This window comes from Magnolia sinica, chromosome 1 (assembly GCF_029962835.1).
Source record: "Magnolia sinica isolate HGM2019 chromosome 1, MsV1, whole genome shotgun sequence".
NCBI lineage: Eukaryota > Viridiplantae > Streptophyta > Magnoliopsida > Magnoliales > Magnoliaceae > Magnolia > Magnolia sinica.
Window position 1 is genome coordinate 32,771,656 of NC_080573.1, and position 144,179 is coordinate 32,915,834.

Below are 144,179 nucleotides of genomic sequence, written 5' to 3' on the forward strand. Positions count from 1 at the left end.
GATCAGACTGTAATTCAGTCTATTCCACATTCTAATAACCCAAAAAGCATGAATATATGTGAAATGGGACCTGAAACGACTCAAACGGACTCAGAGGCCCAAACGGTGCAAATCAAGGGGATCTAAAGTGGACCCCACACACATATAGCACCCCCAGGGGGATGACATCGACCCTAGGGCAAGCCCTCACCCCGGTGTCCAGGGATCGATGATGGCATTATCGGATCGGGGAGGCCTCGTCACCCACTTGGTCCTGGCTTGTCGGGCCGTAGTGAGCCGGCATCGGGCCGAGCCCCTAACATGTGTGGGGCCAACGAAAAGGTGTGGGAACCCCTTCTTCACCCTCATTTGCTCCCTTCTCCTCTCTTACACACCCCCAAGCTTTCCAACTTTAAAATTTTCATTTTCCCTCTCTCAAATCCTTCCTCCACTCACATATCTTCTTCATTTCCTTCATTCCATACACACCTCCTACCATTCCTTTCAAACCCATCTTCTATCTCCCACATTTTGTAACGCCCCGTGTTTTCAGGACCCGAGTATATGACTCGTTTCCCAAAAACCCGAGTGTTAATCTTAAAGGATGGTCAAATTCACGTAATTTTTTTTTCTCCTTATCAGAGTAAGCAAATGAGCGTAGAATGGACAAATAAGCAAAAAGGGAAGTTTCAATTTTCATTTAGAATATACAGGTGGTTGCCCATAATGACTTATACAAACCAATGTCCCCATTCTTACAAATACAAAATTGACATAATATTACATGTGAAACAAGGTAAACTGCAACAATCTTGAATTGTGAAATCCTATAGCAACCCTTAGCAAATGGAATCGTGCACCCTTGTCAACCATAACCTGCTCCTCAACAATATATGGGGCCACCTACACTACCTGTACGGTTGTATATTGGATGGATGAGTGGCCAACTCAGTGTGAATTCTCCTCAAGATTACACACCGCCCCATTAGGTAAGCATAGTTAAAAAACAACAAGACAATCAAAACAATACACGATGCAATCTTTTTAAATGCATGGATGTATGAATGCACATCGGCCTGGGGATGCACATCCAGCCGGACTTGGGCTCGTCACCCATGCAAATCATCGACCTGGGAAAATCATCTAGTCGGACAGGGGTCGATAGTCGGTGGTCTGGGAGCTAGCGAAACGATACCCTGAAGATCCTAAGGGCACGTGCTACAGCATCCAGATTAGCCACCCGTCATCGCCAACATGCTATGGATGCATGATTAGCCAAACCATTATTAGTCCAGTTACAATCAGCCAATTTAGGTGAGCTCAAGGTCACTACGGGGAGCTCAGAGCCCAGCGTAGGCCGACAGCTCGGGCATAGTGTCCCATTACCACCATCCCCGGCTCATGAGACTACCATCTTAGGATGTTTAATGGAAACTCATCGACTAGTGGTCAATCATATTACAACATATGGGGCTTGCCATCGCATGGTTGCATCGTATAAAAACATCGAGCCCATATAGGGAAAATACCAGGACAAGGACACGTACGACGATATCAAAGCACAAATATCAAAATAAGCCACATAGGGCGAGTATCAAAATCGTGCGATAAAAGACCATCCTTGAAAACCGTTGGACACAACAACCCTGGATGGTAGGCCCACAACACGGTTAATTTAAACCACCATTCAATAACCACTAAGCCGAAGGTCCATTACTATCACAACCAATCGGGTTACATCCCAAGTATGGGTGTACACATATAGGTGGGGGTTTCCCGGTGCACCAATTCAAGTTCCATAAGCAATCCACAAATAATCCATGAACAATCATGCAAGATGAATGTTAAGCAGGCAATATAGCAATTCAATTTCCACCAACTAACACATGTGATTATAAGAGAGAGATATTAAATATAAATTTAAATAAAAACTATAACTTAAGCTAATGAGAAGATGGAAAGCTCAAGGGGAAGAATCATCACCGTATACTTTGAATCACCTTCTAGTGTCGCTAAGAAGCGCGTGCCCTTAAAATCAAATCCTACCATAAATCAAGAACTCGTACAATTAGATCCAAGTTCTACCTACTACCTAGGGTTTAGTTTTAGGCTTAGATTCCCGGTTTCAGTTATGGAATTCGAACTCTATTTTGTGTGGTCATTAATGATATTATCAACTGGAATAATAAATGAATAAAATTAATTAGATAAATTGGTTATTAAATTTAGGAATATTAACAATGGCCACTATTATATTAAATTTCCTAACAAGAACCCACCACAAACAATAATACTAATAATTCTAAAATGATTATTAGTATTAACAATATCCCTAATATTAGTTAACGTGACATTAATGATCATTTTGATGAAAATGAGTAGTATGTTCTAACGTTAATAGTGATATCTTAAGAATGACAAGGTAAAATATTAATATTTTAACAATCATAACTTTTATATGTATTAACTAATATTTGTATGGATAATTTACTAACGACTAGGATCATAACATACGGTCCAGATTACGTAAGTTTAGGCTAGGTTTTTAGGGTTTGAACTCTAGGTGGTGAGCACTAAATTTTAATAATTAAAAAATATTGTTAGCATTAGTGTTATAATTTATATTAGCTAAAGTGATGCTAGCAATTATTTTGGTGAAAATGCATAGTATGTCCTAACATCAATGATAATGTCTAGTAATAACAAAATAAGACACTAATATTTAATAATGATAGTTCTTATATGTAATAACTAACATCAATATAGATAGTTTATCAACTGCCATTCATTTATAATACTCATGATTCTAATAATGATGGAAATAGTAATAATGATAAATTTTAATCGAAAGAATTTCATTCAGGAAGGAGAAGGTGAACTCACCTTAGTCGACTCGGTTTGAGTCAACTTGACTCATCACCACTCGCTCTCCTTCACTTCCTTCTTTTCTCTTCTTCCACTCCCTCTTTCCCTCCATTCTCTCTCCTTCTTCATTTCTGCTTCTGGGAAGTCCAGAGGTGGCTGGACTCGACTCAAGGATGGGCCAACTCAACTCAGGTGAGTCGAGTCGACTCGCCAGCTACACAACTCACTCTCTCAACTTGTCTTCTTCTCTCCCTAACTCTCTCCTCTTCTTTCTCTGTTTTCAATAAGCTGGAAATCAGAAACGTCTGGACTGGGCCAGACGCAAGACTCAGCTCGAGTCGAGCTAGTGCAGTAGCTTGGTGATGGTGCAGCCGCATCTATTCTTTCCCATTTTTTTTTCTTCTTTCTCTGCTCCTCTCTCACTGACTTCTCCTTTTCCTTCCTCCTCCTGGACGTGCAAAGGACCAGTGGTGCCTGGACTGAATCAGTCCCACGTGTGACTCAATCTGGAGTCGGTCCAGATTCGGCCCAGTTTGAGTTGGTTGTGTTGGTGCGGTGCAACAACCGCACCACTCCATCTTCCTCTTTCTCCTTTCTTCCATCTTCTCTCTCTCTCTTTTCCAGTCAGAAATGTCCCATTGAGGACGCCAATCCGGCCAGATTCGACTCGGTTTGGGTTGCCGGGTGCGGTGGATCGGTGAGGAAGAAGATGATGCCATTAATGGCAGATCTCGAATGGAGGCTTCTTCCTCCGATCTGACAGCATGGGATGGTTCATATGAACCCTAGGGAGCTTATGGATAAGCTCATTTGAAGCTTTAGGATGATTTGGGTGGTGGGTTCGCTGGTGTTGAAGGTTGCGGTCGATTTTCGTTCGAGCTACAGTAAGAGGTGGAGAGCAGCTGCGGCTACTCGATCCTCTTCATTTATGGAAAAATCCTAGCTCTCTAGGGCCATTGGATGAGAACTGGATGGCCCGGATTGAATACAGCCATTCGGTTTTCTCAAAACCGTGGGAGGGATAGGTGTTGGTTTTGCATAGAAAACCTAACACGTGATTAGCGCGTGAATGGTTTGGGTGCGTCCGAAACAAGGGCATGTGATTGGAGGAGAGGCCCTCACATGGATCGCCAGCGTGGAAGAAAACCGGGCTTTCCATTTTTTTTTGAAAGAAACAAACACAAATGGCTCTCTTGCGCTGGAAATTGCAACCCTGCATGGGAGCTTCAAGGTGAGTGACCAACAGGGCTGTGGTCAAAATCTCACCCTCTACAAGATGAACGGATTGGATCATGGAATCAGGTCCACCCTCATGGGCCATGATCATAGACACGGACAGTTCTCCGTCCGCTGTTGAAAACCAGAGGGAGAGAGAGAAATCTCTCAGTTCGAGAGAGGGCGCGGGTCAGCGCCGGTCGGCTTGCCTGGCACGTCTGATGCACACCAGGTGCACTACACCATGGTGTACGTGCACAGAAACATAAGGCTCACTGGGTGTTTGTGACTAATCCACGCCGTTCATCGTCTTGGCCAGATCATGTAGTCTTATGGGTTCAGATATGGAAAGGATCTAAGCATTTTAGTGGGACACAACATATTTGAACAGTAGATGTTGCCCAGCGTCTAATTGCCTCTGGAACCACTCTCATGATTGGCTGTGGCATCATGTAGGGTCCCTCTTGATGTCGCTTAGGCAAATCCTCTCCCTTCATTTGCTTTGTATGATAATGTTAGGCCATGGGCCAAAATATGGGATAGATCCGAGTTTTGGATGGGCCACACCACTAGTCAACATGTGGTGATAATTCCGTCACCTTCCTTTTTCGTCCGCTTTTACGACACGCAACAGTTTCTTTTCTTTCTTGTTGTTCAAAATAGATGGGGTTCCACCTGTGATGATCTTCCAGAAGATCCACTCCATTCACCGTCTTTGGCACGCCGTGTTAACCGATGGTCTAAAATTTGAAGTAGATCCGAACTTTAGGTGGGCCGCACGATTTGATAATACATTAAATGGCATTTACCGTGAAATCCCATGCACGTAGAAAATTTGAATGAATTGATATTTTTCAAAAAGTCCACTTTACTACTTGTAGTTGTACGATCCACTCTACTCATTAAGTTTAACATGCCCTGCTAGGATTAACGTCCAAAAATGGGGCAGATTTGTTGATCGGGTGGGCCGCACGGTATGTTTTAGCTTCAACGGATTATATAATGGCATTCAAAAATATTTACTATGTTGCCATTCATTTCTCAACCAGCGTCCGACGTCCATTACGTCGAAGTGCGCCGCCCGAATTTCTTGAATTTTGGCAAGCATTCTTAATTTTTCGTGCTCTTTCTCTTGGTCTAGTTTGGGCCCCGATCTCCCAAGGGTGTCTAAGATGCTTCTTTAGTGGCCTATACATTCCGTAATTCAAAATGACATTTATATACCTCCGATTGACAAGTTACCAGGTAGTTAGGACTTAAACCCGAAGATCTTCACAATGACCGATTCATCTTGATATTCGGATGGTCCATTTGGCGGATCCAAACCTGATGGATGGTCAGGTGACTTGTTAAAAATAAGGAAGCTTTATGGTTAGCACTCTAACCATGCATATGGGTGGATGTATGGTCAGTTTTGTGAATAGGTAAACACAAAGTGGGTTTCCAGAGTGATTAGGGGTAAGACTTATATAACGTTAGATTCGAGTGACTTTCTTATACATGAAAGTTTCTCAGATTCTGATTCTAATGGTGGGATAAGCATTTTCATATGGTGTGAATAAGATGGACGGATCAGAATCTTGATCTGATAAGTGTACGAACGGATGTAGAGGTCAAGTAGTTGATTTACTGTGATCTAAGGCCTAAAATTCGACGTGTACGGTTAATTTTTGGTAATTAGGCATGGTATAAAGTTTCACACGAAACAGATCATGAGAACCTTGTGAGTTGAAATTTAGGATATAGGTTGATGGCATTTTCATAATTATTGCTGATCTAAGAGTTTTGAGAAGTCTAATGGCTCCACATAGTTCTAAGTACGTTACTAAGAAATTCTTACAAAAGAACGTATATCTAAATTGTTATGGATAGGGAGTTATTTGTCAATTCCTTTAAGGGAAGACACATACGTTAGATCTCATGACAGAGAGTCTTACCTTGAAGTTTACGGTCAGATGGCTTGATCTATAAAAGAAGATCATTTTCAATGGTTCAATTTTTGTTGGGGAATGGATGTAGGTATAGGATAACTAAGTTGGTGTCGTACACATGCATGTATCAAGTTAAACTTCATGGTAACACTCGAGGACTTTCAATACTCGGGTATTGAAAAGATCGGGTTGTTACACATTTCCTTCCATTTGAGTGCACAAGCTCTCATTTGTGTTTTAAAAATCTCAAAGTCCACCAACCCATCCTATCCCTCCATTTTCTTTCACTTCCATGGCTCTTTTCGAGCTCGTGGCGGCGATTTTCTCCATTTCCACCCTTCTTTCTCTCATGCGGAAGAAGAGGGCTTCCACGGATGAAGCGGGGCCTAGCCACCTTACCCATTCAACGAGACAGAAAAGCGCCATAGTAACTATAAGTGTCAATCGGGAGATAAGGACGAAGCGGGATCTAGATCCCCAGGCTCCCCTCGAAAGAGCTCTATTAGTGGATCTATCATATGGAAGATTTCAAGGCCGTAGGGTCCTCTTTGAAGCACACGTGGACGAGAAGCTCTTTGGGCTTTATCCGACGATGGATTGCCTGTTGGATGTTAGATGAGGTCCCATATTTGAAGGTAAGTCCCGTGTGAATGAGAACACTGTCCGAGCCTTCTACGCCCATATACGAGAGCCGTCGCTGGAGCCTTTATAGTTCAAAATTCCTGTGGGAAGGCGGGAAGCCACAATTGATGTTGGTTTGCTAGCCCGCATCATAGAGATGCCGCGTGATGAGGTTCATGCTAGTGAAAAGAGCCTCAGGAGTGAGCGTGAAAAAGACCGCCACACGCGATTTCTTTGTGGCCGACTAGTCCACTGGAATCTAGGCAATTATCTCTTGGCATCCAAAAAGACTCCTAACTTTCGCCTGCTCCACCACATCTTCACCCACAATGTGTATCCCAGATGGAGCAATTGTAGCAAGTGCACGCATCTGATGGTAGACTTTCTGTACCGAGCAAGGCAGGGAGACAACCTGTGCCTGCCTACGTATGTGCTACAACAGATAGTTCTGACTGTGCGCTCTCAGAGGATAAGCATTTCTCTCCCATTCGGCCGACTTATATGCAAGCTTGCTCGTGAATTTGGCTACAGGCTTGGCGCAGAAATTCCTATGCCGATTCATTTCATCAACAACACCACTCTCAACAACATGAATATCGGGTCATGACAATGTCAAGCCCGACTTGATGAGAGTGAGGATGAGACGGAAAGTGAAGAAGAAGAAGACAATGATGAAGAAGGTGGAGATGAGATAGAGGAAGAAGGTGAAGAAGAGGAAGGGCAGGAAGAGGAAGAAGAGGAGGCCCAAGACACTGAGGGCTCTCCTCCTATGAACGTGACAGTGATCGGGCTACTATAAAAGCCCGCTTGGTGCAGCTTGAGGAGGGTCAAGTCGCCCTGCAACAGGAGGTTAGTGAGACCCGGGCCTTCGTGAAACAAAAATTCAAGAAAGTATCTCACACCTTGAGGGTTATCCTGTGTTGCCTACAGGATAAGGGTGCCCCTCCACCATCGCCAGATTCAGATGACTAGTTGTACATGTAGTCATCTTTTGGGTTGCTTTGTTGCTTATTTTCTTATCTCTGTGTACAGCCTTGACATGCTTAGTAATGTGGTAGAGTAGTTTGTAGGTTTTAATTTGTGGAACCTTACTTAAATTACCTCGCATGCATCTTCTGTCGTGATCCATGTAATACTACATCGCATGTATTGTGACAAATTTTGTTAAATGGAATGTATGCAGCTCCTTTTGTTATGGAATGAGTAGAACGCTTGAAGAATTGAGTGTTGTATGCTAAATCTCACTCGGGTTGCACCCTAAGTTGTATATAGGGAATGCCACCTAAGGCCACTTGGAGCACGGCACGTCTTTCACTTGGCGAATCGTATGACGGGGCACCTCTCCTAAGCGATAGCCATACAGACCCCAGTTTGGGCCTGACTCACAAGACCATGTTGGATTCTCAACCAGCCACTGGCCTCACCACTGGGCTATCACCTGTGGTACCACCTGTTACACCATCAGTTCCTGAGCAGAACCATGCGTCTACCTCGACGCCTCATATGCCTCAGGCCACTCCTCCTCTTGATAGGTTGGAGCAAATGATGCTCCTGATGTAGCAACAACAACAGCAGCAGTAGTAGTTTTTGACCACTATCGCAGGGGCCCTTGCCCAGAGCATGGGTGTGGTTCCACCTGCACCACCTGTGCACCCTGTTGGAAACGTGGGTACTAGCGGCATATTTGAGCGATTCCAGCACTTCCGACTTCCTACTTTTCAGGTACTCACAGACCCAAGGAGGCCGAATATTGGCTTGACCACATCTCTAAGATGCTGAAGCCGCTGCATTGCACTAAGGCAGAGCAGGTGGAGTTGGTCACCTATATGTTTGAGAAGGAGGCCAGCCTTTGGTGAGACAGCGTCCTGCGGACCATTGCTTTTGGTTACGTGTGGACGTGGGAAGCCTTTGAGATGCACTTCCACAAGAAGTATTTCCCCCTCACGTACCGCCATGAGAAGGAGGGAGAGTTCCTTCACCTTCGATAGGGAGGGATGACAGTGGCGGAGTACGAGAACAGGTTTACGGAGCTAGCTAAATACGCTCTGTTGATATTAGCTGATGAGCCGATGTAAATGCGGTGATTTTTGGAGGGTTTGCGACCTGAGATACGGTCAAAGATGTGTTGCGCTAGCATACCCCACTATGCTGAGCTAGTGAGCATGTCTCTATGAGTAGAGCAGGATGAAGACAAGCTATCCCCTACATATGTGCCTATGGTTCCTAGGTTGCGACCAGATTTGCCGAGCAGGCCATTCCTCTGCAAGAGGCCCCGTGAGACTCACCTCCCAGACTTATAGCTCCACCAGCCCCGACGAGGTGATCAGACATATGGTGTACTTACTGCAAAAGGTCGGGCCATTCTAACACGTACTGCTTCACCAGGATGAGGGACAATAGCTTATCGCTGCCTCAGAGGATCAACCATTAGATGTCATTAGCCATCTCAGCCCCGCCTCTACAGTCAACACCAGCACATCCATCTTTTCGGCCGCCTGCACCTCGATTTAGGCCGCCTCAGTGGCCTATGGCACCTCAGCCCAACCGTTCTCAGTAGGTGCCAATACATGCGCTTGCAGCTAAAGCGCCTGAGTTAACATCTACAGTCCCTTTGGCTTTCGAGTTCATTGCCTACATATAAGGTACACCAGTATTTCTATTGGTGGACACTGGATATACTATCTCGATGATTTTGTACTCGGCAGTTAAACATTTAGGGTTAAGTACGACCCCTATGGTAGGGTGAGAGTGATCACAGCAGCAGGAACATTTACAGATGCTACTAAGTTATGTAAGGGTTGTTTGATAGACTTAGGGGGCAGAACTATACGCATGACCTGATTGTCACTTCCTTATACCATTACGACGTCATCCTCGGCATGGACTGACTTACTGAAATGAAAGCTGAGATTGACTGCGACGTCAGACTAGTGACAGCTCATGGGCCTGAGGGCACGAATTTTACATTTCTCGTGCAGATCAGTTGCCCTATTCGAGTTCTTTGTTACGCTTCCTTACTGAAGAATGTTGATGGTCCGACACTTGGGAACACGCCAGTAATTCAGGATTTCACGGATGTGTTCAAGAAGATACTGGGATTACCACCTTATCGCATGCCTCCATGTGAGATGGAGGAACTAAGGAGATAGATCGATGATCTGTTGGACGCAGGCTTAATACAACCGAGTGTGTCTCCTTGGGGAGCACCTGTGTTGTTTGTGAAGAAGAAGGACGAATCACTGCGATTTTATATTGATTTATTGCAAGTTGAACCAAGTGATAGTAAAGAACAAGTATCCTTTGCCCAGGATAGATGATCTGTTTGATCAGTTGAAAGGGGCACATCACTTCACTAAGATCGATTTACAGTTAGGGTATCACCAGTTGTGCGTCAGGAATGAGGAGTGTAGAAGACAGCGTTCAGAACTAGTTTTGGCCACTAAGAGTTCCTTGTGATGCCATTTGGACTCACAAACGCACTGGCCATGTTCATGGACCTGATGAACCGGGTGTTTCAGCCGTATCTGTTTCGATTCGTCATCGTGTTTATAGATGACATCCTGATATACTCTAAAAGTCGGGAAGATCACAAGGAGTACCTGCGAGCAGTCTTCGATACGCTTAGAAAGCACCAGTTGTTCACGCAGTACAAGAAGTGCGACTTCTAGAAGGAAGAAGTGAAATTCCTGGGTCATGTGGTGTCCAAGGAAGGCATAGTTGTGGACCTTGCTAAGGTGGCCGCAGTTCAGGATTGGGAACAGACCGGGTCAGTTACTGAAGTGAGAAGTTTTCTTGGCCTGGTAGGCTACTACCGTCAATTCATTAGGGATTTTTCCAAGATAGCCAGACCGTTGTCTCAGCTGACTCAGAAGGATATCAAGTTTGCCTGGAATGAGAAGGCAGAAGTAGCTTTTCAGGAATTGAAAGACAAGTTGACGTCCACCCATGTGCTAGTATTGCCAAAGCAAGGGGTCAAGTATATGATATATACTGACGCATCTCGTGTTGGTTTGAGTTGTGTTCTGATGCAGACGGATAGGGTTATTGCCTATGCATTGCGACAGTTGAGGAAACACGAGAAGAACTACCCTACGCACAACTTGGAGTTGGCAGCCGTCATCTTTGCATTAAAGCTCTGGAGACATTACCTCTACGGAGAGGAGTTCAAGCTCTTTTGCGACAACAGGAGCCTTAGATACATATTCACATAGAGAGACATGAATATGAGGCAGCGGCGATGGATGGAAACCTTGAAAGACTTCAAGTTCGAGGTCTCCTACCATCCTGGCAAGGCCAACCTTGTGGCAAACGCATTGGGCGGCAATAAGACAATAGCATTTGTGGCTCTGCTAATGATAGCAGAGTGGGATATAGTAGAGTTTGTGCGAGACTTTGAGCAGAAACTTACAGTATAGGAGCCGTTCAAGAGCATCACACATATTTTTGTTCAGCCACTTATCGACGACCGAATCATTATGGCTCATAAGGAAGATGAAGGGTTGGCAGAGCTGAGAAAGTGATTTAGTGATAATAAAGACTCGAAATGGAGAGTTGGTACGGATGGGGGTTTACATTATTGTGGCTGCCTATGCGTCCCAAATCTTCACGACTTGAGAAAGGAAGTTTTCGAAGCTGCTCACAATTTGAAGATGGTAATGCATCCTAGTAGTACGAAGATGTACCGAAACATGAAGCGCTCGTACTGGTGGGACAACATGAAGGCCCATATAGTAGATTATGTGTCCCGTTGTCTCACGTGCCAGCAGGTCAAGGCAGAGCATCGCCGACCTCCTGGACTACTTCAGCCCATGCCCATAGCTGAATGGAAATGGAATTTCATTTCCGTAGATTTTATCTCAGGGCTACCGAAGACGAGGAAGAGGCATGACTCCATATGGGTGATTGTGGACCGATTGACGAAATCAGCTCATTTTCTCCCTATCAGAGTTTCGAACTCCGCAAACGAATTGGCCAGGTTGTACATCAAGGAGATTGTGTGTCTACATGGAGTTCCTATGGAGATTGCGTCAGACCGAGATACTCGATTCACATCTATCTTCTGGACCCGTATCCAAGAAGTAATAGGTGTGAAATTGAAGTTCAGTACAGCGTTTCACCCACAAACTGACGGGCAGACGAAACGGGTAAATCAGGTGTTGGAAGATATGCTGCGAGCTTGCGTGCTTGATTTCAAGGACAGTTGGGATGGGTGTCTTCCTTATGCAGAGTTCGCTTATAATAATAGCCTTCAGGCGAGTATTGGCATGGCTCCCTATGAGGCCTTGTATGGGCACCCTGTCGAGCACCGCATTACTGGGTAGAGGTTGGCGAGAAGAGTTTGATTGGTCCAGAGTTAGTACAGACGACCTCAGAGAAGATCGACATTATCAGGCGTCGACTCCTTGCTACACAGAGTAGACAAAAGAGTTACGCCGATACGAGGCAGCGACGACTAGAGTTCGAGGTCGGGGACCATGTATTCTTGAAGGTTTCCCTAATGAAGGGAGTCCTCCTATTTGGAAAGAAAGGGAAGCTCAAGCCAAGATTCATTGGCCCATTCCAGATACTAGATCGAGTGGGTGTGGTAGCGTACGTCATCTTTGCCCACACCACTTACAGGCATGCACAACGTATTTCATGTGTTGATGTTGAAGAAATATATTTCCGACCCTTCCCACATTATCAGATGGGAGCAGGTACAGTTGAGTGAAGATGCTACTTATGTACTACGACCGACGCATATTCTACATAGGAAGGAGCAGTGCTGCGCAGTAAAGTGATTCCACTTGTGAAAGTACTATGGACACATCATACTGAGGAAAAGGCTACTTGGAAAATAGAAGCCAAGGTTCGCAAAAACTACACTCAGATTCTTGAGGAGTATGAAAAGGTACTAATTTTGAGGATGAAATTTTTCTTTAAGGGGGGTAGAATGTAATGCCTCGAAAAAATCCGTACAAAGACCCAAGTACCACCTCAGGCAGAAATTGCTAAGGACCGAATCCTTTAGAAATTAGATGAAAATTAATTAAGAACTAAATTAAATTAATCAGCAGATTAGCTTAAACCACTTTAAATACGAACTGTAAAATTCAAAATGAGTAGAACCGCTACGCTATGATACCTAAAAACGTAGGATCAATCTCAAAACCCAGTTGCTCTTGGGAGCAGCTTAAAACTCCGTTTCGGAGCTGGACCGCGTGTCAAAAGTCCGATAACTGCGAAACTATATGGTTATGACCACCTTGCTGGACTTGACAATCATCTCGGAAACAACTCCAGATAGTATCCAGAAAAGCACAACTTGGACCCAGAGCGAAGTGTGTGAGAAACGCGAATATCTTCAGAAAACGAACTCAGATTTAAGTGGATTGGGCAGTTCACTTACAGGCCAAATTTAAGGATTCAGACCATCAGAATCTGACCCAAATACACCCTTTGATTAGGAAAATTTCCCTACACAGGTCAATATACTTGTGGCCCTGATCAAGTGACAATGACCGTTGAACTGAAACTAGTCCACCGCGATCGATCCGTAAATCCAATCAGACCGAAAACTTAACCTAACCTAGATCAAATGTCAGAGAACTTTTCCCTAATCATATGCAAGAAAGGGGCCTCTAGATGTGCTCCCTTAACCGAAACAGTTGACTTTTGGCTATAACCAAAGTATACCATGGCCATGGGGCCATTGAGGTCAGTTCTGGGCCTATATAAGGTCCTTAAAACCCCTCTCTCTCATTCCATACGAATTTTAAACCCTAGGAGAGAGAAGAAAGGAGAAAGAGAAGGAAAGAAAGAGAAAGTGAGAGAGAGAGAGAGCGATTATAATAGGGATTCATCCTTGTCGCTCCACGTGCCGAATCATCTTACCCGCATCGCTATTCCGGTGATTTCGACTCCGTTCTTGGGTAAGAAATCATAACCCTAATCTGTTTTAGGGATCCAAATAGAGTATATGGCGAAATAGCTAACCTATTTCATGATATAGGTAGCCGTTATGCCATAAACAAAGATGTATTGTTCAAACTGAGTTCAATACAAGTCCACCAGTGAAAGATACGGACTATAAACGTTTAGGTTATGGTTTTCAAGGCTTTCAATGTCAGTTAATGATTTATGACTGACTTGATTGCTATCACATGTACTTAATTACGATGCTTCCGTATGTTACACATATATATAACCTATGTTAAATATAATGCATTCTATGTGTTTGTAGAAATGTCTGAATGAATATGGAATTATGATTTGTGCTTGCCATGCTTATTAATTGAGAATATATGATTGTTGTGCGTATGGCAACTTCCTTGTAAAAGGAATCGCTATAATATACGTTGTAAATGAATTATTACATGTATGTTGATATGTGTAGTCTAAGTGTTTGGTAAAATGCCTGAATGAGAAAATGCTCGTTGAAATGTATTTAATGAGGGTGTTGAGATAGGACTCTCAATCAACTCATCTATAGCTACAGTTTCCTTCGTGTAACCTATCTTACTAATACGTTATTTATGGATGAAATGCCTATGTATTATAACATGTGCTATGTATTTATAAAAATGCTCAAATGAGATTTATGTTTAGATTGTTTGTCACATGCTGTTTGACTATCATATGCGAATGCTATTATTTAGAGTGTGATTGGGGCTACGATGTAGTCCAGGCAATTGGTAATGAATTCCTGAATTAGTGGTCAAGGCCGTTACGCCACATAAGAAACGTTCGATGAATCCAAGTCGTACGCCGTTTATCGACAATGGTTAGGCCACGCGTAATGCTTACACACTCCATGTCGATCAATTCAACGCACGCTCCTACCAGTCGAGCTCATTAAGCAACCCGATTGGCCTAATGTATGTTCACCATGTATGGACGCTACTGCTTGAATCTAAGGTACCAACTTACCAGTGAAAAGCCTGTTTAAACTTGGTACCTTGATCTGCTAAGACTTATGAGCCGGGCATGGTGGTATGGGACATCGTAGTCGAGCTATCGGCCTACGTTGGGGTGACGAGCCTCCCTATAATGTCCAGTGAGCAAACCAAACTCGTGAGCTGAATACAATGGTATGAGACACTGTATTCAAGCTGTCGGCCTATGCTAAGGTGACGAGCCTTTCCCGTAGTGACCTCGAGTATACACTAGGACTACATTAAGGTGACGAGCTTTTCCATAGTGACCTTGAGTATAAACCAGGCCTGCGCTGAGGTGATGAGCCTCTCCGTGGTGACCTGGAACATGTCCATCATATTTGAATGACTAGGATTGATGACCCTAGATGGATCATTGTTTGGATAATGATATAAGGGAGGTACCTTAACTTTCCAAACCTGCTATATGAATAAGCCTAATTAAGAACTTGGCTAATCACGTACATGCACCGCATTTGCATGTGCCTTTGGCGTTGGAGTTGAGCACGGAGGAAGGGGTGCATGCCACGATCGTGAGATGATGTCACAGAGGGAGTATAGGCGAGGGCATGCATCATTAACTCATATCATCATTGCATTAACAAGAGTACTTATGACATGATTGTCGTACTGCTTTATCATTACTACTTGACTGACTTGATAACATGTTAACCTTTGCCTTATAGCTCCACTGAGTTGATCACTCACTCCCACTCTGAGACGGTGTTTTAAAACACCAACCAGACCCTGTTGTAGTTGCAGATGATGATGCAGCTTACGATCTGGAGCCGGCCTTCTTCGACGACGAGGAGTTCTCCTACCTACAACTCTCTGACGGGTCTATGTAGACCTGGAGTTACGTCACTGGGGCTACAGGGTCATGGATTAGCAGACATTATACTTAATCATTTTGTAATTTTAAGAATTTTACATGTAATTTACTTAAACTAGCGACATGTTGATACTCTGGGGACTTACCACTTATATGTTTTATATACTTATCACAGTCTTCCGCTTGCATAATTTAACTGTCTCTAGAGTATGATATGTTGTTTTAGAGTAATCTCATTCATGTTTAATGTGCTAATACAGACAACGTTTAATCATCATTATTTATATTGCATAAGTGATGTGTTTGAACTCGGGAGTTGGGCATCTGCTCGGCCCTCGGATTTCGGGGCGTTACAAGTTCAAAACTTTTTGTCACCTAAAATTATAGTAATGACCGCTCTAGTAGAAGTAGGAATAGGTCAAAGTGTCCTAGAGGGGGGTGAATAGGACTTTATAAAATTTTATAACTATTTAAAATCTTATTACCATTATCTAGATCTAATATAACAATTTATCAAGATATCTTCAACTTAACTCTAGTGGCTTCCAAGCCAAATAGAAGATCCATTCACAAGCCTATTCAATATCTAAACAGTATATAAATTTAGTCTATGATGGATGCACTGAGTGACTATGTGTGAGATGATACTTATCGGTTTTAAATAATCATGTATCATGTGATCAATTAAACATAATAAGAGAATATGCAAATAACAATCTCAAACACAGTCATTTTATAGTGGTTCGGCTATATGCTTACTCCACTCTCGGCGGACGCACTCAACCCTTGAGTGTACCAGATTTCACTAACAGAGGTTTCAAATTAGGTTTACTTCAAACCAGTACAACCTACACAAGGCTGACTCTAGACCTATACAAGGTACCTAACATGTCTCCATGAGACACAAGTTTATGCCCCACACAGGAGCAAGGGTCAACACACAACACCTAGATTTTATGCCCTACACAAGAGCAAAGGATCCACACAAGGAACCTAACTTTTAAGCCACATAGGCCAAGGATCCATACAAGGATCCTAGAGTTTATGCCCTACATAAGATCAAAGGTCAACACACAGTACCTAAGTTTTATGCCCTACATAAGAGCAAAGGATCCACATAAGGAACCTAACTTTTAGGCCACAAAAGCCAAGGATCCACACAAGGAACCTAAAGTTTATGCCTACACAAGAGCAAAGGTCAATATACAACACCTATGTTTTATGCCCTGCACAAGAGCAAAGGATCCACACAAGGAACCTAACTTTTAGGCCACAAAGGCCAAGGACCTACACTAAGGACCTAAGTTTATGCCCTACATAAGAGCAAGTGTCAACACACAGCACCCATACGTACTCTCCCGTCGGAGGCCTCCTATGAGGACTTGAAAGGGGTGAGAAGCACCTTTGACCCAAACCTACAAAAGGAGGGTCTCTGGACTCTAATGACTTACAGATAAGTAGGTGAGCCTCATTAAGCACGTTGATGAAGATCTCCTCCTTATTGATGAAGATTCTTCAGCTCCCTTGATCCGCAACACTTAAAGATGTGCCAATAAAGGTGACGAGTTGGGTCAAGGTTATGTTGAAATCCTACTCTATTAAATGTTTTCCTATTTTAGAGGAGTAATTTCAAGCATTCAAACATTCAAGGTATCCTAGCTCAATGATTTGCCATTAAGATAGTAGTTGGATGATCCTTGAATGAGGAAGTTCATTCCTCAATCCACTCTATTTAATATCAATGATGAGGGTGGATTGAAGGATGAACTTCCATGAGAAAAAGGGCTCTCAAAGCACTCTCTCTTTTTCTTAATACAGCAACTAAGAACAAGCTATCCTTAAATAGACAACAAGTTCCAATGGTAATAAAGATGTTAGATTCTGATTGAATTTGATATTATCGGGCTTGCTTCAATGTCATCGAACGTATATTTTCGATGCCATCGAAGCAAGGTTCGATGATACAAACTCCACTAAAGTGTAAACCAGAAACTTTTTACCAGAGGGTCGATATCATCGAGCGTGCATCGATGTCATCAGAGTTTTAATTCCGATTTCATCGACAATCTGTTTGATACATCAATCATTTCCACATGATTTTCAAAAGAGCTTGCTGGACAATCTTTGATCGAACATATATCGATTTCATCGATATTTGAATTACGATCATATCGAGACATCATCGATTCCTCAGTCATTTCTAGAGGATTTTCCTATTGAGCTTGTTGGACTAGATTAATCCGAATTTTATAACATTGAAGCTCCCTCGATATTATCATAATTTGAGTTCCAATGTCATCGAGGCTTGCTTCGAGTCATCGATAACAGCACGTTGGACACAAACTAGCCAGAATTCAATTATATCGAGCTGTCTCGATGTTATCAGAATTTGAATTCCGATGATATCGAATAGTCCATCGATTCATTGAGAATTTTGTCCAAGGATCAAGTTGGTTGCAGGACACAAGAGGTCCTCAATTCGATGATATCGAATAGTCCATCGATTCATTGAGAATTTTGTCCAAGGATCAAGTTGGTTGCAGGACACAAGAGGTCCTCAATTCGATGATATCGAGTACTTTTCGAGGACTTCGATAACAGGTGTTTGATCACATCGGTGTGATAACAATATATCGATAAAGGCTGAAAACTTAGAAATTTTTCTGTTTTGCAAAATAAGTTTTCACACTAAAACACCTATGTTGTTCTACTCATTTTAGGGGTTTATATACCTGGGTGTTTTGGGACATGAGATGTGAGTCTTAGTTTACCTTTGATGAGTTTGGAGCACAAATCCAGTTGAGGCAGATGCTTGATGATCTTCATATGGGGCCCACTTGTCTTACTGATGTTGAGGGTCTAATATGCTTATTGATGTTGAGGGTCAAATATTGCATATTAGACCCCAGTTATTCCCTGATTTTACGAACATCATACTGTTTAACGACCTATTTTAATCGTGTTTGTGCTGCAAGGTGAATTTAAGAGCTTGCATGGAAAAAGGGTGTTAAATGCATGGATTTAACGCTCGGAAATCACTAAGGAAAGGGACGAACCCCAGGGGACTGAGATCAAAGAATGTACACGCCAAAGATTCGAGAAAATCAAGAAATTGATGTTAAAGGAACCTAAAAATCGGTCAGAATGCAAGATCACATGGTTCCCACCATCCATTTGGATCGAAAGTTTATATCTGGCCTAAGGACCATAAATTAACCATACAAGTCAAATTTCAACCATTGGATCCTTGTGGAAGTGGCCCAACGGACAGATCATCCCACAAATCGTCAATCTGGGGCCCACCAGATATCTGGATATGCTTCAATTTTGGTCTCAACCCCTTAAATGGGGTGGTATAATGAATGGTCGAAGCAGATTTTCTATACACATCATAATGGGCCACAAGTGGGACCCGCGTGCACGGTGCACAAGTGCATCGGCCGTGCACTGCATCTCACAAAGTCGATCAGCATGCGCTGATTGACTCAATTCGGTTTCTCTGCGTCTAGCAGACGCACCTGTCCGATGCTGCACTCGCTAGTGGGCCCCACACATCATCTAAAAGGAAGATCTGGACCGTCCATTGCATCCAGAGGGGGGTCGTGACCCTCGCCTAGGTGTCCATTTGACCCCGTGCAAACGTATACACGTGGATCGTCAGAAAATACAGGATGAACGGTGAGTTGGTTTAATACAGTGGACCACACCAAAACCCGATAAAACCCACTCCTTCCTGACTAGTTTCTCTCTAGGAATCCAATGAATGGGTCAGATTTTCCCGAAAACATCACTGTGGGTGTCACGCCCCAAATCTAGAGATCGAACTACAGGAATCCCGATCACCGAATCCGGTGCCAACTGTCATATCCCCAAACCCGAAAATCGGATTCACAGGAATTCCAATCACCGAATCCGGTGCCGACAGCCTCCGCAGTACCCCATTCTCAGCTCTCAACACCCATATGCCAGGTTCCGATCCTGGGATTGTACAAGGAGGATTTTCAACATGAATTTGTCTCATAAAAAGCATAACCACAAGTATACCTAAATCATAAGAACAACATCATCACCACATTTCCACTAATATAATCATTTAAGTACAATACTGAAAAGAAAATACATCCATATAATAAAATCTCTAGAAGCTCTGCCGCACGCTCCTGCCCTAGCTCGACTACGTCCTATCGTCACCTGCACGCATCTATCGTGCATAAGCTTATAAAAAGCTTAGAGGGTGGTGTAAATGTGTGCACAAGATAAGTGTCAAATATTCAACATAATGCCTTAATCATACAATATCGAAATTACTGGCATGAATAATATGATATCAAAGTAAGCAGAAATACTGCAAGTCCATAAAAATATCATCAATCTCATCCAGGATATGCGATGAAAAGACATAGCAAGCCAATGTCATATACTGAGAAAGTAATGTAAATCAGCTATATAATGCGGAAACATAATGAACCATATATCAGATATCGAGGATGCAATACAATATGCAATTCGGAAGAGTTACTAATACCATTAGCCTTATCTAGGTCATATAAATGTAGAAATATAGTAACCCAAAATGCTAAATACTGCGGATGCAATGCAATATGCGGTGAGAATGAAATGACCAAGCTGGAGTGAAGTCAAGATGATAGTACATAGTATCGCAGGCAACAGGGTCCATCACAAGGGACTTCTATCCAAACCAATCCCATACCTAAATTTGGATAGATAGACTTAATGTGGTAAACTCCTAGTCTCAGGTTAGTCGCGCGCCCAACCGAAATCCTGGCCATGTGAAGGTACACAATAATTAGTTGCGCACCACCAGCCCAAGTGGATAGTGAATGAAATGAATGCATGAGTATGCAACTCCTACTCAATAAGTCCACATATCAGTACGGTTCTTCTCTGAGAAATCACCGGGGTCTATTACACTCCAAACCAGATTATCGCCCCATCACGCGCAACAAGGTGAGTGGAAGAGACCTCACTATCCGCCTGCCAATATCGAGCCCGGCTCATCGATAGCGGACCCATTCCTTGAGCTGGTTAGACTCAGCCTAGCATTGCCCCCTCCTCTCGGGCAGGTAAGGTCGTATCCCCTTCCAACTGACCACGACACAGTGGGAGACATGGCCTAACGGTATACGGCCCTCATGCGCTCATGCATCCACTCGATCTATATGTTGGAACAACCTCTGGAACTAAGAGGGTTTAGGGACTTTCACCAAGGGATATCTATAGCACCCCATGTAGAACAGATTTTTGGTGTCCCATCTGGCTATCCACGAAATATCTGTGGAGGCTACGACCTTGATGTCACTAGGGCATACGGTGGTGATATCGCTAGGGCATACAGCGGTCATGTCACACAAATGCGAGATGCATGAGTCATACAATCCAATCATGCATCAATCATGTACATATTGTGCGCTCATGTGGGGCAACTCCACATATTAGGAAGCCCCATGAACAACCTGCCATATGGCATATGCAATGGTCAGTCACATCTCGTAACAAACATGCAGATGATGCATATGGGCATTGTCACGCCCCAAACCCAGAAATCGGATTCGCAGGAATCCCGATTACTGAATCCGGTGCCGACAGCCTCCGTAGTACCCCATTCTCGAGTCCTAGCGTCCATATGCCAGATTCCAATCCTGGGATCCTACAAGGAGGATTTTTTTTTTTGTATATACATTTAACTTGTAATAAGCATAACCACAAGATTACCCAATTGACAAAGGCAACATCATCATCACATATCCACTAATATAATCATTTGAGTACAATGCTGAAAGGGAAAATACATATATCGAAATCAAAGCTCCAGAATACAACTGCACGCTCCAAGCTCAACGCTGCTGCAACTTAATAACACCTGCACGCATCTATCGTGCATAAGCTTATAGAAAGCTTAGGAGGTGGTGTAAGTGTGTGCACAAGGTAAGTGCCAAGTATTCAATACAATGTCATTATCATAAAAATTGGAAGTACTGGTAATCCATAAATCGTACAATATCGGAATAAGCAAAGATACTAGCAAGATCATGAATTATCTGAGTAAGCAGAAATACGAGCAAGATCATGAATTATCTTAGTAAACAGAAATACTCACAAGATCATAGATCATACGATAACAGAGTAAGCGGAAATACGAGCAAGTCCATGAGCCAATCAATATCAGAATACACAATATATAACAGCTACGCAAACGAGGAGTCATAAAGAGCCAAATATCAAATGCCGAGAATGCAATGGGGTATATAATTCCTTATTTGTTCACAAATACGTCATCCATATCTAGACCATATAAATGCAGAAGCACAGTAACCCAAGATGTCGTATGCCGCGGATGTAATGCAATATGCGGTGCGAATGGAATGACCATGCTGGAGTGTGAAGTCGGGATGGTAGTGCGTAGTATCACAGGCTATGGGGTCTATCACAAGGGACTTCTATCCAAACCAGTCCCATACCTAAATTTGGATAGTCAGATTCAATGTGATAAACTCCTGATCTCAGGTTAGTCGCGCGCCCCAACCAAAATCCTGGCCATTGCGAAGGCACACGTAACAACTAGTTGCATACCACCAACCCGAGTAGATAGTGAATGAATGAATGCATGAATGAGTATGCAACTCCTGCTCACTAAATCCACATATCAGTATGGTTCATCTCTGGGATCATCACCGGGGTTTAGTACACTCCAAATGGCACTGCCGCTCTCCCAGCCGCACAATCCAAGTGAACGTAAGAAACCTCACTATCCGCCTGGCCAATAGTCTGCCAATACTTATCCGGCATGTCGATAGCGGACCCATTCACGAGCTGGTCAAACTCAACCTAGTATTGCCCCCTACCCTCGGGCGGGTAAGGCCACACCCCCTCCCAACCGACCACGACACAGTGGGAGACGCGGCCTCCTGGTATTCGGCACTCGGGCGCTCATGTATCCACTCGGTCTCGACGTTGGGGCGTCTCCTGGCCACGGAGGTTTAGGGATTTTCACCCAGGGACATTTATGGCGCCCGTATGCTAGAACAAAATATTTTCGGTGTCCCATTTGGCCATCCACGATATGCCTGTGGAGGCTACGACCCTGGTGTCGCTAGGGCGTACAGTAATCATAATGCAAGATGCATGAGTCATACAATCCAGTCATGCATCAATCCTGTGCATACTGCGTGCTCAAGTGAGATAACTTCCGCCTATCAGGGAGTCTCATAACAACATGCTCAATGACATATGCAATGATCAACCACATCTCATAACAAACATGCAGATGATGCGTATGGGCATGTATCATGATGCTATGCTGTCACATACTCATAATCGGTATCAGCAACCGGCATCGACAATCGACCCCGACAATGTGGACATTTAACCAACATTGCCCCCCAAGGAATGGCCCTCATGGATCCTAATATATAGTGGACCTATGACCTCACACAAGGGCCAAATATAGAACACCATGGGCCTTACTCAAGAGCTTAATACATATCACGATGGGCCTTTCACATGGGCCTAACATACATCACAATGGCTCCATAGCCTAGCCCTCAAACACACCACAATGGGTTTTGTACAATCATAATGGGCTGCGTCACATGGGGCTAATACGCATCACATGGGCTACATATACATCACAATGGGCCACGTCCATGGGCCTTTATACATCATAGTGGACCTCAACCTACGGGCAGAATATACATCACAATCGAAATCCACAATCGGCCACGATGATTGGCCTTGGTTGATAATCAACCAATCGACCACAACAATCATAATCGGTAGTCGATAACCAGAATCGGCAAATCAGTCACGTCAATCAGAATCGGTCAATAATTAGCCTCATTGATTGGTCGAACATGGCCTATGGGAAGGTCACAATATGAACATTCAACCATCATCGCCCGACAAAGTGGACATTTAACCAACATTGCTCCCAAGTAGTGGCCCATGTAGAGTCAAACATAAGGTGGGCCCAAATATCTGACAGGTGGCCTCAAATAGTCATCACAGGTGGGCCTTGCACGCGTAGCACGTGGGCCTACGCATCACCGTGGGTCGATACATTGGGCCGCTCCATTAGCCTAATATGCACATCACGGTGGGTGGCATCATTGGGCCGCATCAATGAGCCAGAAATACATCTCGATGGGCTTCATCACATGAGTAGGAATATTTCATAATGGCCTCACTAAATGGGTCGGAAACACATCTCAATGGGCCACAACGTATGGGGCGAGTATATATCACAATGGGCCACGACCCATGGGCCGCTACCCGTGGGCCTCAAATACAAGTGGGCCACATTAATGGGGCCCATATATAAACCTCAGGTGGGCCCTGCTCATGGGCTTCAAATACATAATATGTGGGCCCTACCCATGGGTCTTATACGCTTCAAATGGGTCACGCGTCATGGGCCCAATACATGTCACAATAGGCCTTTCATCAATGGGCCGCACTAATGGGCCTCGTACACATCAAGTGGGTTGTATCAAATAGGCAGCACTAATGGGCCACAACATACATCAAAGTAGGCCTCATAACATGGTCATACATACATCAAATGGGCCACACCAATGGGCCCCATATATATCAAATGGGCCACACTCAAATATAAGTGGTGATAATGATTTTCACTACTAAAATTTTCAAGGCCCGCCATAACATTTATTTCCCATCTAATCTAATCATAAGGTCTCAAGATTTCAAAGATAGCCGTTCAATCCTCACCGTGCACTATGGTCCACTTGATAAATAAATCTGTATTATTTTCATCCTAAACCTTAAAATCATTTTTCCAAAAATGGTTGGACGGTTGGATGAAACACATGCATCGTGGTGCGTCCCATTGGGATGGAAGGCATAGATAAGTCACATATCCCGCTATGGAGGTCCACAATTGTGGACACAATACATGCATAAATGGGTCTTAAGTAAGACCCACCAAAATGTTTATTTTCCACCCATCCTAGGGCCCAACATACTGTCCATCCAAACTGGGGCCAACATGATGTTTATTTTCCATCCAAACTAATCTGGTGATAGGGTCACATGGGCCTAGGGCCCGCTATAATATTTATTTGCATCCAACCTAGGCCACTGTAATATTTATTTGCATTCAACCTGGGCCACTGTAATATTTATTTGCATCCAACCTGTTAATAAGGTTATATAGACCTGGGGCCCACTACAATATTTATTTATTTATTTATTTATTATTATTATTATTATTATTATTATTATTATTATTTTAACCTGTTGATAGGGTCACACGACATTGGACCCACTACAACATTTACTTGCATCCAATCTGTTGATAAAGTCACATGGGCCAAGGGCCCACCGCAATGTTTACTTGCCATACAACCTCTTTATAAAGTCACGTGGACTAAGCCACTGTAATATTTATTTGTCCACCAAACTTTTGGTACGATTATGTGATCTTGGGGTCCACCATGATGTAGTTCACAAATCCAACCCATTCATTGTGTGTGTCCCACCAATTTAAGGGTCCAAACAGAGTTTCAGGTGGATCCAAGCTGCATGTGGACCCCAACAGTTGATTCCATGTGGCTTGACATACCACCGCATGAAAGATGATGGTGTGGGCCATATGAGAACGTTTTATAACTGATTTTTAGAACCAACGTATCAAATAAAGGGACCTATCAAATGAATGGCGTGGATGTAGAACATACATCATGGTAGGGTCCACCATTGGGGCCAATGGGATCCTCCCTACTTAACATTGGACGTCCAGAGAGTCTGGACGTCAATGTACATGCATGCATTTTTATTTTTTATTTTTTTTTTATCCTAGGTGGGACCCACATTAACCAGATCTACTCTGTCCATTATATCTGTCCCATAAAGTTAGGGGTCCAAACCAAGTTTCAATCACATCCAAAACTCAGGTAGGCCCCACCAAATGATTCTATATGTTTAGGCATGTTTTCATATGATTTTAGATGGTGTGTCCCGCCTGAGTCTCTTATAAGGCTGATTCTTGGAATGGACATATATTTTGTAGGGACCCATCAAATGCACGGAGTTGATGATCGACACGCATCACAGTGGGGCCCACAGCTGGAGCCGTGAGGCCCAGCTCGCTGGCCGTCCGCCAGCCGCAGGCAGCGTCTGCTGCGTTCTGACAGCAGCAGCGCTGCTGCTGCATGCAAATTTATTTTTTTTTTTTTCTACGGTTTTTAGTAGGTGGGGCCCACCTAAGATAAATCCAATCCAGCCATTGAATTTTATAGCTCGAGACAGACTCATCGAGTCTAATATGCAGCGTGTTGTGGTGGGTAAAAGCATCAAGGCGAGTTTTAACGGTTAACCTCACTATTCCCTATGGTATGGCCCGCTCGATTATCGGATTGACTCCATTTTCTGGTTCAACGCCTAAAATGATCTGGGAAGTGGGGTTGACGGTGTGGATTAGACCGATACATCAAGGTGGGGCCTGCATAGGCAACCCTTCCCAAAAGCCTCAAAATCTCCTCTCTTTTTTTTTTTACGCTGTGTGAAGCACGTCCAGCGTCCGTGGATGACGCTGGACGGACGAAGTGAATATGAAAGTTCTTTAAGGTGGGTACCACGTTGACGTGGCCCACCTTACAGGATCAACTTGATATTTGTGGTTTTTCCATCACCCACAAGATAGGGCCCACATAGCTTGGACGACCATGGGGTCCATCTGATGGACAAATATACATCACCTCTTATTGAGTGGGCCACAAAATAAAGGAAGAAGAGAGAGAGAGAGAGAGAGAGAGAGAGAGAGGTGATGGTTTATAGGTAATTAATGAGTTGACTTATGGGGAAAAGGGAATGGGTGGTTATTTATGAGTTATGGCTAAGGTAGGGTAGGGTGATGTCACCCCTAGGGTGACATCATAATAATTATGTTTCTAGGAAAGTACAACCAAAGGGATAGGTAGGTCCCGCGATCAAGCGATCAAAGGCTGAGATAATGCACGGGCCGGATCTCATAATCTGAGCGTCGCATTGACGCACGAGACGCGTCGTCAGAACCGCAACAACGGCGCGGTCGCAATGACATAGGTCTCAGCTTGAGTCAGTTCGGGTTTATAGGATGTGACTCAAGAGCGTGCGCAAATGCTACCTGCGGGTCATTAAAATTCGACTGGGAGGACCGTGAAAATTTACGGAACAGTACGGGCGAGAATACGGGTCTTACAGGCATGTATTATAATGCTATGCTGTCACATACTCATAATCGGTATCAATAACTAGCCTCAATAATCGGCATCGACATTCGGACTCGACAATGTGGACATTTAACCAACATTACCCCCAAGGGGTGGCCCACATAGGGTCAAACATATAGTGAACCCATGGCCTCACAAAGGGCCTGATATACAACACCATGGGCCTCACTCAAGAGCTTAATACACATCACGATGGGCCTTTTACATGGCCCTAACATACATCACAATGGACTCCATCGCCTAGCCCTCAAATGCATCACAATGGGCCTCATCACATATGCCTCATATACATCACATTGGGCCTTAAATACAGGCTAAATACACATCACAATGGGCCTCAAATACAAGTCGCATATACATCACACAAGCCGAATACACATCACAATGGGTCTTAACTACGGGTCGCATATACATCACATAGGTCTCGACAATCGGCCTCGGCAATCGAAATCGGCCTCAACAATCGAAATCAGCCTCAACAATCAGAATTGATGGAATCGGCCTTGACACTCGGCCTCGACAATCGGAATTTTCCTATACAATTGGCCTCGACAATCGGAATTAGCCTATACAATCGGCCTCGACAAATCAGAATCGGCCTTGATACTCGGCCTCGACAATCGGAATCGGCCTATACAAATCATAATCGACCTCAATACTCGGCCTCGACAATCAGAATCGGCCTATACAATAGGCTTCGAAAAATCAGAATCAGCCTCAACAATCGGAATCGGCCTATACAATCGGCCTTGATAAATTAGAATCGGCCTCGATACTCGGCCTCGACAATCGGAATCAGCCTATACAATCGGCCTCGACAAATCAGAATCGGCATCGATACTCGACCTCGACAATTGGAATCGGCCTATATAATTGGCCTCGACAAATCTGGATCGGCCTCAATACTCGACCTCGACAATCGGAATCAGCCTATACAATCGACCTTGACAAATCAGAATGGGCCTCGACAATCGGAATCGGCCTATACAATCAGCCTTGACAAATCAAAATCGGCCTCGATACTTAACCTCGACAATTGGAATCGGCTTATACAATTGGCCTCGACAAATCGGGATCGGCCTCGATACTCAGCCTCGATAATCGGAATCAGTCTATACAATCGCCCTCGACAAATCAGAATCGACCTTGATACTCGGCCTCAACAATCGGAATCGGTCTATACAATTGGCCTCGACAAATCAGAATCGGCTAATACAATCGGCCTCGACAAATCAAAATCGGCCTCGATAATCAGAATTGACATATACAATCGGCCTCGACAAATTAGAATCGGCCTCGATAATCGAAATTGGCCTATACAATCGGCCTCGACAAATCAGAATCGGCCTCGATAATCGAAATTGGCCTATACAATTGGCCTCAACAAATCAGAATCAGCCTCGATACTCAGCCTCGATAATCAAAATTAGTCTATATAATCGACATATAAACAAGGTGGGGTCCATGGATGAACAGCCGATCAACCATAATATAAAGATCGACCCTCAGCCGTAGTTTTATCAAATCCGATAACACGCAGCCATCTGTCTATTGTGAATGGGGCCCACTCAAGAGAATGATGAGAATAGGCCTAATAAGGCTTAAGGGAAGGTCACAATATGGACATCTAACCATCATTGCCCATCAATGTGGACATCTAACTAACATTGCTCCCAAGGAGTGGCCTACGTAGGGCCAAACATATAGTGGGCCCATGGCCTCACGTACAATACATAGGCCTTGTCATATGGGCCAACATACATCACATTGGGCCTCGAATACACAACAGGTGGGCCTCGCACCTGGGCCTCAAATATATCATGTGGGCCTTGAATACATCACAATGGGCTCACCCATGGGCCTCGAATACATCACAATGGGCCTCTTATGTCAAGCGGGCTACATCACATGGGCCGCATTATATGGGTCGCACCAACGGGCTTCATGTATATCAAATAGGCCACACCAATGGGCCTCATGTATATCGAATCGGGCCCACCCTTATGTATATTTGAGATCCAACCTATTCATAAGTTAATATAGAGATAAATGAAGTGAAAACAATATTAGCTTAATTGGAAACTATCATGGCCCTTATAAGTTTGAACAGTGGATGTCACTGTCCCCATTAAATTTTGATGGTGGGGTCCGCTTGAACTTTAGATCTGTCCCATTCTTTTGCTCATGCCATAAAATGATATCTCAAATGGTTAGATGGTTTGGATACAACACATGCATCATGGTGGGTCCCATATATAGACGGCATGGATGGAATAGGTGGGACCCACGAAACTTGCTGCCGTGTACAGCAACTGGTCTACATGTCACAGGGTAGCTACATAGCTGTCGTACATGCAACTAATCTGCTTTAAAGAACAGCAGAAGTGGGTCCCACGTAGGGCCCACCCTTATGTGTATATATACAATATATAATATATTATAAGTATAGCTTCTACTGTGCAGCTTTTATGCATTAAAAGGGAGAAGAGGTGGGTCCCACGTAGGGCCCACCGTCATCACATATATAATATTATGTTATATTATAATATAATATATAATATATTATAGCATATATTAATATAATATAATATAATATATTAATATTATATTAATATAAGCACAACGTCCAGGCCTTGGATGGCCAGCCTGGATGAACGCACACGCCGAGGTGGCCCCACATGTGGGGTGGGTCCCACCGTCCAAGGACGGTGGATGCCCACACGCATCATATTGTGGCCCATCAAATAGGTGGACGACGTGGGTGGGTCCCACGGACCCCACTGTCCATTCACACTACACTGTTGGCCACTCCCACTATTAGCACACACTCCACCGTCAGTGCACACCTCACTGCTAGCCACTCCCCCACTGTCCATTCACACCTCACTTTGAAACGAGGTATCTTTCACTCAGTTTACCACTTGAGCTATGGACCTGGGTGGGTTAACATATTAAGAGGGCCCCACCCACACGTGTAGGGTGAGCCACGTCCTAGATGGACGGTTGGGATGATATACAAACATCATGGGGTGTCCCACATGGATGGGGTCCACCGGTAGATGGCATGGATAAAATACACACATCATAGGTGGGTCATTGATCATAGGAAGAGAGAGAGAGAGAGAGAGAGAGAGAGAGAGAGAGAAAGGAACGTGTAGGGGAGGGACCCCACCACTATTGGGCCCTCCCTTATACAATACATACATCAAGTGGGTCATACAATAAGTGGACCCTTAAATCACAAAAATAAGAATGTGGGTCCAAGATCACCCATTGTCCACTTCTTCTTGCTCCCTTAGTTTCCTTTTCTCCTTAGCTTCGATCTTAACGAAAGAGATGGAGTTTGGATGGTTGAGATGGGAGATGAGAGGGTAGGAAGTCGGCCACACACAAAGCTCTCTTGGAGGTTTGAAAGAGCTTGGACGTGTGATCTTTTTTCTTGCTTGGGAAAGTGAGTTTGAGAAATGAGAGAGAGAGGGTTGTAGAGAGAGAGAGAGAGAGAGAGAGAGAGAGAGATGGGTGATGGAGTGATGGATATGGTGAGTGATGGGTGTGTAAGAACTTTGTTGACTTTAAGGGTAGATGGTGTAAGAAGGGTATGGGGTGTGTAAGAAATTGACTTATGGGGATGCTTAGGAATGGGTGTGAGGTGATGGTGTACTTGACATGTACTTGGATTTTGACGGGATTGATTAATTGATGGATGTGACATTGGGTAGGGATTCTTTTGGGTTTAGCAACGCGCGGCGTTTTCTCGAACTGAACGTGGACCCACATCTCCTGGCGTGGGTATCGCCTTGATGCGTGAGACGCGACATCGGAACCACGGCGATGGCATAGTCGCAAGGGTATAAGTCTAGGTGTGAGTCGACTCAGGTTTGCAGGACTCAGCTTAGGATCGCGTGTAAACGTCAGATAAAGTTGGAGGTTGCCGGAATTCGACCGGGAAGACCGTGGAAGCCTACGGAACAGTACGGTCTAGGATATAGGTCTTACACCGATAGCCTCCGTAGTACCCCATTCTCGGCTCTCAACACTCATATGTTAGATTCCAATCCTGGAATCCTATAAGAAGGATTTTCCAACATACATTTATCTTGTAAGAAGCATAACCACAAGTTTACACAAATCACAAAGGCAACATCATCATCACATATCCACTAATATAAGCATTCGAATACAATGCTGAAATGGAAATACATATGTCAAAATCAAAGCTCCAGAAAACCGATGCACGCTCCATGCTCAACGCTGCTGCAACCTAATGTCACCTGCACGCATCTATCGTGCATAAGCTTATAAAAAGCTTAGTGGGTGGTGAAAGTGTGTGCACAAGGTAAGTACTAAGTAAGCAATATCAGAGAAATCAGAGTAAGCGGAAATATTGACAAGCTCATAAATCATACAATATCAGAAATACTGGCAAGTTCATAAATCATACGATATTAAAGTAATGGAAAAACATACTGATAGGCCCATAAATACCATTAGCCTTATCCAGGCTATGCGATGCAGGAATATAATAAAAATAATACCATATACTGATGAAGCAATATAGATTAGCTATGCAATGCGGAGACAAAAAGCCAAATATCAGATGCCATTGATGCAATGCAATATACAAATCCTGATGAGTCCATGAATATCGTCAGTCGTATCTAGGCCGTATAAATGTAGAAACATAGTAACCCAAAATGTTAATGCCACAGACGCAATGTAATATGTGGTGCGAATGAAATGACCAAGCTGGAGTGAAGTCGGGAAGATAGTACGTAGTATCGCAGGCTATAGGGTCCATCACAAGGGACTTCTATCCAAAACCAGTCTCATACCTAAATTTGGATAACCAAACTCAATCTAGTAGACTCCTGATCTCAGGTTAGTCGCGCACCCAACTGAAATCCTTGCCATGCAAAGGTACACAATAATTAGTTGTGCACCACCAACTCGATTGGATAGTGAATGAATGAATGAATGAGTATGCAACTCCTACGCAATAAGTCCACATATCAGTACTGTTCCTCTCTAGGAAATCACCGAGGTCTATTACACTCCAAACCAGATTGCCACCCCATCGCATGTAACAAGGTGAGTGGAAGAGACCTCACTATTCGCCTGCCAATATCGGGCCCGGATCGTCGATAGCGGACTCATTCCTCAAGCTAGTCAAACTCAGCTTAGCTTTGCCCCTCCTCTCGGGCAGGTAAGGCTACACCCCCTTCCAACTGATCACGACACAATGGGAGATGCGACCTAACGATATACGGCCCTTATGTGCTCATGCATCCAGTCAGTATATATGTTAGAGTAACCTCTGAAACCAAGAGGATTTAGGGACTTTCACCCAGGGATATCTATAACACCCCATGTAGAACAGATTTTTGGCGTCTCATCTGGCCATCTACAATATGCCTGTGGAGGCTACGGCCCTAATGTCGCTAGGGTGAATGGTAATCACAACACACAATGCAAGATGCATGAGTCACATAGTCCAATCATGCATCAATCTTGTGCATACTGTGCGCTCATGTGGAGCAACTTCACCTATCAGGGAGTCCCATGAACAACCTGCCATATGCAATGGCCAACCATATCTCATAATCAAACATGCAGATGATGTGTATGGGCATGTATCATGATGCTATGCTGTCACATACTCAGAATCGGCCTCGATAATCGGAATCAGCATCAACAATCGGAATTGATTTCGATAATGAGAATCGACAATCGGAATCGGCCTCGACTAACGGACTTGGCCTCGTTAATCGAAATCGACAATTGGAATTGGCCTCGACTAACAGAATTGGCCTCATGAATCGGACTCGGCCTCAACAATCGAAATCAACAATCAGAATCGGCCTCGACATACGGAATCGGCTTCGTTAATCGAACTCGGCCTCGACAATCGAAATCGATGATCGGAATCGACAATTGGAATCGGCCTCGACAATCGACCTCGATAATTGGAATCAGAATCGGCCTTGATAATCATAATCGGCCCAACAAAGGGCCTACGGGAAGGTCACAATGTGGACATTTAACCATCATTGCCCATAAATGTAGACATTCAACCAACATTGCTCCCAATAAGTGGCCCGTACAAGGGATTCATACACAACGTAATGGGCCATACATACATCGCATTGGGCCTCAACCATGGGCCTCGAATACATCACAATGGGCCTTGCCCATAAGCCACGAATACCTCATAATGGGTCACATCACATGGGTCTAATATACATCACAAAGGGCCACATCCCATAAGTCTTAAATATATCACAATGGGCCTTACCCATAAGCTCCAAATACATCACAATGGACCTTAACCCATGGGCCCCAAACACATCTCAATGGACCTTAACCCATGGGCCCCGAATACATCACAATGGGCCTCGACCCATGGGCTCCAAATACATCACAATGGGCCTCGACCCATGGGCCCTAAATACATCACATCAGGCCGTATCAAATGGGCCATACCAACTACACCATTCATCCATCTATAGAGATCATTTTAGAACATTATCCAAATAAATGAATCATATCAAAAAAAAAAAAAAAATCATCTGGATCATACCACAAATAACAGTGTGAAAATGATTTCCTCTATTAAAATTTAGGGGGCCCACCATATCATTTATTTTCCATCTAGTCAGTTCATAAGGTCACAAAGGCCAGAACTGACCAGAAAAACAAATATCATATTGGTCTAAAACTTCTGCAACCCAAAGGGGTTTCAATGGTAGACGTTCAATCTCTCACTGGTTGCAGTGTGGTCCACCTGATAGACAGCATGGATATAAAATAAATACATCATGGGTGGGTCCCATAGTAAAACAAGTGGACGGCTGGATTTCCAGCATATACATCAAAGGTCGGCCTACATGGTACTTTCCAGAAATGGATGGTGCAATATATAATACATATATTAAGGCGGGGTCCACGAGTTTGGACAGCATAGATATAACACATGTCAATGCGGATGGTGCTAAAACACATACATTCAAGGTGGATCCCACAGTCCCAATCCAACGGACGGTGCTGGACACACGTGCAGGGTGGGACCCTCTACAGATGGATGGAGCTGATAAAATACATAAATCATGGTAGGTTTCACCCATCTAGGACAAATGGACGGAGTGGATGTAGAATAAATACATCAAAGTGGGTCCTACACACGTGTCCCACCAACAAAAAGGGGATGGACGATCGGCATGGATGAAACGTATACATCATGGAGTGGCCCATGCAGTGCCGTCCAAATGGACGGTGTGCCTATACAACACATATATCAAGGAGGGCCCCACCCAGCAAAACGTCCAGATGGACGGCTGGGTGGAACACATATAAGGTGGGTCCACAATGGACGGACAATTTGGATCTTATACATACATCGTGGGAGGGCCCACCGTTCCATCTGGACAGTGCGGATAAAACATATACATCACGGTCATCCCCACCGTCCAGATGGACGGTGGGATGAAACACATATCATGGTGGGACCGTCACTCAGCAGCTAAAAAGCTGGTGTGATGTACCCAGTCAAACCGTCTAGTAGGTGGGTCCATCATGGGGCCCACCACACTCATATATATATATATATATTATTTTTTTATTTTTTTATTTTTTGAAAGAGGGTCCAGCGTTCAGACCCTGGATGCTGGACGAATGGCGTGTATAAAACACAAGCTTCATGTGGGGGTCCTACCGTCCTAAGCAAATGGACGGTGGACCAGATATACATCAGGTGGCTCCCACATGATTGGGCCACCCCAGGATCAAGCCGATCTCAGCATTTTCCCACCGTCCAGGCCTGCTAGACGGTGAGGATGTAACATTCATCCGGTGGGCCCATACAGACGGGCGGTGTAGATGCAACCCACGGAACTTGCTGACGTACACCAGCCAATCCTCCCTCATGTAACACCATCCACACGTGTGGTCCACCTCAGCTTTGAATAAGCTAACATTTGTGTTTTCCTTTCTTCCAGCGTCTAGATCTCGGACGGACGGCGTGGATTCCATCCATGCATCAGGTGGGTCCCTTCCCGATGGACAGACAGTGTGGATGAAATCCACACGCAGGTGGGTCCCACGTGGTGGCCCACCATAGTTTTAATCAAGCATATATTTATGTTTTTCCTTCAAAATGGGGGCTGCCCAAACGAGCAACGAGGTGGCTGCAACGTGGGCCCAGTTTGGTGTGGGCCCAGTTTGGTCCACTTGGTTGGACGGCGTGGATCATACATCATCATGGTGGGCCACACACCTCATCATACAAAAAGGCAAGAGAGAGAGAGAGAGAGAGAGAGAGAGAGATCGGTGAGAAGGGGAGGGACCCCACTAGTATGGGCTCTCCCTATACAACGCATACATTAAGATGGGTCACACCAATGTGGGCCCTTAAATCATTAAAAAAATGCAAGATCACCCACCTTTGATCTCCTCTTCCTTCTTCTGCCTATAACCTCTAGAGCTCCAAGGGAACGCTTTTAATGGTTGAGATGGACTTTGGATGGTGGGATTGGGTGGTAGGAAGGTGGGTCACACCAAGCTCTCTCATGGAGATTGGAGGAGCTTGGACGTTGGGTTGCTTGCTTGAAAAAATGGAGAAATGAGAGAGAAAGAGGATGGGATGTAAAGAGAGAGAGAGAGAGAGAGAGAGAGAGAGGGCGATAGGTAAGTGAGTAATGGGTGAAAGGTGTACTTGACATGTATGGGTTGTAAGAAAGAGAGTTTGACTTTGGGGTTGCTTGGGGATGGGGTGTGAGGTGATGTGTACTTGACATGAGATGTGATTGATGTGTACTTGATTGATGGGACATGTTGTAGAGATTCTCTTAAGATTGCAAACGCGTGGCGTTTTCCTCGAACTGAATGTGAGCCCACATCTCCTGGCCTGGGTATCACCTCGGTGAGCGAGACACAGCATCAGAACCGCGGTGACGGCACGATCGCTAGGGTACAAGTCTCAGGTCGAGCCGACTCTGAAATATAGGATAGGTCTCAGGGTCGCGCGCAAATACCGATAACAGATTGCGGATCGCCGAAATTCGACCAAAAGGACCACGGAAGCCTACGGAACGGTACGGGCTAAGATACGAGCCTTACAGTGGGGCCTACCAAACACATCAGCGCAAGAAAATCTTCAAAATACGCACGTCGGACCACCATGGGCCGTTCTGTGATCACAATAACGATCGGATGCAAGATCCAAACTGCTCAAAACCTTGGTAAGAGGGTTTTCATTCTTGGATCGTCCATCGTCTGAAAATCCACTCCAAACGCAAGTCGGCTGTGTTTTCTTTGCTTCGCACATTCCGTTGCTATGTAAGGAGTTCTCCACCGCCCTTCATGCCTATAAAAGGAAAGGAAAATGTGGAGAGGGGCATTCAGAATATACAAGGGCAACCGTGGAAGCTAGAACGTAGAAGAGAATAGAAAAAGCGAGAAAGAGATAGCGTGGGATGACTCGGGGCTCGGGTTTCTTCTTCCTTAGTTTTCTTCCTTCTTTCCTTTATGTTCTTTAAGAGATTTTAGCCCATCAAGTCTATGATAGGCTAAGCCTCTTAGCTAGGGCTAAGAGGTGAAGCTTGTAGCGTGATTGGGATGTTTGCTTGGTTTTGATTCATGTTTTGTTGAACTCTTTTGGATTCTAGTTTAATTATGATTGGCTGTGAGATTGGTAAATTGTTGTTGTTTGCCATCATCTCCTGGGCATGGTTAGGTGACGGAATCACTTCCAAATCTTCACCAATTTTATCTGTCAATGATTAGATCCATGAGAAGTTCAGAGATCTGACAAATCTCTTTTTACCAATTAGATAAGATAGGACTCTGATTCCAGTTGTGTCCTTGAATTAATGCAAGGTAGCTTCCCAATTGCTACAAGTGGATCCTTGGTACCCTAGTTCCCACATTTATTTTTATTAGTTTTTCATTAATCTATTCACAATTATTTCCTTCCTTTTACCTGATTTAGATTTCATCTTATCCTAGTTTTAGTTCGAGTTATTTTCAGATTATGTACAAGGTTCAGTCCCTGTGGATTCGACCTCTGTCTTACCGAGTTTATTAGTACATCACAACTTTATACTTGGGGTGTGAACAACTGACTCAACTCTCACGCTAATTGGCAAACTAGGGCACTTTCGTCATCGTCATTTATGCATAGAAGTTTTTAAAAAAAAATTTGAAATAAGTGGGGGATTATTATGTGTATTTCAACAAAACTAGCTAAAATATTTTTTATCCATTGCTTTGATCATGACCATTGGATGTGGCCTTCTTGATAAGACCATTTCTATAGTGCGAAACGTGCCTCTGTTATTCGGGCATGTAAAACATCGCGGTCATTTTTCTATATTGAGTCTTTTTCAAGATGTGATTTCGAGGCTTTAAAAGAGGAATTTGGGTTAGTATTTTTGCATCGCAAAAAAAGAAAGGAAAAACCCTCCTCCCTCACCGAGAGCTTCTTCTTTGTTTTCATCTTAAATAAAAACCACATTCTTTGTGGGCATAAGGAAAAAATTGGTACAGTGTTGCGTGGTGTCCTACTAGTGTTGTTTTTCTATTAATGAGTGCACATTGTGTAGAAGAAGGGCTAGAGAGTTGTCTCCTGGGAGATAGCAGTGTCGATGACCTTTTTTGCACCGGTACTCTACGCCAAGGGATGCGAACTATCTCAAAGATAGCGACACGTACATGCCTCAAAACAACGTTCATCTGATCATCCTACAAATTGAGATCTACATAACAGGTGTGGGGTTCCTTAGCATAGATTCCTTTCTGCTAAATATTGATAGTTTACTTTTACAATATTCCTAACAACTACTACTAACTCATCAAACAACTAGATTATAGTCCAAACTTGCAATATTCCTTTCTGTTGAGTGAGTTTTGCTTGCATCCAAAAAATTGACAATGAGAACCGGAAAAAAAAAAAAAAAGGTTGCATTTGTTGTAATTTTCATTATTTCATATCATTAAAAGTTTGGACCACTTTAGATTTCCAACCCAAAATTAGTTTGTACTAGTTTCCGGCACCTTTTGTGGGGAAATACAATTCTAACACCTACTCGGTTAATGTGTTGTAGAAATCATTCCCACAAAGCTCATGGTATGCGTTAATGAGCACTAAGCCTAAAAAGAATCGAAGACTCCCTAAAGGTCAAAAATGCAAAAATGCTTCAGAAGTCTGCTCAAAGGTTGCAAAATGCAAGATCTAGTCAAGCCTTGCATGACGCATTTTAGGTTGTCAAGGCCCAGTCACACTAACTCTAACCTACTACAAAGGGTATGTTGATGTTGCCTAGCTCTATCATGTAGCTCTAAGCTTGCTAGGAAGGGTCTGTCACATAAAAATATTAACACATGTTACATCACTGACCCACATGCATGCACACACATATGCGTACAATTGCTTTGGCCTTTGATATATATATATATATATATGTGTGTGTGTGTGTGTGTGTAGAAAACTTAGGTTTTAAGTAGGGTTGTACATCAAGCTGAGTTGGGTCGAGGTGGGTCATCCGTGGTCTCCTCGAGCTCGCCCTCGATATTACCATTGGAGCTTGGCTTGTTTGTCAAACCTTTCGACGCAAGCTAGTGGATTGAGTCAAGGTGAGCTTACCTCAATTTGATTTGAGCCTGCTCCCACATCAATTTATTATATTTTTTGCTACAAAATACAAATTAAAATTCAACAACATTAAGTCCAAAATGTCCCACATGTCAAAACATCAAAACTAAAATAATAATAATAAAAAATAAAAATTCTCACATATACTATCTAAATACCACAACATCAAGTCCAAATAGTGAAAATATATTACAGAATATAAAACCTTAAACAAAACTTTAAAAGTATTCATTACTTCATTTAGTTTTAGATGAATTCTTATCTTGATTTCTATTCTTGTCATAATCCTCTTCTACCCCAGAAAAAAAAAAAAACTGGATATAACTAATTTCGTGTACATATCAGTGCTTCAATTGTTTTCAAGGCGAGTGAGCTTCGATACTTGCTGATAACCCTACTCCCTGTGTTAAAAGTTGATTTTGATGCCATGGTCGAAATTGGAATTGATAATGTCTTGTGTCATTATCGAAAGTTTAGGGTATTCACGAGCTCTCGATTTCGACCGCTGCAAAACATCAAAATCTTCTTCTTGTAACCTTATGACCGAATCCTTTAAATACTTCTCTACTTCTAATTCAGTTTTTTGCGTCTCTGTTTCTTTTTCATTTAAGAAAGACATACAATCACGAAGTTACTTTCCTCCAATAGAAGTACTACACATAGATTGAGAAGTAACTACTGTACTAGATGTTGCGACCAAAGTACCAATATATGAAGTGAATAACTCTTTAATTGTAACATGAATAATGACGGTCTCCGCTAAAACTCTTTCATAATTAGAATAAAGTAACCTGAAAATGTACATAATTGTTGCCATCTTATATCGTGGATTCATAACAACTGCAATAGCCATTAATAAATGGCAGTCAGCCCAATACTTATAAATTTTACATTTGCATTTGCATTCTCAGAGCCATCACTTGTAGAAAAATGGGACTCTCATCAACACACTTTTTTAGAGCATCCATAATAAAAATAATTTTTAGAAAAAATTGATTTGTCGTAGGATACTTATTCCCCGAAAAAATCTACGTACAATTGTAAAAAATTTTGAGAAACTAATGTTCAGCTTTTGTCCAGTCTTCATCACTAAGCACGTATGTATACATTTTATCATACACTGTAAGTTCAGGGAATGCAACTTTAAATTTTAAAGCAGTATCCAACATTTCATAAGTTGAATTCCAGCACATGCAAACATCTAACTTCAACTATTTTTTAGATTTCAAATTCAAACATTGGATTATATCATTCCATGTACTCAGTCTTAAAAGTGACTCCCTTATATATTTAACGTTATCCCATATGTTAGCGATCGTGGAGTCAATTGATTTCAGCCATTCTTATACCATCAAGTTTAGTATGTGGGCACAACATCTGACTTGAAATATTTTATCCTTAAATAATAAATTTTTAGCTACCTTAAATTGACTATATAAGACAGAAACCAAAGTGTCATTGGAAGAGGCATTATCTAAAGTTATTAAAAAGATTTTCTTTTCGATTCCCTACTCAACAAGACAATTGTACATGCAGCCCAACATTAACACACCAGTATAAGGAGGAAGAGCATAGCGGAAGTTTATATTTTAGAGTTTATAATCTGTATCAATGAAGTATGTGGTTAATGACATATATTCTTTTCTTTGATTGATACCGCCTACATATCCGAAATCAAACTTATTCTTGACACGGATGCTAAAAGAGCTTTTAAGTTTGCTTTCTTAATTAAATACATTTTCATGCACTCTCTTTTCACAGTAAGACGAGAAGCCTTCTCACATTTAAGATTAAGGAATTTACAAATTTTCATAAAAACTTTATTTTCTACCATGTTAAACGGTTTCTTATTGACTATTACCAATCTTGCATACCACTCTTTAAGTTTTTTCTGATTATACCTATCGGTGGAGAGTGTAGCTTGAGAGTCGTCATTTTCAGAAGCGGTAAATAAAAGCAACTATTGGACTCCACCCATCAATGATATTGGTCTCTTAACATATTTATCAAGATGCCGCTGATAATGAGTAGTAGAAGAACCAGAATGCTTACCGTAAAGTGTTTACAATACTTGCATTTAATCTTAACCGAACCATCTGGTAACGTGATCTCATTGAAAAATTATTATATTATTGATTTTTTTTCCTTTCGCTAAACCTGAAGTCGTTTCAACTTTATTTTTTAATGTCTCCATCCACAATGAGAGGAGCTGTGACTGACGCACTAGCACCGGGGGTACTTGGGTTTTTCTCACTAATCATCTATAAATCAAAAGATAATAAGAGTAAGGTAAGATTATGACTTTTATAGGTTAAAGTAATCAGTCAATCACATTTATACGTGTATATAAATATATAATACAAACAATATCGAGGCCCCTCCATAAACTGTAAGACACAAGTATCTCAAATAGTCTCCTAATAAATAAATATACCGAAGTACATACATATACATAACTATAGATTGTCTCTAATTGTTTCAAATTTTGTTTACTAATTGTTTATAAATGTCTCATCATTTCATACTTATGTAAGACCCTACCCCAAGTACTCATTTCGTTCCCCTAGGTCTCGCGGTCCTACCAATTGAATTCCGGAGACCCGCGACCTATGGATAGTGTTTGCGGTCATCCTTGAGTCACGTCATGTAGACCCAACCCGAATCGACCCGAAACCTATATCATTGCGTCCGCATCAGCGCCGCGGTTCCAACCCCGCCTCTCATGCATAATTCTGATACGTACATCTTAAATTATGGACCGCACATTATATGGACCATTGATCATGCTTGTGGGACCCACCTAGCCCATTGGCATGTTTCCCCATGTGGGCGCCACCTAGTGCTCATTTCCCCATGCTACCTACCCTCTGTCATGGCCTAGTCTATAGCTAGCTATGATTACTTTCTTAAAAAGAAAACCCAATTATGGATTTTCCCCCTACCCCATGCTAGTTCTCTTCCCAAGCAACCCTTTCTCCCAAAAACAAATCATTACACTACTACTACCTCTCCTCTCTCCTCTCTCCTCTCTCCTCTCTCATTTCTCTCCTTCTCCCTATCTTGCATGCTACCACTCCATTTTTCCAGCAACATCTCGCCTCCATCTAGCCATTAGCAACCCATCTACACCCTTCATTCATCTTCCTCTTGAAGTCTAGAACTTGGATCTTGGAGTTTTGAAGGCCTTCTTCAAGGTGGGTTCTCCATCAAGCTTCTTCATCTCTTCTTCTTCTTCCCTTTCTTCTTTTCCTTTTCTACATCCATGGAGGCATGTAGGACCCACCAATCCATGGTGGAGATCCTACAAGGCTCCTAGGATGGGGCCATGGGCCTAAATCCTCCATATTTCCATCCATGATGGGTCATTCTCCATGGACCCACCATGATGCTTTCTCCTTCTCATTTCTTGCACCCTATGGGCCATATAGGCCTTGCGTGCATGTGGGAAAAGGGATCCCTACTCTCCAGCAAGTTCCTTTGATGTATTATAGTATGCATGTATCATACAACATAGTGGACAGTGTAGATTTGGGTGTGAGAGGTCCATTGGTGGCGGGACCTTCCACCAATGGCCAATTTGCTTCTTGTCTCTCCCTTTCTCTCTATTTTTCTCCTATGCATTCTGATGATGTGTGGCCCACCAAGGAGAGGTCAGCAATATCTTAGACCATTAGCTAGATGGGACGTCCAAGCCCACCTTGATTGGACGTCCAAGCCCACCATACACGCATGGTTTGGGTGGCCTCCAAAATGGCTTTTTCATGGAGATCTGAGTAAACTAACGAGTCTGAAATTTTGCTAACCTATTAAAGTGGACCCCACATGTTGAATCAGGGCCATAAACCCTTTGATTAATTTGTATGGGCTGAAATATGGACAGCCTATGTTGCTGTCCAGATTTCAGGCCCAGTTGGAGCATGAGTTTTGAGCTACTGTTTAGACCTGTTTGCAGGCCTTTCTATCCCAAATTTCTTTAGGGGTTTTGTTGTGTGTGGATCCCACTTTGATGATGAATGGGGTCCACACCCTATCTCCCATGATTGAGGCCCATAGGATGGGCCAAAGTAGGCTAACTGCCCAGAAATTTCTGGACAGTTCAGCAACACAGCAAGGTGGAAATGTGCATGTTTACCTGATTTTTTTGGAATAAGTGGGCCACTCCAGTGGACCCCCTTTGTTGTCCATGAGTAGGACCACCATTCCCACAAATTTTTCAAGAGTTTGGGTAGGTTTGGGCCCACTTCATGTGGTCCCAAACATAGGTACAGCAAGATTTCTGCAACGACCAGATTTCTGTAACATGTATAGTTGCCATTTTATTTTAAAATATTTAACATGCTTATAAAAATCTGAAATTTATTCTTGAGGTGGCCCACCCTTACTGGGACCCACCTACAAGATTTGGGGCCATTTGGGCTACTGGAAATCAGAGTGTGGTGGCTGGACTGGCCCACCTGGCTGGACGTCCATGGTGGTAACGTCCAGCAAGGCTAGCCATCCCCACCTATTTGTAGCCCACCATGATGTGTGTTTTATCCACTTGTCCATCCATTGTGGGACCCACTTGGACGTGACCCACCTTGGTGTGGAACGTCCAAGGTGGGGGCCCACCATGTGCATTGCATAGGGTTGGAAATCCAGCCCATTGGACCGCCCAACCCATTATGGGACGCCCCATGTCCGCTGCATGTTGGACCTTGGTCCAGCAATATGGCCCACCTAGTTCTTTGTGTCCCTTGGCATACTCCTGTGTGGTGGGACCCTCTGGCCTGAATGCTGGGCCACTTGGACTTGGGTACCAATCACATGAGCATTTTTTTTCGAGCTCCAGCATGCCCATAAAACTAGTGGAACAAAAATCTAGTAATATATTGTAAATGTACATTACCTTTGGGATAAGATTTTTAGGAGTGAGGCACACCACATTGTGAGGACCTTGGAGGAATTAATTCATGCCCTTAATCCCCTAATTTTGGGCTAAATTAATGCACCCTTGAGGCCCATCATAGTTGGGCTATTTGGGACCATGTATGTAGATAGATTGTTGGACTCTTTAAGCCCAAATGGGCTGGAACCTTCTTACTAGGCCCAGTGGACTCTTGGACCATTTTCACCATAATGTTGTGCTAGGTTAGTTGGCTGAAATACACAAATGGTTGGGCCCTTAGTTGCCCACCAAATTAACTATATTCTTGGGCTGGGCTATAGGCCCAACTTACTTGACTAGAGCATGATTTTTTTTGCCCATGTGGTTTGAGTAATGGGCTGCCCACTAGGCCCACCACAATATATGGAATTGGTGACCTTTATGTTGGGCCCTAACCTTCCCTATGGGCCCATAGTATTGCATATGGGTTGGGCTATGTGTGTTACCCTTAGACCCATGTTTGAGTAGGCCTTGGGCCATCTACGTGAGGCCCAATATGGTATGTATGTGAAATGTTACGGCTGCCCTTCTCTTATTTATGATGATGTGTGAGCCTTGGGCCTTGATACGTGAAAGATTATTATTTGGGCTACCTTCTTGGGATAAATAGTAGTTGGATGTCCACATTTGTGGCCCTAAGGTAGGTCCACTTGCCTCTATGAGTGGTTAAAGGTCCACCATAGACCTTTACTAGGCCCGTTTCATTTACTTAGACTCATGTCATTGTCCTTCCTTAGCTTTGTGGGCTACCGTAGACTATTGGGCCCCCATTAGAGAATTTGTCTAAGTACCTAGACTTAGTCCCTACTTGGATAGGTGGAGTGTACTACATCATTCATCACCGCATGGCGCATCTTGTTCATCCTCATGACCCATACGCATCATGGCGTGCTTGGTTAGCATTATGTGTGATCATAGTTGAGCCATTGGGCAGATATGATGGCTTCCCAGAGGGATGGAGTTTCCCTCTTGAGCACGTTGGATGCTTGGAGCTGATGCATGATTGGTATGTGTGATCCATACATCTGGCATCGCATTACATAGATATTATTCGCCCTTGCTTCATCAGGGCCAATGCCTCCACTGGTATGTCGTGGATGGCCATATTTAGACGCCGAAAATATCTCTTGAGCATATTAAGGCACTTAGGATGTCCTTAGGTGAAAGCCCATAAACCTTCATGGTACTAAGAAGACGCCTCAACGCCGAAACCGAGTGGAAAACATGAGCACCCGAGTGCCTTATACCATTAGGCCGTAACTCCCATTGTGGCATGGTTGGTTAAGATGGGGTGTGGCCTTACCCGCCTGAGTGAGGGGACAATAGCTAGGCTGAGTTTGACAAGCTCATGAATGGGTCGACTACCGTCGAGCCTTTCTGGTGATTGGTTGTCCACAGGCAGGTAGTGAGGTCTCTTATGCTCGTTAGACTGTGCGGCTAGGAGAGCGACAGTCGGCTTGCAGTGTATTTGACCCTAGTGATTTCCTTAAAGAGGAACTATATGATTTGTGAACTTGATATGAGGACTGACATGTATTGCATTGCATTGACATTGGCTATATAGGCCTTTTGTGCATCACCTCGGTATGGCGCCTAATACTCATATATTTATTTGCATAGCCTTGGTACGGCTTGTTGCATTCATAATTGTCATAACTTAGCCTTGGTATGGTTAATGGCATTGAAAGTGTTCATGGTTCATGCCGAGCTTCTGCATTCTCTAATATTTCTTTCCAGCACTGTTATTACACACACTTACACCGCCCTCTAAGCTTTCTATAAACTTATGCACGATTGACGCGTGCAGGTGATTCTAGGCAGCCGCAATAGTTGAGGAGGAGCGTTGGAGCATGCTGAGGACCTTTTGGAGTCGTCGTTGTTCAAACCTTGTATTTCCCTTGAGCACTGCACATGTATAAGTTTTAATTCTTAGTGGATTGTGATGTGTTCCTATGGTTACTATCTGTGGTTACTATGTTATCATCTTAGGTATGCTCTTATGGATTGGACTTAATATTATAGAAATCCTCCTTGTGGGATCCCAGGTTCGAAACCTGGTGAATGAGTGCCAAGAGCCGAGAATGGAGTACTACGGAGGCTATCAGCGCCGGAATCGGCTATCGGGATTCTTGTGAGTTCCGGTCACCGAATATGAGGCGTGACAACTTATCTCTATCTAGAGGTGTTAATTGTCTATATTCCATTTAATAACATACCATGCATTGTCCTCATACAGTTTACATGCGAGCCAAAATTTTGACAACATCTCCCCATATTCTCCACATGTGTAAAATTCAATACTGATTAGTAGCCACATGTTATCCATTATATATGGATAGAAGAAACCAATCAATAAAGAACCACATATCCGGGGAAAATATAGAGAGACGCTATCGAAATTCCAATTGCATGAAAACTGAAAATGGGGACAATTCAAGTGCATAGTATGGTATGGTACTACAATTTAAGGACAATTAATTGGGATAAGGCTTAGATGATGATAATGATGTTTAGAACCAACTGATTCTTTTCTTCACTAGTTACCCATTTTTCTCCTCCATCAAAGATAACAACATGACTTTATACCCTTTCATGCCTCTATGTATCTAATGAATATGCATCTTTATGAGTTTTTTCTATTTTGATCTGGTACATGTGCATAGGCCACACATCCGAACACCCGAAAGTGACCCACATTTGGCTTTTAATGGCTCCGTACTTCTTCTAACATCTTGTTTCAAACAATTCTGCTGAGGGACCTGTTTAGCAAGTAAAACATGTAGTGGCCTCTGCCCAAAATTGCTTAGGCAACGACCTTGACCCAAGCATGCTTCTAAACATTTCGACCATGGATGTATTCTTCCTTCTGGCTATCCCATTCCTCTGAGTTGTCTACATATTTTTCTACTAATGTTGGATTCCACACCTTTGAGAAAATTCAACGAAGGAATTTGAGGTAGATTTCATCTCCCTTGTCAGTTCTTAACACTTGCATGCGAAAACCACTCTGATTTTCCACAAGTGCTTAAGATTGCTACTTGGTAAAATAAATCCATGTTATACTGCTAAGATGGGGTTCTTCTTGTGCTTGGGTTATCCTGCTAAGCCTTCCTCTCATTGTGGGTCTTGGCCAGGATCTGATCTTTCTCATCCTCTGTTACCGAAGCCTTTGCATCTCTGACCTCTACCACCTCCGCCATGAGACTCTTCTGTCTCACTTTTTTTAGCTTGATAGGCTTTAAAGAGCTTCCTCTTAACACAGCTTCAGATTTTTCATTGATTCTTACTCATGGGCTTGCACTAAGCCAGTTAATTCATTGATCATCATGATGGTGAGATCTTTCAACTCCTCAATAGACATTACTGCGTACTCAAACACAATGACAAGGTTCAGAGGATTTTCTCCATGATCTTAGTATCTTCCACCTTTACACCATTTGCCTTCATCTGATTCACAAGTGTCATAGTTGGAAATATACTCTTTTAACTTCTCCATTCAAAAGCTTGAACTTTTTAACCTTTTTCCACTCCATAGGAATTTGATAAAATATCCTAAGCTTGCTTGGTGGTTCCCACATTCACAATCTTCTCAAAATTGTCACTTCCACTAACTAGTAAGGAAAATAGAGGGCCTTCCAATCCTCCTTGAATTTCATCACAACGCCTCCCTCTGTGGTTTATTGAGAGATGCTTGATTTGCCAGTTCTACAAATCTTGTGAAAAGGACTTGCATATGGATCCTCAATGCTCTTCTTCCTATTCAACATTGGAGGTTTCAGTTGAATCGAATCATTTGCCAATACCATCGACAATTGAAGCTTAAACCAAGCTCTGATACCATAGACCAAGCCAAAAACAATGCATTATGATAATCTATATTGATATCTGACATAGTACATACAAAAGCTAATAGCCAAACAAAAACCAAAAACATACACAAGCACACAAGATGAAGCTTCAATTAGCATAACAAAACTTACAAAGAATACAATATTCAATAGCTTCAATGCTTATAAATAGTCCACGTATTTTCCATTTTCCCACTTTGGAAAGAGAAGCCATACAAACAATTGTTTCTAAACGTGCAATTGACTAACTAAACAAACTCCTATGCTTAATGATACCTATCCATCTAAGAGATTGTATGCTATACTTGAAACGAACACTATGTGTCATGTTGAGAAACACGGTGATTAATTGCTAGTTCTATCAATATCGATGGTTTGGATCACTGAACAATGAGCCCCTCCTGTAAAAACTGGAATCTCAAATAATACAATCTCTCTGCCCAAGCATCGTATCATAATACATGAACACAACTTAGAAAATGTTTCGTTTGTATTCTCAACAGAGCTTTGCTCCCAATTCTCTCGCCCGGAGGATCACCACATCCGCACCCTAGTTCCTTCTACCCCACCATGAGAAGATCCAGACTGTTCATCATAGGGTTTGGAACATTGCAACATGAGCCCAAATCCAATGGCTACAGTACCAATTAAAAATTTAAAAACAATATTTCGGGACATATCGTACCAAACTTCTCAAAAGTGTGCTTTTACACTCTCCAATGAGTAAATAGACTATAAGGTTCTTTCTAGAACACAGCTCCAGGCATTGATCACATGGTACTTTTTCTCTTATGCGTTTCCAACTTCTTGCCTGTGCACCTGCTTAAATCCAAATGTCCAAGCACATACGGGCACCCCAGCAAGCATGTGGGCATGTCCGCATACAAATCCAGATTCAGATGCCCATAAATGTGTGCACCACATGTGGCACTGCATGCCATCCATTGGCATGTGATGCAATTGCAACTCTGGTTGCTACAAGCGGCCAAAATTTTCTAGAAGTTTTGCAGATGCTTGCATGCCGCTCAGTACTGCACCTTCAACACTTGGACTTACACAGAAGTCTCCACAGATGGCCAATCTCTTGCTCTGGTCATAAAGACACTTCTCTTCCCCAGCAACAGCAGTTGCTGGAAAAGCACTGCCCCTGCAAGATTTAAAATGTTTTGAGGGATGTCAAATAAATAACAGCCATGAATGAAGCACTTGAGGAAATCTATCAGTTAGCAAAATAGATGAAGTAGACTTGGATGGTTTGGTCATGTGCAATGGCAACCAAGAACAGCGCTGGTTAGGAGTTGATTCAAGTTGAAGGCTTTGAAGGGAAAAGGGAAAGGCCCAAAAGGATATGGATAGAGGTAGTAAGAAACAATTTGATGACCTATGGTTTAACTGAAGTTATGGCCCTTGATAAAGTGGATTGGCAGAAAAGGATTCATGTAGCTGACCCCAATTAGTAGGGATAAGGCTTAGACGATGATGGTGATGATCAGCTAACAAACTGTAAATTTGGGTCCCAACTTCTTGTGATCCAGACTGTTCATTCATGGGACCCATGGTAGATGTGAGATACGCCAAAGCTCTACACCATCTGATGAACCCATAATGGATCTTGGTTGTACTTGTCTATTTCCATTGGATGACAATGATCATTGGTAGGGAAGATATTAGGCTATGGACCAGCCCATGATGAAGATCTAGCTTAGGTTACCAAAAGGTGGCCCCCACCTGTACAATAATTGGAGCGAACCAAAAAAAAAAAAGAATAAGCTACTTTCAATTGCGCACCATATACCTAGTTTGGAGATTATAACAGCTCCAACTTCACAACTCCACACCGCCATCTAAACTTATTTTTTTCCCAAGGGCTTCTTTCTAGATGGTGCTTGTAGATAGCAAATGTCTTTTTTGGTCCAATCAGTCGATGGTGCAGATGAGGCCCACTCTTTTGTAACCTAAGCAGTTGGTTTGGTCATTATAATGGGATGGGCAATACCTTCACATCCATATAACATTATCCTCACTACCTGATGAAAATGAACAAATGACAACCAATCCTCCGCATTTGATGGTTGCTGTATCAGATGGCTTGGATCATCTGATAGGAGCTTTTTGGGGTACCTTCCATCAACCACGAAGTCCCCCAGATGAACGGTTTGGATCACCCAAAAAGAGGCCTCGTATGTAAAGTTCATAAGCAAATGCTTGACCGTACATCATGCATTTCATCTTCATGTGCAAAAAAGTGGTCTCCATGAGATAAGCGGTCTCCATGAGATAACATCCAGGCATCACCAAAACTTTTTTTTGGAGGTATCTCCAAAAAACATATAACAACAGTAGTGCAGCTACAGGCAACCTTTTTTCCAGCAATTCCTTCTACAATAGTATATACTAGGGATACATTAAATATACACCAATGCTTCTCCTTCAAACTAATAGCACACCAACCTTGTTTCCAGCAATTCCTTCTACAATACTATATTCTAGGGAAAAGGGATACATTAAATATACACCAATGCTTCTCCTTCAAATTAATAGCACACCGTCGTAGAGTGATACGTATTCATACCAATAGCATCTCAACAAGACATACCAAATGTTTCATGTTTTACCACATGGGCATTTTTAGAAGGGAGAGCTGCACTGTACACCCAACTTGCATTTTTGTACCTTTTCAATTCCCAAAATGGACATGGACTTATCACATAAGCAAATCAATTAAGGTGGGTGTAAATAAGATTCCCTTTTTCAAAAGGGTAACAAGAAGGAATGTGTAAATCAAACTGAAGACAGAAATCTAGAGATGGCCATAAGCAATATTTTCAATATCGACGATATCGGCCAATATATCCCACAATATATCTTGTATCCCACCTGTATGATACGAAACACACAAGTAGTGTCTAAAATTTTTCATATTGGAGAATACATCACATGGTTTCGCAAATATCGCAAAGATCGCAAAATGTCACGAGATAACACGACTAGTATTCGAAATATCGGTATCGCGTTATGTATTGCACCCTTGGGATATAGATACGTATCAGTTATCGCATAGGGTATATCGGTTGTATCGCGTAATGTATTATTGTTGTTGGAAACATTGGGAAATTGGTCGAATTTTTCAATGAAACTTTAGTGATTGTTAAAAAAGACATCAATACACACTTATAAATCAAAACATTACAAAAAACAAGTGCACATAATAAGTTTTCTTTGTATGGGGTCCTAATCTATGTGCTCTCTAACTAAATTGATGCAAGTATATTCAAAGTCTATTCATATAATTTATAAATGTAAGAAGATGTGTGAAAACACAAGCAATACATTCAAAAGTAAAAGAAGAATCACTAAATCAGTTTACATACATGTCTAATTTTATGTTTGCACACAAATATTGCAACCGATTTGTAAGAAATTGAAATTTTTTTTATTTTTTTCAAATTTCCGCAACTTGGTCCATCTCCTCCAAATCTTGAAATCGAAGATCCCAATCCATGATTTTTTTATGCAAAACATGAAAAATCATGGATTTGTAACAATTTGACACTGATTTAACATGATTTACAAGAAAGAAAGAAAAAAAAAAAAAAAAAAAGACTCGAAAATCGAAAATGTTCACTAGATCGAACATGTGGGATATATCCAACTACTTGTGTGTTTCTTATCACATAGGTGGGATACAAGATATATCGTGGGATGTATCAGCCGATATCATTGATACTTAAAACACTAATCACGACCAGCTCTTTACAAAAAATACTTTATGTAAATGATATCTGTTGATATCGACAGATATCGCATGAATGCATGGGAAGTGCAAATCTGAGGGTAGAAAAATCGAAAAATAAAATAAAATAAAAATAAAAAACATCCAAAACCCTTCAGTCACCAGTCAATTGGCCCCTATTTTAGAGTATTTAGGAGTGTAATCATCATTACAAGCAATGTTTTAAATATAGATGATATCAGTCGATGTATCCCACGTTATATCTTGTATCCCACCTATGTTATATAAAACGCACAGATAGTGCCGATATATCCCACATGTTCAATTCGATAAGCATTTTCAATTTATGATCCCTTTTTTTTGCTGAAATTATGTTAAATCAATGTCAAATAGTTATAAATCCATTGGTTCTCCATGTTTTGCACTAAAAATTAGGGAGTCGGAGCTTTGATTTCGATATTCATTGGTTGTTCATGTTCTCCATGTTTTTTTCAAAATTCTCCTTCAACCAACTATCAATTGAGACCAATTTCAAAATATTTAGGAATATTTGATGAAATGATCATCACATACACTCTAATTTCAAATTTTTGAGTGTTGGTGGTCCGATTTGAAGAAAATTGTAGAAAATTCAAAATTTTCACAATTTCTCTCAAATTGCTTGCAATGTTGCACTCCAAAATGAAATGTATGACAACTAATCTACTGATTTGTTAAATCCTTGTCAATTTTCAGTACATAAATAAAAATTATTAAAATATATATATTTTTTTTTAATTTCCCTTTAACTAGCGGTCAATTGAGACTAATTTCGAATTATTTAAGAGTGTTTGATAAAATGATCATCATATACACTTTAAATGTTATGTATTCAATTTGAATATAGTTGCATTAGTTTAGTCAGATAGTGATAACTTAGGGCCTTATACAAAGGAAACCTATTATGTGCACTTCTTTTTTGAGATGTTATGATTTAAAAGTGTGTATTAAGGTATTTTTTAACAATCCTGAAGTTTCATTGAAAAATTCAATCATTTTCCCAATGTTTCCCAACACGATACCGATATTTCGAAAACTAGCGATGGATGTCATTGAGTAACCATTACGAGAGAGCATTTCTTGCTTGAAGAATTTTCATAGTTCTAAATTGCTCCTTTGATGTCTAGCGAGGTTATAAGGCTTCCATGCCTGTATTTTTAATTGAGCAATTGCCAGAGAATAGTTATCATGATTAGTCTAGACAAAATCTCTAGCTATATGGAATGCGGTAAGCAAGTATCTGGAGAAATGATAATCTATGAGGTTTTTCTATTTGTCTAGAGTGCGGAACCATAATAGCCAATTGAACACGTTCCTCTATTCACCAAGCATGTGGTCATTTAGCTTGATTTGCAAAGGATAAGCACTGAGACGTGGAGCATAAAAAATAAAGGCAATGGTGTATGCTTTTAACAAATACTAGAGGAGACAGAAGCCTTCCTTTGGGAAATAATAAAAGATTCCTAATGGAGAATGGGGTGAGAAAATGGAAATCTGGATGGGGGATTTGTTCAAATACTGGGAAGTTTCTGAACAAATGTATTTCAAGAAATTGTTTAAAATTATGGGAGCTTCTTTTTATAAAGAGGAGATTGGCTATGGATTCGATGATTTATGGGGTAAGTTGGGTATGGGTTCTAATGGGTAAATACCAGGGATAGAAAGGATTTGGACTTCTGGGTGAGGGATAGTCTGGACAGGAAGTTTGCTAAGGTATTGCTTTTGCTCTCAATTTTTACAAACACTAAAGTCCCACTGGGAAACCATTCTGCCCATCGAAGGAGCTGAGCACTGGGCAGAGTTTTTTGTTTAAATTGCAACATCCTTGGGAAGGAGAACATATCCATTTCAATCTGAAATTTGTGCCCAATGAGGTGGAATTGGAATTTTGAGATTTCATTTTTTACAGCTAATATTTCCTTGAAATATAGGTGGTAATGTTGTTCTGAAGGTTTGAAAGTTCCACTCTTGTAACCACGAATTTTTCTTTCAACGATATTGTCTTCAAAAGGGAGAATTTCTCCCCAATAGAGGTCCCTCACATCATTTTGCATCTGTTTAGTTTGGAACCTGGAAAGGAAGCAGTGATGTAGCCAATTGCTTCGATTTTTTAATTGTATTGGTATGATATCATACCATGAGGGAGGCTTCTTCTTCATCTCAGCCAAGAGAAGGCTTCTGTATTTAGAGATATAAGAGATGAAATCAGAGACGAAATTGACAATACTAAGAAATTGTTGTATCTGTTTCTGAGCCTGAAGAACGTCGGGAAATTGATGAAGGTGAACATCAATGTGTGGTTGTGGGTGATAAGAGCCATTCAAGATAGACATTCCTAAGAAGTCAATTTCCAAAATCCTGATTTCAAATCAAACTTAGAGGAAATGTGAGCATTAAAAATATGTTGGAACAAGGATGACCGTTGCAAGAAAGGAAATTTGCTATGTAAAAGATAGTTGTTCAGTGACTGGTAAATGGTAATTGATAACCATTCTGAGTTTTCCCCGAACTTGTTCAGAATTCTTATTTAAATCAAATGCTTCACATGCCCATTGGGAAGTGATTGGTTCAATTAAGCCTTCGTCAAGCAAGGCAGCAAGTTCTAGTTTGGCTTGATTGAGATGTTTAGGCTTCATGCCTTGGTGACTGGCCCTGGTTAGATAAACTTCCAAATTCTTCACAAAGGGTTTGGATTTTTAAAGAGAAAATGGGAATGGAAATCTGCACAGCATTCATTGATGAGGAGTTCAAGTGTCCGGTCCATAGTTTGCAGGACATGGAGATTAGGGATGTGTGACCAGCTGAGAAGACTAATATTTAAACGTAAAAGTTACTGTGTATATGAGTCATGTCCAATAGTGCCAGATACATATCGATACACACCACTGAATAATCTAAAAAAAAGTTCCATGACCCAGTTATACTTCCCACGGGTGCAACATGGATGCAATATGAGTGCATACACTTACATAGTATCAGACACGTATAGGATGTGCATGTGTTTCTCTTGTACAATAGGTACTACCAGCACTTATAAATGAAAATTCAGCAAGAGAAATTGTAGGATTCTCGACCCGGAGATATGCATAGCATTCTTGAGTTTTCAGTTTTCAAGTGAAGTCCATGGATGGAACGTCCCAAAAATCCTTCTGTTGGACAACCATTTGATGGATCTTCCAATCTGGTAGGTTTTCAGGGCATCATCCATCCATGGTGGGTCCCATCAGACCGACAGGCAACAGTCTAGGTCACTGACCCATTGGGCCCCCAGTTACAGAATGAAAACTCAGATGGATACCATGCATATCCTTTTAAGACTACTTGTTCGGCATTTGGTTGTAGATTCTGGCAGTTAAAGAGGCATGTGAAACACTGACCATCTATGAGCTTTCATGAAGAATGGCTGAGGGATACTGAATCCTATGCTTTGGAATTCTTGGAATAATTCTTCTGCCACCTTTGACAATGTAGCATTCGAAGGTTTTTGAAGCCCAGTTTGGGTTATTATTCTCTCAGCATGCTTGGCTGTTGAATGCAATACCCAGCGCTCGCTGAATCCCAAAGAAATAAGCAAGTCAATGAAAATAAAAGAACAAACAGCAGGTCTTCTGAATTATACACAGAAAAATTGGAAATATGGATTAAGATCCTTACCAGTTTGCAAAGGAACAGAAAACGAGAAGAACGGAACCAAATGTGGGGAGAGAGAGAGAGAGAGAGAGAGAGAGAGAGATTAGTGGATAAATAGGCTACAATTCAAATGGGTCAAGTTCTACACGACTACACCCTTTAGCGGCATCACACCACCATGAAAGTGTCGCACCCATAAGAGAAACCAGTGCAGATTTCAACAAGCAGAAATAATCTGAAAATTTATTTCTAGAGGCAAGTTCTCTGTCTTCCCTGTTTGGTACCTGATCTATAATGTGGGGCCCACGGTATCCAATCCATTGATCTGATGACCCCTGCCATGGAAGAATCATGCCCAAAATATATCTTCATTTGGTCAACTGTAACCTTTCGATTGTTAGCCTGTAATACATTGTTGGCAAGAAATAAACCAACAGTCCACATTCATGGAGAAAAGACCAGATTTGACTGTTAGGATCTTGCAATTTGGAAGATTTTTTGGGCATGGTACATCCATGATGGATGCCATCATATCAATGGATTGGATAAACTAACCATGGGCTCCACATGTAGAGATAGGTACCAAACAGAGAACTTCCCCATTCATAATAAATAGGAAACTTGGCCTCTTATTTCTATCAATATAATTCCCATTTAATGTTTCTGTATATGACCTATAAATAGGCCCATACAATTGTTTAAAGAAAGAGAGTCCAATCAGGACTTTACATAACAAAAGGAAACTAACTAATAATGAGGAGACCTATCTAACCCAACTACTTTCTGTCCAATAAAATTAAAGAAATAAATTAAGCAACAAAAATAAATAGGTCTCTTAACTCAAACATATGGCCTTCAAAACATAGAGTCGATTATCCAAGTTCAATTTCACATTCATTGGATCACGCATGGGACCCACCAGGTGGATCTAACACTGTTGGGGCCATTTGATTGCAGATAATGCATACGATGAGCTGATCAGACCTCCACAGAGATTCAATGGCTTCTCCGGTGTAAACTTTGGGACCACTTGTGCATTTTAGTGGCAGACTCTGGTCATGCATCTTTTTCTTATAAGTCACAAAATTTTATTAAAAGGGAGGAAGTGGATTGATTCCTCATAAAGAATTACAAACAAGACTAAGAAGAATACCAAAAAAGGAGATAGGAATGGAAGCAAAAGATTGAAGAGAAAAAGCCCAAGAAACTACATCCAACCTAGCTTTCCTGGAGACCTCTTCATTAGGTCTTTGGCAGCCAGAAAAGATGGACTCCAAAGGATTCTCCCTTAGGACCTATCCCAGCCCCATGCCATGATGAAAAGAGAGCTTCTACAGATCGCAGCATCACCCAGCTATTGGCAAATTTTTGAAAGACATGGAAGTTTAAAACTTTTTGAAACTCCAGATTTTTAAATTTTAGATAAGGATCCCCATATATATATATAATCATCCCAAAAATAAATAACCAATGGCTAGGATGTCACATCAGATCCGTGTTGTATAATTGCTGCAAAGTCCGATGACGATATTCCAACATAGGAAGTCTCTCCCTAATCTATACCAGAAGCAAAGAGTGGAGAGACCTATGCAGATCCTAAGGTAGGTTTGGGATGCCTGCACCATGAGAGCCATCCACGGGGTGGACTCCACATGTGTGAACATGTGATGGAGGGAGGCGAGGATTCTCTTTCTTCTTCTCTTCTCCTTTTCTACTCTTTTCTCATTTCTCTCTCAACACCATAGGGTCCAACATGTGCTGATTTTGGCCTATTTGTTGAAAGATTTGGAGCCTAAATGTCAAAGATCACATTTACTATTTGTGGAAGATAAGGCAGCTGATTTGGAAGGTATGACTTTAGGCTTTTGAGGTATTTAGTAGATTTGTTTTCTCTATTTAGGTCACATCTTAATTAATGGAATTTTTTATTATCTTAAATAAATTATTTATTGATTTGAAATTAATTAAAATTTGATTTGAAATCTAATAGTTGAGAAATCTTCATTAAAGAAAGATTTCAATGTGTGTGTGTGTATGCATGGATGGATGGATAGGTATGTTTTTCAGTACCTTTAGTTTTTGGATGTCTTAGTTACTGTTTGGCACCTGCATTTGAATGATATGAACTCATTATTGTTGCTGTAGCACTGATTTTTTACAACAACACATGCTTTAAGCCCAACGGAAACTTATCATGTATGGTTCTTTTTTTACATATTCCTAAATATGTAAATGTGTCTTTTAGCATCTCTTAAAGTTTCAATAAAAAATTCCAGTGTTTTCTCAATGTTTCCCTCAGTCAATGATACATTTCCTGGTATCAGCGAAATCAATGCATGTTTCCATATTCCCAGTTAGCAGCACATGTAACAAAACTGATACTACAAATGCTGGGTACACTTAGGGACCCACTGAAATATAAACACTACTTTACATAGAAAAATTATATCTCAACAAGATCCCCCACCAGCCTCCATAAAACAAGGACAGCTTCTTAGAATGATCCCCCACTACCCTTGGTCCCTCACGCATCATTTTATCTAAGTTACACTTACATATCAAGTACTCTTATCTCTACATGTGTACCACAGATGCATGAAATCCTAGCCAGTGATTGGAGGATTTTTTTTTTTTATCCACCATTGAAAGCTGACTATTGGCTGCAACTTTTACTAACCATCCATCTGTAATAGTCAAACGTCCAATTGGGTGAACACGATTATTCGGCAATTTGGACTCTGTTTTTTTCCATACAGCCTATCTAGACTAGAGCCCAGCAGATGTGGTCTGGATTTTGTTTATCAGTGTGTAGTGTAAGGAGAGTGATAAAACCAGAACCCTTACCAAATTTAAGAAAGTTCCTCTCCTCTATGCATAAAGAGTTACAGGGAATGGAAGGTGCTGATTACACATACCTATGGTGAGATCCAAGAGAACGCCCTGGCTTGCTGCTGTCACAAAAGGCCCAGCTTAAAACCTCAGAGTTCTTGAATGAGATTCCTTTTACAGGTATCTAAACCACAAGCAAACAGAAATTACTCCAGAGGCAAATAATAAAAAGCTGCCAGCAAAAGTCATAATTTCCAAACATTGTAACACCACGGAGGGGTCTGCCAGTGTTCAGAAACACAAACAATGATCAACTTGTGAATACTGAAGCATTAGGGGTAGAACAGGCAATCAAGATCTACAAACCAAATTGGGTAACTTAAGATGCATGAACATCAGAAATGAGTAATTATAAAAGACAACCCACATTTGTACTCCATAAGTGCATCTTCAATTCTGACAAGTGGGACCCATGGTTCAGTAATCCAGACCATCTGATGCAGGATAATTAACCACTTGCTCTAAAAGCTTGAACTGTTAGAGTATAACGAATTAATTCCTTTATCTCATAACCCAGGCCTCACATCTCATGGGTTGGGACTTCGGCTGAACCCCCCTCGTGGGCCCCAAATCACATGGGCCGCCTACCCCGAGTGTGTCCCCGCATCCCACGGGCTACCCCACTTGAGCTTGGTGTGAAAATGCCCCTGCATTAATCACCCCCGATGAAGAGTCTCGAATACGAGACCTCCCACTCTGATAACATTTTGATGCAGGACAATTAACCACTTTCTCTAAAAGCTCGAACTGTTAGAGTATGACGAATTAATCCATTTATCTCATAGCTCAGGCCCCACATCTCATGGGTTAGGACATCAGCCAAACCCCCCTCGTGAGCTCGTGGGCCCCAAATCACATGGGCCACCTACCCCAAGTGTGTCCCCACATCCCACAGGCTACCCCACTTAAGCCTAGTGTGAAATGCCCCTGCATTAATCACCCCCGGTGAGGAGTCTTGAACACAAGACCTCCCCCGTGGGCTCCAAATCACATGGGTCACCCACCCCAAGTGTGTCCCCGCATCCCCACAGGCTACCCCACTCGAGCCTGGTGTGAAAATGCCCCTGCATTACCATCTATCTATTGTGTCACATCATAGATGGACATGCCCTAAAAATCTCTCCAGATCGGAAGATCCCAGATACCAATTTTGTGTCTTTTTCAATTGAATGAGGATTGTTATTGTATTTATATTCTTAATCATACAGGCCACATATCAAAAGGTTAAGATTGTCCTACGAGGAAATTTCCAAACATACATCATTCACACTAGGACATAAAGTACCAATCGCCCACATGCTTGAATCTAAAACTTGCGCATATTGTGCAAAGACACAAGTCACGAATCATATGATTCCTCATCAGAAATTGACTCTGCTCTTCCATTTGAAGATAGGCAGATGTTAGGCATCTAGTGGTCTTTTGCAAACATAACAAACTGAGTTTGCACAATTTTAACAAGATTTTTCTGACATACCTTCCAAAGAATTTTCACCTTCCAAAAAAAGAGCTAGAAAAATTGCTAATGTATGTGAAAAGGACAACATAACTAACTTCATATAGTAGCAGAATTATATGATCCTCAAACTGAGGATATGCACATTTTACTAGGGTTTTGAGTTCATATAAGTGAGATCCATGGTTCAGTGATCTAGACCACTAGGACGTTGGGCACCACCATGGATGTTTGTGCCCCAAAGATCTCCTTGATATGATATCCTAACCTTTAAATCTGCTGCCCACAGAGAGAATCAAGAAGAGAGAGACCACGATAGTCTACTTAGATAAAAGGCCCAAGTGTTTTTTTTTTTTTTTTTTTGAAGGATAATTAAGATTATCTCAAAAACCATGGAAATGACATCACCGGCTGCCTGGGCAAACAAAATGCTTAGTCCAGCAGACAATGTGCGAATTTCTTAGAACAACAGAAGAAAAAAAATGCCAATGAATAGAAATGTCCCCACCTGGTAACATCCGAATCAACCCCATTGGCCCAAGATTTGTGGCTAGGATATGCCAATATTAGATATTTTGGGGTATGCTCAATCTATGGTGGGCACCAATAGAGCAAAGGTACGTATCACCGAATGGTGTGGCCCACTTGCATAAAATGATAAGTAGAGAATATTGTGCATTCCTCGGGTCAAGGATCATATAATTCCTCCATATAACAGGGGTAACATTTGCCAAAGAGACTAGCTTTTAACAAATAGGCACAGCTTGGAAAAAGAAAAGGTCTAACAATCAGAAATGCAGAAAGGATTTCTTACCGATGTTAGAGGTTCAGAAAATGCTAACATAAGGGCAAAACATGAGCGAACCGGGATCCCTTGCAACTTTTGTGCCACATCAACCAAGGCCACATCTGAATAAAACACAAAGGCAAACATGGTCATGGTGTTAACCTTCAGCGCCTTTCTTAAAATAAATAAATAAATAAAATAAAAAATGAAAAAAGTGTTGGATATGTATGCACTGAAATGCCAGTGGTTCTTATATTGATGGATATTGTTTATCCATAACCACTTAGTTGAATGGAATATTTTTTGCATTTCATCACTAGTTGTGTGTAGAACTCTTGCATTAAATATGTTTCGCAGGTTATAAGGGTTCCTTATGGAATCTCTCTTTTGGATCCATGGGGAAGGAATGACGTGGACATAATAGCACCATGGCTGAGGGAGAGTTATGTCTCCATGGTTCTCAAGTACCCTAAATATCATAACCACTTTACCATGTTTGGGCGATACAGGATTAGTATTTTGGTTATTGTGTGAGTAAAACCAATGACAAGTTGTAATGGACTCCAACATTGGGCATCATGTTGCCATCACTCTTGTCCACATGAGAGCATGAATATTCACTTGTTTGTGAGTACTTGTCTTGGGTTCTATTGGACATTCGCATTGGTGGAAAGCATTGAGTCTCCTAACTAAGAGGCCTATCATGCTCAGACTAAATTGACTTGATCTTGTGCTAGCTTTGACTAATCCTCAAATGAAGGTCATGGAAGGATTTCATTGTCCTAGTGTTGTGGGCCTTAACATACTTTTTTATGTTACATTAGTAGCCGAAATTATACAAATGTCATTGGGTGCACACATTAGAATGTGGTAAAGCCTTATAAGCACCAATGAGGGATCTACTAGTCTTCCAATGACCTAGATGCAGATAGATCTTATAGATTGAACCGTCCATCAAGTGTTTTAAAGCTAGTCAACAATCTCAAATGTTTTCAATGTTTTATAGTAGGTTTTCAATCATTAAATATGATGTTTTAATGGTTAAAGTGTTTGATCAATCTTGGTGGACATCCAACAGTTTTGATCATTTTGTGGTCCATCCCTAATACTTGCATGGGATTATGAGCTAGAGATGGACACCACTGATAATGAAAGGATTCCAGTAAATTTGAGCACATTGATAGGCAAGATTACAGACTTTTGATGATGTTGGGCAATACCAAAGTTTGTAGGAGTGTGAAGCATCATACTAATGCTTTCAAATGAGAACCTTAAACTCTTACTTATAAATAGATTCTATAAGTGCTAATATTCTAAGCACTCATGTATTTGTCAAATTTTGTAGGCAAAATAAAATATGGATCTTCAACACACTTCAGTTCTCTATGACACTTCAAGAGCACGACTTAACATCTCAAGAATAGAAGGTTCGGAATGATTTCAAGTGTAAGATCAAGTGTATGCTAACCTACAAGTAAAAATGATCTTAGAAAAGACCCTAGGATATAGTGCTTGATAATGGCTTTTTAAACTTTAAATTGTGAAAATTTTATATGAAAAAATTGAGGATGTTCGGCCAATCAAACTTAGCTCGGGTCAACCCGAGATCAGCCTACGTCAAGTTTCCGGCAACTTCAATTGTAAAATCAGTTGGAAGTTCGGCCAGCCCGACCCTAGCTCGAGTCAGCCCGAGGGTGACCCAGGTCAAGTATACAGCAATACATTTTTTCATATTTTTGGGAATTTCGGCCAATCAAATTTTTGCTCAGGCCAGCCTAATTTTTGATAAAATCAAATCCCAAGAAATCTGTTAGCCGTTGGAACAGTATCGTGGAATTTTGGCCAACTGAAGGAATTCTTAGGCTAACCGAAGATCCAAATCTTTTTGTTATAAATAGAGACCTTTTTCTCATTATTTTAAACACGAAAAAGTGAGATAATTCTTCCTCAAACAAAGAGAGAAACTCTAGTCCTTTCCAAGCTATTTGTATTGTAACTCTTATTTTGCTTATAATTTATTCAATTCGCTTCTCAAGTAAATTTAAATTCAATTATAGAGTAAGTTATACTCAACTTGAAATTAGAGAATTGAATCTGCAGCTTTTAGGGTTTATTCCTTGTGAAATTATATATCCCTAAAGCCTTTCTAGTTGAGCATACATTGATTCATCATCATCCAAGAAAGAGGATTGTTGCATTGATTGAAGCAACTACAAGACTTCATCAGTATCTTTGCATCGACATTTTATCTTCAAAAAGATAAGTATTTGTTTTCAGAATATTACTTTCATTTTGGGTTTGTTGAGATTGTCCGGAAATCTCATCGGGTTGTGTAGTGGTTACCCTGTGCAAATCACTTGAGGTTTTATTGTGGTAAGCCTGTGAAAATCATAAGAACTGTAAGAGGTTGTTGAGGTGATCCTGTGAAAACATTGAAATTAGGAGAAAGCCAAAATTACGTAGAGTTGTAATTTTAGGAGTGGAGTAAGTGTGTGTTAAACACCAAACCACTATAATTTTTTGTGTATTGCGGTGATTGATTATTTCATTCTTTGCTTTTATTATTTTGAAATATTGGATTCAAGGACGTTGTGACATAAGGTTGTCCTGCCTAAGACTTTAGGTAAAGGTTGTCCTACGACTCAATTGAAATCAAGATTTCAATATCTATTGCTATTGAGAATTTATTTTCCGCGATTGATTGTCATAAATTGGTTTAGTCCTATTCATCCCCCCTGTAGGACATCTGTAGCTCAACTTACAGATTCCATCTCCAAAAGAGCCCAACAGAGGCTTCAAAGTCACCCACCCCCTAATGCTTTTATTTATATATATATATATATATATATATAGAGAGAGAGAGAGAGAGAGAGAGGAATGCTCACCTATGCACCTTACGTGAGCACCCGTGTGCACATTTGCACGCGTGTCATGGTCACAGAATATGAACGGTCCACAAGATGCGGCACCCCTTGAAACCTAACAAGCCCAACTTTCAGCTTAATACAAAACTCCAGTGGGTCATGGCAAAAGGAAACAATTTCCTCCCTCGATTTGCATTTCTCTTTGCTATGGCCCACTAGAGTTTTGGATCAGGCTGAAAATTGGGCCTATAGCGTTTCAAGGGGTGTCACATCACGTGGACCATTCAGATTCTGTGCCCATTACATGTGTGCTCACGTAAGGTGTGAAGGTGATCATTCCTCTCTCTCTCTCTCTCTCTCTCTCTCTCTCTCTCTCTCTCTCTCTCTCTCTCTCTCTCTCTCTCTATATATATATATATATATATAGAGGAACGCTCAGCTACGCACCGGTTCGCACATCATTACGTGCGAACCTTCCTATCAACCGTCGGATAAAGTAGATGGTCTGGATGAAAGCACTCTTAGCACAAGCTTGAAAGAGCGAGTTTCCTTCTCTCGCACGCCTCTTCACCCTATTCTCTAACTCTCCGAAGGATGCAGCAGAAGCATTTTCACATGAAATTCTTCCACTGGGATGCTAGGTGGGTCCCACCAAGATGTTAGTGATAAATCCACGCCGTCCAGACATTTTTAAAAATAATTTTATGGAATGAACCCAAAACTGAGGTAGATCGAAATCTCAAGTGGGCCACACAGTGTTGATTGAACTCTCACCATTAAAAACTTCCTAGGGCTACCAAAATTTTGGATCAAGCTGATATTTGTTTTTTTTCCATCATCCAAGTGTGTATGACCTAATCTACAGGTTGGATATCAAATAAATATCACGGTGGGCCCTAAAAAATATTTAACAGTGAGAATCATTATCACCACTGCTTCCTGTGGTGTGGTCCACTTGAGATTTGGATTTGCCTCAGTTTTGGGATAATGCCCTAAAATGACAAGGAAGAATGGATGGATGGGGTAGATTTCTCAAAAATATTGTGGTGGGCCCCACCTAGGTTTCCAGTGTGCAAAAGGCTTTCGCGGGAAATCCCCATTCAAAAAAATCGCGCTGCGGATTCTCCGCAAAAGCCTTTAGCAAGAAGTTCCTGCGCTGGAAACCTAAGTGGGACCCACCGTGATGTTTTTGAGAAATCCAATCCATCCATCCATTTTATGAGATCATTTTAGGACATGTGTACAAAAACGAGCCGAATCCAATACTCAAGTGGGCCGAAAACGTGAAGATTGAACTTACATAGTTGAAATATTCGTAGGTCACAGAAGTTTTGAATCAGGATAATATTTGTGTTCTCAGCTAATCCTAGTAGGAATGACGTTATAAATGGTATAGATGGCATGTAAACATCACCATCGACCCCAAGGAGGTTTCAACGGTAGGAATTTCCCTGCCCCATTTTCCTTCAGTACGGCTCAATTGAGTACTGTATCCTGCTCACTTTTGGTCTCGAGTCCTAAAATGAGCTCCAAAAACGGATGAACGGGATAGATTTCTTACAAACATCACGGTAAGCCCGCCTAGATTTCCAGCAAACTTTGCAAATTGAGTGCGTCGTTAGGGGACGCGGATTGGATACTGACAGAGGTTGAGTAGCTGACGCGCATTGAATACTGACAGAGGTTGAGTAGCCACACTCACTACTGAAGTGACGTCACCAAGTTTTGTGTGCCCCACATAATGTATGTGTTGTATCCCCACCATCCATACATTTGGAGAGATCATTTTAGAATATGGTCCAAAGAACCAGGTAGATCCAAGACTAGGGTGGACCCCACCATAGAAAACAGTGGTGAGAGTGACGCCCACCGTTGAAACCTTCAAAAGGTCCACCATAATTTTTATTTGAGATCCAATCTGTTCATGTGTTAACACAGACATGAAAGAAGGGAAAACACAAATATTAGCTTGATCGAGAACTTTTGTGGCCATTAGAACTTTTTAATGGAGAGCGTCACACTCCCCATTATTTTCTATGGTGGGGTCTACTAGATCTTTGGATCTGACTCATTCTTCGGATCATGGCCTATATGATCTCTCCAAATGGATGGGCGTTGTAGATACAAAACATACATCATAGTGTGGCCCGTAGAACTTGGTGACGTCACTTCATTAGGGAGTCTGGTTACTCAACCTATCAGTAGCTAATCCGCACCCGTCATTAGGGAGGTGAGGGACGCATATTGCGTCCTACCTCCGCCCATCTCTGGGAACAGGCAGTAGCTTAGAGTGGCCACCGTAATGTTTTCTATGGTCTTATCCACACCCTCCATCCATTTTTTTTCATCATTTTAAGCTATGAGCCCAAAAATGTGGCAAATCCAAGATAAATGTGGGCTACACAGTGGGGATAAACCCTTACCGTTGAAAAATTCATGGGGGCCAAAGAAGTTTTGGATGGAGCTGATATTTGTGTTTTCTCTTCATCCATATCTATGTAAATTTATGAATAGGTTGGATGGCAAATATAAATCACAAAATTTTCAACAATGAGAATTATTATCACCGCTGCTTCCAGTGGTGTGGTCCACTTGAGCCTTATATCTGTCTAAATTTTGGTTCTATGCAATAAAATGATGCTGAAAAATGGATGAACGATGTGGATAAAACCCATACTTCACGGTAGCCACTCAAAGCTCCTGCCCGTTCTGAGTTGGATATGGGCAGGGTACGATGCATTAAGAGTAATCGAGGGTCCTCTATTGGCCCCACTTGAGATTTGGATCTGCCTCAGTTTTGAGATAATGCCATGAAATGATAAGGAAAAATGGATGGACGATGTAGATTTCTCTGTTGGCCCCATTTGAGTACTGGATCCTGTTCGTTTTTGGCCCCACAAAAGTTCTCGATCAAGCTAATATTTATGTTTTCCCATCTTTCATGTCTACGTTAACACATGAACAGATTGGATCTTAAATAAAAATTATGGTGGACCTTTTGAAGTTTTCAACGGTCGGTGTCACTCTCACCACTATTTTCTATGGTGGGGTCCACCCCGGCCTTGGATCTACCTCAGTCTTTGGACCATATCCTAAAATGATCTCTCCAAATGTATGGACGGTGGGGATACAACACATACATCATGTGGGGCGCACAGAACTCGGTGCGGTCACTTCAGTAGCAAGTGTGGCTACTCAACCTCTGTCAGTATCCAATCCGCATCCCCGAATGACACACGCAATTTGCAAAGTTCGCTGGAAATCTAGGTGGGGCTCACCATGATGTTTGTGAGAAATCTATCCCGTTCATCCGTTTTTGGAGCTCATTTTAGGACTTGACACCAAAAGTGAGCAGGATACAGTACTCAATTAAGCCGTACTGAAAGAAAAGGGGGTAGGGAAATTCCTACCGTTGAAACCTCCTTGGGGTCGACGGTGATATTTTCATAACGTCATTCCTACTAGGATTAGCTGAGAACACAAATATTATCCTGATTCAAAACTTCTGTGACCTATGAATATTTCAACTGTGTAAGTTCAATCTTCACGTTTTCGGCCCACTTGAGTATTGGATTCGGCTCGTTTTTGTACGCATGTCCTAAAATGATCTCATAAAACGGATGGACGGATTGGATTTCTCAAAAACATCATGGTGGGTCCCACTTAGGTTTCTAGTGCAGGAACTTCCTGCGAAGGCTTTTGCAGGAAATCCGCAGCGCGATTTTTTCGAATGGGGATTTCCTACGAAAGCCTTTTGTGCACTGGAAACCTAGGTGGGGCCCACCATGATGTTTTTGAGAAATCTACCCCATCCATCCATTTTTCCTTATCATTTCAGGGCATTATCCCAAAACTGAGGCAAATCCAAATCTCAAGTGGACCACACCACAGGAAGCAGCGGTGATAATGATTCTCATCGTTAAATATTTTTTAGGACCCACCGTGATATTTATTTGACATCCAACCTGTAGATTAGGTCATACAGACCTGGATGATGAAAAAAAATATATATATATCAGCTTGATCCAAAATTTTGGTAGCCCCAGGAAGTTTTTAATGGTGAGAGTTCAATCGACACTGTGTCGCCCCCTTGTGATTTTGATCTACCTTAGTTTAGGGTTCATACCATAAAATTATTTTTAAAAATGTATGGACGGCATGGATTTATCACTAACATCTTGGTGGGACCCACCTAGCATCCCAGCGGAAGAATTTCATGTGAAAATGCTTTCGCCGCATCCTTCAGAGAGTTAGAGAATAGGGTGAAGAGGCATGCGAGAGAAGGAAACTCGCTCTTTCAAGCTCGCGCTAAGAGCGCCTTCATCCAAACCGTCTACCTTATCCGATTGTTAATAGGAAGGTTCGCACGTAATGATGTGCAAACCGATGTGTAGCTGAGCGATCCTCTCTCTCTCTCTCTCTCTCTCTCTCTCTCTCTCTCTCTCTCTATATATATATATATATATATATATATATATATAAAAGAAAAGAGCAAAAGAGAGAAATCTTTCATCATCCCTCCCTTCTCTCTCCCATCGCATGTGTGGTCCACCCTTGGACGACTCTCATCCTCCTGTGCCCATAGCCCTATTGTGCGAGCTTGTGGAAGCTCTTAAGGCATCCCTTCTCTAGAAATAAATCAAGGAAAGACCTACATTGAAGGATTGGCATTGAGCTTCTACACACTCAGAGAGAACACAATAATAGGTATGATCTCGGCCATCCGCTTGTATCTTTTGAAAATTTGATATCATCTATATGGGAAGTACGTCCTAATCACCTAGAATTTGATTTTGAAAAAGTTTTATGTGTCTGACTTTCATAAAAGGCTAACAAAAAGTAAATGCTTAACACCAAAGTTTCACACACACACGCACGCACGCACACACACAAAATCCAGCTTGTATTGGATCATGTGCAAGTCAATCCAGCTTGTATTGGATCATGTGCACATGCACACACACAATCCAGCTTGTATTGGATCATGTGCAAGTCAATCCAGCTTGTATTGGATCATGTGCAAGTTGGAAACCAGAGTAGATCACAATCTAATTCCATGTGCATTGGTTTCCAACGGATCACAATCAAACTCCATGTACGTTGTTACACACACACACCAATCTGGCATGCATGTTGGACACCTGGTGGTGCATAAGGTGGCCAACATTAAGAAGATATGTCAGGCTGATCTACTCATGATGTGGCCCAGCCTATACGAAAAGAATGGGCAATTTAAGAAAAGTTGCCAATGGTCCACATTTAACGCACATGTGGCTTTCTTGATGAGCAGACCAGTTATTTTTGTGCACGATCATCTTCAGGATGCAGCCACCTTATGACCTTGTTTCAATAAATTGTATTTTCTTAAAATTTAAAAAACAAAAAGGTATTTTCTTATTCAAGAGTTTGATTGCAAGTGGGAAGCCACTAGGGAAGTTGCAAAGACATGGTTAATAAGAAAAATAAAAAAGTTGTGGAGATTGTTTTGAGAAAAGAAAATTGAAATATGAAAGGGATTTTATCAGAGTTAGAAACTTAGGACATAGGATTTTTGTAGATATACTTTATTTTAATGGAACACAGTTCTATGACTTGGATAGATTAGAGAATTTGCTTATTCCTCTTGGTCGAGAATTCTCTCATTTTTCTTTTTGGTACCCTTTGAGTGTGTAATTCTTCATCTAAATGTGGATCTTCAACTCAAAAGATGAAATTTGCTTCAGTGGTGTCAAAGAAAGTTTCACCCTTCCGTATACAGACAATTGAAGGAATTGACAGAAAATCCATTTGAAGCAAAACATGGAAGGATCATAATTAAATAATATTATGAACTGAAGAGATGTAACTAACCCAAGGGTGGGGGCCGTCCAGTTTGGCCCGTGAATCTTGGAGAAGCTATATTTTTATCTGTCGCCACCACACCATCAAAGTGGCCGAGACTCTGCCCATCCAATCCAATCAATGACCACAAGTTACTACCGTCTAGCCAATCTAATTTCCCAACAGTTACCCCAAACTTGGATTCCACTCCTGAAAAATAATATTAGTTTATCAAGTAATTAAACATAGTTAGAAGCCAATCTCAAATATACTGACGAACAAAGCAACATTCGTTAAATCAATACATACCAGGCTTTGAGCATAGTGCCTTGCATATGGAGTTCATTCCAGGAATGCCCACATATTTCTTACTCGATCCTTCCTACAAGAACAAATATCCCCATGGGTCAATGCCATAAAATGAAAAGGGTGTGCAATTCGTGTATAGAATGCCTACATACATGCATGCAAGTATAAGATATGTTACATGAACAATCTGTTGTTGATTTCATATCCATATCTGAAGAAGAAGAAGAAGTTTAGCACAACAAGTGTATTGTTTGCACACAACACTAACACATAACATATTAACCTGAGAAACATAGATATAGTGCTCCATAGGAGTAGATGGATAACATACACAATTACATATACTTTCATACAATTCCCCTCAGGTTGAAGCATAGATATTGACATGCCCAGCATGGAACACATGAAGAAGGTGATGACGATCAGCTTGGGGCAGGGCACAACTCCCCCTCAAACACAACATAGTGGAATACAATATCTCCGATTGTTGCTTGTCTTTAGATTGAGCTTTCGTTTTCCACTGAATATTCTCTTCAAATAGGTCATCCAATCTCGACAACCATTGAGCCTCCAAACCATCATTCACATGCAAAATCCTCTCAAAGACATGAGTGACACCGCACAATAGGTGAGTGAACTGCATTCACAACAGTTGAGAGGGAGACTACAGCCATAACAGCATGTGAAGACACGCATGCAACACTGAACAACATGTGAATGGACTACACCCATAACTAATAACAAGGGCCTAGTAAAAGAAATGATGAATGAAAAAGGAAAGCTATAGCACTTGCAGAAATCCTCCATAGTCGATCATTACATTAAACAGTTTGTGTGCATAGTACCTCAAAACACAGAAGGAGAACACCAACTACACAATCACATCCAGAACATAAATCTATTATTTCACAACCTCACACATCAAAATATAAAGACACGAAGAAATTTCAACAAAAGGACCCAAAACAATAGTTGTACAACACATTTCTTTTTTTAAAAAAAAAAAAAAAAACAATGAAACTAGCTCCCAAATCTCAATGGAATTTCATGATTCTTGTTTTTGGTGATTGCTAATAATCAACCGTACCTAATCCATGCAAAAAATCTCCACCAAAAACCTCACAAAAAAATAGTATGATAGTAAAAAAGAAATCTTGATCACTTCCCAACTTTTATTCTGCGTGAAACTCCTCCAAAAACTTTTCAAAATCCCAGAAAAATCACCATAAATCTTATACAATCAAGCTCTTCCAGATCCCATATTTTTTTTGCTTCAAATGATGAACTAGCCATACCCTAGCCCCACTATCAAACTGCAATCAAGTCAAAAAACCTGCTCTAATACCAAGTGGTGAGATGAAGGAGAGAAGGGAAAGTAAAAAAAGAAAAAAGAAAAGTTTAGTGCAACATGTAGCGTTTGCACAAACGACTAACACACATACATACACATAAATACATGCATATATGTGCATTTGTGTGTGTTTGTGTGTCTACTCATGGCTCAGTGGTAGACACTGTGTTTCATCTCTGAGGTTATGGGTTCGAGAACCCATGTGGTGTGTGTGTGGGTGTAAGAGTGTGTGTGTGTGTGTGTGTGTGTGTGTGTGTGTGTGTGTGTGTGTGTTCACCTTTCGATATGTTTGTGTGTGTGTGTGTGTATGTGTGCGTATGTAAACTTGAGAGAACCATACATATAGTGCTCTAGAGGAGTACATGGATAACATACACACACAATCACATGCATTTTACTATAGGGAGGAGAAGGAAAATGCGGAGTATAGATAACCCTAAAACAAAATTCTCAGTTATCAAATAAAATACCTGTGATTTACAGACTATATAAACCCGTTTACAAAGGAGAACTGATCACCTAAAATCAATTATAGGTTAACCTAACCTACAACCTTTATTTACAAGAATTTGGGTCCAAAATATATATCATGTTTTCAACAGAAAGACTACGTGGCCTAACACTGAATCAAATAAGGAAACTAACTCTAAAAGCAAATAGGAAAATGGCACAATTAAGAAATAGATTTTAACTGGAAGATTTCTTCAACTAAATTAGAATAAGTTCATACCAAAATTACAATGAATAAAGCAGGAAATGGCAACTGGGTCAGCAAAACTATTTCTTGGTATTTTGAGTCCTAAAATAACATCATGTGGGCCGAATCAGTGTCAAAACCAGCAAAGCAGGTTTCCAACAATTTAGAGTACTAGATCTTCCAAACAAGGATTTGTCCAAAATGGACACTCGAACTCAAACCCTGCTGAAGTTAGGGCCAGCTTGGGTACATCAAGGATGAATAGTAAGTGAACACAAGTGAGTTAGCTGGTAATCACCTTGCACATGTGACAACTCGACGCAAGTAAGAAAGATCCAAGGCTCCAAGTTAGCAATAAAAACCATAAAGAAGTTGCAGATGCTCACAGGAGGTTGCAAGTTCTTGAAGAGGGAGACTTACTGATGGTTTATATTTGTAGAGAGCATTCCCTGCAAGAACATATCATGAGCATGGAAGATTGGCCGTTGTCGTATTTTGAGAAAACTGGGTGATAATGCCTATTTAATGGATGATCTACAAATTTCTCCAGTTTTCAATATAGCAGACTTGTATGCATATTATGGAGATGATATTCCATAACAAGCTGAAAAACAAGGCAAGTTGCAATGACAGATCCCATAGAAGCCGAAACAGAAGATCAAGTTCGTAGTTGATGTCAAGGCCATGAGAAAGAGGTAAGGTGCACATCAGGCAATCAGCGTTATTTGACGCACAGGAAATGACAACCATTGACTGACTGCACGTGGATCAATGAAGCCGAATTCCATCACCTCGACAATGATTTGCATTGCAGGTTTTAGGAGTTGAACTTACCTTCACGGACCTGCATGCCCTTTTTTAGACGTTAGATTTGAGTTTGCACAGTTGGATCACTCAGATCTAAAATTTTAGATCTGATTAATGATCTAGATCTAGTGGTCATCAAACTTGGCTGTTAATGATAGTGCCATGGATGGATTCATGATGAGAACAGATTCGCAGTAGTATGCTTTGATTATGATCCGGACAACAGATGTCTTGGTTTTGGAGGTGGACACGGCCCACTTATGAAGTGCATGTGGATCCCCATATGTGCGTGCATGAATTAGTGCAGGATGCATTGTAGATTGTTGAGAACTTGGGTTATTGTTTATTGCTTATTACGTGGTTATGTCTTAGGGTTAGGGGTCATTGTGTAACATGGATTCCGGGCAGTTAGGAATTGGAATCCAAGATTTTCAATCGAAATCATGTTTGGCACCCCCCAAATCCTGGATTTCAAATCCAACTTTGGATTGAAATCCCCAAAAGCCCCCCTTCTAAAATCCAAGAGAAAAGGTGGGGTTAAAAATCCTAGACTTCCTATCTTCTTCAACTGTCATAATTGCTCTCTCCTAGTTTCTTTTAAGGTCCCCCTAAGTCAAAATCCAGGCTGACAAACATAATTTCTAGATTCCACGAGATCGAAAATCCCAGCTACCAAACACAACTGGAAGAATGCAAAATCCAGATGTGAAAATCCAAGATTTGGATACTTTGGTCAGAATCCAAATATATGATGCCAAACAACCCCTTCGGATTAATAAGGGCCTTTTAATTTCTTTTGGAGGTTTTCTCTTGGAAGGTCTTTCTATAAGGGCTTTTGGGGTTCAATCTATTAGTGTTTTTCCTTTCATTTTTGCAAGCTTGTTGAGACTTTGGAGCTCCAAGCATTAATCATTTCTTATTCATCAACTGTTGGTCAGCATATTATTCTTGAAACTTCAAACTAGTTCTCCAGTAAGTGGTGTTTCGGTTCTTCCTAGTCATTCTCTTCATGGATACATGCTTGACGCCGTTATTATTTCTTCATGTTCATGATGACGATGATGTGGTCTGATATGGTCTATTGTAATTATTGCTGTCCAAGTTAATATGGACATCCCCTTTGGTGATCGAGACTTCATAAAAATGGGTGTTTGATATCGGATCTAGATCGGATCTGTTTCAATTGCTACCCATATGCTGATTTTAATAATTTTATGGCCGGATCTGTCCAAATATATTAATTGTGGACTAATATTCATTATCGACGGTTGGGTCACATCAGAAATTGATGTTGATGTTGAAGTTGATCGTGATGATTCAAGAGATGCACGTGATCATGGAGGTGGTGTCTGTATATATGACATGAAACAGGGTTGACTGTTGTGAGTCTTGTAACTGGATAAAGCAACTAGCTCAAGAAAGAAACTAATTGCAAATGAAACCCGACGCACCAGATTGTGTGCTCAAATCAAACACAAGCATGGGAAGATCCACATGTAGCAAGTAAGAAGAAGAAGCAAAGACCGAGAGTAAGCTCAACAGCCCGCTAGTCTTTACACTAGAGACCACGCCACTCCCTCCCAATGCTCATACCATAGAGAAACAAGAAACTTTGCTCAAAGAAAAATATCATTCATATGGCTTGTGCCTTATTTATAAGGAGAGGCTTATAATCACCTGGCACAATCTAAAGGATCTAAAAACATAATTCCTTACTGGCAAAGATCTCCATCATAACCTAGATTTCTAAAATAAGAAACAGGAAATCTTAATAGTATATATTTCCTAATAAGGAGACAATAAAAAAGGAAACTAGAATCAATTAAAAAAAAGTTTGCCATTTTCCTATGCACACATGTAGAGTGTGGACGTGTGGGATGGAATGCAATTGCATCACTAGAACAACTAAGAGGATGTTAGATAAGTACCAGTTCTACAAACACGCCCATGGGATTGAGTTGCCAACTGGGCATGTAGGATGGGCATGTGATGCAATTGCATATATCATATCCTACTTATGGACATGGGCATGTAGGATCCAATGCTTATGGGACTTGCGAATATATGAGCCTATCTCGAGACCAGCGACATCAGTATCAGAAGCACGGGTCAGGCCCAGTCTATGGTACCTGTACTGAGAGCAGGTTCACCAGCAGCAATAAGAGTATGGAGCAGGATCTCGATCTCAATCTCAATCTCAAGGCAGAGACAGAAGCAAAAGTGGCTACATTTATATGATTTTAGTTACGGACAGGGACGATAGCATCTTTATCCATATCACAGCGATAGAGACAGAAATAGGAATGAGTTTCAGCAAGCACACAACTCCTTCCAGTCTTGATTTACACTGTTGTCAGTTGGAGAATAGAACACCATAGGCATAAACTATATAGTTACATCGTACCATACATGTTCAACAAAGTTGTTTAAATTTTTTACTTATGTTAGCCTAAGTTGTCTACATTTTGCATGCTTCCATTTCCATCTGTTTACTAGTTTATTGATCAATTATAACGAAAATAGGTTTAAATTTATCAATGATTTCACATAGGTATCTAACTACAAATATCTCTATGCATGTTAAATTTGTGCTGATGCAGGTTTATATTTTTGTAGTTTTCTGATATATTGATTTTTTTTTCTAAATTTCCTTTTTTAATTTTTCTAATATTTTGTATTGTTTTTGTGACACATCCGATATAGGACAAGTCATATCAGTATCAGGGATACAACTCATACCTATACTAGAACAAGTCACGCTCCAAAGCTGATACCTAGAACCATGTCCTGAAGTGTGTCACCATTACATCTCAAATAAAAATCAGTGATGGTTGAGAAGAACATAGCCGTAATAAACATCCATACCATGAAAAAGAACAACAAGGCATGTTATCAATTTGGTTGAATTATTAACTGTTTCCAAATCAACGAATTTGGTGCTGATTTGATCAAAAGACCCGAAATTCTCCTTCCACTCAGCAACAAGACCTCTTGCTTCCCATGCACTAACAAGACTCCTCACTTCCTCGCTGTCCACGGTGAAAAATGGAGCACCATGGTCGAACAGCAGCTCCTTTCCATCGTCAGTAGTTTCTCTATGTACAAACATAACTAGTCATCAATAAATAAAATAAAACAAATATTCATGATTTTAAAAAAAAAAAAATAAAATAAAAAATAAAAAATAAAAAATAAAAGATAAAGACCAATGAACAATGGAAATTTAAGATTGGTTAAAATGTCATTGGTAAAACTTGTACAAATGAGGAATTATAGGATACGTGAACTGAGGACCATGAAAAGGTTCCCAATTATGAGTGAGGCTGGTAAACTAGACTACCTGTCTATTGCTTCCCGCTGCAAAAAAATGTTTCTGATTACCGAATCATGGGAACCAATCATCACAATTGAAAACCTAAGTGTTCCATGAAAAGCTTGGTTGCTTATCCTATAAATACTCTGTTAAAATTCCCATTTATTCTTTTAAAGAAAAAAAATCTGAAAACTACAAAACCAGATCTGTTGGGATTTTATAATGCTTAGGTGATTTGGTTACAAATTGTTATCTCAGATTTACTGATGTGGACATCAGTGGTGCACCCTTTAGAGTGTACCAGAAGAGGAGGCGTCACCAACAGAGTACCGGAGCAGATGAGTTAATGCGGATGGACGCTGGGTCCATCAGACCCATTTTCTGACGCACTACATCTACAGGAGCGGCATGACCGCACCCTAACCACAGGCCCATGGGTCGGATTTCACACCCTGTCGCACGAGTGTTTTAGTTTATACATTTTTTGTTCTTTTTCCTTGTTTCAGGGGCTTTATTGCATTTTTCGTTATTTTTTCGTCTTTTTGTTATTTTTCTTGCTTTCAGGAGCTTAAGTGCACTTTTACTTTTTTCATGGCTTATATATATACATTATGATAAACCATATTTTAATTATTATTGAATGAACAGAAATTCGTATCTTTTCTTCCTCTTTTATCAAGAGATTAGGGTTTCAGAATTGGCCCTTAGGTGTTGAGGATTCCACCATGACTTTAGGCTTCCTACTTCCCAGATCTTCAAGGTGTAGGAAAATGTGAGAAATCTGTCTTCCTTTCTTTTGATGACAAAGGACCCGTAGTTTCTTCATCTCGAACCCTCCCTTCTTCATCCCTTTCGTCCTTTTAGACATTCCCTTTTGAGTTAAATGGAAAAGAGGGATGGCTAATTGGTAGAATCAGATCCGAACTTGACAGTGAACTGACTTATGCTAAATCTTGATATCCTCATATCCCTAGGTCCTCCCCTTTTACTCTTTATGTGATTTTATACTAAAGGGCATGATCCTGATGGAATGATCTCTTTTCTACGTTGAGATCTGCCTAATCCCTTTGATTAAAACAGTTGGTTGATTAATTTATTTACTTGAATCTCATCATCTTGATTATACATGCATCTAAGGTTAGGCCATCACATGTCCCTGCATCATTTACCAATTAGAGTAAGAAGGATAATGGGTTTCCTTTTATGTTGGGATAGCTAGTTTGAATGTGAATTTCAATAAAAGAGATTAGTGAGCTAGTTTGAATTCGAATTTTAAATAGAATGGGAATTGAGTTAGGGGGTTACTTGTTATGTTGGATTGATTATCTTTAAAAGAGGTGTGAGATACATGAAGAGAAATGATCTAGTGGACTAAGTGTGTTCTAAGCTTACAATGCACAGAGCATCAAAACCATAGGATTATATCTATTGGTTGCTAAAAAATCAACTTAAGAAAGTGGGATATTTAATCTCTCTCGCGCTCTCTCCCTCCAACCATCATGCGGACAACCACTTGAATTTGGATGTTTTTGGAGGGTTATTTGTTATGGGTAAAATGAGGCTAAAACAAATGTATGGGACAAATGAGCTAAGCAGCCAGACTCGATGGCTATGGATTGCTTGAGGGCCAAAAAATCACCCCAACCTTTTGTGCCTACCAATGACTTTGGAGGTTGGTCTTGTTCGCCGACCTCAAGAGATAACCTCAGTCTCAAATACCGACCTCGGCTTCGGGCACCAACCTCGGCCTCGGATACCGACCTCGACCTCGGGCACCAACCTCAACCTCAAATACTGACCTCGGCCTCAGGTACCAACCTCGACCTCGGATATCGACCACCAGCTCGGAATAGAAATACCCTTACAATATATAAAGATAAGATTACCCTCCGAGATCTTCGCCGAGGATCATGTCAATCAAGGATATTCTTGGAGTTAGAGTCCGACTCCCATACGGGCCCCTCAAATCAACTCAAATACGTAGATCACCTAGAAAGCCTATAAATATATCTACTGCCATGGGTAAAGGCACGCAACAAATATCTCAATTCCTCCACTCCTTCTGCAAACCTACCCTGAATTAGGCATTGGAGGGTCCTCAGCCTTAACCAGCACCCCCAGTGCATTCTCTTGTATCTCAATTAATGACAGGTACTCAGTGGCTTGCAAGAAGTGAGGCAAGATCAACCAGATTTTTGCATCAACAGTTTGGCTCCATCTGCGGAAACGACATCAAAACCGTTTCCATCTCACCAAGGTTCCGTAATGGCGAAAGGAAGAAAGAAGACCTTGGCAGCCATCGCCACGACAACTCCCACACCAGTCGTTTACATGACAGTCGAGCAGTCTGCAGATCTCCAAGGTCCACCTTCACAACACGATGCTGACTCTGCTCTTCCAGCACCTGTTCATCGATCCCGAAATCGAGGTGGCCGGCTGGTCTCTCAAGAGAATCAGGTCGAAGCCTTAACCAGCAATATGAACCGATTAATCCAAATACTGGAAAGGCAGAACCCGCCTCCCTACCACGGACCAGAGGCAGGCGCACCTACCGAGCGATCTCAACCTCTGCAAACTCATAACTCGCGTGAGATCAAGCAATATCCAAAATAGCCAATCCCCGCACCAGACAAGCAACCTGAAGAATCACCTTCGAAACATCATACCAACCCCATTTCAGCGGTGGCCTCGGGTAGGCCCCGCAATAAAGCTGATTGACTCATCTCCCTAAAGAATTAAGTCAAGGCCCTGACCGGAAACGTGAATCGAATAATGCGCATATTAAAACGACAACAGGCCCTCCTCGACCAGGGTGCGACATCGGGAGCAGCTTTTGCCCAATATCGACCTCTACAACTACCTCACGACTCGTATGTGGTGAGGGATTGACTAGCATGAAGCAAGTGCATCCCCCCGCAAACCATGGAAACAACTGAGCTCACCTAGTCCGATTTATGAAACACCCTGGAGAAAAAGAGACGCAGAAAGGCTCCCAAGGCCACAACAGAAAGTGAAGTCAAGTGGGAAGCCGAGCTCAAAGAAATTTGAGGACAGCTCGGCGACATTTAACAGGCATGTCGAGCCCGGGGTTCATCCTACATGGAGTTCATGCTTGAGGAAGCCGAACCACCCTTCACCGACGACATCATTGGGGGCTCAGCTCCCGTCCAAGTTCCGATTGCCCCAGATCACTCCCTACTCTAGATCTGGAGACCTAGTCAAGCACATCGAGTCCTTCAGAGCCTAAATGGAGCTTCATGGCTCGTCGGGCCCCGTGATGTGCCGAGCATTCTCCCTAACCTTATTAGGGACGGCGCAGAAATGGTACAGACACTTGAAGCTGAAATCCATCAGTTCTTTCACTCAACTCAACAAGGCTTTCATCACTCAGTTCATCGGTGGGAAAGACGAGATAGCCATCAACCCACCTTACAATCACTAAGAGGGAGGACGAGCTGCTAAAAGACTACATCATCCATTTCAACGCTGAAGTCGTCCAGGTCGACGATTATTCCGACTAGATAGCTTTGGCCGCCATGGTAGCCAGCCTTGAACAAGGAAAATTCCTCTTCTCTGTGGGTAAGAACCCCCCAAATATCCTTATCGACCTACTTAACCGAGCTCAAAAATATTCCAATGCCGAGGAATTGTTTAGTTTACGAAAAGTAACTCAAGGAGAAAACAACTCAGCTAAGGATAGGAAGCGAAAGGAAGAAGGAGAGCCCTCTGCCACTAACGCCAAAAGAAAGAAAGAGGACGACCAACCGAGACCAGCGTACCAACCGACATCCGGAAAGTTGCTTCCATCGGTACACTCCCTTGAACACCAAGCCGGATCAGGTACTTGAGGAAGCTGGGTTGAGCAAAGAAACCTGACGACCAAGTTGAACCAATCAACCAAGCTCGGTAATAAGGCTCGTTGGCCAACCCCGACCTACTCGATAAGGGCGACCTCCCTTCTCAAAGGGAAAAATGTGCTCGGGACACTACTGTTATTTTACTATCTACTATGCTCATGCATTCGACAATAAAAGAACTTCCCCAGGTCAAGAGAACTAGAGAAGATAATTTCTTTTAATGATTTCTCAACTATCTGTACTACATGACTGACTACGAGGACTTCCCGCAATGAAAGGGAAGAAAGTCATCCACTAAGTTTTACAATGAAAGAACCTCCCCAGGTCAAGGAGGAGAATTTCTTTTAAAATTCAACTATCTAGCATATGCGATCAAATACGAGGGCTTCCCTTAGTGCAAGGGAAGAAAGTTATGCACTGTGAATTCTACTATGAAAGAACTTTCCCAGGTCAGGGGGGAGAATTTCTTTCAACTCCCGACTATCTGAGTTGTACGATCGACCAAAAGGACTTCCCTCAATTTAAGGGAAGAAAGTGTAGTGTTTTTCAAAAAAACAAATAAATAAATAAATTTCAAAAATAAGAGTTTATTTTAATAAGTAAATAAATATATTGATAATTAAAACTTTCTATAAACAGAGTGTGTAATCAGATAGTAAGAGAAGGGGTTTTTGCTTCTGCAACCAGGGTTCAAATCTCCTCCTCGCACCGTCCGCGCTCGCGCGGTGTGGGTTGTGGGGCTGTTTGGGTGCTTTTTGGCGTTTTATTAGGAGCACTTAACACTTCGCCTTAGTCTTTTTTGAACTGGTTCAAATCTTTTTGAGCCACAATGCAATTTGAATTGAACTAGGATCTATCATGAAGTATTTTAACCTTAAGATGATTAGAACATGTGGCTACAGTTTTATACTATTGGATAATTGTTTCTATCTGAAAGGGTACAGAAATAACTATCATAGTACAAATAGTCATGTCCATTCATGAAAGACAATTGTTTGTTGTGAATGGGCATGGATTTCTTAAAGAGGCACATTAGCATCTCTTCAGGAAGAACTCCATGACCCTTCAATTACTATAAATCCTGGATATTATAATCCAGAAGATATACTCTTCATTCTTAAGATAATATCATCTTCTATGTAAGTACTCTCGATCTGACCTCTTGCTAAGTTTTTTCTCAATGTCGTAAAGGCATATCGACGTCAAATCCAGAGATTTGTTCAACACTTAAATGTGCAAATTTTCGTGTTGAAATTTGAATTGAGAGTTTATTGTATCCTGAAGACAATTTGCAGATTTCATACGTTTGCACTTGCTGAAACTACTAGAAAAAGGGCAGCAAATATGTCTTGAGATATTGACTATTCAAGTCAAGCCTTGAACTTGATAGATCTGATCGTCTCATTATCTTTTTCCTCTATCCTCTGTTGTGTACAAGATTCTTTTATTTCTAACAGAAAGTCTTTACTGCTCAACCTACTACAACATCTACTATTTGACAATGGACCTATTGATTCTACCGTGCACGACTACCACACATAAAGGCAACAAAATCGAGGAATACACATGGAACGAGTTGACCTTCTCATACATCTCATACATTAGTTCAAAAGTTACTTCTCGAGCTCATAAAGTATGAAGCTCGGAAGTAGAGAGCTATTGTTATGGGTAAAATGAAGCTAAAACAAATGTATGAGACAGATGAGCCGAGCAGCCAGACTTGATGACTATGGATTACTTGAGGGCCGAAAAATCACTCCGACCTTTTGTGCCGACCAATGACTTTGGAGGTCGGTCTTGTTCACCGACATCAAGAGATAACCTCGACCTCGGAAACCGACCTCAGCTTCGAGCACCAACCTTGGACTTTAATACCGACCTCGGCCTCGGGCACCAACCTCGACCTCGGATACCAACCTTGGCCTCAAGTACCAACCTCGACCTCGGATATCGACCACCAGCTCGGAATAGAAATACACTTACAATATCTAAAAATAAGATTACCTTCCTAGATCTTTGTCGAGGATCATGCAGATCGAGGATATTCTTGGAGTTAGAGTCCGACTCCAATACGGGCCCCTCAAATCAACTCAGATACACAGATCACCTACAAATACTATAAATACATCCGTTGCCATGGGTAAAGACACATAACAAATATCTCAATTCTTCTACTCATTCTGCAGGCCTATCCTAAATTAGGCATCGGCGGTTCCCTAGCCCTAACCGGCGCCCCCAGTGCATTCTCTTGTATCTCAATTAATTACAGGTACTCAGTGGCTCGCAGGAGGTGAGGCAAGATCAACCAGATTTCTGCATCAACATTATTCATTGTTTTCCAATGTGGCCCACCTAATCATTTTATAGGCCTACTTTTTAGCCACCCCATCATCATGGTGGGGGATCACGTAATGCACAAGTTGGATGGCATATCACAACATGGTAGGGCCCACCACAAAACACAATGGACGATCATAAAAAATAAAAAATAAAAACCCTCCAAATTCATGTGGTGGGTGGATTGGCCTGGATTTTAAGGCATCCAACTTTCATGGTGGGATGACCTTGATGGACATCATGGATGTCATACACAGAACATGATGAGGCCCACAGAATATAGTTGTCTTACCAATTGTGTAAACAAATGTTGGAGAAGATCCCAATCCAAAGTCATTTCCTCTACAAGTCCTTGTAGAATAAGCATATTGTACGAGTGCTATGCGCGGGGCCCATCTAGATGTGTGTATGACATCCTCCTTGTCCATAGGTTCGCACCACCATTAAAGTTGGATGCTTGAAATTTAGGCTAATACAACCACCATATGGACCGCCATATGAAATTGGAAGTTTTTTATGGTTATCCATTTTTATTTTTATTTTTTTGGGGGACCACCTTGTTGTGTATATGCCATCCAACCCGTGCATTATGTGATCCCCATCTAGATGATGGGGTGCCCCCAAAAATCAGGTCTAGATAATAATTAGGCAGGCCACGTCATAGAAAATAGTGGACAACCTTCCAAAAACCTACAAATTCAATTGATCGCCCATACGACATTTGGATCAGCCTGATTTTTGGGCGTATAACATTCACGGTGGGGTGATCTTGTTGAACAAGTTAGATGCCATGCACCAGAACTATGGGCTCCATGCGTAGCTATTGGTGATTTGTCAAAAGACATGGAGTCTAAAACTTTGAAAATTCCAAATTTTAGAAACCCTAGATCACCATTAAGATACTATCAAGTTCTAAAATAAACACAACCGATGGTTAGGATCTTCCTTCATATTTGTGCTGTGCAATCGCCACGATAGGCTAATGTCGATCTTCCAACGTAACAAGTCTCTCCCCAATCTATCCCCAAAAAAAAAGTAGAGCAGAGAGCTGCTAGCACGCCCAAGGTAGGGCTAGGTGTGAGCTCTTGAAAACCACCCACATGATGAGCCCAACACATGTGGACATGTGATGGAGGGAAGTAGAGATGATTCTCTCTTCTTCTTCTCTCCTCTTTGCTTCATTTGCTATTCTCTCTCATGCACCAAATGTTCCTAAGGGGATGGGGACGTCTAGAGTTGTACACAAGTCAAACCGAGTCGAGCTCGGCCACTTGCTAACCCTAGCTCGAACTCAGCTTAACTCGATCCTTGAGCCTGACTGGCCAGCTCGGCTCGATTCGGTCAACAGCTAGGGCCAGTTCAAGTCGAGTTCACCTGTGCAACATTTTCACAAACACATGGACTGCACCTTCAAAATCTCACTGTATGTAAAACAGTAGCTGTGGTTTTACAGGTATTTCATCAAACACCTTGTAAGCAACATAAAAATCAAGAAAAAAAGAGTATTTGTTTCATATACATACATTCCTTGCCACCAACCACACTTGGTTGAGTCATTTCATCAAACACTTGGTGAGCAACATCAATATCAAAGTAACCGAGTCACCGAACTAGTTCGATCCAAGTTCGATTCGACTTGGGTTCAATCCGAGTCGAGTCAAGCTCAGGCAAGCTCAAACTCGGTTCAAATTTTTTTTTAGCTCAAAAAATCAGCTCGACTCGGCTCGAACTCAGTTTCGAACCAAGTCAAATCAACCTTTTTCAAGTCAAGTCAAGCGAGCTAACTCGGTTCATGTACAACCCTAGGGACGTCCAAGGCTCTCTCTTGCCCTATTCCCCTTGGCATCTATTTATAAGGAGTCAAGGTTTCCAGGTTTACTAGGAAATACTAGTAATGGAGGACCTCACCCGTACAAACTTTGGTACATGCCCTACGCCATCAAAAAGTTTGTATACCTACCTTATCCATGCACACAAATTGACCCAATCCATCCATTGTCCAGTGACATCCACTCTTGATCAAAATCCCATGCCGGCCTAAAAGGTGGACCATAAGATCTCAAGCACTGGATATCCACCGAGCATGATAAAATCATTTTTAATGATTAAAAACTTTTGATTAAACACTTCAAACCTTTCAAGTATTGGACCAAACTACAAAATCACTTGGAAAACAGTTCGATGACTCAAATCGAACCTACAAATAAGTTCCTTGAGGTAATTAGTGGATCCCTTGTTAGAAGTTGGAACATATGGACTGCGACCACATTCTTGATGCATGTACCCAACCACTTTCGTATGTTAGCCACTAATGTAACCCAACAAGAATGAATGAAAGCGCACAACACCAGGACCTCGTACTCCCTATGTCCTTAGGTCTAAGATCTAGTTAAAGCTAGTGCATGATTAAGTCAATCCAATCCGAGCAAGATCGGTCTCCCTGACTAGAGACTTGATAAAATCCTCCAATGCAAGTCCTCAACTAGGCCTAAACACAAAAACATACATTCTGCGAACACTTAGAAACCTATGTGGGGTAGGGCCATGGCATGGTTATCCCAATGGTGGAGACCTTCTATTCCGACACGCCGTTGGTTCCCTCACATAAGATGATCAATTAACCTTTAATGGATTAACTAATCCCACTACTATTATCATGAAATTTATGGTACTAAGATCCGTGAAACACAACTCTCCCTTGGCCAGTTATCGTTCACTCCAAACTCACCTTCCCCTAGGACAATCGGAAGAAACCTTCCCTTTAACCCATAAAATTACAGATAGTTAAGGTTTCCCACACATTTAATTATGGCATCCATGGTAAGACCAAACACTTGCAAGTTGCAATCATCTATGTACATAATCATAACAATAAGTATTGGCTTTCCAAGGCACACGATACCAACAACAACACTTGTCGAAAAAACCTATTCTACGAGGATGTCAAGAGGAACCACTCTAGCGTACCACGTGCTAGGTACATATTGGGGTTATGTGTGCAAACCAAGAGAAGCATGTGTGGAACTCTAATGACATCCGCCCCGTGCATCAGATGCGCGGCCTCATGTTAACCATTGAACCCAAAATTCATGATAAACCAAAACTCAGGTAGGCCACAAAATGGGAAACAATTGGGATGGAAAGCCCACCATTAGTTTTGTGAAGGGCCGACCTTGGTGTTTATATGCCATCCAATCCATTCATCCAATGTGCCTCATGATAAAAAAAAGTACCATACCACGTAAATTTAGAGTTTTCATAGGGTCACCCATCTGAGTGTTGAATCAACTTGATTTTTAGATCAATGCCAAAGGGTGGTGTATTGTGTACCTGATGGAGGGTGTGGATTCCATGCACATTAAGTAGTTTCCCCAACTTTAGAGAAAGTAACCCTAGTCAGAACCTAGCGCCAAGCACACAAGCGTTTTCCTTTGGAAAGGACTGTTAGCCTGACTACATAGTCATTCGAGGGTGCCTACAACTAATAAGCACCATGTGGAAGAATGTGCATCAAATCCACACCGTCCATTAAGTTCACCATCACATTTTCACCATGGATGAAAAAAATCAGCCTAATCTAAGACTTATGTAAACCATAGCATAGGAGCAATATAAAATCATGCTTAAAAACTCTAAATTCATGTTATGTGGCCCATATGAGTCTTGAATGTCTTGATTTTTTGCAATCCATTCATCCTGGTGTGGCACATCAGATGAGTGGATTGGATTGCATATCCACACCACAATGGACCCCACACACAAATTAGACAAATTTAGTGGTGGAACTTCCTATCTCAACTCCTCCCCATGGTGTAGCCCACCTGAGTTCTGAATCAGCCTGATTTTTTGGCCCCGGTCCAAACACATGGTGACACACCTAAAGGATGGGGTTCATCTCATCCACATCTACAAATAGTCACACCCCAACGTCAAACAAGCATTTTTTTTTTTTCTTTGAAATGTAAGAAATAATGAATGCTTTGCAAAGAGAGGAGTTAATGCATTGCCTAAATAAGGACAATCTCTATCATTTTCTTCAACTTCTCTCTATTTTTTTTTTCAAACCCTCAAGCTAGATTGATGTTATCAAGATTTAAAATAAAATAAAAGGCCAAAATACTAAAACCCAGCTTTAAATAAATCAAGAAAAAATAACCACCCAAATAGAATGTAAATCAACAATTTAAAAAGAAGTATCACCTTTATAAGGAAATCCAACCCAAGCCCATCTGTTGAACATCCACCTCACGTAAAAAGAAAATTGCTTAAAAATCACAAATCCTAAAAAGAAAAAGAAAAATCATATAAAAAATTCACAAACTCCAAAAATTCAACCCAACCCATCTGCCAAAATATCCAACAATTTCAAAAAAATAAATAAATAAAAATTCTACCCCTCACAAAAACATAAAAACCTATTTAAATTCGGCATTTTCAGGAAAATAAAAATAAAAATCCACCGTCCCAAATTTACATTGCACACATGGCATGGATATGTGATGATCATAACCGTTCATTCATCATAAACCTCCATAAATGATTCATACCCCAAAAATCACTACGGTCTTACACCATTTCCTAAAATGGTTAGGATGCTCCAATCACCAGAAACTTTTTCCTATGAGCCACTCACGGCTGTCCTCGACAAATGAACGACTCGGATCATCATAGACTTAAAAAAGTGGGCCCAGGTGTGCGGGATCTCCCCATTTATGCATGATTTCGGTAAGACTCGATCCGACTCGCTCGGTCCTGACTCGAGTTGCGACTTGGCCGAGTCAAGGTGGACTCGGATGAGTTGGACCGAGTCACCCATCTTTCCAATACTGACTCGCAATCTCGAACCGCATCGTACTCGACCGAGTCCGAGTCGACTCGGACGAGTCGTCAATCTGATGATGATAATCTAAAAAAATAAAAATAAAAATACCTTCGCTGTGATGTTCTTCCGCCGGGCCCTCTTCCTGATTCGAATACCGTCACCGACACACCTTTTCCGGCCAAAGACGCCGCACAAACGGCGCCGGAAACTGACACACATCATTTCAGACAAGAAATTTTTTAATATATGGAAAATAGCAGAAAAAGAGCTAAAGTGCGCGGGGGTGCGTAGCATGCACCCGCCACTTGGTCCTACTGCTACTTACTTCCACTTCCTATGACCGCAACCTTCATGGTGAGTGCTGACGTGGCTAAGCCGAGTGATGAGGATTTGGTAGAGAGACGAGAGATGGGGCGTGGAAAGGGTTTGAGATTTTTTAGGAGGAGTTGGGAGGGTATTTTTGTAATTTGCGAGGCAAAGCGTGGCATTCTTTTACGAGGGGATGGGGATGAGGCCAGGAGGGAGGGAATTAGTCGTTATTCCTATTTTCGCATTTAGTCGAACAGATACTAGGAAGCGATTCGCGCGAGGAATTGTAATCATAGCAGACGTATGCGCGAAGGACATCCACCTAGGGACTGGGCGCCCACCACGTTGAATGCGGAAAATCCCAGTCTCCATCAACTTCTATCTTCGATTCCAGGCCGTGGGGAAAAAATAAGCTATATCCCAACTCAGGTGGCCACCCCACAAGGAAGGGAATGGAATAACAGCTACCGGTGCAACTTGGGGGGACGCGGATTTCCTACTAAAGCCTTCCTGCACTGGGATTCTAGGAGGGGCCAACAGATGTTTGCGAGGAATCTACCCTGTTCATCCGTTTTACAGGCTCATTTTAAGACATGCAATAAAAAATAAGGTGGATCCAATCTTTACTGTTTCCTCTGGTGTGGTCTACTTTAGATTTTGATTCACCTCCTTTTTTTGTTGCATGTCCTAAATTGTGCTGGTAGAACGGATGAATGGGGTGGATTTCTCACAAACATCATATTATTTTTAAAATTTTCAAGAATCAAATTATGTAGAATATGTTTCATTGCATACCAACACATACAAACAGGAGGAAAAAGAAGAAAGAGTCCACCGAAGATGTTGGTTCTAGGTTTGCAAGGGATGATAACACTAGATACATTATGTGTTAACACATATAAGTACGTGCATGTATTACGTATGTTGTAGTAGTTATATTTTTTGTATAATTCAATCAAACATGAAGTCTTGTGTGTTAGCAAGGCCAGTATTTGGTTAACATATGCAATTAAGGTAATGCGGGTGTAACACTTTAAATTTTTCAATACTCTATTGAAGGTTCTCGAGTATTACCATAAAATTTTAATTTAGTATATATGTGTTTGGGAACACACATAACCTACACTTTTCACCATTGCTCAATAATTTACAATTTGTCCATCTTAATTGTCTAATCTTGAGGTATGACAACCCATAGCATACCCATAAAATTTGAGATCAATATGCCTCTGATTGACTATTGATTTCTCAACGTAAGTTTGCATTACTAACAATCGTTCAACTCGTGATCTAAATCAGCTCATTGAGACTCGTGGTATCACACATAGACACTTTAAATTTATCCAATTATAAATATAAACAATGCCTCAATTTTTGTCATAAACCAACATGTACAATCTTTCAACTTAATCATTGATTTAGGTCATTCATACAATCAACCTCGAGACTAGTCCATATACTCAATCATGCATTGATCCAATTGTCGAGAAGACGCCTTATAAATAGTTAAAGCTATCTACCCATTGATTTTTAAAATGGACCATCACATTATCATGAAATTGACCCTAAACTCGATCTAAGCCTTTAATCTCGATCATCAATGAATCCGAACATTAGATCATGATCCTAATATATAGATAAATAGTATATATCATCAAAATCCAACTCTAATGGTTGGAAATACACCATTGATCACCCATGTCTTTCTACAATGTATGTGCCGACATCGAACCTCAAAAACCTACTTCTAGGCACTCGATCGCAATGAAATTTGATACAATGCCATGTTAGCTCAATTGAGTCGTACACGATCAATCTTGGAACCTAACTTACAAGATCTATCGTCCATCGAAATTTGCATCATATCCATCAAATTATCCATTTGAAAATCTCATAATGACCCATCTAAGTTTTGGATCAATCTTATTTTGGCCCACATCTTAATAACATCTTACAAATCAAATGAGTGGTGTGGATGTTGATGTTTTATTTAAACCAACATGATTTAAATGATTTTTAAACTCGCAAGTATACGAATCAGATGTAGATACGGTACGTATTACGAGATCGTTCCCACGAGGACTGGTCGTCACAATTCAAATCTATGATTCTCCTTAACTAATCCAACAAATAATGGAATGAATTACTAAGCACAATTTTATGAAAAATAATTAATTAAGAACAGGGAAGAAAATTCAATCAGAGAGAGAGCACTAGGACTTTCGAATCCACCCCTAATTATCCTAACCCTTGTTTTGTCTGTTGATTCACCTTGATCTAGATTGATACCACTTAAATAGAGAAAGCACAATCTGTGTCCTTAATCGGGCATACAGACTGTCTAATTCCTTTAAGCAATGCCATGAATGACATATCCCATATCCTTGGTCGGGTACATGGAATGTACATTCATTAAAGCACCCTGTTTCTTCCTCTATAGGAAACCGGTTCTTGCTCAGACACAAGCACCTATAATAAGCATCCAAACAACATCCATATATATACTTTGGTCAAGTTCATAGATGGAGAAGTATAGAATTTAAACCCATAAAGCCCACTTAGAGAAAGAGACAAATTAATTAATATTCAAAGTAAATCAACCAATACAAGAGCTAATCAAATTAGGGGCTTCATCTCAGCCCTAGCTGAGAGATTAGTGACCCATAAAATCCATAAAAAAATATTAAATAAAATTCATAAAAAAAACGACAAACCAAACAATCTCTCTCTCTTTTCTTTCTTCTCTTTCTTCTCTTTCTTCTCTCCCTTGCTTCAGATCTGGAATCCCCTGGTTCTGAATGCCTTTCCCACGTCCAAAACTCCCCTTTTATAGTTGCTGGATGGCTGGGGTCGGTGGCAGAGTCGTAGAAGGACTCGAAGTGTAATTTTTCGCAGCCGTGATCGGTGGGCCCCACAGAGGTATTTTCTGAAAAATCCACCCCGTCCATTGGATTCAGGATGAAATTTCAGTCAGGAATGGGTGATTTTGAGTGTCCATTGACACGGCCCAGAGAAGAAAATACAAAAAGATCAGTTTTGAACGTCGCCGAGTAGCCCTTTTGTGGCCTCTGTATCACGCACGTGTGCACGCATGAGAGAAGAATATCAGCATGATTTTGAAGCTCTCGAACCACTCTACGGGATGGACGGCTCGGATCGGCCGTACGGTTAACGGGTGGGGTCCACAAACAGCCGCAAAAACAGACAGCGACCGTCTGTTACACGGACGCGAAACCCGTTGCTGTTGTGATGGTGGGGTCCACATACTTGGTATTATAGAAATCCACTCCGTTCATTGGATGGAGAGTGAAAAAACGGTTGGGAATGCTCAATTTTGAGTTATTTTTGTGGTGGCCCACAGAGTTTTGAACTCACCGTCCGTTTTACCATTGAACGGTTGAAAAACTAGTATTCATTATACTTTCCATTTCCGTCACCTTGGCGTGGATTGTGGCTGCCCCCAGGAAGCGGATGGATGGTTTGGATTGTCCATTTGGACAATAGGTGGGACCCACAACCGACGACCGCAGGTCGTGTTTGCGGACGCTGGAACGGCGAGCGAGAGAGAGAGACGGGTCAGCGCTTTCGCTGACCGTCCCAGCGGTGCGGTGCGCAGCCGGCGCACGTGTGCTTTACGCACACACTCACGCATGTGGGGCCCAATGTAATGTTTGTGGGAAATCTGCACCGTCCATCCTTTCCTTCATATAATTCCAACCGCCAAAACCAAGTTTGAGGCAGTTCCAAATATCAGGTGGGCCCCAAAGTGAAGATTAATGGGCTGATCTGTCCATTGGACCACTTTCCGAGATCCTCAATGGCTGAAATTTAATATGTACGGTTAATTTACGGCCCTCATCTCATGTATGAAGTTTCGAACTGATCGGATAGCGGGAACCATGTGATCTTGCATTCTGGACCCTTTTCGGGCCCCTTTGGCTTGCTTTCCTCAGATCCCAGGCGTGTAAAATCTTCATTATTGGTTCTCTGGAGTCCATCCCGTGCTCTGGAGACTTTGGATCATGAAATCCATGCCTTTAACATCAATTTTCAATTAACGCTCCTGACTCCATCCTATAACAAAAATACAATTAAAATACTCCATTAAGCATTATCATATACGTAAAATATGGTAATTACTGGGGTCTGATATGCAATATTTGACCCTGATCACAACCCCCAACCAGCATTTTGCTAGTCCCGAGCAAAGTATGCGAAAAATAATTTTTTAGAAATAAAAGATGATTCCTGTAACTCAAGTAACTTGTGAACAGACAGCTGAGATGTGAAAATTCTAAGATTCATGAATGGTAAGTAGAATTTTCTCCTGAAATCAAGCTCACAGTAAACTTCATAATCAAGTTCAATATATTAATCCATTAATTAGAACATTTCTGAACATCGAGCTCCATGAATGTAAAGTGTAATCTCGACTTACAAACATTAAGAGATCCAATTGTCAATCTCATGATATCATTGGTAATTCGTGACAACCAAGCTTGAAACCAACACTTATCTCACAGATTAATTTTTAATTTTACCAACCTTTGATTTTCTTTATGAGCAGTAACGCAAATGAGGGGAATCAAATTCTTACCTATAGGGAGCAAACCTATGGCGAAAACTCGTCGCCTCATTTTTTATAAGTCAACTATGGAGAATCAAATCTATACCTATAGGGAGCAAACCTATGGTGAAGATTATGTGACTTAGCCTTTTAATTCTTCTTTTTACCAAGTTAATCATTCAGTTATCGAACCAAAACTTAATGTGCAAGCGAGATGTGATATGTAAAATCATGACTCAATCAATGTTCACAACGTCTAATCATGGATTAACAATTCAAAATTGACTGTGAAATCAAGCAGATGGCTGAATCTAAGAGTCATTAGTTACCAACATCAGGTATCTTATAATGTTAAAATCACAACTATCCTTCAAAGTCACTTTGAATTCAATAGAAATTCAGAAAAAAATTTTAAAATTTTCACAAATTTTCCTCAGGACTAAGAAAATACTGATTAGGTACCCTAATCTCCCACCCCCAACCAAAAATCTACATTGTCCTCAATGTATTAGAAATAAACAAGTAATGCACATGAGACAACGAGAATAAAAGAGGAGTGATGAAAAGACAATACCTGGATGGAGAATCAAGAAGCTTTCTCAAAATTTGTGAAAAATTTCAACGTAAAAGCGAGTTAGCACAAGAGAGAAATCAACATAAGCAAAAATAACAAAAAGAAAAATAAAAGAAGAGCCTACCTATACCACTTTCGCAGGTGCTCTCGATTGCATTTAGCGCATGCAACAAGCCTTTAAACCCCTAGGTTACCCCTAGTGGACGAGTTGTAGTCTCGTGAGGGTTTGCAGTAATGTTACCCACAAACATTGAAGTAACTAACTAAGAAAATAATGAAAATGAATGAAATAAAAAGCAATACAATAAAGCAAAAGGTTAGGTTGCCTCCCATGAGCGCTAAGTTTAACATCTTCAGCCAGATAAGAACGGACCATGAATGAAATAATCTTTATAACCAGGGTCCGCCAAAGAAATTACCTCAACATCTTGATTAACCAATCCCAGACAAGTGATGTGAGTTCTCATGAACTGTGCCATTTGAAATGAGGTAACTGACACTGTCGTCAAATAATTTAAGGACTTCTGCTCGAACGACTTCTTCCATGTTAGGATCACGCTTCCTTTGCATTTCACGCGACATTTCCACAGCATGATCCATACATATCGTGGGGCATACTCCCTGTATTTCCATTATCTTCCGTTCAATTGCTGCCTTATATGCTCTGAGAACATTAAGCGCCTGCTCGCCTTTGTCTTCTCAGAGTTACAAGCTGTGCTGTCAGGAAGCGTCTCAGAGGGATGAAGAGGTTCCACTTTCGCTCTCCATTTTTCAGTCTCCAATATAGGAGTAGAGTCGAGCAATGCATTGACTTCATGGATGGGACTATCAATGTCAAAATCCATACCCGATTGTGCTAAGCAGGTCTCCAGAGGATCTTCAAAAGATGTACGGAAGGAGTCCTGCACAAGGCTCTCGATCATGTCCACTTCAAATATGTCATCCAAATCGGAGGGTTTTGTCCTGCATTAAAAACATTGAGTTTAATATTCATGTTACCAAAGGACAATTTCATAACTCCATTCCTGCAATTGATAATAGCATTAGATGTGGCCAAAAATGGACGACCCAAAATGACTGGGATCCGACTATGAAGATTCTGGACAGGCCGAGTATCTATAACTATGAAATCCACTGGAAAATAAAATTTATCAACTTGGATTAACACATCTTCAATAACACCCCGGGGCACCCGTGACAGATCTATCGGCTAGTTGTAATGTTACCTTAGTCGGTTTCAACTCACCAAGTCCTAGCTGCTCATAAACCGAATATGGTAACAAATTGACACTCGCCCCTAAATCAAGTAATGCCTTCCCGATCTTATGATCTCCTATGCCGCAAGAAATGGTGGGAGCTCCTGGATCCCTAAATTTAGGAGGGGTGTTATGTTAAATCATGGAGCTGAGCGCTCTGCAAGGAAGACTTTCTTATGAACATTCTGCTTACGCTTTTGAGTGCATAAATCTTTAAGAAACTTAGCGTAAGCAAGGACTTGCTTGATAGCGTCAAGCAACGGGATGTTGACTTGCACTTTTTGAAACACATCCAAAATTTCATCAAAGTTATTTCTTTTCTTTATCGGTGCCAGACGTTGAGGAAAGGGTGCTTTGGGCACATAAGGTGGCATATTAGTGGCTCTTGGAGAATCAGAGAGCTTTTGGACTTTGGATGCATTGGTATGGCTCTGTGCTTCACTTTCTTTTGTTTTAGAATTTGATTCATCCCCAGGCATCTCTATTCCATATCAATCTGCTTGCCTGATCTAAGGGTAGTGATCGATTTGGCTGTTCATGATATTGCCCTTGGTTGGAATTAGAGCCAATCTCATCTTGTCCCTTTGGATTAGCCTCGGGTTGGCTAGGAACGTGCCCTTCTCTCTCTCACTCAATGTGGCACTAGTTGACCCATTTGTACTTCCAACTTGGCAATGGATTGTGCATTTGCATGTAAGCTTTGCTGGCCAGTAAGGTTTGTTGGGTGTCTTTTTGGAATTGGAGAGAACTCCGCATGAAAAGATGGAGTGTATCCTCAAGAGATGGTTTCCTTGATTGTGTAGGCAGTTGTTGATATTGTGGAAATTGTTGAGGTTGTTGACTGCCAACTTGGAGGTGCGGTTGCATGGGAGGATTTCCAGATGGTCCTCCTTGTTGTGGTCCTTTTGCCCAAGAGAAATTTGGATGTCTAGCCCACCCCGGGTTGTATGTGTTCGAGTAAGGATCATTCCCAGATTTTTGAAAAGTGTTCATAGCATGAACTTGTTCAGAGAGAAGTTCTGAATGCTGCACCAGATGGACAAGACTGCATAGGATGGGCAGGACTGGAACATGTGGCATATGCCTCGACTTGAGCTGTTTGTGGTGGTCCATTATTCAATACCAGAGCATCAACTTTCTTTGTCAGGTTATCAAGCTTGGCACTTAGCTCTGGTATGACTCCTATCTCATATATACCACCTCTCTTTTGTTGTTGGGGACTTCTATCACCTCTATTTGAATAATCCCATTGCTGGGAATTTTCGCACAAAGTTTCAAAGAAGTTCCACGCTTCGACATCACTTTTGGTCATGAATGACCCTCCACTGGTGGCATCAACCATGCGACGGTTCTGTGGTGTCAGACCGTCATAGAAGTATTGAACTTGTTGCCACTTCTCAAAACCATGGTGAGGATATTTAAGAAGCAAGTCCTTCCATCTTTCCCAACATTCATGAAAGTGCTCGCCCTCTTTTTGTGTGAAGTTAGTGATTTCTCTACGGAGGGCATTGGTTTTGTGAACGGGGAAGAACTTGTTTAAGAACTTCTTAGACAATTGGTCCCATGTAGTGATAGATCCAACTTCTAGAGAATTCAACCATGCTTTCGCCTTATCCTTCAAAGAAAAAGGAAACAGGCGTAGGCGGATCGAATCGTCTGAGAAGTTTTGGAACTTAAAGGTGGAGCAAATGTTTAAGAATTCTTCACATGATGATATGGGTCCTCTTTGACCAAACCATAAAAGGAAGGCAACAAATGTATGTCTCCATGTTTAAGTTCAAAGTGTGCTGCCGTAGTGGTTGGCAACACTATGCATGAAGGCGCATTAAATTGGACAGGAGCTGAATAATCTTTGAGAGCTTTAACTTCAGTCTCATTCGCCATTTCAACAGAATTATTTCTCAATCTTTCACGAATTGTTCTTTCAATCTCAGGATCAAACGGTGCTAGTTCTAAATCCAGAGATCTACGTCCTAGCATAAACTGTGAGATTCTAAAACAAGTTAAAATTATGTAAATGAGAATGGGAAGAAAGAACCCAAAAAAGGAGATGATTGATGTCTGAAGAAGAGCTCCTCCTTTTGAAGACAATGTTATTTAGCAGCTTCCTTCCTTAATTCCTATAAACAAAAAGAAAACAAAAATAAATTAAATTTACTAAAATAATGCTAGAAAAAATCCTAAGCAACGGTTAATTTCTAAAAAAAAAAAAAAAAAAGTTTGTAATCTTAGAAAATAAAAGCTAAGTTAGTTTCTAAAAAGGGAAAATTTCTAAAAAAAAAAAAAAAAGAATAAAATAAAATAAAAAAATTAGGAAATTAGAAAATAAGAGAGAAACTTCCTATAAAATAAAAATAAATAAATAAATAAATAAAACCTAAAGACCCCTTAAAAAAAATAATAAAACCTAAACTAGAAAAGAGAAAGTTACTTGAAAGAAGAATCAAAATCTAGAATTAGAAAATAGGAAATTTCTAAAAATAAATAAAATAGCCTGGAAATAGAAACTTTCTAAAAAAAACCTTAATTCTAAAAATAGAAATTAGAAAAAAAAAATAGAAAAATTGGAAAGAGATTACCAAAGTAGTAGTTTATGTCAGGTCCCTACAAAACAGGAAATAGGTTAGTTAAAAAAAAAAATTTTAACCTAAAGTTAGTCAAAAAACCTAAGACTATGAATTATGATAAGAGAGAATCCTAAATCCAATTTGGAACGAAACAGTCCCCGGCAACGGCGCCAAAAACTTGATGTTTTATTTAAACCAACATGATTTAAATGATTTTTAAACTCGCAAGTATACGAATCAGATGTAGATACGGTACGTATTACGAGATCGTTCCCACGAGGACTGGTCGTCACAATTCAAATCTATGATTCTCCTTAACTAATCCAACAAATAATGGAATGAATTACTAAGCACAATTTTATGAAAAATAATTAATTAAGAACAGGGAAGAAAATTCAATCAGAGAGAGAGCACTAGGACTTTCGAATCCACCCCTAATTATCCTAACCCTTGTTTTGTCTGTTGATTCACCTTGATCTAGATTGATACCACTTAAATAGAGAAAGCACAATCTGTGTCCTTAATCGGGCATACAGACTGTCTAATTCCTTTAAGCAATGCCATGAATGATATATCCCATATCCTTGGTCGGGTACATGGAATGTACATTCATTAAAGCACCCTGTTTCTTCCTCTATAGGAAACCGGTTCTTGCTCAGACACAAGCACCTATAATAAGCATCCAAACAACATCCATATATATACTTTGGTCAAGTTCATAGATGGAGAAGTATAGAATTTAAACCCATAAAGCCCACTTAGAGAAAGAGACAAATTAATTAATATTCAAAGTAAATCAACCAATACAAGAGCTAATCAAATTAGGGGCTTCATCTCAGCCCTAGCTGAGAGATTAGTGACCAATAAAATCCATAAAAAAATATTAAATAAAATTCATAAAAAAAACGACAAACCAAACAATCTCTCTCTCTTTTCTTTCTTCTCTTTCTTCTCTTTCTTCTCTCCCTTGCTTCAGATCTGGAATCCCCTGGTTCCGAATGCCTTTTCCAAAACTCCCCTTTTATAGCTGCTGGATGGCTGGGGTCGGTGGTAGAGTCGTAGAAGGACTCGAAGTGTAATTTTTCGCAGCCGTGATCGGTGGGCCCCACAGAGGTGTTTTCTGGAAAATCCACCCCGTCCATTGGATTCGGAACGAAATTTCAGTCAAGAATGGGTGGATTCGAAGGTCCATTAGCGCGGCCCAGAGAAGAAAATACAAAAAGATCAGTTTTGAACGTCGCCAAGTAGCCCTTTTGTGGCCTCTGTATCACGCACGTGTGCACGCATGAGAGAAGAATATCAGCATGATTTTGAAGCTCTCGAACCACTCTACGGGATGGACGGCTCGGATCGGCCGTACGGTTAACGGGTGGGGTCCACAAACAGCCGCAAAAACAGACAGCGACCGTCCGTTACACGGACGCGAAACCCGTTGCTGTTGTGATGGTGGGGTCCACATACTTGGTATTATAGAAATCCACTCCGTTCATTGGATGGAGAGTGAAAAAACGGTTGGGAATGCTCAATTTTGAGTTATTTTTGTGGTGGCCCACAGAGTTTTGAACTCACCGTCCGTTTTACCATTGAACGGTTGAAAAACTAGTATTCATTATACTTTCCATTTCCGTCACCTTGGCGTGGATTGTGGCTGCCCCAGGAAGCGGATGGATGGTTTGGATTGTCCATTTGGACAATAGGTGGGACCCACAACCCGTCCCAGCGGTGCGGTGCGCAGCCGGCGCACGTGTGCTTTACGCACACACTCACGCATGTGGGGCCCAATGTAATGTTTGTGGGAAATCTGCACCGTCCATCCTTTCCTTCATATAATTCCAACCGCCAAAACCAAGTTTGAGGCAGTTCCAAATATCAGGTGGGCCCCAAAGTGAAGATTAATGGGCTGATCTGTCCATTGGACCACTTTCCGAGATCCTCAATGGCTGAAATTTAATATGTACGGTTAATTTACGGCCCTCATCTCATGTATGAAGTTTCGAACTGATCGGATAGCGGGAACCATGTGATCTTGCATTCTGGACCCTTTTCGGGCCCCTTTGGCTTGCTTTCCTCAGATCTCAGGCGTGTAAAATCTTCATTATTGGTTCTCTGGAGTCCATCCCGTGCTCTGGAGACTTTGGATCATGAAATCCATGCCTTTAACATCAATTTTCAATTAACGCTCCTGACTCCATCCTATAACAAAAATACAATTAAAATACTCCATTAAGCATTATCATATACGTAAAATATGGTAATTACTGGGGTCTGATATGCAATATTTGACCCTGATCACAACCCCCAACCAGCATTTTGCTAGTCCCGAGCAAAGTATGCGAAAAATAATTTTAGAAATAAAAGATGATTCCTGTAACTCAAGTAACTTGTGAACAGACAGCTGAGATGTGAAAATTCTAAGATTCATGAATGGTAAGTAGAATTTTCTCCTGAAATCAAGCTCACAGTAAACTTCATAATCGAGTTCAACATATTAATCCATTAATTAGAACATTTCTGAACATCGAGCTCCATGAATGTAAAGTGTAATCTCGACTTACAAACATTAAGAGATCCAATTGTCAATCTCATGATATCATTGGTAATTCGTGACAACCAAGCTTGAAACCAACACTTATCTCACAGATTAATTTTTAATTTTACCAACCTTTGATTTTCTTTATGAGCAGTAACGCAAATGAGGGGAATCAAATTCTTACCTATAGGGAGCAAACCTATGGCGAAAACTCGTCGCCTCATTTTTTATAAGTCAACTATGGAGAATCAAATCTATACCTATAGGGAGCAAACCTATGGCGAAGATTATGTGACTTAGCCTTTTAATTCTTCTTTTTACCAAGTTAATCATTCAGTTATCGAACCAAAACTTAATGTGCAAGCGAGATGTGATATGTAAAATCATGACTCAATCAATGTTCACAACGTCTAATCATGGATTAACAATTCAAAATTGACTGTGAAATCAAGCAGATGGCTGAATCTAAGAGTCATTAGTTACCAACATCAGGTATCTTATAATGTTAAAATCACAACTATCCTTCAAAGTCACTTTGAATTCAATAGAAATTCAGAAAAAATTTTAAAATTTTCACAAATTTTCCTCAGGACTAAGAAAATACTGATTAGGTACCCTAATCTCCCACCCCCAACCAAAAATCTACATTGTCCTCAATGTATTAGAAATAAACAAGTAATGCACATGAGACAACGAGAATAAAAGAGGAGTGATGAAAAGACAATACCTGGATGGAGAATCAAGAAGCTTTCTCAAAATTTGTGAAAAATTTCAACGTAAAAGCGAGTTAGCACAAGAGAGAAATCAACATAAGCAAAAATAACAAAAAGAAAAATAAAAGAAGAGCCTACCTATACCACTTTCGCAGGTGCTCTCGATTGCATTTAGCGCATGCAACAAGCCTTTAAACCCCTAGGTTACCCCTAGTGGACGAGTTGTAGTCTCGTGAGGGTTTGCAGTAATGTTACCCACAAACATTGAAGTAACTAACTAAGAAAATAATGAAAATGAATGAAATAAAAAGCAATACAATAAAGCAAAAGGCTGGGTTGCCTCCCATGAGCGCTAAGTTTAACGTCTTCAGCCAGACAAGAACAGACCATGAATGAAATAATCTTTATAACCAGGGTCCGCCAAAGAAATTACCTCAACATCTTGATTAACCAATCCCAGACAAGTGATGTGAGTTCTCATGAACTGTGTCATTTGAAATGAGGTAACTGACACTGTCGTCAAATAATTTAAGGACTTCTGCTCGAACGACTTCTTCCATGTTAGGATCACGCTTCCTTTGCATTTCACGCGACATTTCCACAGCATGATCCATACATATCGTGGGGCATACTCCCTGTATTTCCACTATCTTCCGTTCAATTGCTGCCTTATATGCTCTAAGAACATTAAGCAGCCTGCTCGCCTTTGTCTTCTCAGAGTTACAAACTGTGCTGTCAGGAAGAGTCTCAGAGGGATGAAGAGGTTCCACTTTCGCTCTCCATTTTTCAGTCTCCAATATAGGAGTAGAGTCGAGCAATGCATTGACTTCATGGATGGGACTATCAATGTCAAAATCCATGCCCGATTGTGCTAAGCAGGTCTCAAGAGGATCTTCAAAAGATGTACGGAAGGAGTCCTGCACAAGGCTCTCGATCATGTCCACTTCAAATATGTCATCCAAATCTGAGGGTTGCTGTCCTGCATTAAAAACATTGAGTTTAATATTCATGTTACCAAAGGACAATTTCATAACTCCATTCCTGCAATTGATAACAGCATTAGATGTGGCCAAAAATGGACGACCCAAAATGACTGGAATCTAACTATGAAGATTCTGGACAGGCTGAGTATCTATAACTATGAAATCCACGAAAATAAAATTTATCAACCTGGATTAACACATCTTCAATAATACCCCAGGGCACCTTGACAGATCTATCGGCTAGTTGTAATGTTACCTTAGTCGGTTTCAACTCACCAAGTCCTAGCTGCTCATAAACCGAATATGGTAACAAATTGACACTCGCCCCTAAATCAAGTAATGCCTTCCCGATCTTATGATCTCCTATGCCGCAAGAAATGGTGGGAGCTCCTGGATCCCTAAATTTAGGAGGGGTGTTATGTTGAATCATGGAGCTGAGCTGCTCTGCAAGGAAGACTTTCTTATGAACATTCTGCTTACGCTTTTGAGTGCATAAATCTTTAAGAAACTTAGCGTAAGCAAGGACTTGCTTGATAGCGTCAAGCAACGGGATGTTGACTTGCACTTTTTGAAACACATCCAAGATTTCATCAAAGTTATTTCTTTTCTTTATTGGTGCCAGACGTTGAGGAAAGGGTGCTTTGGGCACATAAGGTGGCATATTAGTGGCTCTTGGAGAATCAGAGAGCTTTTGGACTTTGGATGCATTGGTATGGCTCTCTGCTTCATCTTGATCTTCTGTTTTAGAATTTGATTCATCCCCAGGCATTTCTATTCTGTTATCAATCTGCTTGCCTGTCCTAAGGGTAGTGATCGATTTGGCCTGTTCATGATATTGCCCTTGGTTGGAATTAGAGCCAATCTCATACTGTCCCTTTGGATTAGCCTCAGGTTGGCTAGGGAACGTGCCCTTCTCTCTCTCACTCAATGTGGCAGCTAGTTGACCCATTTGTACTTCCAGCTTGGCAATGGATTGTGCATTTGCATGTAAGCTTTGCTGGTTGGCCAGTAAGGTTTGTTGGGTGTCTTTTTGGAATTGGAGAGAACTCTGCATGAAAAGATGGAGTGTATCCTCAAGAGATGGTTTCCTTGATTGTGTAGGCAGTTGTTGATATTGTGGAAATTGTTGAGGTTGTTGACTGCCAACTTGGAGGTGCGGTTGCATGGGAGGATTTCCAGATGGTCCTCCTTGTTGTGGTCCTTTTGCCCAAGAGAAATTTGGATGTCTAGCCCACCCTGGGTTGTATGTGTTCGAGTAAGGATCATTCCCAGATTTTTGAAAAGTGTTCATAGCATGAACTTGTTCAGAGAGAAGTTCTGGGAATGCTGCACCAGATGGACAAGACTGCATAGGATGGGACGGACTAGAACATGTGGCATATGCCTCGACTTGAGCTGTTTGTGGTGGTCCATTATTCAATACCAGAGCATCAACTTTCTTTGTCAGGTTATCAAGCTTGGCACTTAGCTCTGGTATGACTCCTATCTCATATATACCACCTCTCTTTTGTTGTTGGGGACTTCTATCACCTCTATTTGAATAATCCCATTGCTGGGAATTTTCGCACAAAGTTTCAAAGAAGTTCCACGCTTCGACATCACTTTTGGTCATGAATGACCCTCCACTGGTGGCATCAACCATGCGACGGTTCTGTGGTGTCAGACCGTCATAGAAGTATTGAACTTGTTGCCACTTCTCAAAACCATGGTGAGGATATTTAAGAAGCAAGTCCTTCCATCTTTCCCAACATTCATGAAAGTGCTCGCCCTCTTTTTGTGTGAAGTTAGTGATTTCTCTACGGAGGGCATTGGTTTTGTGAACGGGGAAGAACTTGTTTAAGAACTTCTTAGACAATTGGTCCCATGTAGTGATAGATCCAACTTCTAGAGAATTCAACCATGCTTTCGCCTTATCCTTCAAAGAAAAAGGAAACAGGCGTAGGCGGATCGAATCGTCTGAGAAGTTTTGGAACTTAAAGGTGGAGCAAATGTTTAAGAATTCCTTCACATGATGATATGGGTCCTCTTTGTCCAATCCATAAAAGGATGGCAACAATTGTATGACTCCAGGTTTAAGTTCAAAGTGTGCTGCCGTAGTGGTTGGCAACATTATGCATGAAGGCGCATTAAATTGGACAGGAGCTGAATAATCTTTGAGAGCTTTAACTTCAGTCTCATTCGCCATTTCAACAGAATTATTTCTCAATCTTTCACGAATTGTTCTTTCAATCTCAGGATCAAACGGTGCTAGTTCTAAATCCAGAGATCTACGTCCTAGCATAAACTGTGAGATTCTAAAACAAGTTAAAATTATGTAAATGAGAATGGGAAGAAAGAACCCAAAAAAGGAGATGATTGATGTCTGAAGAAGAGCTCCTCCTTTTGAAGACAATGTTATTTAGCAGCTTCCTTCCTTAATTCCTATAAACAAAAAGAAAACAAAAATAAATTAAATTTACTAAAATAATGCTAGAAAAAATCCTAAGCAACGGTTAATTTCTAAAAAAAAAAAAAGTTTGTAATCTTAGAAAATAAAAGCTAAGTTAGTTTCTAAAAAGGGAAAATTTCTAAAAAAAAAAAAAAAAAATAAAATAAAATAAAATAATTAGGAAATTAGAAAATAAGAGAGAAACTTCCTATAAAAAAAAAATAATAAATAAATAAATAAATAAATAAAACCTAAAGACCCCTTAAAAAAAAATAATAAAACCTAAACTAGAAAAGAGAAAGTTACTTGAAAGAAGAATCAAAATCTAGAATTAGAAAATAGGAAATTTCTAAAAATAAATAAAATAGCCTGGAAATAGAAACTTTCTAAAAAAAACCTTAATTCTAAAAATAGAAATTAGAAAAAAAATAGAAAAATTGGAAAGAGATTACCAAAGTAGTAGTTTATGTCAGGTCCCTACAAAACAGGAAATAGGTTAGTTTCTAAAAAAAAAAATTTAACCTAAAGTTAGTCAAAAAACCTACGACTATGAATTAGGATAAGAGAGAATCCTAAATCCAATTTGGAACGAAAAAAACGGCGCCAAAAACTTGATGTTTTATTTAAACCAACATGATTTAAATGATTTTTAAACTCGCAAGTATACGAATCAGATGTAGATACGGTACGTATTACGAGATCGTTCCCACGAGGACTGGTCGTCACAATTCAAATCTATGATTCTCCTTAACTAATCCAACAAATAATGGAATGAATTACTAAGCACAATTTTATGAAAAATAATTAATTAAGAACAGGAAAGAAAATTCAATCAGAGAGAGAGCACTAAGACTTTCGAATCCACCCCTAATTATCCTAACCCTTGTTTTGTCTGTTGATTCACCTTGATCTAGATTGATACCACTTAAATAGAGAAAGCACAATCTGTGTCCTTAATCGGGCATACAGACTGCTAATTCCTTTAAGCAATGCCATGAATGATATATCCCATATCCTTGGTCGGGTACATGGAATGTACATTCATTAAAGCACCCTGTTTCTTCCTCTATAGGAAACCGGTTCTTGCTCAGACACAAGCACCTATAATAAGCATCCAAACAACATCCATATATATACTTTGGTCAAGTTCATAGATGAAGAAGTATAGAATTTAAACCCATAAAGCCCACTTAAAGAAAGAAACAAATTAATTGAAATTCAAAGTAAATCAACCAACACAAGAGCTAATCAAATTAGGGGCTTCATCTCAGCCCTAGCTGAGAGATTAGTGACCCATAAAATTCATAAAAAATATTAAATAAAATTCATAAGAAAACGTCAAACCAAACAATCTCTCTTTCTCTTCTTTCTTCTCTTTCTTCTTTTTCTTCTCTCCCTTGCTCCAGATCTGGAATCCCCTGGTTCTGAATGCCTTTCCCACGTTCAAAACTCCCCTTTTATAGCTGCTGGATGGCTGGGGTCGGTAGCAGAGTCGTAGAAGGACTCGGAGTACAAACTTTCGCAGCCGTGATCGGTGGGCCCCACAGAGGTATTTTCTGGAAAATCCACCCCGTCCATTGGATTCAGGATGAAATTTCAGTCAGGAATGGGTGGTTTTGAGTGTCCATTGACACGGCCCAGAGAAGAAAATACAAAAAGATCAGTTTTGAACGTCGCCGAGTAGCCCTTTTGTGGCCTCTGTATCACGCACGTGTGCACGCATGAGAGAAGAATATCAGCATGATTTTGAAGCTCTCGAACCACTCTACGGGAAAAACAGACAGCGACCGTCCGTTACACGGACGCGAAACCCGTTGCTGTTGTGATGGTGGGGTCCACATACTTGGTATTATAGAAATCCACTCCGTTCATTGGATGGAGAGTGAAAAAACGGTTGGGAATGCTCAATTTTGAGTTATTTTTGTGGTGGCCCACAGAGTTTTGAACTCACCGTCCGTTTTACCATTGAACGGTTGAAAAACTAGTATTCATTATACTTTCCATTTCCGTCACCTTGGCGTGGATTGTGGCTGCCCCAGGAAGCGGATGGATGGTTTGGATTGTCCATTTGGACAATAGGTGGGACCCACAACCGACGACCGCAGGTCGTGTTTGCGGACGCTGGAACGGCGGGCGAGAGAGAGAGACGGGTCAGCGCTTTCGCTGACCGTCCCAGCGGTGCGGTGCGCAGCCGGCGCACGTGTGCTTTACGCACACACTCACGCATGTGGGGCCCAATGTAATGTTTGTGGGAAATCTGCACCGTCCATCCTTTCCTTCATATAATTCCAACCGCCAAAACCAAGTTTGAGGCAGTTCCAAATATCAGGTGGGCCCCAAAGTGAAGATTAATGGGCTGATCTGTCCATTGGACCACTTTCCGAGATCCTCAATGGCTGAAATTTAATATGTACGGTTAATTTACGGCCCTCATCTCATGTATGAAGTTTCGAACTGATCGGATAGCGGGAACCATGTGATCTTGCATTCTGGACCCTTTTCGGGCCCCTTTGGCTTGCTTTCCTCAGATCCCAGGCGTGTAAAATCTTCATTATTGGTTCTCTGGAGTCCATCCCGTGCTCTGGAGACTTTGGATCATGAAATCCATGCCTTTAACATCAATTTTCAATTAACGCTCCTGACTCCATCCTATAACAAAAATACAATTAAAATACTCCATTAAGCATTATCATATACGTAAAATCTGGTAATTACTGGGGTCTGATATGCAATATTTGACCCTGATCAGATGTCACAGTGGGGCCCATTAATTGCCCTATCCGTTTGAAGGGAAAAAAAAAAGTGAAAAACTACAACATGCAACGCACAAAATGCATGTTAAATCATAAACGAGAAGAAACAGCCACACTTATTGCCTTCTTCTTTGTTGGTCAAAACTCAGTGGATCCACATCCACCGCCGACATTAATCATACATCATTGTGGGCCAGTAATCCAAACCCTTTGTCAAATCGAACTCGGTAAGTCTCAACAGTAGCCATCTCCTCTACCCACTTTTCCTGTTGTGTTGCCCACCTACTTGTTAGATCTTCCTCTTTTTTAGATTGTTATCCAATCATGACTCAGGAAACTGATGGACGAGATGGATTTCTCATCAAATACCATGGTGAACACCACATAGCCTTGCAAGCAACATATGCTTACCTGACATTCAAACCAAAAGTCATATTACAATTTCCATACACATAAAGACAACTACAAATTGGGAATTTCATTCTTTCTTTCCTAGTCGGAGACGATTTTCTCCCACAACAGATCCAGACCCTCCACTAGCATAATCTCAATCATCCATCTAAAGACCTCTTGACCGTCCGTTCTAGCACATATAATAGTTGCGTAAACCAAAACCGGAAGCATTACAGCGAGGGCACGCAAATCGCATTCAAAATGAAAATTCTACTTTCATTTCATTGTTGGAGAAGGATTCTTACATGAATCCAAGAGAAAATCTCTTCGACCAATCACGGTCATTTACGCAGATGGATCACAGCCGTTCGAAGATGAGACACGTTGATTGGGGTATAACAGAAAACTCTTGCTCGCAAGAACTCCTTCGCTAACGGTTATGAAACTAAATTTTAGAATCTAATCTAGATCATTCATTCAAACTGTAGCAGATTTTCAAATCCAAAACAAGAAGGAAAGTGTTGAAAGAACATGGTTTCCTTCTGTGATTCCTGGCGTCGAGCGTGCGTCAGGCTGAAACAATTTTTGTACAAACCCACCGGACGAACTCTATCAAATCTCTAATTTCTTGAAAGAGATCGAAGAAATAAGCGATAGTGCAAAATCCGCCATTAAAGAAGCTGGTTATCCTCTCTAATAAACCCGCTACCTTTTAATCTTGTGTTAGGCCTTGATTTTGAATCCAAAATGTCCATATGGAAGGTTATTTAAACAACACTCAATCAGCAACGATCTATCATGGATCAGAATCCGATCATGAAGTGAGATCTAAATCAAAACATCACTAAAACATTCATTCCATGCGTAACTCGTTCTAACCATGTTGGTACAACACTACTTTTTATGTAAAAAACTATCCCGAAACTCAAATAACCTACAAACTCTATTAAAACTAAATTACCTAGAGATCTGATCACGCACAAAAATACAACAAAAATTAGAAAGAAAGCAAGAGAGAGAGAGAGAGAGAGAGAGAGAGAGAGAGAGAGAGAGTGTGTGTGTGTGTGTGAGCTGTTTATTCAACTCTATTCAGAGTCGAGTTGAGTCTAGTCATGTTCAGTAGTTTGTTGGACAAGAACTCACTAGAAGAAAGAATGAAAGAAAGAAAGAGAATGAAGGATTCGACTCAGTCAGGTCAGGCCTATTTAGTTCTTATTCAAGTCAGCAATAATCAGTAAGTTATTTTGTATCTTTTCTCATGTGTAATCACTTATTTTTCCATTCAAATTTCAATTTATATAATTGTAAATCAAAACCCGAATTTTACCCAATCAAAAGCCTAACTTTTGATCATAATTGAACAAAGTGTGTAATATATCGATCTAACCATACAAATTTCGTATTAGAGTTTGATTCTAAAGTAGCAACATTAGAAGGTGATCTAACTCTATATGAGAAAATGTCCCTTCAAATTTTCCACCGAAATTCATAGAATAGTTATAGCTTTATTAATTTCATTGCTCCTGGTCTAACTTGTTATATAACATTACTAGATCATATGTTTAGTATACTCTTATATATTATTATGAACCTTAACATTTTAGATTTTATTTATGAATCATTTAGAATTTTTTTTTATTTAAATTATGCTTATCCATGTTCAGTAATGCTTACACGATAGGAAATTTAAAACGATCCATGCTGAGGAACGAATTGACGATCGATGTTTATTATATATATGTTCTATATACTTTAGAATGTGTGGCATAGTTACCCACATCAAGGACCCAATTCAAGACATGATCCATGTGGAGATGTGTATGTAAAATTCATCATGGAAAAACTATGTATTATTTTTTTGAGAATATATTTATTGGACTATACTTTAAAACTTAATCGGCCTACATTGTTTATGGACTTATTACCATGATGTTTTATGTTTTCACCATCACTTTATGATATGTTTAATGCCCTAAGTGGTATGAGTGACAAGCCCTTATTTTATGTTCATTTGTAACATATTTTGGGGCCCTAAGTGGTGTGGGTGATGATTCCTTTATTATGTGTCCATGTACAAACTTGTATTCATAATGATTATTTTATTTGATTATGAAATGGTAATCCAAAGGGCCATTAAGTGTATAAAGTTTTCATAATTGGTTGCTTTGTAAATCAAACTAGTAAGGGATTGGCTAATCATGCATTCATGACACTCTTACCCAACGATGGTGGTGATTATCCCTTGAAGGATGCTGGGTTGTGATACCGATGTATGTCATTTATGATTTCGAAGTCATGATGCCGATGATTGTCTCTTTTGATATGTTAGGTCATGATGGCAATGTATGTTCTTTGTGATTCTCTGGTCATGATGATGATGATTGTCCCTTGTGGATGTCGGGTCATTATAGTAGTTCATTTGCTTATGAATTTTACTCATACCGCCAGCCGGATGTGCATCCACAGGCTGATGTCCATTCATGCATCCATGCATTAATAAATATTCACATGTAAAGTGAATAGCATATCTTCTTTGTCTTATGTTTATAAACTATATTGGACCCTGATGATAGATGTGTAATTTTTTATTTTTTATTTGGGAGAGAGAGAGAGAGAGAGAGAGAGAGAGAGAGAGAGAGAGAGAGTTTTCGCTGAAATAGTCACTCACCACATCGATGTTTAAAAACAACACTAGATGACGTAAAACTAGAAGACACAAATACACCTGAAAAACCAAATAAGGATTTAGTGGACGAGATAACTTAAATACACTAGTGCAGCAGAGCTTAACGAATAATTAGATTTATTTTCATGCTTTAGTAAAACTTTTAATATTTAAATGAATTATTTAATTTTGTAATAAGTTCCCAGCTGAGAGGACAATTTTAGTTGATTTTATGATTGGAAATCTATTTACAAAATTCAGTTTATTTTACCTTTGTAGTCTATACCATGCAGATGTGAAAAATGGATTGAATGAAAAAAATGTTGCGTTATAAAGAAGCATTCATTCATTATTTAACTAATACCATCGAATTTAGAATCTAAGTACATATACTTAGGTGTTGGGTTTAGGGGCCGTACACATACCCAACTCAAGTTTGATTGAAGGCTACTGCCCCACGCGTTGAGATTGATCATTTAAGGCCCAAATCAGGGACTTAGCCGCCCTCTCAACCACCAGTTGTAACAATGATTACGCAATTTGTGGAATGATAGGGGTTAGTTCTTGTCACACCCTGAAATCCGACACCTAGTTATATTCAACCCTCATTCCATACCTAAAGGCATAATTTATATTTTATATGTTTACATTTCATAATGCATACATGTATTGACAAAATGATTCTCATTTATAAGATATAATCATCCAAAAATTAAATTAATAAATATTTATTTAAAGAAAATAAAATATTCATGTCCCAACTATTGGAGATTATCGTTAAACTCATGTCTCAACACATATTATCACCGTACTATCATACTAAATGTTCATTACAAATTATTAAGAAAATATTAAAGAAATAAAAAATAAATCTAAATATAAAATCAATTATCTTTAAACGCCTCCATGAGATCCTGATCCGAAAATTTTAAAATTCCAACAAGGTAAGCTGCGAACCCAGCGAGTAATCCCAATACAGGTTTAAAAAATGATCTCATATAATCTGAATAAAATGTACTAAAAGATATAATACCTATTTATGTAAAGCAAACAGATGGAGATGTTAATAAACAATATTTTTCAATGTAAATTCAAAAAAAAATGAATGAATGAAATCAACATATGCTATAATTCATAATAGTACGTGCAGTTTATTCTTTTTAACACCAGGGTCAGTTTATACCGATTGGCCAACACATGCGCTAATACAACACCTAGCCTGGCAATGGGAACCTTTTGTGTGACATGCTCACCCATCTAAAGGGCACCTGGTGAGGGACCCTTTTGTACGTTAGCTGGTCAGACTACTACCCTACCGAACCTGACGGTAGGAACCTTTTGCAATCTTAAGATGCTCACCCACCCAAATGGTATGGTAGAAGTTCCAAGAGATACCAATTGAGATGCTGAGACTTCTAACCCAAGGGTCTAAGTTGTGAAATTGCAGTTTTCAGGCCACAATGCATTCTGTGCGAAAGCTTGGCAAAGCTAAAGAATGAAGGCCATATCCTAGAGAGAGAAAGGGGGGGGGCGATTAGGACCTATTTAAATTTATACCTGTTTAAAATTGTAATTGCCTAACTTAAACTAATTTGTAATTAAACTAAGTAAAGCAATATAACTCTAAGGCTTCCAAGCCAATTAAGGGTCTAATCACATAGACTACAAATGATATGCAAATAAGCAACTAGCCTATAAAGTGATAGTGAACATGTGTGTGTGGGACGTGCTATCTATCAATACTAAACATTCAACTAATCATGCATGTAAAATGTCAAAATCACAAGCATAATTAAATGATTGCGCAAATGACACTAGCTCCCAAATACAAACAAGTGTAGTGGTTCGGCTACTTACCTACTCCACTCTCGGCAGATGCACTCAACCCATTAATGTACCGGATTTTACTATCGAAGGTTTTAAATCAAGTTCACTTCTAACATTTATAGTCATACACAATGACTCTAAGTTTATGCCCTACATAAGAGCAAGGGTCTTACTCCCGAACCTGACAATTTAAGCTCTACACAAGAGCCAGGGTCCTACACAAGAACCCAAGATTTAGGCCCTACATAAGAATCAAGGTCCTACACAAGAACCTGAAATTTAAACTTCACATTAGAGTCAAGGTCTTACACATAAACCTAAGGTTTTAGGCCTTATGCAAGAGACAAGGTCCTACAAAAGAACTCGATACGTATTCTCTTGTCGGAGGCTCCTGCAAGAGACTTGGGTTGGTTTCTCCTTAGGCTAACTAACAACCTTGGTCCTATACAAGAACTACAGATTTAAGCCCTACACAAAGGCCAATCTCCTATGCAAGAACCTAGTCGAGTTTGGGAATACAAACTCTTGGCCTCAATCCTACACAAGGAAATAGACTAAAATATGGACTCCTAAAATGATAACTTACTTGTCAGATTGAGTCTCATTTGTAACACCTTCTTGGGTTGCTTGATCTCTGCTCTCCCGTGCTTCAATCAGCTCTCCGATGCTCCCTCGATCATGTCATCGCCGCTTCACCAAGGCTTTAGCTCCATGATCAATCACCTTACATTTAATGCTCCTTCGAGGTGACCAAGGTGATGTGAGGGTGGTTGAATCTCCTACAACTAATGAGAAGTTATTTTCCTAGGATATTTAACTAGATGGGCCTCCTATAAGATTTGGACAATGATTTTTTAAGATATTTTAAGTCCAATCTCTTGGAAATGGAGGAGTTTATGCACATCTCAATGTTGAGTTTAGGATCCTCATTAGAGTTATAATCTTAAAAGAGATTGTTTAGAACTCAATAAAATAGAGGCTAGAGATGAGGGATATGCATATGGAATCACCCTACCTCTGGTTGCTCCAAAAACTCATCAAAAAGCCCAAGAACCGAATGCTTTTTTATAGAAAGTTCGAGCTCCAATGGTATAAATAAATAAATAAATAAATAAATAAAGGAAGGCAAAAAACGGCTTTGTTGATGTCATGAAGGTCCTTTGATCTCATCGAAGGGTTCCTCAATGCCATCAAATAATCAAGACAATATATGGTATGTTTTTGTTGGACAGTTCTGGACCTTTTTCAATGTCATTGACTGACCTTCGATGTCATCAAACATCAAGTCTTGATTTTATCGAACGAGCTTCGACGCCATTAAGAAAGTCAGAGGAACATCCAAAAACTTGTTAGAGAATTCTAACTCTCAATCAATGTCATTGAAACCTAAGTTTCAATGTTATCAAATGAACCTTGATGCCATCGAGAATTTCAGAGACAAACTCAGTTTGCTGAACATTCCTAACTCTTGATCAATGTCATCGAGGAGATTTTGATATCATTGAAACTTAAGTTTCGATGTCATCGAATGGACCTCGATGTCATCGAGAATTTCAAAGAAAAATCCAGTTAGTTACTGGACATTATCAACTCTCGATCGATGTCATCGAGCATGCCTTCGATGTCATCGAAGGTTGTTCGATGGTAACTCGATGCCATCAAACATCACTTGGAATCTGTTATCTTGGGCTACCTTTTACATAAAAGATTCACACATCTTCTAGCCTTGTTTATCATATTTTTCTTGGTATCTTAAAGCTAATGGATGATCAATTATGTATTCCTAATAGGTCAAGATCATCTAGAGGTATATGGGTTATTTTAGGTCAAGGGTTAGGATTACCAAGGCACATTTTTTACCTGTTGTGATTTCCTTGATGCTTCAATTTCGCTTGTGTCTTCGGTCTTCACTTTCCAAAGGCTTAACCGAATATATGACACAGCGACTCACGTGATTGACAAATAGGATGCAAAAATTAGTGCACTAACAAGTTGCCCCACCTGTTTATGCTTTAGGGATTTTCAACCCAAAATACTTGATTGCCACACCTATTTTTTGGTGTTTTATAACTATTTCAATGATACATGATTTTAATATTTCTTAAATAAAATATTTATAAAAATCTTAAAGAACCGCTATTCATCGATCAATCCATAATATGTGATGTTTATAATCTATCAAACAAAAAACAAATTTTCAATCAATGTAAATTATTCATGCATGATTAAAGTTCTACGTAAAATAAAAAAATAAACATGCAATGTAATCTATTAGATCTTGATTCAAGTTCTATGTACAAAAGATAAACCTGCAATATAATTTATTAGATATAAGAATCTAGAAAATTATATATAAACTTAAGATTTTTTACTATAATTTTAACAAAAAATCTAAATAAATAAATAAATTTTTAAGGTAAGATTTACAAAAAGCCAATATTAAAGTCAAATTGAGTGATGTTAATTAAAGACAATAAAAAATAACATATTTAAAAGCATGATAAATAATTTTTAAAAAAAAAAAAAACTACTAATAATAATAATTATAACCAACATGAACAATTTCATATATTATATTATTCACATATTAATAATAGTAATTTTTATTTTAAACAAATCAAATAGAAATAAAATTTGAGAATCCACAAATGAATAAATAATTTAGTATGTAAAAAAAATACGAGTAAGAGAATACTCACATTTTTTTCATTATATATATATATATATATATATAGAGAGAGAGAGAGAGAGAGTCATGCTCCCCTGCGCACCTACGCACGTGCGCACCTTTGTACACGTGCCATAGTTGTCTAATCTGAACGGTCCATGTGATGCGGAATCCCATAAAACCTTATGTGGAAAATTTTCACCCTGATCTTATATTCTGGTGAGCCATAGCAAAGAGAAATGCAAATCAAGGGAGGAAACTGTTTTCATTTTTCATGGCCCACCAAAGTTTCATATCAAAGTAAAACTTGGGCCCAGGGAATTTCAGGAGGTGCTGATTCACATGAACGGTTCAGATTTTGGATCCACATCACGTATGATGGGTTCTCAAAAAAGTTCGTACGTAGTACGTACGAACTGGTTCGCAGGTGAGCGTTTCCGTATATATATATATATATATATATATATATATATATATATATATATATATATATATATATATATCGTCATCATAGCCTTCTCCTAGGTACTTGGGATTTCCTTTTCTTTCTTTCTCACTCTACCTTTTTCCTTATTTCTCTCTCTCTTCCTCTCTTTCTCACGTGAATAGCCAACAATTTTACTCTCTCTCTCTCTCTCTCTCTCTCTCTCTCTCTCTCTCTTTCTCTTATAGTCTCTTTCACACATGTTAACATGTAACATGGGTGAAAGAGAACCTTTGGTATTTACTCCCTTATGTTTTCCTCTCATCAGTTTTTTTTTCTCTTTTAAAACATATGAAAGCACATGTCTAGCTTACGCTTACATGTGTTGCACGTGTGCCAAATGTGTGCCATGTGTGTGCATGTGTATATGGCAATGGATGTGGTGTGCATGTGTGGGAGGTGTGTGTACATGTAATCGGTGTACATAGTGTGTAATATTTGATGCATGCACGACGGATGGTGTGGATGGATAGATGAATTGATATATGGTTAGATGGACTGATAGATGTATGGTTAGGTGGACTTTTGTGTGATCATCAACTGGAATTCAAATGTACATGTGGATTGGAGGTGAGATGGATGGGTTAGATAAAATGATGATGAACGGTGGTTTCTAGAAGTAATGGGCACACCTTTGGTATAGACCTCACATTGGATATGTGGTTGAATAGATGAGTAGAATTGTAGGTGGCCATATGACCAGCAAGATGGACGGTCGGTTTAGATGGATGGAAAAGTATTCTGACGATTTCAGCATATGGACGGTTTCATGGTTGTATCGTTAGATGGATGGTTAAATGCATGGTTGGATTTATTAGTTAATGAACAGTTGGATTGGATATGTCCCAATCAATGGTTGAGATTGGACCAGTTGATCTTGTAGATCAACGGTCATATTGGACTAATTGTGTACGTCGATCAATGGTTAAAATTAGATGGTCAGAATTTACTTGGGTTATTACAGTTCTTCCAAATGGATTCTTTTTATCTTGTGTCTAAACGATTTTTCTTTCAGCATGATTGCGACCGTAGTTCAACAATAGGCAATAAAATAGGAATAGAACAATAAAGAAAGAAGATAATAATCGAAAGTATTCTTCTATTAGTGATCTTTGCAATATTAGCACTCATAATCGGCTTAACGGATGATGATCCGTTCATCACCCAATCGCAAATAGTGCTTCGTAGTGGGATAGTTGTGATGTGTGATATGGTTGTCTATTCATTACTTGATTGAAAATTGGGCTTCGTGGTGAAACGATCAATGAAGGGTGGATTTTTCGACAATTTGTTCACTACTCAGCTAGAACTAGGATTTGTGATGAGATGACAACATGTTCATATTTTGGTGGGAACTAAGCATGTGGAAAAACATTTTTTATTTGACTATTTGTTCATTGTCTAATATAAACCAAACTTCATGATGAGATGGTCGGTAGAATCACCTAACACATAGCAGGAAAACCCTACAGCCTTCCTTTTGAAACCGAGAGATCTTCATTTGTGATCTAGTGTGATACCGTGGATGAATGATGGAGAGATAAATTAAGGATTAAAACTAAGGCCCCATGCCATGAGAAGTGACAGGGGTCTAAACTAAAATAGAATAAAAAGATAAGTGTCTTTGGTGGACAGGCAGCATATAATTGGGATTGATTGTAATGGTGTGATGCTTGAAGTTCTTCATTGATTGTTGCTTTTACAGGCTTTCTAGGAGGCGGTGGCTTTACATTGTCTTCGGCATCATGAAAGATTTGGACGATATTCCGTGCAAATCTCTTTGATTCTCCACGTAAGCATAGCTTACATGTACGACCACATGTACAATGGAGAGATCCTTGTCTACTTGGATCGTATGTAGGAGGGTTTACCGTAGTCCTCAATCACTGGACTCTCACATAGGAAACTTGCTAGAGTCCCCAAATCACTTAGCTTTGATATCCACAAAGAGCTACTTTTGGTAAGACTCTATCATTTAATGTTAGATAGAGATATGCTTTAATGAGATTTTGATATTTAATGCTTGTAGAGAGTTGATTTTGATAGAACTCTAGCATTAAATGCTTCTAAATATATTTATCTGTAACCCCTCTTTTTAAAGTTAATATACACCACATGTGGCACAACTGCCATGTGGTATCTTTTGGACCGTTTTATCTACTTTTGGCAAGTGATGTGGCACCAAGGTGAATGATATCATTAAGGCAAGAGTATGATCTCGTCCGTCATTAGTACGTAACGTCGACACATGGCGACATCTCATTGGTCAGAGTGGATGTGCAAAAAATGAGTGTAAACACACATAACCATGTTTTTTCTCCATCTGAATTAGTTTCCAACAACAAATGGAAAAGACCATGTCATTTAAGAAAATAGATAGATTAAGGTTAACTTCTCTTGCTAACAATGAGCATTAACCTTAACAACGAAAATCTTAAACAATCATAAATATACACACATATATAATGTGACAATATGCAATAAAGTAATATAAACTACAAAAGAAGTATTTGATTGCAATTAGAATACTAGCCCGAGGGAAAAAATTGTATGTTATCGTTGATCTAACACCCAATGGAAATTAAACCTCGTTTAACTGTTGGTCTTCAATAAGCTTCTTTTGATCAACTATGATCTTCACTACAAGATCTCTAGATTTATTAGATAAGGTTTGTCACGCCCCAAACTTGGAAACCGGGCTCACAAAATTTTCGATCACTTAATCCGGCGCCGACAGCCTCCGTAGAACCCCATTCTCGACTCCCAGTGCCCATTCGCCAGGTTTCGATCCTGGGATGCTACGAGGAGGATTTTCAACATCAGTTTGATTCATAATAAGCATAACCAAGGCATAACCCACAAATAATAACCAAAAACTCCATCACATTTTCACTATGATAAAAAACTTTACAAGTATAATGAGCATAAAGGGAAATACAATGATGATGAACAAAACTCCAAAAAAATCTGCCACGTGCTTAAGCCTCAGCGCTGCTACGATCCAACGTCACCTGCACGCAACGGTCGTGCATAAGCTTATAGAAAGCTTAGAGGGTGGTGAAAGTGTGTGCTCAAGGTGGTAATGCAGTTATGTAGTATCAGAGTAATGCAGAACATGCTGATGAAAGCCAAGAATGCCATTAGCCGTACCAAGGCCATGCGGTGCAAAACATGAATGATGTCGGCCATACCAAGACCATGTAATGCGAAATGTAACTCAAGCATATAAATCCTAATCTAAGTCTACATATCAATACAGCTCAAATCTGGAATATCACCGGGGTCTAGTACACTCCAAGCCAGATTGCTGCCCCATCACGCGCAATAAGGTGAGTGGAAAAGACCTCACTATCTGCCTGCCAATATCGGGCTCGGCTCGTCAATAACGGACTCATTCCTCGAGCTGGTCAGACTTAGCCTAGCTTTCCCCCCTTATCTCGGGCGGGTAAGGCTGCACCCCCTTCCAACCGACCACGACACAGTGGAAAGCGCACCCGTCTGGTAATCGGCACTCGGCGCTCATGCACCCACTCGGTCTAGACGTTGGAGCAACCTCTTGGTACCATAAGGGTTTAGGGACTTTCACCTAGGGATATCTATAGCACCCCATGTAGAACAATATTTTCGGTATCCAATCCTGCCAACCACAATACGTCAGTGGAGGCTATGGCCCTAATGTCGCTAGGGCGTACAATAACCATATCACACAATGCGAATGCATGAATCATACTATCCAATCATACAGTAATTCTGCGCGTATCATGCGCTCATGTAGGGCAACACCCCCCTATCCGGGAGCCCCTAAACAATCTGCCCGAAGGCATATGCTATGATTAGTCACTTCTCATACCAAGCATACATATGATGTGTATGATCATGAGTTATGGAGCTATACTACACATGTTATAAAGTAATGCACTATCCTTACAACGCAGATGGCCTAGACGGTCTACACACAATAAGTACGGGCCAAACAATGGGCCCTAGGGAGAGTTGTAATGTGGACATTTAACCAACATTATACTTGCAATGTGGACGTCAAACCAACATTGCTCCCAAGGCACGACCGTCGTAAACATCATTACATAATCCGAGTTGGGATTACACATTGCAATGGACCTTAGGTACATCCCATTGGGCCTTAAATACATCAAATGGGCCATATCATATGGGCCTTATATTCATCAAGTAGGCCACATCAATGGGCCGCACCAATGGGCCTTATGTGCATTGCAATAGGCCATAACCCGTGGGCCTTAGAATGCATCAAATGGGCTTAATCTCATGGGCCTTATGTGTATCAAATGGGCCACACCAATGGGCCTTATATGTACATCAAATGGGCCTCAACCCATAGGCCCCAATACATCTTAATGGGCCTTAACCCATGAGCCCCTAATACATCAAATGGGCCTTAACCCATGGGTCACAAATACATCTAATGGGCCTTACAACGTGCCAAGGTGGGGTCCACTTGGACTATGAATCTGGCTCATTCCCCAACCCCTGATATAAAATAAGCCTTTAAAATGGTTGGGTGGATGGGATGCAGCACATGCATCATGGTGGGTCCCACTGTCATTGGACAGTGTGCAAAAAACACCTGCATCACCGTGGGCTCCACCGTCCGCTGGACAGTGTGAATAAAACTGATACATTATGGTGGGTTCCACCGTCCACGGCCGTGGACGGTGTTGCAACACATGCAATAATGGTGGGTTCCACGTGTGTGGCCCACCATAATATTTTCCCACCATCTAACCCGTTAACAAGGTCACACGGACCTGAGTGAAGGAAAAACACAAATTTCATCTTGATCCAAAACTTCTGTGGCCCACAAAATAGTTTCAATGGCAGAAATTAAATATTTCTTTTTCCTGCAGTGTAGGCCACCTGAGCTGTGGATGGAGCTGAAATTTGGAGGGGGCCCACTGCTGGGAGTGGCCTACCTCATGAATGGGTTGGATGACAAATAAACATCAAGGTGGGGCCCACGGCTAGAGCCGTGGGTCGCTGTCCGTCCACAGTCCGCCCGCTGCTACGCAGGCAGTGCATGCTGCCTTATATATATATATATATATATATATATATTCAAGCTTTCTTGTAGTTTTCATAGGTGGGGTCCACATCTTGAGAATCCACTCCATCCAATGGCCCTCCATGGCTCAAGACAAGCAAAACAAGCCCAATATTGGGCATATTTCGGCGTATAAAAATATCAGGGAAAGTTTCAATGGTGAAAATCACCATTTAATATGGTATGGCCCGCCAGAACCTCGGATTGACTATGTTTTTCGGTTCAACACCTGAAATGAGGTTGAGAAGGGAATGGACGGCGTGGATGGAATACATGTATCAAGGTGAGGCCTACACAAACAACCCACCCAAGAAGCTTGTGAACCAAGCTAATATTTGTGTTTATCAATCCACGTCCAGCGTCCAGGGACGCTGGACGGTCTGGCCGTGCAAGGTGGGCCTGCTCAGGTGGGCCACCAATGATGGATGGTGTGGGTACAAACACATGAAGTGGGTCCCACTTATAGATGGCTTAGACAAAATACATACTTCATGGTGGGGTCCAACCGAGTGGGTCATACAACCACATCATCATCACTAAAGAAAACATAAAAAGGGAGGGAGAGAGAGAAAAAAACAGTGGAACACGCATGATGGAGGGACCCCGGCACTATGGGCCCTCCTTTCAATGATCTACAACATAAATCAAGTGGGCCATTACATGTGGGCCCATTAAATCGAAATCCAACGGTGAAGATCCCTTCTCCACTAAAATAGACGGTCTAGATGACCCTAAGTATGCAAGGAAAATAAACATCATGATGGGGTCCATGGAAAATGGCCCCATCATGGAATGATCGTGATGATCCAAATGGGCCATCGGCCACATCTTAGGGTCCAAAGTGAGATCCAAACCATTGATCAGTTGGCCTCACTTGGCCCATCATAAACACATGAAAATCTAGCCTATGACACACCCACCGCTTGATCTTCTTGCTCCCTTGGCTTCCTTAGCTCCTTAGCTTTGATTCCAATGGAGGAGATGAGGTTTGGATGGTTGAGAAGGGAGATGAAGGGGTAGGAAAGTGGGCCACACTTGAAGCTTGGGAGATATGGGGAGAGGCTTGGACGTGTGGATTCTCTCTTGCTTGGGAATGAGTTTGAAAATGAGAGAGAGACTTGTAAAGGGAGAGAGAGGGATGGGTGATGGATGTGTTGATGTGGTGAGTGATGGGTGTAAGAGCCCTTTTTTGACTTTTATGGCAAATGTTGTAAGAAAAGTATGGGCTTTGTAAGAACTTTTTGACTTTTGTGGTTGTTTGGGAATGGGTGAAAGGTGATGTGTACTTGACATGTACTTGATATGATGGGATTGATTGATATGACAAGTCGTAGAGATTCTCTCGAGTTTTGCAACGCGCGGCGTTTTTCTCGCACTGAACGCTAACCCACATCTCCCGACCAGGGTATCGCCTCAGCGCGCAAGTTGCAGCATCGGAACCGCAGCGACGACGCGGTCGTTAAGGTATCAATCTCAGGTTGAGTCGACTCGGGTTGACGGCATGAGAATCAAGGTCGCGCGTAAATACCAATTAAGAGTCGAAGGTTGCCGGAATTCAACCGGAAAGACCGCGGAAGTCTATGAACGGTACGGTCTAGGATACGGGGCTTACAAGGTTTCTAAGATAAGAGATTTCTTTATAATAAGGGATCGAAGAGAAGTATCTGAAACCAAATCCCTACACAAGTATTTATGGACTTCCATTCCAAATAAATCTTAATTTAAGATTAACTTGAATATTTCTTAAGTTATGATAGTAATGAGGTATATTAAATTACCACGCTCGAACTTAATTAGAAACCCACTCTACATCTTCCAATCAAGTATATAAAGTATAAAACATTTAAGATTAGGGATAACATCACACCAAATCCATAATCGATTGATAAATAATTTGTCCTAATCCCCAACCACTTGTCATAAACTGTTGATTTGATCACACTTAATTGGACAAATTACACCCTGATCCATAGCTCAAGTGGTAGGTAGAGTGAAAGATACCTCATTTCAACACTGAGGTGTTGGTATCGATTCCCTAGTGGGGGTGGCTAACAGTGAAGTGTCAACTGACAGTGGGGTGTACTAACAAGCTAAACTAAAAAAATTTTAAAAAAAAATTGGACACATTTAGTTCCATATTTACATACAAATCCTATTACTTTAATCATAATACACAATTATAGAAGTGGACTGTCTTGCAGGTGCTGGACGCATTCCATCCCATGGCAATAACAAAGCGCATTTATTTGTATACAAACGTGAAACCCACATTCCAAATAATAAAATGATCATTTCATGCAATGAGTCTTTACTTTTTCCCTGTGGATTTCATGTATGATATGTATATGACACTTTTTCATTAATTTCTGTTAGACACAATCTGCGTCCCGCAATTATCTATTTTCGAGATCATATAAATTTATCTTTTCAAACTTGATTGATCAAAGCCCATTAAAAATATTAATTCAATAAATATAAATATTCTTTTTTTCCAAAAATACTTCACAATAAAATTTTATTATTCATTCAATCCAACGCCTTAAATAGGTGTTATGTTTATCATCACTATCATAAAATCATCTACGATCTTCCTTTATCTCATCTCAGTGATCTGATCTTGATTTGGTCACTTTCGGCATGCTTCTAATCCAATTGAATCTTTGCACATGACTTTGAGAATACACACCAACAAAGAGTCACCCCATCACAAGCTTGCCACATAGTGTATAGTAATGAGGGCACGAGAGTTAACTATAAGACTTGCATTCATTCCATCGCTTGTAGCAAATTGATCTCGTAACATGAGTATCTTTACACATAGTGAATGATTAAGTGTTCATCATTTACATGATCATCACATGGGATCCTTCTGATCAACCAATGATCATTTCCCTCAACAATCTATGGGCTTACACAATCTTACTAGGTATGGAGTCAATTGTGTTGACTTTATGAGATCTCATCCCAGGTACATCTCAATATGCGCAATTCCTTTTTAATATACTTGCACAATGGTCTATGTTGTGTAAGAAAAACCAAGTATTTTGTTGATTAATATTGGTCACACTTCATTGTGAAAGCTAATTTGAATATATGTGCACATGTTATCATAGTATAATCACATCCAACATATAAACCTAGACATCAGAAACTCTCATATATAATCAATTGAATAAATATTTACATCGTAAGAACAGTCTAATGGGTTACACAAAGTCTAGTAATCTACTACTTGATCCAAGGATAACCATGGTCACATATTTTGTAATCCACCACTAACATAAAACACAAAAAATTGTGCAAAAGTAACTTAGTAAATGAGTCAGAAAACATCTCATGTATAGAGATATAACTAATGACGTTCTCACCCCCAATGACCTATTTTGGTGAAATGATATCCTGTATTGATGTGCTTTCATCTCTATTAAAACTTGGAATCTTTCGCAATCATATGGTTGAAGTATTGTCATCATATAAAAGTATATGCCATCTAACACTAGTGATAATCCCCAGATTGGTAAAGAATGTCCTTAGTCATATAATCTCCTTAGCGACAATGTTGCAGGAGATATACTCTGACTTCATAGATTGAAGAGTAGTGGAGGTTTGTTTCTTTTTTAAGTGACAAGTAGCTCCATTTTAATTAAGTGAGAAGATGTATTAAGAGGTGGACCTACTCCTACCTCCATCTCAAACTTAATCAGTAACAATAAATCCACCGACTTTTATATCACTTCCGTGATAGCTAACATAAAGTCTTGGTTTGGTTGCCTTGTATATGTAGACACCCCACACAGGCTAGCAACTTGATAAGGCATGGATGATTCTTAGGAACTGAACCTAAACCCCACACCTTACTCAAAACCACAACCATTTCTCAAACTCGATCCAAACCCTATCCAAACCTGAGTCATTCCATTACCCCAAACCCTAACTTAATTATAAGATCCGACCTGAGTTCGCATGTGTGCATGTGTGTGTGTGAGTATGCATCTTATTCATTTTGGTCCCGCAGTCCTACCGGTCAAATCCTGGTGACCCGCGACCCTCGAATAATGTTTGTGGTCATCCTTAAGTCCGGTCATGTAGAACCAACTTGGATCGAGCCGAAAGCTATGCCATCTTGTCCACTTCGTCGTTGCAATTTTGACGCCGCATCTTATGCGTCCATCCGATGTATAGATCACAAGTTGTGTACATTTCATTATATGACCCTTAATCATGTGGCCCACTTTGGTGGAATGCATATGGACCACCACCACCCTTGGTACAAGTTCTAAGGTAACTACCCACACACTACACAAAGATCCATAACTAACACTACCAACCACAAACACCACTAAGAGACCTAGTCTAACCTACAACTTTGTAAACTCCTCCCTATGATCATGAGTATTTTTCTTACAAACCCATCATTACCTCCCCACAACTCCTCCTCTCTCTCTCTCTTCTTTCCTCTCCCATTTTGTAAAAAAAATTCCAGCCCCCTCTCCCCATTCCGGCACCTTTCATCCTCCTTCCTCCTCCATGAAGCCATCAAAACCTCATCTACACCCTCGAATCATCTTCCTCTTGAAGCCTAGTACCTAGATCTTGGAGATTGAAGGCATCTTTAGAGGTGGGTGCTCCTCTCATGTGAAAATCTGATTTCCATGGCTTAGATGTTTCCTTTCTTACATGAGGGAAGTGTAGGACCCACCAATCCATGGTGGAGATCCCACATAATCCCATGATTATGGCCTAATAGCCCACCTTATGTATGCATGTCTCATGCATAGGGCTTTCCTTTATGGACCCCGTCATGGTGGATCCCTTGATTTTATTGCATGATGAGGTCATCTAGACCTTAGGATCATGGTGGGAGTGGTATTCCCACCATCCATATTAATTTTTAGCCATACATGTGTGAGATTCATATTATAGATGTATATCAATGTATGATTTGTGGTTGAATTGTTCTTGGGAGAGCTCAATAGTGGCGGAGCCTTTTCCCTATAGCCGGATCATCATTCTTTCCTTCCTTTCTCTTTTTTGTATTTCCTGATCATGGTGTGTGGCCCACCTTGTGGGTCAACAAAAATCCAGCCACCAAAGAGGACGCCCATGGCATCCTACCCTATGACATGTGGCCCCAAAATCCAACCAATAAGGGCACATGCAAAGATGTGTTGGAGGGTGGGATGGTTTGGATAATTGTGAGGCCCACTAGGGTGGTCCATCCCATGATTTTCTGGGATTAAATCCCATTTTAATTAGTGTTTATAATTATTTTATTTCAATCTATTATTGTTGTCCAGATCTGTCTGGATAGATTTTTGGGCCACCTTGGGGCCTGATTTCTAGTTATTTGGTGAAAATATTGATGCTTTTTAATATGTGATTCTTATAATTGTATGTCCCACCTATGATCATACCAAATTTCATCCCCATCTGACCTTGATTGAGGTCCCAAAGGTGTGGCCCAAGTGAGGTGGTTAGTCTGTAATTTCTGCACTGTTCCAGCAACATATTAGTGTGGAGTTCCTTAAATATAAAATAATTTTTCCACTGGTGGGCCACATCCGTGAACCCCACTTTGTAGTACATATATTAAAGGATATAAAAACTATTTTTTCCTAAATTTTAGAGGCCTTTAATCCACCCCATTGGAAGCTCAGATCAGGGCCTATCAAAAATCTGTACTAAACAGATTTTCTGAACAGTCTATTTTCTTCAAATTAATTAAGATACTTATGAGTATCTAAAAATTATGAAAATTTACAAGGAGGTGGTTCACCTATGGTAGGACCCACCTACAAAATTTTAGGGTCAAAGAACCCCTGTGTACACCGTGACAAGGGCTGCACCGGCCCACCATGTTGGGACGTCTAGAATAACCAGATTTTCTGGATAATCTGTTTTATTTGAATTAATTAAAATATTTTTGACCATCCAAAAATCACAAAATTTTGTGGAGGTTTGTCCCACCCATGGAAGGACCATCTTACAAATTTTTAGGGCCATTGGGCTCCTGTACTGACCATGATGCGGTCTGAAAATTTAGGTCAGTTTTGGGCCAAATACCCATGCCCGTAAAACTGCCCACCATGGGACGCTCCTACCTTAGGCTGTTGCTGGTCCTGTATTCCAGCAGCATGGCCCACTTATAATATATGTTGTGCATCCCCCTCTCATCTGGTGGGACCACAATGATGTGTGTGGGTCATCAGAAAATAAATACTATAAATTAATTTAATTGCTGAACTCCAACAAACCCAGGAAGCAGGTGGGCTGGAAATTCAGCAATGGGCCCAATGTTGCTGCCCATAAATGCTTGTTTGGGGCAATATGGCCCACCAGATTTGAGGTTGATTTAATCAGTTATCTTACCTTTTTCTTTCAGTATTTTTGGGCTTACTTAGTGCTTATCTGAGGCCCACCCAAGTTGGGTTTTATTGGATCATTATATGTGGTTAGTTGCTAGTTCTTTAGGCTTTTGGACTGAAACTTTCTAGATAGGTCCATTTACTTTTGAGCGTATACTCTTCTAACTATTGTGATGGGTTTATGGGCTATAATATGTAAGTAGTTGGGCCCTTGACTGCCCACCAAAATTAACCCTGTACTTAGGCTAAGAAGTGAGGCCCAACTCACTAGTATTAAATGTGAGATTGCCCACATGGTTGAACTACTGGGCTGCCCATGAGGCCCATCACAATATGTAGGTTTATGACCTTTATGCTTGGGCCCAAACCTTGCTTGAGGGCCCACCATATTACCTATGAGTTGGGCTTTGTGTAAAGCCCATTGGGCCATAGATTGCTAGGGCCTTGGACCTTACTTTATGCGTAGCGGGCTACCTTTGGGACCCAGTTGAGGTTGGATGTCCTCCTCGGTGGCCTTAAGATAAGCCCATAGGGCTCCTTTGGTGTTGAAGGTCCATGTCCACCTTGGGCCCTTGATTAGGACCGTTTTTTCCTTGGGATTATGACTCTCTTAGCTTGTGGGTCATCCCAAAGTATTAGGCTCCCACTAGAAGACTTCTCTTCTCCTTAAAGTATTTGTCTATGTACCTAGACCTTGTCCCTCCTTGGAAAGGAGGAATATTTCATATTCTAAAGGTAGTGCACTTATATCATTATAACCCATATGCATCATCTGTGTGTATTGATGTGGTGGTCATAAAGGGATGGAGTTTCTCCCCTTGTGCACATTGAGTGCCTGAAGCTGATGCACGATCTATATGTGTGACTCATGCATTGACATTGCATTTCATGATGATACCGCCCTTGCTTTATCAGGGCCTCGCCTCCACAGGGATACTCGTGGATGGTTGGTTGTGTGGACACCGAAAATGATACTTGAGCATACCGGGTGCATAGGATGCCCATGGGTGAAATTCTCAAAACTTCTATGGTACCAAGGATCTGCTCCAGCGCCGTGACCGGGTGGAATATATGAGCTCACGAGGGCCTTATACTGTTAGGCCATGACTTCCACTGTCATGTAGTCGGTTGGATAGGGGTGTGGCCCTACTCACCTGATGTAAGAGGGCATTACTAGGATAAGTCTGACCAGCTCGTGAAATGGGTCCGCTACCGTTAGGGCTTGCTGGTGATTGGCTGTCCACAGGCGGGTAGTGAGATCTCTTACACCTGTTTGACTGTGCGGGGTCTGTAAAGCGGCAGTCATCCAGTAGTGTAATGGACCCCGGTGATTTCCTTATGATTGAAAATGTACTTGATATGTGGATTGGATATGAGCACTAGCACTACTTTGCATCGGATTCGCATCGGCTGCATAAGCCCTTTCATGCATTACCTTGGCATGACGCCCAGTGCTCATTGCATTGTATTCATGATAAGCCTTGGTAAGGTTAGTGATATTGTCATTGAGCATATTCCTCTTCCTGTACCTTCTTCTATTCTTCTGTGCACCATTATCATACACCTTCACCACCCTTTAAGCTTCTATAAGCTTATGCACGATTGATGCGTGCAGGAGACCCTAGGCAGGCGACGTAGCGGCAGAGCTTGGAATAAAGTTGAGCTTGAGGACTCCAGTGTTGCTGACTTTTCTCTCCTTCTTCTATTATCTTATATATGTCCTTCTAGACCTTATGAAAGCTTGTAAAAGTTCAGATTCTTAGTGGATTTTGTGATGTGCACCTTACTTGCTGTGATCTTGGGTATGCTCGTATTGAAAATGATTATATCGTGATGGAAATTCTCCTTGTAAGATCTCAAGATCAGAACCTGCCTCAGGAGCCGAGAATGGGGTACTACGGAGGCTGTCGCGGCTAGAATCGGCCATCGGGTTCCTTGCGAGTCCGGTTACTGAGTCTGGGGCGTGACATTAATTCAAGTCATCACCCAAGCCAAAGCATTCCCAAACCTTCACCCATAATCAATCCATTTTCTGAGCCACTTTCTGGTTATAATCAAGCCAATTTTAAGCCATTTTCAAGCCAAATATCTAAAACGAGCTTTGGGCCACTCTCAGGACCCAAAAAAAGGCTCACCAGCCAAATTGCGGGAGCAACCATACCCAAGCGGTAATCCGATTATCGCCTGCTCTAAAAAAATGTGCGCAGACCTAGCTGGCTGGATTTCAAACCAAAACGGTCAGAGGCGGTAATCCAATTACCACTCCACCTCGACAAATGCGGACAAATGCGCCCCTCTGAGTTACAACTGTTGCTGCCTCCCCAAAGTCAACTCTTCCACCAATTTGACCTCAGAATCCCTACTATTTACTAGATTACCAAGCCCTTTAGCCTATAAAGAAGTGCCACGTGGCATTTCTCTCCTCTCTACCAATCCAAACCTGCCACATCATCATTTACCCTTCACAAACTATCAAATTACACAAAAGTCATCCCAAGGGGCTATAAATACTTCCCTCCTCTCATCATTTCACACCAACAATTACCAACCAAAAGGAGAATAAGAGTGAGAAAAAGCAAGTGAGTGAGAGGGAGAGGGAGTGCTTGAGTTCTCAAGCTCCCATCTTTTTAGCCCCCCTCTAGCCTCCTTCAGCCATCTCTTAGCCTTATAATCCTACTTGGGTCAATCATTCCTAACCATTGTGCATCTAAACATCTAAGCTATTTCAAGTGTAAGCCAAAGATCATGCAATCATCATTAGCATTTATACTTTATCAATCACATCATTACTTCCCTTCTCAACCCCCTGCTTCTCTAAGTTGCCATTAAATGTATGCTCTTTGACTTGCCGAAACACCGGATACTATCACATCAGAAACTCATGGTAGCCTAATCCTCTTTTTAATGATATTTTAGCATCATTACATCTATTCAAAAACTCCTCTAAACAGCTTGTCGGAATTCCAGACCTCGCCACATCAGAAATCCAAGTCTGTATAGTCCCATTTCAATCTTATCGTCATATCTCTTAAGACTATTTTAGTACATGAAGTAGAGACTATACATTCGAACAGGTGGAGAGGGTACCTAACACCTTCCCTCTTTGTAACCGAGGTCCCTTACTCAAAATCTCAAATCGCAGATCATGAGTCAATTTAAAGCAAGAGAGTCTCCGGATTCTCTAGCTTTACATATTTTGTAGGTTCTAGTCGACTCCGGGATTTTAAGTTAAGTGGCTAGTGGCGACTCTAAAACTATTGCATCATCAATCCAAATCAACCCAATCACCCCCATCACAAACATAAATTAGTGTGGGCGCTGATTTCCAACGTTCACAGTATATAATTAAAAAAAAATCTTTTAATGACTTGTCAATAGAAAATTTAGGAATTCAAGTAAAAGTGACTAATTAAACTAATGACATGACAAATATTGAGAGGGATACACGACATGGTTGTTTGCTAACCCCAAGTGTAGAGTCGCGATGTAGTAATAACTCGGTGAGATTGAAATCGTTTCACATGAACTTATAGATGAGAACACAACTAAAACTAAACGGGATTAAGAGTATGGTTTCCAGTAGATTGAAAGATTTTAAATAATAATTAAAAATTACTAAGGATCCACGAATCCCCACTTAATATATTCTTAAACCAATTCGTCTATTTAAGTAGATAACTCGACTAGAATCGAATTCCAATTCATTTTAATAAGAAGATAACTGCGTACATTCAATAAACACATCAAATCAAGATGTATAAATCGAGATAGATTGATCTCTCAATAAGATCTAGGCAATCGATTCCAGGGAATCAAAAGCATCTAATGTACCAGAAGTTAGCAATAAATCAATCGATTTTACAAATCGATTCCTTCACCAAACTAGAAATTCAATCAATACAACCACAATCCAACATTAAAAATTCATTAATTTGAATTAAAAATAAATTAAATAGAGGAATCCATCAAGAGGTTCATCCTTAGCCTTGGTTAAGAGATTAGCATAGCATGGCTAAAATCTTAAAACAAAACAAAGAAAAACAAACTAAATTAAAGGATTGAAGAGGAAGAACGATGTTGAAGAAGCTTCACTTTCACTTGGTCTCTCCCAAAACCCAATCCGTGTCTAAAACAACCTAGAAACACTTGTTAATATAAGAAAATTTCGCACCAACTTAAGAAGTTATGTACTTTCTGCACTTACGCACATCGTTGATCAATCGCTTTGATCAACCGAAGATACCAAAAAACGTCCAATAATTGAAGATAACCCAAAAACGTCCAACAAGTCAATTTAAAAATCCATTACAATATTGATCGATTGAACTCCCACCTTCAATCGATCGAACATGCCAAAAAGTGTCTAGAGAGTTCAGCTTTAAAATATGAATTTCCTCAATATAAATTTTGATCAATTGAGACCACCCCAAGGTTTGTCGATTGATCGAACCCTTAGCTCAAGTGTTCAAACTCTGTTGTTTTCTTCCAATTCAAGATCACTTGATCTTCAGTTGATTTCTTTAATTTGGTACTTGGTTTCCTTGGATCTTTGGCACGTCAGGTCTTCACTTTAATCCACAATTTTTCAATTTCTCCATCTAGATTCTTTTGGGATTTAATCCAACACCTTTATGCACGTATTTAAGTTAGACTTCAAAATCATCATTATAAGTGCTTTTATGTTTAGCACACTTGGATTGTTAAATTTCGTAAGACAAAAGTGCTTCCAGGTTAGATCACAATTACTCTGCATGCGTAAAGATCAGCTCAAGATCGGCTTATTATCAGCTTATGATCAACTCAAGATCAGCACATCTTCTTAAGAAGTTGACGCCCGAATTCAAGACAAGATCAAGTCAAAATTCAAGACAAGTTGTTCCATATATTTGCTAAAACACAGGTGATATAACCTTAAAAATACCTTAGGTATAGGTACTTTTAAAATTTTATTTAACTTAGGGTTTAACAGTGTTTTTCTCTGGAATTCGGTCAGCCAAACTTCTGGTTCGGTCAGCTTAATTTCTTCGGCTAGCCTAACTTCAAGCCCGAGCAAAATAACAAATTCTATTAAAAATTCGGCCAGCCTAAGTTTTGGTTTGGCTAGCCTAAGCTTGAAATTCGGCTAGCCCGAGTAAGTTCGGGTAAAATTTCAGCAATGCAATCTTTTGAGTTTTGAGGGAATTCAGCTAGCCAAATTGTGATGTTCGGCCAGCCGAATTCGACATCAGGCCAGCTGAATTTTGGATAGATCTTATCTCACGTGATCCAATTGCTGTTGGAACGAATCCAGTGGAATCTGGCTAGCCAAAGCCAGTCTTAGGCTAACCGAATTTCTAACATCTTTGGCTATAAATAGAGGCTTTCCCTCATTCTAAATTACAATGAAAAATTACTATAATCCTTCTGCAAGAGAGAGAGAGAGAAGCTCAAGTCTTCAACAAGCTATTTGTGTGGTATTTATAATTTAATTTATAGCTTATTCAATTTCCTTTTCTCAAGATCATTTTAATCTTATTCTAAATAGTGTAATCTATACTCTTCTTTGAGGTCTAAGAGAATTAAATCAAGTAGCATTTAGATTTTTCATTTATAAAATGTAAAACCCTACCCAGATGTAAGACCCTACCCGAGTATCCATTTCGTTCCTTTAGGTCCCGTGGTCTTACTGGTTGAATCCCGGCAACCTGCGACCTGTGGATTGCGTTTACGATCATCCTTAAGTCCGGTCATGTAGACCCAATCCGGATCAACTTGAAACCTATGTCATTGCGACCGCATCGGCGCCGTGGTTCCAACGTCGCACCTCATGCATAATTTTGACTTGTACATATTGACTTATCATCCAAGCTTTTATTGGCCTTTCATCATGTGGTGGGACCCACTTAGATAGCCTTGCACGTTTTTTCTAGAATGGGCCCCACCTAGCTCCCCTTTCTAAAAAGCCTACCCTACCCCTAGCCTAGGTAGTAGGCTACCTTATCTAGAAACCTATCATGAGCCTTGGTTTTTACCCCCATGTATTATCATTGCATTACTCTTTCCTAGCCAAAAACTCATGATTACATTGATATACCGCCCTCTCTCCCTTCTCTCTCCTTCCCATTCTCTCATTTCTCTCTTCTAGTGCTAGAGACATCCCAACCTCTCCCTCATTCCAGCAACTCTCCTCCCTATCTCCCCCTCATTCCAACCTTCTAACCTCCATCTCCACCATCTAAACATCTTCCCTTGAAACCTAGGTGATAGTCTTGGAGTTTTGAAGCTTTCCTTGGAGGTGGGTGCTCCATCAAAATCCTTCTCTCCTCCTTCTTCTTTCCTTCTCTTTCTCACATGAATGGAAGTATGTAAGACCCACCAATCCATGGTGGAGGTCCTACATGACTCCTAGGATCAAGTCCATGGGCCTAGATGCATGCATTTCATCTTCCATGGTGGGCCATTCTCCATGGACCCACCATGAGGCATTTCTCTTAGATCTAACCTATGATAGATCATTTAGACCATTGCATGCAATGGTAGGGATGGTATCCCTACCTCAAAACCTCTTTTCAATTGAACATAGCTTGTATGTATGCTATAAATGTATTGCACGGTGTGGATTGAAGGTGGAAGGTTCATTAGTGGTGGAACCTTCCACCAATGGCTGGATCTCTCTTCCTTTCTCTCCCTTTCTCTCTATTTTCTTTCCATTGTTGCTGGAGATATTGTGGCCCACTGAGATGGTCAGCAACATCTCAGATCCATCAGGGAGATGGGACGTTTAGGCCCACCTAGCTGGACGTTTAGGCCCATTATGACATGCATGGCTTGGGTGGCCTTCAAACATGATTTTCTTGAGACTTTTGGTGTACTAATGGATTTGAAATGTTGATGACCCATCTAGGTGGACCCCACTTGATGGATCATGGTATAAAATACTTTGGATAAATTATGTGGACCGAAATATGGACAACATATGTTACTGTCCAGATTTCAGGCCCATCTGGAACATGATTTTGAGCTAATGTTTGGGACAGTTTATATGCCTTTTTTTTCTCAAATTTCTTTGGGAATTTTCTAGAGTGTGGACCCCACTTTGATGTGGAATGGGGCCCACATCATTTTTCCCATGATTGAGGTCCATGGGATGGGCCAAAGTAGGCTAACTGTCTAGAAATTTCTAGATAGTTTAACAACATTGCATGTTAGAAATGAGCACTTTCACCATGATTTTTGGAGTAAGTGGGCCACCCCAGTGGATCCCACTTGCTATCCATATGTGGGACCAACGTTTCCACCTATTTTCTAGAGGTTTGGACAAGCTTAGGCCCACTCCATGTGGTGCTAAACATGGGGACAACAGTATTTTTTGCACCAGCAGATTTTTGGATATATTGCTGCCCATATTCTTTTAAAAGGCTTAACATGTGTTATAAATTTTGAAATTTATTCCTATGGTGGCCCACGCTTGGTGGGACCCACCTAGCTTGAATTTAGGCCAATTGGGCCATTGAAAATTTAGGGCGTGACATAAAATCTATATGACCATATACTCTTTCTGTCTGATTGAACATTGCGTCATTTACGTTCAAGAAAGAAGTTCATCTACTACAAGGTTCTCCTACGTCTTCGAATCTCCATTTGAAGATAAGTATTTTATTGTTTTATTTCATTTAAGGATTGCCTGAGATAGCCTGTAAAAATCTTAGTGGGGTTTTTATATGTGATAGCTCGTTAAAATCACAAAAGGAGTTTTTTTTATTTATTTATTTGTGATAGCCTGTTAAAATCACAAATGGGTTTTTTATTGTGATAGCTTGTGAAAATCATAAAGAACTATATTAAGTTGTTAAGGTGAACATGTGAAAACCATATTATAGTGAAAGCTAAAATTACGAGTGTAATAATTTTGGGAGTGGAGTATGTGTGGTTGCTTTAAGCATCGAACCATTATAACTCCTTGTGCCTTGTGGTGAATGCTCCATTCTTTTGGTGATGAATGCTATTTATTTTCATTCTTGTGGTGAATGCTGTAATCATTTTATCTTCTCTTGCTAGTTTGAAAGATTGATTTTAAATACATTCGTGAAACAAGGTTGTCCTGCCTAATATTTTAGGTGAAGGTTGCTACAAATCATTTAGAATCAAACTTTCAATACTCAGGCAATTGATATTTTTGTATTCTTTACACATTCCATATTTATTTCGATTATTTGGTATTGTCCTATTCACCCCCCCTCTAGGACATCATTAGCTCTACTTTTCAATCATGCATGTTGAAAACACACCTAATTAGTTCATTTTAACAATTCAATGCATGAGAAAAGAATACAATGTAGGGGATAAATATGCAATATTTAGATCTTATCACACCCCTAACCAACATTTTGCCGGTCTCAAGCAAAACATGCAAAAGATTTTATTTTTTTTCAAAAATCCAAGATCAAAATTCTTTTTCATAAGATGAACTCCATCTATTCATGTATCCTCAAAACATCCAAATAACTGAATAACATGGCACAAAGTTTTATGAAAATATCCATCTAGATTCCACATATTCAGTAACAATCCATAAACAGTTCAAATTAGTATTTGACTAATGGAAAAATCACAAACATCGAAACCCGCAGTGCTCGGTAGAATCCGAGTTTACATCAACGAAGGAATCTATTAACTAACCATTATGATAACACCAACAATTACCCAAAAGTGAGGATCAACCAAAGCACTCACTCAACCATCACTAACTTTTTTTATCAATTCTTTTCTACATTGACAACTTTTACTCTATTTTCTTCTTTTTGAAATCTTCTTTTTATTTTCCGTATATCATTCATTCTTTTTCTTATTTTCTTTATTTTTTTCAAGGAAACTTTTCTTTTTTTACTTTTCGTTCATTTTAATAGGTAGCTCTTTTTGATGTACCTATTTTTTAAAATTGGTTTCTTCAAATATGCTCCTTTTTTTTTTTCCAAAATAATCAAGCTTCAGCGGGCTTTGTTCCTTTATACTCTTAAGCAATTATCAAGCATCATATCTAGTATCAAAATTCATCAATAGTAATGAAAAATCATATGTGAATTGTGAAATTATGGTTTATCAATGTTTAAAACTTTCATCAAAGAATTTTTAAAAAGTACTCAATTTTTTATTTTTACAAATGTACCAGTTTCTAAACTTCAATTTCATATAAGCCTTTTCATTCTAATTGTTTAAATTTTTTCAACTCAACATGAATACATGGAATTAAATCTTCTAGAAAAAATTGTTTTTTTTTTTTTTCAAAAATTCAGCCCATTGAATTGAAGAAAAAACATGAGAGCAAATCAAATGTAACAAGTAGGGGGTAGAGAGTACCTAAATCGATGAATATGCACAAGCTCTTAAATTCCTCCCAGTTAGTGCAAACAAACAAAAATAAACAAATCACAAAAAAAAAAAAAACCTAATCCTACAAAAGAAACTAACCTACTAAAGCAAGGCTAACGGATCTCCGTCGGACTAGGAGATCATTCCTGGTACACAAGATCTTCCAAAGGCGTGGGCATATCCTTTGAAGAAAACTACTCAATAAACGTTTTCAACCTTTGGCCATTCACTTTGGATATGTTGTCATTCGTTGGATTCTCAATTTTCATGACCCCATAAGGATAAAAAGTTCTCACAACAAAGGACCAATCTATCTCTATTGCAATTTTCCCGAAAAGAGATGAAAGCTAGAGTTGTATAAGAGAACTTTCTGGTTCGATTCAAAAGATTTTCTGAAATGTTCTTACTATGGAACATTTTCATTTATTTTTTGTATATTCTCTCATGATCATATGCTTAATTCTGGATCTCTTCTAACTCAACAAGCTAGAGTTTACACAACATGCTTGCTTTATCCAAGTTGAAATTGAATTTCTTTACGCCCAGTAAGTTCTATGTTGTAATTCCACGAACAAGTGACAAGCTTTCGCATAAACAAATCTATAGGGGGACATTCCAATAAGTGTCTTGAATGCAATACGGTAAGCCCACAACAGATCGATCAGTCTAAGAGACCAATCTTTATGTTTCAAATTTATAAATTTTTTCAGAATATGTTTTATCTCCCTATAAAAAAATTCATCTTGCCCACTTGTTTTTGGGTGATAGGGTGTAGCCACTTTATGAGTAATACCATATTTTCTCATCAAACTCTCAAATGGCCTATTGCAAAAGTGGGAGCCTCCATCACTAATGATGGCTCTCGGCGTTCCAAACCGCGATAAAATGTTTTCTTTCAAAAATTGTAGAATTGTTTTATGGTCGTTAGTTCTACATGGAATCATTTCCACCCATTTTAAAACATAATCAACTACTAAGAAGATATAAGGGAAAGGTCCTATGAAATCAATACCTTAACAGTAAAAAAATTCAACAATTAAATTGGGTTTAAGATATTCCTACAAGAGATTCCACCTAACTTTTGACATCTCTCACATGCATTGCAAAACTAGTGGGGTGTTTTTAAACATTTCGACCAATAGAAACTACATTGAAGAATTTTGGTGGTGGTTTGCTTTGATGAAAAATAACCTCCACAAGCTTGTGAGTGATAGAAGAAGATGACACTAGATTGCTCATTGTTAGGAACACATCTCCTAATGATTTGGTCTGGGCAATACTTGAACAGAAATGGATCGTCTCAAAAAAAGCTACGTACCTTGGCTCAAAACTTATTCCTGACTTATAAGGTCCAATGGATGAAAATTTTTCTTGTCACAAGATAGTTATTTATGTCAGCATACCAAGGTAGTTGGGAAGTTAAAAACGGTTGTTCATCTGAGAAGGTATCCTTGATCGATATTACCTCAATGGAATCCAAAAGTATAAGTTGAGACAAGTGTCAGCCACTATATTTTCTACTCCCTTTTTATCACATATTTATATATCAAAATTTAGGAGTAGAATGATTCATCCAAATAAGAGGGACTTAGAATTCTTCTTTGAAAGAAGATACTTAAGGGTCGCGTGATCGATAAAGATAATGATTTTAAATCAAAGATAATGATTTTAGATCTGATCAAGTAGGATATGAACTTATCTAGTGCAAATACCACAATAAGGAGTTCCTTTTCTGTAGTGGAATAGTTAATATGGGCACTGTTCAATGTTCTACTTTCATAATAGATGATATAAGGCATTTTATCCTTTCTTTGGCCTAGCACCACTCCAACAGCATAGTCACTAGTGTCACCCATAATCTCAAAATGAATACTCCAATCAAGTGGTTGCATTAGTGTTGTAATTGACAACATGCCCTTGACCTTTGTGAAAGCTTCATGGCAAGCATTGGTCCACTAGAATGAGACATCTTTTTTAAGGAGATTGCTTAATGGTATAGAGGAATCTGGTGTGACCTAAGAATGATTAAATATTACCCGTGCTTTTGGGGCCCGACAAATTTACAATCATATCTATTTTTCCCTTATTTACCTCAATTCCATCATGTGAGATCATATGTCTAAGGTCAATTTCTTTCTAAATTGTGAAATTGAAATGGCATTTTCCCTATTCAACATGAGATTCTTTTCTTCACACTTCGTCAAAACCAATCATAAATGCTCGAGGTACTCATCAAAGGAACAACTGAAGATGGAGAAGTCGTCCATGAAGACTTTCATGAAATGTTCGACCATGTCTAAAAAGATATTGAGCATGTATCTATGGAATGTGGCATGAGCATTACATATATCGAATAACATCCTTCTATAAGTAAATGTGCCAAAGGTGCATATAAAAGTGGCATTTTTAGGCAATTCTAACTGGTTGTAATCGAAGTAGCCATCAGGGAAGCAATAGTAGGAATAACCCACCAACCTTTTCAAAATCTGATCAACGAAGGGTAATGGGAAATGGTCTTTCCTTGCAACCATATTTAGCTTCCTGTAGTCAACACACATTTCCTAACTAGTGATAACTTTGGATGGCATGAGCTCGTTATTGACATTGGCTACAATAGTAATTTGGGATTTCTTAGGAACTACTTGAGTTGGACTCACCTATTAGCTATCGGATACAGGGTATACCCACATCCAATAGTTCAAAACCTCAGCCTTAACCACATCCTTCACATTTGTATTTAATTGAAATTATGGTTGTCTTGAGGTTTTAACATTACCCTCAGTATATTCCATGAGCGTAAATTAGGGGCTCAATTCCCTTGATATCCACAATAGCCCATCCAATGGCACTCTTATGTTCTTAGAGAGTATTGATCAACTTACTCTCTTGTTCTACATCAAGATGGGAAGAAATCACCATCGGATATGTATAATCTTCACCTAAATAAAGCATATTTTAGTTCAATCGGTAAGGGTTTCAGGTCAAGCTTCGGTGCTCCATACTCAATGGTAGAGGCTTTGACTCGGTAAGGGACAATTTTTCAAAACAAGGCCTCCACCAGTTAGTTTCAAGCACCAACGTTGAATCTAAAAAGGGATTCACTATATCTAGAATCATGTGATCATCAAAGTGCATGAAGTGAACCATGCATACCTCAAACGGATCAGAGATAGTAGTTAGAAGGAGCTCATCTTCCACGAGTGTATCGATCATGTTCACTCATCCCCATCCCCTTGTTGTATGCACAAATTAAACGTGTTCAATTCTAATGTCATATTCTCAAAGGATAGCTTCGTGACTCCATTCTGGTAATTGATAAACACATTTAAAGTGGTCAAAAATGGACGTCCCAAGATGAAAAGAATTTGAGTGCTAAAGTTCAAGATCGATTGTGTCCAAGATGATAAAGTCAACTGAAAAGTAGAACTTTTCGATTTGGACCAACATGTCCTCCACCACCCCTCTGGGTATTCTCACGGATCGGTCAACGAGTTGTAAAGTTTTCTTGGTGTGTTTTAATATACTAAGGCCCAGTTGCTTATATACCGAGTAAGGTATCAAATTAACACTTGCCCCCAAAATCAAGAAGCACTTGTTCGATCTAAAAGTTACGTATGATGTAGGAGATCACAGGACTTCCCGAATCCTTATATTTTGGGGGAGTGTTATGTTTTATGATTGCACACACTTGTTTCATCAAGAAAGCATTCTTTTGTATGTTCAGCTTATGCCATACAGAGATCCTTTAGAAATTTGGCATATGACGGAATTTATTTAATGACGTCCAATAAGGGAATGCTTATTTTGACTTATTGAAAAACCTATAGGATGTCCTAATTATCAATTAGGCACTTTGATGAGAGAATGCATTGGGGAAATGGAGGCACCACTTTGTGACTCGGCTCAACTTCTTTATCTTGTGGAGCATTGCTAGGTTCATCATCCCCCTTAGATTTTCTGTATTCCTCAGGTGTCTCAAACTTTTTAGGAAACTCTTTATCGATCACTTTACTACTTTTAAGAGTGGTGATGGACTTGGCATGTTCCACATATGGATTTGAAGAATTTGAATCAGCCGCCTCATATTGGCCTTTGGGGTTTGGTTGGAGTTGGGAAGGAAAAGTGCCATTCTCCCTCACGTTGAGGCACAATTCAATTATGTCCACTGAGGTTTGAGTTCTTGTAGGGTTTACATATTTGTTGATTGATTTGTGTTTGTCTCTACACGAATGTCTATAAAGCTTCCTTAATGGTCTTCTTTAGTAGGGGGCACATAAGGTGCACATCAGGGAGTGGAAGGAGTGATAATATTAGCAGTAGGTCCAGTTCTCCAATTGAAGTTGGGATGATTCCGACAACTTGGATTGTACTTGTTAGAATTAGGCGCATTGAATGGGCATTGATAAGCATTCATAGTATTGGCTTGCGCCTGCAACACCTCCTGAAACGCTGAGATTGTAGGACAATCCTTAGTTATGTGTGCATTAGTCTCACAAATACCATGAACGTTTTCAATGGCCTCACTAGCTTTGACCGCTTCTACATTCCTTAGTTTCATGGCCTCGACTCTCCTTGAGAGATCCTCAATCCTTGCATTAACATCATCTTCCTCTTTAAACACATATATTACCATTCTCTTTAGGAATAAACTTGGTACTACTTGATTTGTTAGAGGTATCCCAGGATTGTGTGTTTTCAACCAACATATCGAAGTAGTCCAATGCCTCATCGGGATCCTTTCTCATAAATTCGCCCTCATACATCATCTCTATAAACTGGCGCATGTTTGAGCTTAATACATTATAGAAAAAGCTAATCATACACAACCTCTCATAGCCATGATCGGAGTAGGTGAGTAAAAGATCTTTAAACCTCTCTCAACAATGAAAGAATATCCCGTCCTCATTTTGGGAGAAGTTTATGATAGTTCACCTTAGTATATTGGTTTTGTGAACCAAGAAGAACTCTTGAAGGAACTCTCGGGTCATCTCGACCTATGTCCCAATTGACCACGGCCTTAAGAAGTTGAGACATGACTTGGCCCTCTCCTTCAGAAAGAGGAAAAATAAATTATTAAGTCTAATAATGTCTTGGGAGACATTGTTATAATGAGGTTACGACTATCTCATTGTTCACAGCCCAAGTATAGGGTTGTGATGTAGTAATAATCTCAGTAAGATTGAGGTCGAATCCACAGGGACTAAACCTTATACGTAATCTTAAAATAACCAGAACTAGAACTAGAAGAAGATGGAATCTAAATCAAGAAATTTTAAGAGAATAATTGTGAACTATTTATCTAAAACTTATAAAATTCAAAGGTGGGAAACTAGGGTGCCAAGGATCTACTTGTAAAGATCAGGGATCTTTATGCTTAATTCATAAACTCAACTGGAATCAGAGTCCCATCTTCATCCAATTGGAAGATATTCCATTAAAAATCAAATATGAACTTCCTTTAATCTAGTTTTCAAGAGATGAGAGGTATGAGAATTAGAATTGATTTCATCACAAAACCATGCCCATGAGACAAAACAAACAACAGAATTTAACCAATCCACAACCAATCTAAGAGATATATGAATGTTAGGAGGGATTCCGTCACCCTCCCATGCCCAGGGGACGATAGTGGACAACGAGATTTCCTAAAATCACAATCTCAATATGAAAAGAACATAGTCAAAAATATCGCAGATCTACTATAATTTAAGTCATAATAAACCATTAAAAACTAAAAGCATTCCTTATAATCAAACTAAAATCAAAGTAATTCAACTTAAACATGAATCCAAACCATAGAAAACCACTTCATCCCACTACAAGCTCCACCTCTTAGCCCTAGCTAAGAGGTTTAGCCAACCATAAGCATGATTAACTAAAGACTCTAAAAAAAAAAACAAAACAAAACAAACAAAGAAAAAGGAAGGAAGAAGAAAACTCTTGTGCTCCACGTTCACCCACGTGCTCTGCTTTTAAGGATGCCTCCACAGCTGCCAGGATCCTCTCTCTCTCTCTCTCTCTCTCTCTCTCTCTTCTCTTTTATAGATAGCATGAGGCTAGGTTGGCTCGAGAACCAACTTCCTTTCGCAGCAAGGAGTCAGTTTAAGAGGCGGTAGAGTGCAGCTTATGCAGCAGGAAACGCAACGGTGAAAGAAAAGATGCAAAATATCTCGCGTCTGGAAGCTTTTTAGCACCAAAGATCTTCTCGAAACTGGAATCTGACTCCATGGTGAGAGTCGTGGCCCCCTGTTAATGAGTTTGGATGGTCTGGATCACTGATCCGATCACAATCAAGATCACACAACTGCCTGAAAATCCTGGATCTTGTGGACGTGCATTGCTTACAAATGTACATGCACTGACGTGTTTGGTGGGCCCCATAGTGATGTTTTCGAAAAGATCTACCACGTTCATTGGATTCTTGACGAAAAAACAGTCAGAAAGGAGTGGTTTTGGTTGAGTTTTGGTGCGGTCCACTGTATCAAATCAACTCATCGTTCATCCTCCGTTTTCTAGCGATCCACGTGTATACATGTGCATAGGACCAAAAGGAGAGCATGGATGGGGTCGTGGCTACCCCTAGAGCGAATTAACGGTTTAGATCGTTCGAATGGACAATCATGATGGCCCATAACACATCCCAGCAGAACACCACTCGGCCTTCCTGCGTAAATTCAAAAACGGTTGGGTCAGCGCTCGTTTGACTGGGATTTTGATCCGGTGTGTTGCCTGTAGACACGCGTTGTGTACGCACAAGTCCCCATGTGGGGTCCATAGTAATGTTTGTGAGAAATCTGCTCCGTCCATCCTTGTTACCATCTAATTTAAGGGGTTGAGACCAAAATTGAAGCATATCCAAATATCAATTGGGCCCAAAATCAGAGATTTATGGTCTAATCTATCTGTTGGGACATTTACACAAGGATCCAATGGCTGAAATTCTACTTGTATAGTTAATTTAGGGTCCTCAGGCTAGATATAAAGTTTCAAGCCAAACAGATGGTGGGAACCCTGTGATCTTGCATTCGGGACGACTTTCAAGCCTCTTAGACTTCAATCACTTGATTTTCTCGGATCTTTAGCGTGTATATTCTTCGATCTCGGTCTCCTGGGATCCCTCCCTCACCTTGGTAATTTCTTAGCATTAAATTTATGCTTTTATTACCCTTTTTCTATCCAGGCTCCTAAATTCACCTTGTAATACAAACATGATGAAAATAAGACGTTAAACAATATCATGTTCATAAAATCAGGCAATAACTGGGGTCTAATATGTAATATTTGACCCTCCACACTCATCGAACTCTTTAAGTTGTAGGTATAGACTTTCAAAGTCAAGTTCGTGAAATTTAGGAAGTAGTAGGTCACGCCCGACTTAAATTTAATGTCACCCGTATTCACTGGAAAAACCATGCAAGATGGTATGGTTTTTCTTATAGGTTGTAGGTAATCACGTAGATTCCTAACTGGTGGAATATTATTAACTTCATTCTCATCCATATTCGGCTCATTCTCAGCTTGGTTTGGTATATTCAAAGCAATGGTTCTGATTGATTGACAGAAACTTAAATGTTTTCTAACTCAACGGTGAATGAAAGACCCTTCAACTAAACCTCCTTCACTTAGAAGTCGCAATGAGTGATCACGAACCCACTTGGGCATGAACACACAGAACAACCCTAAAGTAACAACCTAACCTATAAATAAAAATTCTCCAACAATTCAATAAACTAGAAAAGCAATAGAGGAGTAAGGGGAAGATGTTACCTGTAGAAAAGAACTGTAAATAAAAAACCTATAAAACAGAAACATAGAAAAATACTATTAGTAGATGCATGTTACATGAAATTAAAAACACAACTAACCCTAAGAAATCATGAAATTTAAAACCTTAAAAAAAACGCTAGTTTAGAGAATTCAGAAAACAAAACCCTAATCTATGGTATTCTCAGCGCGACAAAGTCCCCGGCAACGATGCCAGAAACTTGTTCGCCAACTTCAAGTGTAGGTTCGTGATGTAAAAATAACTTAGTGAGACCAAACTCTTTCCACAGGGACTAATGGATGAGAACACAACTAGAAATGAATGGGAATTGAGATTATGATTTCCAATGGATTAAAAAGAGTTTAAACAATAATTAAAAAGCACCAAGGATCCAGGAATCCCCTCTTAACAAATTCCTAAACCAATTTGTCTAACTCAACTAGAATCAAATTCTAATTCATTATAATTGGAAGATAACTCTGTAAATTTAATAAATACATCAAATCAAGATATATGAATAGAGATAGTTTGATCTCTCATGAAGATGTAGGTAATCGATCGTAGGGAATTAAAAGTATCTATTGTACTCGAAGTTAACAATAGATCAATTCCTTCATCAAACTAGAAATTCAATCAATACAATCACAATCCAACATTAGAAATCCATAAACTTGAATTAAAATGAATTAAATAAAAGAATTCATTAAGAGGTTCATCCATTAACCTTAGCTAAGAGATTAGCTTAGCATGGCTAACATCTTAAAACAAAACAAATAAAAATAAACTAGACTGAAGGATTGAGGAGGAAGAACAACAACGAAGAAGCTTTGCCTTCACTTAGTCTCTCTCCCAACTCCCAAGACCTGATTTGTGTCTAAAATAGCCTAGAAATGCTTACTTATATAGGAAAATTTCACACCGACTTGAAAAATTACGCACTTTCAACACTTACACGCATAGTTAATCGATCAATTGAGATACCCAAAAATGTCCAACAAGTCAATTCAAAAATCTATTCCAATATCGATTGATCGAACTCCCACCTTCAATTAATCAAACATTTCAAAAAGTATCTAGAGAGTTCAACTTGAAAAACAAATTTCCTCGATATAAATCTCAATCAATCGAGATCACTCGAAGGTTTGTCGATCGATCGAACCCTCTGCTCAAGCGATCGAACTCTGTTGTTTTTTCCCAATTCAAGAGTATTTGATCTTCAGTTGATTTCTTTAGTTTGGTACTTGGTTTCCTTGAATCTTTGGCATGTCAACTCTTCACTTTAATCCTCATTTCTTCAATTTCTCCATTTTAATTCTTTCAAGATTTAACTGACACATTTATGCACGTATTTAATTTAGACTTCAAAATCATCTTGCATGTTGAAAACACACCTAATTAATTAATTTTAACACTTCAATGCACAAACAAAAAAAGAAGAGAATACAATATAAAGGATAAATATGCAACATGTAGGTATTATCATTAACATAGATAAGGTTGCCAACTGTGTTAGCACAAGAAACATTATGTATTTTCTCTTTCTCCAAATCATTCATAGGACACGTGTTCTTACTCAACTTGAGACTCTTTTTAATTGGCATAATTACAAGTTTGCGATCTAATATTCCAAATTGGTTGAGAATATTTTTATGTAAGTTCAAGTTTGCGATCTAATATTCCAAAATGATCAAGAATATTTTTATGTAAGTTTACATAGACAAGCCCATAAGCCTTATAAAATGATTTCGTTAGATTTTGATGCCTAATATGCAGGTTGTTTCACCTGTCTTTCATCTTAAAATTCAAAGATAACTAAATGCTTAGTAGCATCTATCATCTCTAAATCACTATGGGCGAGAAGTATATCATATGGTAGGATTAATAACTTCTTTCTAGATATCTTCACATATATATGATGATCCTCTTCATTCATAACATCTAAAAGCAGTAACAGATGAATGGAACTTTGTATACGATAGACACAAAGATTGTTTCATCTCATGTATCGATTTGTTTAATTAGCATATTTGATTCTCATGACCCTTTGCCTCATAACCTGTGGATCGAGATATGTAGATTTCTTAATCGTAGTTACCATTAAAAAATGTAATCTTCATGTACATTTGAAATAATTCTAAATTCATGTGTGTGTTGATGACTAAGATTGTCTTAGTGTAAGTGAACTTCGCTATAACAGAGAAAGTTTTCTCATAATCTAAGCTCTTAAATCTGGTAAATCACTTTGCAACAAATCTGACTTTAAACTTGTCAATATTGTCACTAAGCCTTCATTTTGTTTTTCATATTTATTTGCTACCTATATTATTTTTCTCCAGTGGTAGTTCAACTAGTTCTTATATTTTTCTTTATCGTCTAGTTGAAAATCTCATCGATAGCTTCCTTTTATTTACCAGCTAGTAATGATGCAAGTGTTTCTTGGTAGGATCAACATTCACTTTCATCTACTACAATGCGAGTATAACATTATGCATTGATTTCAAAAAATCTTTGAAAATTTTACTATGGGCGCTCTTCTTAAGCTGAGCATCTCTAGACATGAGCTCCCATTATCATGAATAATTGTAGTGTTGTCAATGATGGTGGAGTTCTGTTGGACATAGGCCATTTTTCTGATACCATCTCTATATGTAGACGATATCCTGCTAGCTAGTAATGACATAGGCCATTGATCTGTTGGACATAGGCCATTTTTCTGTTGGACATAGGCCATTTTTCGCTTTTCATTTTTCTGATACTATTTCTATATGTAGACGATATCCTGTTAGCTGGTAATGACATGCAATTATTGATATTGACTAAAGATTGGATATTCTTGAACTTTGAAATGAAAGATCTCGGTGAAGCCAATTTTATTCTCGGGGTAAAAATCATTAGGGATTGCCCTAAGAAATTTTTAGGCTGATCTCAAGCCACCTATATACAAAAGATCTCAAAGCGGTTCAAGATGGAAAATTCAAAACCTATTGAAATCCCTATGGATAAAACTACCAAGTTAAACAGAAAATCATGTCTCTATACTGAAGCCGAGAAATTGGCTATGTCCTTAGTACTTTATGTAAGCGCAGTAGAGAGCTTAATGTATATTATGCTTTACACCAGACCGGATATTAGCTATTAGTTGACATAGTTAGCTATTATCAGAGTAACCCGGGTC

At 40.3% G+C, this 144,179-nt stretch overlaps 1 protein-coding gene and 2 non-coding genes across 9 annotated transcripts; 2 read left to right on the plus strand and 1 right to left on the minus strand.

Annotated features, from left to right (window-relative positions):
* Nucleotides 1-47,118: 47,118 nt before the first annotated feature.
* LOC131245066 (uncharacterized) lies at nt 47,119-86,266 on the minus strand. Of its 7 annotated transcripts, XR_009170765.1 has the most exons (12): nt 86,058-86,266; nt 85,841-85,940; nt 85,111-85,139; nt 74,318-74,514; nt 68,549-68,621; nt 68,270-68,449; nt 59,583-59,677; nt 57,339-57,436; nt 54,171-54,344; nt 53,021-53,151; nt 47,707-48,168; nt 47,119-47,606 (listed from the first exon to the last, which is right to left on the minus strand). XR_009170765.1 is itself a non-coding variant. In XM_058244255.1 (11 exons), exons 1-11 carry the CDS (start codon nt 86,218-86,220, stop codon nt 48,074-48,076), a joined length of 1,335 nt encoding a protein of 444 aa, XP_058100238.1. In that variant the 5' UTR covers nt 86,221-86,266; the 3' UTR covers nt 47,119-48,073. The 7 variants fall into 7 exon arrangements, 6 of the variants coding, with proteins under 6 accessions (XP_058100238.1, XP_058100251.1, XP_058100259.1 ...); XM_058244255.1 differs by having other exon boundaries at nt 47,119-48,168; XM_058244268.1 differs by lacking the exon at nt 85,111-85,139 and having other exon boundaries at nt 47,119-48,168; nt 74,318-74,498; nt 86,058-86,260.
* Nucleotides 86,267-93,838: 7,572 nt separating this feature from the next.
* Nucleotides 93,839-93,945, plus strand: LOC131222363 (small nucleolar RNA R71). Its single transcript, XR_009160014.1, has one exon. It is a non-coding gene; the product is annotated as a small nucleolar RNA R71 (small nucleolar RNA).
* A 6,986-nt stretch (nt 93,946-100,931) lies between these two features.
* On the plus strand, nt 100,932-101,038 carry LOC131222369 (small nucleolar RNA R71). The gene has a single exon (XR_009160018.1). It is a non-coding gene; the product is annotated as a small nucleolar RNA R71 (small nucleolar RNA).
* Nucleotides 101,039-144,179: the final 43,141 nt, after the last annotated feature.

Coding starts and splice junctions, on each gene's coding strand:
- LOC131245066 (XM_058244255.1), bottom strand. CDS start 86,220: ATGCCACGCTTTGCCTCGCAAATTACAAAAATACCCTCCCAACTCCTC. Junction 85,140..85,840: donor GGAAGAACATCACAGCGAAG/GTATTTTTATTT, acceptor GATGTTCAACAG/ATGGGCTTGGGTTGGATTTC. Junction 53,152..54,170: donor TTCATGAAAGCTCATAGATG/GTCAGTGTTTCA, acceptor ATTTGAAATCAG/GATTTTGGAAATTGACTTCT.